This window comes from Eleutherodactylus coqui, chromosome 1, assembly GCF_035609145.1.
Source record: "Eleutherodactylus coqui strain aEleCoq1 chromosome 1, aEleCoq1.hap1, whole genome shotgun sequence".
NCBI lineage: Eukaryota > Metazoa > Chordata > Amphibia > Anura > Eleutherodactylidae > Eleutherodactylus > Eleutherodactylus coqui.
The window spans coordinates 112480868-112601992 of NC_089837.1; the positions used below are offsets into that span (position 1 = coordinate 112480868).

The 121125-nt window shown below is 44.2% G+C and overlaps 2 protein-coding genes across 5 annotated transcripts; one reads left to right on the forward strand and one right to left on the reverse strand.

The window, feature by feature from the left end:
- Positions 1–2381: 2381 nt before the first annotated feature.
- HPS3 (HPS3 biogenesis of lysosomal organelles complex 2 subunit 1) lies at positions 2382–50345 on the reverse strand. 3 transcript variants are annotated; one of them, XM_066599180.1, is made up of 18 exons: positions 50258–50345; positions 49834–50177; positions 46093–46578; positions 43557–43740; positions 42080–42165; positions 40412–40610; positions 37700–37781; positions 36535–36683; positions 34307–34415; positions 32151–32332; positions 31397–31571; positions 29110–29340; positions 27525–27710; positions 15300–15491; positions 14445–14549; positions 12059–12265; positions 8569–8659; positions 2382–8004 (listed from the first exon to the last, which is right to left on the reverse strand). In XM_066599180.1, the coding sequence occupies exons 2-18, from the start codon at positions 50048–50050 to the stop codon at positions 7877–7879; spliced, it is 3009 nt and encodes a 1002-aa protein (XP_066455277.1). In that variant the 5' UTR covers positions 50051–50177; positions 50258–50345; the 3' UTR covers positions 2382–7876. The 3 variants fall into 3 exon arrangements, with proteins under 3 accessions (XP_066455277.1, XP_066455285.1, XP_066455294.1); XM_066599188.1 differs by having other exon boundaries at positions 50248–50345; XM_066599197.1 differs by lacking the exon at positions 50258–50345 and having other exon boundaries at positions 49838–50034.
- Positions 50346–50480: 135 nt separating this feature from the next.
- HLTF (helicase like transcription factor) lies at positions 50481–119322 on the forward strand. Of its 2 annotated transcripts, none has more exons than XM_066599218.1 (24): positions 50481–50563; positions 54378–54576; positions 55749–55915; positions 64967–65100; positions 73400–73476; positions 76785–76859; positions 77753–77944; positions 78703–78792; positions 79130–79211; positions 79988–80039; positions 81077–81147; positions 81608–81706; positions 82443–82537; positions 83738–83881; positions 86498–86630; positions 97763–97898; positions 99134–99313; positions 100977–101101; positions 107270–107448; positions 107872–107991; positions 108314–108426; positions 113990–114170; positions 116883–116963; positions 118777–119322. In XM_066599218.1, the coding sequence occupies exons 1-24, from the start codon at positions 50544–50546 to the stop codon at positions 118927–118929; spliced, it is 2898 nt and encodes a 965-aa protein (XP_066455315.1). In that variant the 5' UTR covers positions 50481–50543; the 3' UTR covers positions 118930–119322. The 2 variants fall into 2 exon arrangements, with proteins under 2 accessions (XP_066455315.1, XP_066455323.1); XM_066599226.1 differs by lacking the exon at positions 50481–50563 and adding an exon at positions 50611–50868.
- The last annotated feature ends 1803 nt before the right edge of the window (positions 119323–121125 follow it).

The following is a 121125-nucleotide window of genomic DNA, read 5'->3' on the forward strand; positions in this document are numbered from 1 at the left end:
CTCTGCTTATAGATCGTCTGCATTCTTTTATCCCCTCAATAGCACAGGAAGATCAGTTGATGTTCCATCTACTTTCTAATTGGACACAGTTTGAAATATATGGATCCCATCTGTCATTATCTGGGCCATCTTTGCGCTATTTATCAGGATGATTTACTTGATTAATCTGGGCACAGTGTAGCACTATATGGGCATATTATGTACTATAACACTAGGCTCAATATGGCTTTTTATACAGGCAATATGAGACAACATTTGTCTACAATGTAGGTAATTTTCATCGCATAACAGATATAGGCTTTTCATTCTTGAATGCTAGGAAAAATACATTTAACAGAAAATAGAAGTCTGAACAACTAAATATATCAAGTTGTTCAGTAGATTTTGTATCCACCCGTTGCTGTTAAATCAATGTATGAGTTTTTACCAAGTCTGTAAAATAATGATTGGGAATAGCAGCCTTTCTGGGTGCTCTCCTTGGGTAGAGAAGATACCATCCCCCGACACACTCCCCAGGTGTCTCCACACCCCCCCTGGGCGCTCTCCTAAGGACACAGCTCTTGACCTCCTTCAGACCTTTTCTATTCTCCACTAATGCAAGAACCCCGCTCCGAGGTTCATTCCATTCTTAAGGGTATCAAAAATGCCCATAAATTTATACTCCAAAATTCTTCTGTGACTCTACGACTTGAAGTTGCCCTTCATCATGAGAACTCTCATCTGTTCTATGTTGTGTCCGTGATCAGACAAATGTTTTGCCACAGATAATTCAGTTTTTCCCTCTCTAATTGAGTGGTGAGGAGATCTCATCCTGGCTCTCAATTCTTGTCCTGTTTCCCCAATATAAAGCCCCCCAATTGAACATTCACTGCACAGGATCAGGTACACAACACTGGAAAAAACAGACGGCCTTCTTGTAGGAGTCCCCCTTAAGACTCATCTTTTCTGTACATCCAAGGTTTCTGACAAGAGGATTTATGACATAAACCTTGGATGTATACGTTTAACAAATGCCACTAAGTGGTATCCATCACCATCAGCTATTGCACGGGATTTGTTTTATTAGGTGGGCACTTTTTAATGAAATAACACAGTCCCCCGCACTATTCCATTAAAGGAGATGTCCCGCGCCGAAACGGGTTTTTTTTTTTTTAACCCCCCCCCCCGTTCGGCGCGAGACAACCCCGATGCAGGGGTTAAAAAAACCACCCGCACAGCGCTTACCTGAATCCCGGCGGTCCGGTGACTTCAATACTTACCGCTGAAGATGGCCGCCGGGATCTTCTACCTTCGTGGACCGCAGCTCTTCTGTGCGGTCCACTGCCGATTCCAGCCTCCTGATTGGCTGGAATCGGCACGTGACGGGGCGGAGCTACACGGAGCCCCTCTCTGGCACGAGCGGCTCCATAGAAGAAAGCTGAAGACCCGGACTGCGCAAGCGCGGCTAATTTGGCCATCGGAGGCCAAAAATTAGTCGGCACCATGGAGACGAGGACGCCAGCAACGGAGCAGGTAAGTATAAAACTTCTTATAACTTCTGTATGGCTCATAATTAATGCACAATGTATATTACAAAGTGCATTATTATGGCCATACAGAAGTGTATAGACCCACTTGCTGCCTCGGGACATCTCCTTTAAGTATAAAACAGAAACCATCAGAACAGAAAACAAAATTGGCCTCCTCTGGAGAATGTGGGTCTAAGGTTTCATTTTCTCCAGGGTTTACATAGTACTAAAGAAGCCTTTGAGAGAAGACAATTGCAGACCAAATAAAATGCAATAGAAGAACTTTACTAAAGACAACTGCAAAGACAATGTAACAAAGTTTTTTTGTGTCGGTATCTTTAAAAGATCAAACAATACATATCAGTTTCAACACACAAAGTGGCAGTTTCTTTAAAGGGACTAAAACAGAATAGCAGGTCATAACCTAAATTGCTCATCTGTAGGTTCTCACCACGGAGACTTCCACGATCTGTAGAATGGGACTCCAGTGTCCGTTCTACCCATCACTGCAGGGGTTGCTTCTCCTCTGGCCCCCAGTGCAGTCACTGTGAATGGAGTGCTGGATAAGCATGCACGGTCAGTGCTTCATTTATTTCAATGGGGCTAATGGGTAATGCTCGGCTTTCTTGGTGAAAATTAATGGAGCGTTAGTGCACGACCAGTGCGCCGTTTAGTCTCCTCACTGCGGGAGGTGCTGTAACCATGCACTGAGGAGGACAGGGGACACAGGGTGCCATTCCCAAGATCAGAGGGGGTTTTAGCAGTGAGATCAGTGGATAGGGGATAACCTGGTATTCTGTTGCAGCCCATTTAATGTTGCATAAAAACAGTTAAACAACAAATGTGGAACACAAAAATATTGTCCAACCCCCCCCCCCCCCCCCCAAAAAAAACACATTTTATTTGGAACACAGTGAATTCACGCCTTCTTTTTAGTTGTAAAACACTGCTTGTTCCTTAAATGGCTCCAATAACACCCTCTGCTATTGAGGTAATTCAAGAACTAACACTTGACACCAAGAGATCAAATTAATCTCACTCTAAAAATTAAAGAAAAAAAATCTTTATTAGTCATTTCCTGACTGAAAGTGAGATAAAGCAACTAATGACCCCTTTCCACTATACCTTATGGTATTTAACATCTGGTTTGGCAGTCTCTCTGGGTAACTTGTGGATACACTAAAGGTATAATAAGTTATTTGGATATCACACTGCCCAAGTCAATGAGCTTTACAACTTTCATTTTAATTAATGTGGCTTAAGGGAGGGGAATAGGAGTCATTTACTGAAGTTCCTGTGTTTATCTTTGTTGATATGATGCAATAAATCTAAGTATATGAAATCCTTTTTCATAATATCTTCTAATTGTCTTATTTTGTTATGTTTTAAAAGAAAATAAAAAGTTTTTAAAACATTGACAGATTATATGGGGGAATAGAGATACATTCAGAGTACTTTTATGTACATGAAAAACTCAACGATACTTTAAAAACAAGGTGCTCTAAGTTTACTCAAAATGTGTAAATAATGTTGCCTGCCCATGCAAGCTTGGCAACCCAGCGAGTAGGGGCTAGAGGGTATTGTGTTCGTGTCCAAGGCTGATCGGATCCCCATACACATTAGATTTCAGTGGTTTGTACTTGCCGATAGCAGCGGGGCCGGACGTCTCTTATGTGCATGGAAGCAGCTCAACTTTCTGCTGACAGATTAGGGGAAAAGGATTGGGGACATTGAAATTCAACGCCCTATCCCTTTGTTTTCTAGGTGATAAGCCAGCAGTAGAGCTGTCAGAAGGCTCATCTCTCTAAACACATGAACGCTCAAATGTATAGGGGAGCAGGGGCAGCTTGAGATGAGTTTTGTACTATATTTGGTCACCACGTGGCATCATCTGGCCAATATATATATATTATATATAAAAATTACATTCATATATAAAGCTATTATACGCAACTATAGGATCTCCCATCCCCCCCCTCCCCCCCCAAACCAGATAACATTTCACCAGAAAATAAATATGAGAACTGCCAAATGATTAGATGCTATTACATTGTGGTTAATTCTTGCTATCATGAATAATTTCATTGTCATCATCACAACGGCAATATAATCCCAATAACTTGCTGGATGCCATGGGAAAACTTCTATTGAAATCTACTGGCACACCCAGAAACCGTGAATATGAGCCCTAGCGCAGGTAAAGGTACTTCATATAAGTGGAAACTTTATTTACTTTTGGTCAACAAAAGAGACATTGTGTTTTGTCATTTCTGCTTCACAAAGTACTGAGAAAGTATAATGTACCATGAGAAATGGTCGTTTGTAAAGAAATGCAGTACACTGACTTGTCAGCACTACCCGAGGATAATGAAGTTCTTAGGGACGTGCTTACTGTGCTTCTGGTATACGGGAAATGTGAAGAGAAAAAAAACAAACAAACATACTACTTTGGAATTAAGGAAATCGATTGGGATCATGCCTCTACTGGAATAAATATCATTTCTTAAAAATCTAAAACTATTGATGAGCAAGTATAAAAATCTTATGTCTTCAGTTAAATAGAAAATAGTAAAGGTATGAATCCATGCTTTGAAGTGATCAGTATGTCATCCATTAAAAGAGTAACTTATCTACTGTATGTGTAGTATGCTATTCTTTAGTGTCAGGAAAGAGAAGATTAGATCGATCGATCGATCCAGGTCATCGTTGGCTCATTGTTTACACAGGCGGATACATCGTTGGCTCATCCAAACGAGAAATCTTTCAGTCGTTCACATTCGCTGCATAAGTGACTGGGAAGGCCTGAACAAGTGCTGGTTAAACTGATTGATAAGTGAACGAGCAAACGATGATATTTGTGTCTAAAGAAAATTAACGATGATTTATCGTTCGTCCTTCAGTCGTTGGTTGCATTTAGACTGAATGATTATCACTCCCTTTCACTCGATTGAAAGATTTTTTTGAATAACAATCATCCGTGTAAAAGGTCCTTGAAGGACATAATCCACGCAGGAGATAAACACCGGGAGCACAGTCATATCACTACATGTGAGACTGGCTTAGAGAAGCATCTCCGCTACACACAGTAAATTAGTGACTAATCATACTACATTTTAATCATCTCTCCCCATTTCCCAATATCTCAGGCTGCACTGCATGCACACAGCTTTGAGAGGACTACAGCCTCAGCTCCCATTATGTCTGATAAACAGCCCTTTAATGAAAACGACATTAAGAGTAAGTGAGGCAGTGATGGAATCAGAGTCTCCGTCAATATTTAATACTACCCTAGAACTGGGCAGCATAACCCTAATGACAGATTCCCTTTAAAAAAAAAAATAAAAAATAAAAAAAAAAAAATCACAAAACCCCTTTAGGCCGCCTGCAGACAACCAGGCCGGATCCCGCTGCGACAATTCTCGAAGTGGGACCTGACCCGTGCCCCTGCAGGCACCAGTGCGGCTATCACTTGCTCCCACGACTCTCTTATGTGCCGGCTGCCGTCCAGTCGGCGCATGTGCAGAGCGGAGCCGGCGGCACGGGAGTGACATTTCTGTGCGGTGCTCTGCGAGACCCGCACAGAAATAGAACATACCGCAATTTGTTTTCCGTGTGTGATTTCACACGGACAAATCGCGGCCGTTTGCCTAGGATTGCGTTTTCTAATGCAATCCCATGGCAGCGGCCACAGGCTGAAATTCTGCGGGAAATCCCTCGCAGAATTTCCGCCCCGTGTGCAGGGGGCCATAACCTAACCATGTTTGAACTTGGTTAGTCACAGTAAAAGTGGAGACTAATCCTATTTTCTAGATGGCCTCACTTAAAAGGTTTGTTCCAAGTTAGATGCGATTGCTCTCAGTAAGAGGAACCAAGTAATCTTGAAGGTATGACACCTTTTAATGGCCAACAAAAATACATGACATTATAGTAAGCTTTAAAACCCTAAGTAGCTTCGAAAACTCGCAAGAACATCATGTATTTTTGCTAGCTATTAACTCCTTACTGACACCCCCCCTCTTTTTTCCCCATTTTCGTCTTTTCCACCCCCCTTTAAAAAAATCGTAACTCCTTAATTTATCCATCGACGTCGCTGCATGAAGGCTTGTTTTTTGTAGGAGGAGTTGTAGTTTTCAATGGTGCTATTTAAAGTATCATGTAATGTACTAAAAAACTAAGTGGAGTAAAATGAAAAAAAAAAAGACGACATTCCGCCAGATTTCAGTGCGTTTTGTTTCTACGGCGCACAAACTGCAACAAAAAAACAACATGATAACTTTATTCTATGGGTCAGTACAATTGCTACGATACCAAACTTGTATAGTTTTTTTTTACTATACTACTCTTTTTTTTTTTTTCAAAGACATTTAATTTTTTTCAATTATTTTCTGCCACTATCTTCTGCGCGCAATAACTTTTTTGTTTTTCCGTCGACGTAGTTACGCGAGGGCTCATTTTTTGCGGGATGTCCTGTTTCCGTACCAATTCAGAATGCATACGACTTTTAGATCGCTTTTTATTGCTTTTTTTTTCTGGGAGACTGCATGACTGAAAAAGTGCAGTTCTGGCGTTCTTTTTTTTTCCGGACGACATTCGTGGTGCAGGGTAAATAATGCACTACTTTGATAGATTTGACTTTTACAGACGCGGCGATACCAAATCTGTATTTTCATTTTATGAATTAGATTTTTTAATTATAGATACGGCAAAAAGGGGGGTGATTTAAAAACTTTTTACTTTTTTTTTTTACAACTCTTGATTTCTTTTTTTACTTTTCTTTTAAGCCCCCCTGGGGGACTACAATATGCGATGCTTTGATCGCTCCTGCAGTATGACGTAATGCTACAGCATTACGTCATACTGCAATTTGACAGACAGTCTATCAAGCCACCCCACAGGGATGGCTTGATAGGCAGTCTCCTAAGGCAGCCCTAGGGCCTTACAGAAGGCCCCCGGCTGCTATGATACCTGCAGGGCTTCCCCGATCTCAGGGGAATTGACAGCTGCATTTAAAGGGTTAATAGCCACAATCGGCTGCACGTCTGTGCTGTATGAAGAGAAAGCGTCCTGCTACCTCTTTATACATACCCCGATGCTCCAGGACGTAAAAGTACACCCTGAAGCGGGAAGGGGTTAAAAGGTATTATATCTACAAGATTACTTGGTTTCTCTTACTGAGGATAATCACATTTTCCTTTACGGGCTAACACAGTACCAACTTTTTCTAGAGTTAGAAGAACATTGCTGTCTTCTTCCTGAAGCAGGGCCACACCCATCTACAGATTGTATCTGGTGCTGCAACTTGGCTCTATTGAAGAATTATTGGGAATAATTTGACTTTAATGTAGTTTTAAATTTTCACCAAGAGTTATATATATATATATATATATATATATTTATATTAATTCCATCATCAATATATGCTTAGTGCATGCTAAATTAAGCTGCATCTGAGCACTTGGACATCTTTTCACAGTGAAACTCCGGTCTGTTCAGGAACTATCCCTCTGAAAGACAGCTCCCATTCCTCAATTTAATATGTCCCAAAGGTGAACCTAACCGGTAAAATCGGGGATTAAATATACACCAATTCCTTGAAAGGAGTGTCTTATCAGGACAAAACAAGCCCTCATATGGCTACAGTGAAAGAAGAAGAAAAAGCTATGGTTTTTGGAATGCAGAGATGAAGTCAGAGAAAAAAAAATACTATTGAATAATAAGAAATAACCATTTCTGGCCATTATACGATTTGTATCCTGCATTTATCGCGTAGCTCCACCCCGTCACGTGTGCCGATTCCAGCCTCCTGATTGGCTGGAATCGGCACGCGTGACGGGGCGGAGCTACGCAATGACGCGTAGAAGGGGGCGGAGCCAGAACGCCACTGCTGCCGGACAGACCCGAAAGCAGAAGACCCTTCTGCGCAAGCGCGTCTAATCGGGCGATTAGACGCTGAAGTTAGACAGAGCCATGGAGACGGGGACGCCAGCGCAGGGAAGGTAAGTGAATAACTTCTGTATGGCTCATATTTAATGCACGATGTATATTACAAAGTGCATTAATATGGCCATACAGAAGTGCTGAACCCCACTTGCTTTCGCGAGACAACCCCTTTAAGATACCAATAGTTTTTCAATGGTTTAAGACAACCTGTCACAGAAAGTGATCAGTCAAGTTAAACTCTGCTAAATATGTACATTCTTTATATACAACTCTCTTAGACGTCATCAATGCTTCATGAAGCATGAACCTGGGCTTCACGTACAGATAAAGCTTCCTATGTAGCGACTGTTTTACCATTAAAAACAGCAGATTTTGGAATGCTGTGTACTGTATGTAACATTCACTCATCATGCACAACAATTTGCAGTTTAAGTTAAAAGTTTTCTTTTGCTTTGGTTTACAAGGTAAGGCAAAAAAAATGCAGCATTTCCATCATCAGGCAAGAGATTGAGGAAATCTTGAAGCTCAAGTTCCATGGAGAGCACATCTAAAGTGTCTAAAAAGGAGATAAACATGAGGCTTATTAATGATTCTCAGATCTGTTACAATGTTATTTAGTGACAGCACATTTCATGTAACTCATCAGCATTGAACTATAAGAACACACTGGGGCCAGTAGAGGCATTAGCTAAAACTAGGATATTAAATCCATCCAGACCCCCACCATAATAGTAGTGGTATTAAAAGGAAACCCACCACCAGGATCGGCTTCTTCTGGATTAGTGAATCCGTATAATGTCCTTCAGCAGTTGAACTAGTTTAAAGTGTTGTAGTCATTAAAAAGTCAGCTCCATTACCATAAACTTGGTGACCCTTTCTAGTTCTAACAAATGGTCAGGAAGGTTCACATGTGGCATGCAATCTCCAGACCAATGTTGAGTCACCACAATATGTAATTTAGTTGGTTTCTCGTTTAGCAATGGGCATCAGTATATGCATATCCTACCCAATCCGCTTCCAGTGATTTGGGCAGAGTTGGGAGATTCTTAACGGTCATAATGGCAATTCTAGCTCATTACCCCAGAGTCAAAAGTAGATGTAACAAAGTAAAAGTCTTTACCTTTTAAAGAAGAAATAAATACTTCATTAGTGTTTTCACAGCTGCGAACCCTATTACAGAGCTCAGGTAACAACTTGTTCCACCACAGAGCCTAAAAGGGAAAAAATAAAATAAAATGTACCATAAATAAAATGAAATTCTTGTTACAAATTGAAGATTCACTAATGTATTTATTCCAGTTTTATGTTGTAGAATAGGACACCATACTTATAAAGCCACTGACAATTTTTCAAAACTTTTCAAGCTCTGCATGTAAACTGTAATCAAAAACGGAAATACTTAGGAGCCAAATAAAATTGTTTGTAGAAAATTTACATACAAAAAAATTAAAGTGGTTGTAAAAAAAATAAATAATCCTATAGTCATCTTTCCTGGGTCCCACGTTCAGTACCACAAAATCTGTACACAGCTTCGGGTCTGTTTACAGGCAGTCTGTGAATGAGACATTACAAACTACTGCAGCCAATCACAGACGGCTGTGTTTGAACAATGAGGTCTGTGATTGGCTGCAGCAGCCTGTGACGTCCGGTACACAGGCTGACTACAGCATCATAGGGAAGAAATAATCACATCCTCAAGCTTTAAAGGGGTTGTCCCGCGGCAGCAAGTGGGTCTATACACTTCTGTATGGCCATATTAATGCACTTTGTAATGTACATTGTGCATTAATTATGAGCCATACAGAAGTTATCAAAAGTTATTCACTTACCTGCTCCGTTGCTAGCGTCCTCGTCTCCATGGTTGCCGTCTAATTTTCGCCGTCTAATGGCCAAATTAGACGCGCCTGCGCAGTCGGGGTCTTCTTATCTTCTCAATGGGGCTCCGTGTAGCTCCGCCCCGTCACGTGCCGATTCCAGCCAATCAGGAGGCTGGAATCGGCAATGGACCGCACAGAAGCCCTGCTGTCCACGGAGGGAGAAGATGCCGGCGGCCACCTTCACCGGGTAAGTAAGAAGTCACCGGAGCGCGGGGATTCAGGTAAGCGCTGTCCGGTGTTCTTTTTTAACCCCTGCATCGGGGTTGTCTCGCCCCGGCGGGGGGGGGGATTGGGGGTTGAAAAAAAAAAAAAACCCGTTTCGGCGCGGGACAACCCCTTTAATAGTTACTCTTCCTAAACCAGGGAAAAAACCCAGATACCCCCTCAAAACTTTCAACCAAGTTTGTTTTTAAATACAGACATTAAAATTTATGCCAAAATATTAGCCTCTAGAGTAAGGCTGCCTGTCCACGGGCGGGTTTGAATTGCGTTCCCCGCGGCGATAATCCGGCCGCGGGGAACGCAGTGAACGCTCTCCACAGTGTTGCTATGGAGAGCGCAGCTTCCCTGTCCATGAGCGTTGAAGAATTGCAATTCTCTGCTCGCGGCCGGCAAATCACAGCATGCTGCGATTCTCCGCCGTCAGCCTATCTGTCAGATAGGCTGACAGTGGAGATCCATCCGCCGACTTGTGCTCCTCAGCGGCTAGTCCCACAATGCCCATGGACAGGCAGCCTAACACCCATTTGGCCATCCTTAATTGCAGCAGATCAACTAGGGTTTGTGAAAGGCCGTCAAGCTCCAAATAACACCAGATGACTACAAATATCACATATTTCATAGAATCTAGGAAACTCCCTGCTGTATTATTTGATCACATCTATAGGACATATGCGTCAGCAGCTTTAAACAAAATGGGATTTGGGGGATTGTTTTTCCAAGCTATATCTACATTATACTCCAACCATTCAGGGCGCTTTCAGAGCAGCGTGTGAGTACATAGGTGCGCACAAAGCTACGCGTCTATTAGAACCATTGGTTTCCCATAGTGTGTTCACATGTCCTTGTTTCACAGGCGTGCAAACGCACGTACCTGCAAAACATAGGACATACGTACACCATAGGTCCGTGCTGCGAGTTAATATTCCCCAGCGGGGAGTCCCTTTGTCACTGTGACAGCATTGTCATAGTGTTCAGTAACAAGGGGACTCCCTGTGGGGAGTAAAGAATCCCTGCCACAGCTGTCACAAGGGCATGAACACCACCAACATTCTGGGGTAATGACTCTTGTAACCCCTAGCCAATCGCTAGAACTAAGTGGTGGGGATGCTAGTAAAGGGATATACCACTTTGCCTGTCTGTCAGCTCTGCTCAGGTTTTTCCAGATAATTGACTGAGTCGGCAGGAGTCAAAAGAGTGTGCCTTTGCCACTCATTCTAGCAGCTGGAAATGGCTACAGCAGTCATGGCCCTGCAGACTGGACAATAATGATATTATAGGCATATGAAACCAATGACTATATGGAGACAACCCCTTTAACACACACCAAGGACGCCTTCTGTGAGTTTTCAGAATATGGCTGTAAACCCTGCAATATATAACCTTCATATGGATGTTGCCCTTTGTTCGATTGAAACCTAGGACCCCAGTGCTGTAAGGCAACAGTGACAACCAACCAAACCAATTACATTTTTATGACTAGTTTTAATTAAAGAGAGTGTGGGGCTCTGATACTTACATTCTCTTTGAGGGAATGATCAATTAAAGCCTTTTTATTTGCAACGATCATCGCTCAAAATTCGCCCAAATGCCCGAAAACGAGTGATAAATTGTTACATGTAAACGCGGGTATCCTGCACTTTTCGTTTGAAAGATAGATTTTAGTTAGACTAAAAATCCATCATTCAGCTGCTGAAAGACTGAGCAAATACATTCCATTTGAATGTATTTCACAAGATTGCAGGATGTTCTCCTCGCGACATGCTTATACTAGCCATGAGGAGAACAATGCAATCAGCCGGCAGCCACGCGGAGAACAATAGAATGTCATGGCAGCTGTTTTCACAGCTGGGTGTAAGTTTAAACACATGCTGGGCTCTGTAAACAACTCCTGGAGGTCCTTTTACATGCAAATGAAGATAAAGTGTTAATGGCCATTAACACTTTATGCAAATAGATCACTAAATCTTTCAGTCCTTTGAAAGATTATATTTGCGTGTAAAAGGGCCTTAACATGCAAGATTTTTCAATATGCAATATTGATCAAACACTGCCCCAACTGTCACATTATGCCGTGAGTATTGGAAGCTTCTAACTATTATAAATTTTCTGACAGAGCTGGAAATTATAAAGGAGAAAATACAGTATAAACACACAAAGATCTAGTAATTATAATATGAAAGGACATTTCTCCCCCCTGGAATGTAAGCCATATCAGCAAACCTCATTCTTTCAGGACAATATTTTCAGTGAGTTGCCATGCATGTGCTGTTTCTTTACAAAATTCCACATTTGTTATTTTATCGCAAAGGTGAAATTAAAGGACGCCGGTTACTGAAGAGCATCAACAACAAAGATTCAGCTTGGGTTCCTAAAAACAGTTGAGTATAAGCAGATTCCCATGTGATTTGTGTTACACGCTACATGTGTAGTGATAGGAATAGTCAGGAGGTAGAGATGAGAAGGACATTGAAGTAATGAATTACCAGAACTTTCATCTGATCTGGGACTTACCTGACTTGCACCTTTTATTTCATGCTTTGCATACAATGTAACAGCTTCAGGACACCGCTCTAGAAGTTGCTCTATGGAGCTCTCATAGTTCAGGAGCCGCGTTGCACAAATTATGTGAATGCTTAGATAGGAATTGTTACTGTCTGGTATGGAGTCCAGAAATGGAAGAAATGACACAATATCCAGCGAAGGTCCACAGAGGAGAGACTAAAACAAGCAGAAGACAACTACACAATTGGTAATGAATCATAAAAAAAAACAACACAATTTTTTTGCAATCATTGTAAAATCTTTTTCTCGTCATGTTCAATGTGTGACACAACTGAGGAACGTGGGTACAGCTACTGCCATTAGGAGGCGGGCATTAAACAAAAGAGTTAGCTCCTCCTACAAACTATACCCCTCCTGCAGGCACCAAGCTAAACAGTTTGTACACAAGCAAAAGGGGAAGCAGAGCAGGGTGAAAACAGTAAAACATTAACCCCTTAATGCTATACTTGCGTCCTGTGGATGGTGCAGGTTTAGAAGTGAACCTGCGCCATCCTGCAGCGGGAGTCGGTTGTTACTGACAGTGGAGATCGATAAGAACAGCAATCACTACTTGCGTCTGTGGTGAGCACCAGCCATTGAAGTGTCAGAAAAGATTCTCCCAGGTGAACCTGAGGGGAATTTAGACACCATTGTAGGGAGCATCAAAGTGTCAGAGATAGACGGATCGAGTGAGCGTGCGGATTTGTCCCACCAAGAAAGGATTGTCCACTGGAGAAGTTGGGTGTGAAATTGGCCAAAGGGAATTGTCTCGAATGAGGAGACCATCAACCCCAGGATTCTCGTGCAGTGTTGAATGGAGATAGGATTCAGTTTTTGTAAGGAGTGCAACTGTGTCTGGAAAAGATGAAGTTTTTGCGATGGGAGTACAACACAGGTACGTACCGCGTCAAAGACAAGACCCAGAAATTCTAGACGCAGAGATGGGAAGAGGAAGGACTTGGAGTGGTTAATCTATCCGAACCGGGAAAGCGTGTTCAGGGTAATGTGGAGACTCTTCAGAGTGGCCAAGCCGGAAGGACCCTTCACTAGCAGCAAAAGTCATCTCTGGAGGAAAGCTCAGAGCATGTCCTAGAGGGCGCAAGACAGTATGACAAGGCTAGTAAATCAGGAGGACTGCAGCGAGTTAGATGGCCTAGGTCACTTTCTTGGTCTGCCACGGGAGGGGTCAATGGTGGAGGAAATCATCTCCGTCAGATGAGTTTGGAGGCATATGGTAGGAAATCTGATATAGTATATTAACAATTGTCTTGGACACTTTAGTAAGGTCCAGGATTGCCTGTGATAAGGAGCGCGCCCATTCTGGTTCAGTTGTTGACTGGGTTGGGCGGCGAGACTGGCAGTAGATGGATCACTGGTAGCCTGTCTTGATGGAAAATAGTTAACGTAGAGTGGCCCAGACCGTCCTCATGAAAATTTGGGGTTACAGTGAGAGCACGTATAGTGAGTGGCTCTGGCTTGTCTAGAGCTTTCTGCCCTGGGGTTAGACATGGTGAGAAAGTGAAATAGGCCTACTACTAGAGGTGCTGCGAGTGGGACAGAGATAATAGCTGATGGCCAGGCAGAGCTTACCCTGACCAGAGTCGGTGTAGCAACGAATCAATGCTGTGAATGATAAACAAGTGCGGGAGAGGCAACACAGGTCTTAGTGGTGGCAGCAAGAAAGAAAAGTACCTGGAAGCTGGCCTTATGTTGGGGAAGTGCAGAAACCAATGCTGGAGAATGGCGCCCAGACCCGTGATTGGAGAATAGGGAGGAAGTTCCTCCTTACTCCAGAACACTCCTGACAGGTTGATACAGTGCCTTCTGGCCCACCTCCTGTAATGAAATGCCCGTGATTGGAGGCCTAGTGCAGCTAGTGTTCAGGGAAGTGACTGAACTAGGTTCAAAAATCACAGCCTGGAGTAATTCATGTCTGCCTGCTAATAAATTCTAAAATATGTTTTTATAAAAATACTCTTAATATATGATTAACACAAAAATGTGACTTCTATAACAGGTCATTTTATGATGATACGTGTGGTTTAAGAAAGAAAACACAGCTACAGAACCTAACGACACAGATAAGAAAGCAGTGTTTTACATTGTAGTCTTACTCTGGATTTAACCCTTCCTAGCCCTACAGACCTAAATGTCGGTATGGAAGGCAGTAATAATCGATTCATTAGTAGGAGCAATATGCAAGAAAGAGAAAAGAGTAACATACAAAAGAGAACAAGAGTAAAGTTCCATCAGTCCACTCCCAGTGTCCTCCATATCTGTCTATTTCTACAATAATAGCAAGTTTGAATGAAAACTATGGTCTCTTACAAACATACAGGAACTATACAGAACAGACCTGTAACTTCAGCAAGTCTCCACAGGTTGCACATGACACAGGTTCTGAAGACACCATCTTTGTTATCCAAGGGCTGATCACTCCAAAGTGGCTGCAGGAGTTCCTCTAAAAAAGACAGATTTGTTTATTAAAAGGGATTGTACTAACATATAAAGTTGGTTTTATCCCCACAGAATAGGGCATAACTTTATGATCAGTGGTGGTCCAACTGTTGGGACTCCCACCAATTTCAAGAAAAAAAAGGGGGTCCTGACGGTTCTTGCATGAATGGAACGGAGGTCATGAATACGTGCCAATGCTCTATTCATTTCAATGACAGTGGCGGAAACAGCAAATCAATTGTACTCATTGTAAGCATTGAAATGAATGAATTGCTGGCACACATGCTCGCCTTCTAAGCCATCAGACCCCCATTTTCAGGATTGGTGGGAGTCTTAGAGTGGTTGGACCAACACCGACCATGAGGTTAGAGGCTTATTCTGTGGTTCGGGGATAAAGTTAGATCATGGTACAGCTCCTTTAAGATAACAGAATTAACAGTAGGGGCATACAGGATGGAAAAATCAGCCGATAAATCTGCGTGTGTAACATTATGGATTTTAGCCCTCTACATTGAAAGGGCCGGAATCAGTGCTGAAAATCTATCACCCAGTTCTCATACCATCATCCAGATCTCATCCACACAGCTGGTACTTTAATCTGGTGTGTATTTTCTGTGCACAAATCCACAGGAAAAATCCTCAGCATTTTCCCTACATGTGCACCTACCCTCGAGATGCAACAAATACAAAAATCACTATGTGGTAGCTTTGTGGTAGAGGTATCCAAAACACATGTGGAGAACAAGACACCTACCAGATCCTCTGGGCTCTTGAGAGAATTCACACATGCATGTTGTGGGTTGCATATTCTGCGCACATAGTGAGATGTGAGCTTAAGCAGTACATCTTGTAGAATAGATTCTGGAGGGTATGAGGATAGACGAGCTTCCCAAAAATCTACAAGCATCTGTGGATCATCATCTTCACCAGTCTTGTTAAATAAAGCCTACAGGAAAATGACAGACAATTCACTTACTTAAATGAGCCATAACAAAAAGTTGCAGCACATTTGCTTTCACAGAGTTGCGTTCACACCTCAGAAGACGTAATACGAGTCTTCTTTTCAGTCCACTCTTTTTTGCGTTACTCATAATGACATGCAATTATTGAAGAACATGCTGCTAACATTTTAAATGGGTGTTTTGGCAAAGATTATTGTTTGTATGTTGAAAAGTTACAGAATTTTCTAATAGCGTTTGGGTGGTTTCATCCCTGTTTGGGGAGCAGGAAAGGGGAATTCTCACGGCTGAGCGGCTCAATCTCTGGATGGAACCCATAATAATTGACTATACTGGGGCACGTCCACTTTCTGCCCGGCTTTGGGGCGGAAGAAAAAGTCACTGCAAGCAGCGTTTTCTTCTTCTGGTATTTTGAGACAGATCTGTAATGGAATCGCCAACCTGAGGTTCCAACACAGATGTGAAACCAGCCATTATGTATCAATTACTCGTGGTTTTCAAGGTTTACTGTCCTGGCCATTAGATGGACATACAGGTGCTTCACTAGATGGAAGTCACAGCTATGATAGGTGCACCAGAACTGCAACCTGTCCTGCATCTGGGTTCATCACATCACCTGGAAGTAGTGAAAGAAGGCTCCTATTGCAAAACAGAGATTTTGAAAACTTTAAGAAACTGATATACAAAAGTATAAAATTGTATAATGGGTATAAAAGGCCAGCTGCAGCAATCCCCCCCTCCACCTCCAAAAAAACAAACCAATGCATAGTAGCTTGATAAATATGGACTATGTTTTATCTCTCTCACTTACATATTATTCAACGATGTAGGTCACCATTAAAGGGGTTGTCCCGCGAAATCAAGTGGGGTTAAGCACTTCTGTATGGCCATATTAATGCACTTTGTAATATACATCGTGCATTAAATATTGGCCATACAGAAGTTATATACTTACCCCCCCGGTGTTGGCGTCCCCGTCTCCATGGCGCTGACCAAAGTCGCCTTCTCCCTCGATTAGACACGCTTGCGCAGTCTGCTCTTCTCTCCCGTTGAATGGGCCGCTCCGGCGTGCTCGCTCCGGAGAGCTGGTCTGCGCATGCGCAGAAAACCTGTGCGGCGCGAGCACGCCGGAGCGGCCCCATTCAACGGGACAGAGAGGCAAACTGCGCAAGCGCGTCTAATCAAGGGAGAAGAAGGCTTCGGTCGGCGTCATGGAGACGGGGATGCCAACACCGGGGGGGAGGGGGGTGGGGAGTATATAACTTCTGTATGGCCAATATTTAATGCACGATGTATATTACAAAGTGCATTTATATGGCCATACAGAAGTGTTTAACCCACTTGCTTTCGCGGGACAACCCCTTTAACCCAAAAAAAAAAAAAAAAAAAAAGAATAAAAGTTTAAATCACCCTCCTTTTGCCATATTTATAATAAAAAAATTCTAAATCATAAAGATACATATTTGGTATCGCCATGTCCGTAAAAGTCCGATCTATCAAAGTAGTGTATTATTTACCCCGAACGATGAACGTAGTCCAAAAAAATAAATAAAGAACGCCAGAAATGCACTCTGTCTCCCTGAAAAAAATGCAATAAAAAGTCATATGTATTCCGGATTGGTACTAACGTAAACTACAGGACATCCTGCAAAAAATGAGCCCTTGATCAACTACGTCGACAGAAAAATAAAAAGTTATTGCGCGCAAATTTTGTAAACATTTTTCAGTACATTATACTGCGCCAATAAGGGGTTAAATAATTACCACGCAGAGATACCACGTGTCATTTTTTAAACATTTTTTACAAAGTAAAAGGAGAAAAGTGTTTATTTTTCTAATAATTTTTTTTTAATTTTTAAAATTTTTTTGTCCCTTTAGGGAACTTCCACAGAGACCCATCAGGACCCCCTGATCACATTCTGGGGGTCCGATGGTGACAGCCCTTTGCATGCTGCAGTCGCATAGACCGCAGCATGTAAAGGGTTAACACAGCAGAGATCGGAGGTTTTCTCCATTCTCTGCTGTGTAAGAAGTGGTGCCCCACTATCCTCTGACAGAGGGAGCCTCCTCCCTCTGTCAGCCCTTTACATGCTGTGGTCGCATAGACCACGGCATGTAAAGGGTTAACACAGCAGAGATCGGAGGTTTTCTCCATTCTCTGCTGTGTAAGAGCTGGTGCCCGGCTATCCTCTGACAGCCAAGCATCAGCTCTTCCTGCCATAGAGACCATCAGCTGGCTTCTGACAAGCCGATGGTCTCCGTAGCAACCTGTAAACAAAGCAGTGCAGGGGTTTGAAAATAGAAGCGGGAGATTGCCGGCTGATTGATAACATCCTCCTGCTTCTTTTTTTAAAGTCCTGCACTGCTCTGTGTGGGTCTGTGCAGGCAGAGCACAATGCCACAGCTTATGGCAATGTGCTCTGCAGGTCCCATAGTGATACATAGCCTGGAAATCTTCTGGGCTATATCACTATGGGCAGTGAAGCTCGTCCTGGAAAATTTCTGGGCGTGCCACTCAAGGGGTTAATAGAGGTCAGTAATTATTTGATGAAAATTGAGACCTATAATATACTACGGATAGGTGAATTTAATGACGTTATGGCGATAAATCTGGACAGGTTAATTCAAGGTAATTATATGGCGGTAGAAACTACACAGTACTAGCAGAATTATCTGGTTTAATGCAGGTCTAATTTGTATAACTGTTGTTTGTGTGTGTGGTTAAAACTAGGTTTGCTATGGATATGAAGCCAATATAATAAACATAAAGCGCAGTTTGATCACAGTGCGTAAAGAACAATGTATGGGTTGTTTCAGTGTCTCCTTTGCTGGCTCTACCTCCCCTCCTCTTCCTCTTACTGTTGGGGTCCCCCAGGGCTCGGTCCTTGGCCCCCTTCTCTTCTCCATCTACACAGCCCCTATTGGACAAACCATCAGGAGATTTGGCCTCCAATACCACCTGTATGCTGATGACACCCAGCTATACACCTCTGCCCGTGACATCTCTGCACCTTTCCTCCAAAACATCACCGACTGTCTGTCCGCTGTCTCTAACACTATGTCCTCTCTGTACCTAAAACTAAACCTCTCTAAAACGGACTTACTGGTATTTCCACCCTCCACTAACCGACCTCATCCTGACATCTCCATCTCAGTGTGTGGCGCCACCATAACTCCTAGACAACACACCCGCTGCCTTGGGGTCATATTTGACTCTGATCTCTCTTTTACCCCCTACATCCAATCTCTGGCCCGAACATGTCAGCTGCACCTCAAGAACATCGCAAGAATCCGCTTTTTTCTCACTGTGGACACGTTAAAAACGCTTACTGTCGCCCTCATCCACTCACGGCTCGATTATTGCAACTCGTTGCTGATCGGCCTCCCCTGCACCAGACTCTACCCTCTCCAATCCATCCTAAATGCGGCAGCCAGGCTCATCTTCCTGTCCAGCCGCTACTCGGACGCCTCTGCCCTGTGCCAGTCACTGCACTGGCTGCCCGTTAAATACAGAATTCAATTTAAACTCGCCACCTTCATCCACAAAGCCCTCCACAGCGCAGCGCCCCCCTATATCGCCTCCCTCATCTCAATCCATCAACCAGCCCGGGCTCTCCGCTCTGCTAACGAAACCAGACTGAGCGCCCCTTTAATTCGAACTTCTCATTCCCGCCTCCAAGACTTCTCCAGAGCAGCACCGGTCCTCTGGAACGCACTACCAAAGGCTACCCGAGCAATCCAGGACTCGCAGAACTTCAGGCGTGCTCTAAAAACGCACCTCTTCAGGGAGGCATACCGCATTCCCCAAACAAACCCCTCTGTACTCTGCCCTACTGACTGCAATCCCTGCTAGCCATCATAAGCCGATCCTGCAGTCATACTGTTTCTGCCATCACACGGCTAAATGTCTGACCATTGTCTATGTGTATAGCATCCCTCACTCTCCACCCCCCCATACTGTGCACATCTCCAGCCCTTTACCTTCTGTATCACCCCACTATTCGTAGTATGTAAGCTCGTTGGAGCAGGACCCTCACCCCTATTGTATCGATCAACTGATTGATATGTAACCGTGGTTCTGTAATGTTTGTACTTTTGTCTTTCTGTATCCCCCCTGTCTATGTAAGCGCTGCGGAATATGTTGGCGCTATACAAATAGTTTATTATTATTGTTATATGAAAATTGATGTCTGCTAGTGGTGCCCCGAAAAGATTTTAATTAAAAAAGGGTTGTCCCGTTACTGGAAAACCCTGCTTCAATAGGACCCCCTGTACTAAAATAGTGAACTATACTTACCCCTTCACGGCTGCTGGGATCCAGCACTGTAAAGTCCCTTTGGTCCCGGTGATTGCTGTGACAGAAGATGTCACAGGAAATCAGGGGACCGCTGGAGCGTCACCGCTCGCTCTCCTGGCATCGGGGCTTACATTCTGAGTGCCATGATGCCAGGAATTCAGGAACGTGATGCTGTAGTGGTTCCCCCGATTTCCTGTGACATCATCTGTCACAACAATCACTGGGACCATAATGGGTCTGCAGCACTGGGTCCCAATAGTTGCAGAGGGGTAAGTATAGTTTGCTTCATTATTTTAATACACGTTGTCCCATTGTTATCCAGTAAGCGGACAGCCCTTTTTTAATTAAAATCTTTTTGTAACCGGGCAACCCCTTTAATATCTGTATTTGTATTCCGATTTTTTGCAAATATGTTGAGAACAGTAGGTCCAAAAGAGCTGAAAACCTTCGGAAGCACCCGATATACCCTTGTGGTAAATTTGGTGTACATTGGGTCCAGTCGTTTGGCCGTGCATTAAGAACAGACAACAGAAATTCATTCACTATATATGTTATACACATATATACACACACACACTGACTAAGGAACTTATGGAATGTGATTTGTGAAGGATAATAACACGCATAAAACAATGTCATGTATTGATTCAGCACTTGCCAATTCCTTTTTTGGATATTCAAAGGGTTAGAATAGGCCTTACAGGTATTTGCAGACCCCCCTGACTAAAAGGGGATTTAACCTCTCATATTATAGGTCTTTTAGTGGATAATTATATGGCATCTCCAGAGCAAATTATAGGGGAGGCTTTCAAAGCTTTTTTTCAGCGGCTTGCTGTTCAAAAAGATTACTGACCATAAAAGAGAAGAAAAAGTGGATTATACCCACCTGATAATCAGGTTTCCAGTAGTCTCCACGACAGCACCAATGAGATTGCCTCCTCCTGGTAGGACAGGAACATACTGAGAGGTTAAAAGCTCCCCCCCTTCCCCACTTTCCTCAGTGGATTCTAACGAATTGCCGGGGCAGGAGCTAAACTTAAATTTCTTCCCCTAACCGGGGTTTTTTTATTTTTAAATTTATTATTTTATTTTTATAGGGCGGGAAAGGTACGGGTGCTGTCGTGGAGACTACTGGAAACCTGATTATCAGGTGGGTATAATCCACTTTTTCCCCCAGTCGTCTCCACGACAGCACCAATGAGACGTACCAACTAAAGTTTATTAGGGTGGGATCGCTGCCGAGAGGACTTTGCGGCCGAAGGCCATGTCCTCGTCCTGCTGCACTTTTACCCTATAGTGTTTAGTAAACGTGTGGGGTTTTTTCCAGACTGCGGCCTTGCAAATTTGCTCGACCGAGGCTGAACTGTGTTCGGCCCATGAGGACGCTACTGCCCTTGTGGAATGGGCTTTAAGCGCTAACGGGATCTCCTTCCCGAGGGCTTTATAGGATTCTATGATGGCCAGGCGGATCCACCTGGCTATGGAACTTTTCGCTGCTTTGCTACCCTTATTTGGGCCACTGAACTGGACGAACAGGTTGTCGTCCCGCCTCCAGTGGCTCGTTGTATCTATGTAGGTTAGGACTGCTCTCCTAACGTCCAGGCAGCTTAGGGTTCTTTCCTCCTCGTTTTTTGGGTTGCTGAAGAATGAGGGGATTATTATATCCTGGGACCTATGAAAATCTGACACTACTTTCGGCATAAAGGCCGGGTCTGTTTTAAGTATTAGTTTGGTGTCTGCAATTTTCATAAACGGGTGGCGGATGGACAAGGCCTGTAGTTCGCTAACCCGTCTTGCGGATGTAATGGCTACTAGGAAGATGGTCTTGATTGTAAGCATTCTTATAGGTAGCGCCTTGATCGGTTCGAATGGTACCGCTGTCATGGCCCCTAGAACCCAATTAAGGTTCCAGTCTGGGAACAGGTTTATGGGCCTAGGGCGTAATCTAGCTGCTGCTGTTAGGAACCTGTGGACCCATCTATCGTCTGCGAATTTTGTGTCGCAGATAGCGCTAAGGGCTGAAACTTGGACTTTTAGGGTGCTCGGGGAGAGGCCCATCTCTAAGCCCTCCTGCAGGAATTCTAAGATTAGCGGAGTGTCGGGGATAGAATCCCCGCGATCCCTTCCCTGTCTCCATGAGGAAAACTTTCTCCAGACCTTCTGGTAGATCAGGTGGGTCGTCTTTTTCCTACTGGACATTAGGGTTTCTACTACTTTCTCTGAGAATCCTTTCTTTCTTAGCGAGGATTCCTCAAGAGCCATGCCGTTAAATGGAGTTTGTCTAGGCCGGGGTGGTTCAGAGGCCCCTGCGATAGAAGATCCGTCCAGGTAGGCAAGGTGACTGGGTCCTGGACGCTCAGTGTTGTCAGAAGACCGAACCAGCTTCTTTTCGGCCAGAAGGGGGTCACTAGGATTAGCGTGCATCCCTGGGTTCTGAAGTGCTGTAAAACCCTGGGGATTAGTGGTATGGGAGGAAAGGCGTAGGCCAGTCCTTGTCCCCAGTCCTGGCCTAGGGCGTCTACCGCTATCGGACGATCTCCTGGCCGGAGGGAGAAAAAGTTGCCTACTTTTGTGTTCTCCCTGGTTGCGAAGAGGTCCAACTGTGGGGTCCCCCACCGGTTGGTTAAGATTCTGAATGCCTCTGGGGAGAGGGACCACTCTCCTGGGTCTATCTGCTTCCTGCTGAGGAAGTCTGCTTTTCCGTTTAGTGTCCCCTTTAAGTGGGTTGCCGTGATCGAGAGGATCCGGCCCTCCGCCCAGTGAAAGATTTTCTGTGCGATGCTTTGCAGTGGGGGAGATCTTGTGCCCCCTTGGTGTCGTATGTGAGCGACCGCGGTGACATTGTCTGACAGTATTTTTATGTGATGGTTCTGTAGCGAGTTGCCCAACTGCTGTAGAACCTGCCAAACTGCCTGTAGTTCTCTGAAATTTGAGGATTGTTCTTTTATCCTCTGAGGCCAGGGACCCTGAAAGAATTGGTTCCCCACATGCGCTCCCCATCCACAGGCGCTTGCGTCTGTTGTGATGTGGATGGCTGGGTTTTGTAGCCAGTGAACCCCTCTCCGCAGGTTCTCTGGGGATGTCCACCAACGCAGGGATGTTTTTGCCCTGTTTGGGATGTACATCCTTGCCCCTAACGAGGACTGCCTTTTGTCCCACGAGGATAGGACTACGGCCTGTAGGGCTCTGGTGTGGGCCTGGGCCCATGCTACTCCTGGGATGCATGATGTCAAGCTCCCCAGGAGAGACATTGCCTCCCGAATTGTGCAGAATCGTCTTCGTAGGAAGGTTTTGACTATTCTGCGGATTTTTTGTATTCTCTCCTCGGGTAGGTAGGAGCATTGCGATTCTGAGTCGAGAGTTATTCCCAGAAACGTCTTCTGCTTGCCGGGATCTAGGCTGGATTTTTCCCAGTTTATAATCCATCCCAATGATTGGAGAAGTTGTAGCACTGTCTCCAGATGTTTGGTTAGGAGTTTTTTGGACTCTGCTATTAATAGAATATCGTCCAGGTACGGTACTACTAGGATCGATTTTTCTCTCAAGTGGGCGGCTACCTCCGCCATAATCTTGGTAAAGATTCTGGGAGCTGAGGATATCCCGAAGGGCAGGCATCTGAACTGGTGGTGCTCTATTCTTCCGCCCATGTCCACTGCGAACCGCAGGTATTTCTATGAATCTTTGTGGATCGGGATGTGAAAATAAGCGTCCTTTAGATCGATGGACGCCATGTAGGCTCCTCTGGGGATCAACTTTATTGTCGAGGAGATGGTTTCCATTTTGAATCTCCTGTATCGGACGCAGGTGTTCAGGTCTTTCAGGTTTATTATCGTCCGGTGTTTCCCGCCGGGTTTTTTTTACTAAAAAGAGCCTGGAGTAATAGCCCTGGGTTTCCTCGTTTCGCGGTACGGGAGATATTGCGTTTAACCGTTGCAAGTCGCGCACGCTTTGCCCTAGTAAATGTAGCTGTTTTTTTGGGGCTCGCGTGGTAATAAATTTCCTTCTGGGGATGGACACCAGCTCTATCTGGTATCCGTACTGTAGGATCTTTGGGATCCATGGGCCCCCGCAGATTGCGGCCCATTGATCCACAAAGCTCCCCAGCCTTGCCCCTACGGGGATGGCGTCAGGGTCTTTGCTTCGGCTCCCCCTGGTGGGGGTTGAAGAGGATATTCCTTCCTCTGCCCCCCTTGGGGTAACTCCAGCGGCCTGTCTTGCCCTTGCCTCGGTAGGCCTCGGGCTGCTGCATTGGGGCCCGGGGAAAGGTCTTCACTCTCTGTGGTTTTTCCTCAGGGAACCCTTTTTTCCTGTCGGCCGCCTTCTCTAGAATTTTATCTAGGTCCGGTCCGAATAGAAATTGGCCGTAGAATGGGAGGGCACACAATTTGTTTTTCGAGGCCAGGTCGCCTGACCATGACCTCAGCCATAACACCCTTCTGGCTGAGTTAGAGCGGGCTGTGGCTTTTGCTGAGAGTTTGACGGTCTCGGCCGCGGCGTCCGCTAGGAAGTTAGTGGCCATGCGCAAGATGGGAAGGGAGTTAAGGATCTGATCCCTCGGCGTTTTGTTGGTCAGATGTAGTTCCAGCTACTCTAACCATACCCCCAGGGTCCGCGCCACGCAAGTGGCTGCGATCCCTGGCCTAAGGATGTTTGCCGCTGCCTCCCATGATTTCTTTAGGAGTCCCTCTGCCTTGCGATCCATGGGGTCTTTTAGCTGTGCGGCATCCTCAAAGGGAAGAGTCGTCCTCTTGGCTACCTTGGCCACCGGGACGTCTACCTTAGGTATTTCGTCCCAGCTTGCGCAAGCTTCCTCCTCCAGGGGGTATCTCCTTTTTACGCCTCGAGCGGAGTAGGAACCTGCGTCTGGTTTATTCCACTCTCTCTGAATTATTTTAGAGATGTTTTTGTGGACCGGGAAGGTATGTTTGCGCCTCTCCCCAAGTCCACTGAATATCTCATCCTGTCGGGTCCGCGGCTCTCTGGGCTGTTCTATTTTTAACGTAGCCCTAACTGATTTAATTAGTTCCGTCAACTCGTCTTGATGGAACAAATATTTCCTGTAGTCCTCCTCCTCTGAGGACTCTTCGGCCGCCTGTTCCTCTTGCTCTGATCCGATGGAATTCTCGGAATCAGAAGGCTCCTCGGGAACATACGCCTTTCTTTGGCGTTTCGCTGGCGGTGCCGGCAGTGACGTTAGAGCTGATCGAACCTCTTCCTTCACCAGCTTTCTAACGTCATCCAGGAATCCCCCCGATTCCTCTCTGACTAGCCTAGCCACGCATGCCTTGCATAGAGGCCTCTGATACGTGGCTGGCAGTCTCGTCCCGCATTCCACGCACTTTCGCAGTTTTGTTCTGGGGGGGATGTCTTTTTTATCCCCCTGACAAACAAAGCATTTTTGCGGGTAAACATGCAATTTTTCCATATACAGCATACTGGATATTTGCATTGTATTTTTGCCGCACTGGCTACTTACGGCCGCTGAGGCTGAGGTTTCAGCTGTCTCTGGGGCTGGAGCACTCATCTTTATACCAGTGCTGCAGACACCCTGCGACCTGTGATGCTGGTGTTCTGGCTTCTCTCAGGTTCCTATTTGAATTTTCGCGCTCCTGCGCTAAGCCCCGCCCCCTCCGCTCCTAATGCAGACGCGATGACGTCATCGCGCTGGACGTGAGATGCGGCGCCCCGCCCCCTGCCGTCAAAGGGCTTCCTGGAGCGCCGCGCTGTAATTTCTGCCGGAGGACGAGGGGGACTGAGGCTCCCGCTTTGAACCCCCCATGGGCCGCCGCGGGAGGAACCTGGCCCGGGGGTTACCACCCTGATGTGGCGTCCCGGGAGTCGTCTGGCTGCGAAGGGATGACAGGGTGAGCCACTGCCTTCCGATCCGCCTGTATACTTTCGCTGGCTTCTCCACCAGCTCCTCTCATAGATCCTGCCTCCTGGCAGGACAGGAAGACACTGAGGAAAGTGGGGAAGGGGGGGAGCTTTTAACCTCTCAGTATGTTCCTGTCCTACCAGGAGGAGGCAATCTCATTGGTGCTGTCGTGGAGACGACTGGGGGAAAGGAAAGTTATTGAACAGGCCTGCAGAAAGAGAGGCACTACCAGAATAACTGGGACTTAGGGGAGTGGAAAAGAAAAACAAGATATGAGGGGTCTTATTAGTTAATACAGGCGCTGTTCTCCAAGTCTAGATGAGTGTTGGGGGTGTGGGGGTGTGGGGGGTGTGGGGGGAGGGAAACAGGCAAATTATCAGATAGGATTACTAAATTCCTGACGTGCTCTCAGGATATTATTTCAAGCATTGATCTGTGGCATATTAAATCTACCACCAGTAAGACAACTAAGGGTTTTTTATTGGACATTTCTATAAGGGTATATACACTTCAGGAGGTTGGGTTATAGTAACAAAAAGAGATGAGCGAACGTACTCTGTTCGGGTGTTTTTGGACCCGAGCACCGCTTTTTTCGAATAACTGACTACTTGGACGAAAAGAATCGGGGGGCGGGCGGGTAGCAGTGGGGAACGGGGAGGAGCTCTCTCTCCCCCCCCCCCCCCATTCCCCTCTGAAACCCCCCGCGCCCCCCCGAGTCTTTTCGTCCGAGTAGTCAGTTACGTGGAAAAAGTGGTGCTCGGATCCAAAAACACCCAAACAGAGTACGCTCGCTCATCTCTAGTAACAAATTGTTGGAAGTATATCTTGTTGGGCTGGAATAACCAAAGCTCACTACAGAGCAAACAGATTTGTTGGAGTCTCCCATCTTACGCTCTGATTTACGAGTAGATGATGTTGGTTGGTGGGGCTGCAGACTCCTGTACAATTTTATAAAAAACATGGAGATGTCCTAGTAAGGAACTGTTTGCTATTTAGGGGATTCATTTCAAAAAGATTTATTATTGGTGTATATGGCGGAAGCGATCATTATAAGATCCCGGAACCCAGATTCGCACAGACCAATTTTTCTGCTCAATACGGATGGGAAATTATTGGCTAACCAATAAGCTAAGTTACTATGACCTAATTATCTGAGGTTATAGGCTGGTTAATCCATTGCGATCAATCAGGATTGACTTCTGGCAGAACTACAAATCATAATATTTGAAGAACATTTGTTCAAGAGGGAAATAGTTTATTTTTAAAAGTTAGTATTTTTCTTTAATTTGCCTATGAAAAAAAAAAAGAAAGAAGAATCTTTTTTTAAGCTTTTTTAACATTAATAAAACTAAATTAACAGGAAAAAGAAAAGATTTAAAAACAAAAAAGCACATAAAAAATAGCCCTATATGCCATAAAAAAGGAGAACATTTGGAGAAAAAAAAAAAAAATAGATAGAGTCGCCCTGCTTCGGAAGTGGACCTTCAGTATGGACCAAGTCATTCTTTTGGCATATATTACTCACAGAAGGGATCACTTACATGAATGTGATACATTTTGGGCATATTGGCCTAACATTTAGGAAATAACAAACAAACCATAACGTAGTGGAGAGGGTGGAGTTGAGTGAGGTTTGGAGAGTTTCTGCACCCCTCATTTTTTGGCCGGCTTACTTATGTTGTTTTAGCTTATAGCTCAGATGTTGCTAGATTGTGTAAATACATTTACTTTAAAAAGAAAAAAAAAATTCTTCTGTAAAACAATCACGGAAAGCCTCTCCCTAGCTAGGTTTGGAATGACTGATAACAGAGAACTAATACAAAGAAGAAAAAAAAACAAGAATACAACCTTAAAGAATAACTCTGCGTCTTTCAGATGAATTTTACTGTTTTCATGAAACGCCACCATAGCAGCTACAAGTAGTCCAGGTAATGTGTCCCGGAAGTGAAACGCCATCTCTGTGGGTATGATCTCTCTGCCTCCGCGTATTATTAGCAGCCTTGGTTCATCCAGGAAACCGTACAACAGCTGCATCTGCCAACACAATAAGTGAAAATGATTAACGGGAATACAAGTATATAAGCCAGACATAAAGCCCCAAAATGTCTATACGCCACCACTCTTAGAGGTTATAGACTCGCGTGATGTCCTTCCAAGTAATGTATGCTTGATGTGAGGTCTGTGTGTCAATGATGCTACTGCCTTCACTAACTCATGTTTCAGCATAGCCTCATTCCAGGGCTGATTTCTTCAGCAGCCGATGAGGGATCTTCTTTTTTTCCCCATTCATCCCCCTGCAGAGTGTGCCGTGGGCGCTCTCATCTCTCTCTGCACAGAAACACACACAGAGAGACTCACCCCTCCCTCCTGCAAATTGCTGCGTTTGCTCTTCTCTCTATCTTTACCCTTAATTCAGGACAATCTGGGTGATCTGCCCTTCCTGAAGACTTGGATGTTTTTTTCCTCCACTCTCTGATGTGCTATATACATTCTCCCCTGCACGCAGCTATCTTTAATGCCGGTTTCACACGGGCGACAAAAATTGCTCGATTTTCTTGCGATACGACAGTGCTACAAATAGCCTATATGTGACGCGCATGCTTTCCAATCGGTTCCTTCACATTAGCGACGTTTTGTAATCTGCTACATTGAGAGGTAAAAAAAAAAAAAAAAAACGCGGGTTGCTAAATATTGCAGTGATCTGCTATGTTTTGTATCCCATGTTTCCCTATGGAGCCTGCCTTTGTGTTGAATCGCATGAAAAGGCGGTTTTTGTGCAGTGCGATGCAACTTTTACAGTAGAAAGTCCTACTGTTTGTACCTAAACTAAGCCCTATCTGCATGAAAAAAATTTTTTAAATAACAACGCATCGCCTAACAAGCGCTGTCCATCCCGCTGCACTTCTCCTCGCAAATCCACGACACTTGTTTCAAGTCTTCTGTTAGTGCTTGCTGGATTAGAAGTTCAAAAGCCCCGCTTCGAGGATGCGCTGCTTCTGATTGGTTCTCGAGCGCAGCAGCTCAGCCATTCAGAGCCAGCATTTGATGAACCAATCACAGCCATTCAATGAATTTTTCAAACCCCTGACCTTGGAATCTCGTTGCCTAAAGACAAGTGTCTGAGAACTGCAGAGAAGACGTGCGGCGGAGAGGACAGCGGCTGTTAGGTGATGTTTTTTTTTTTTTTATTCAGCCAGGGCTTATTTTCGTGTAGGGCTTATATAATCAAGGCCCCTTCCCGTACAGATAAGAGTAAGTAGCAAAATGGAATAATATGATAAATATATAATATGCCTGATAGATCACCTCTTACTTTAATACATGCAAGATAACCATTTAAGACATATATACTGCAAAACTGCATGAAAATACCAATCACAACATAATACAACTTTAGTCTCAGGAAATGATTTTCAGTGTAATCATATCATACCTCTGAATGACGCTGCACCTCTGCCTCATAAGCATGAAGGTCTTTCATCCTCAGCGCCATGGCTGACTTTGTAAGAGAAATGAGGGCTGAAGGATCGGACGCATCTAAAATGTCCAAAAAGTCCATTGCTGTTTTAGGGCAAACATTATTCATACAAGGACTGCATAAAGCATGAGGCAGCTGGTTTGGTTCCGTCGCACTAAAAATCTGCAATATTTTGAGAGCGATCTCCTAAGGGTAAAAAAATAAATCTATATATATAACGAATATCCACGCTCACAGAAAAATGACGGCTTTCACATGATTCACAGTGGAGACCGACAGATCATAAACACAATCTAGTTCTTCCGCCGAGTGAAACTCTTAAATATACAGATGACGGATAATAAATGACACTAATTAGTCCGCATTACATCTCAGGGTGGACACCCACTTGCAATTCTTTCCCTGCGATGCGACAGCGATGATTATGAAACCAAGGATTTTCAATGGTTTCATACTCATTTGCGCTGTTGCAGTAGAGCTTCGCATCGCAGAGAAGAAATCTGTGATATATCGCTCAGTGTTTTCAACGAGATCAGCGGCAGCAGCGCTAGCCCCATTGAAAACATAGGGAGTATATCGCAGACTTATGGCAGGAGTTTTCTTTATCCCCCGAAAGGAATTGATGAATAGCTAAGCACTGCCTGTAATTGGCTGAGCACTCAGCCAATCATCACAGCCCTTTCAGGAGGCGGGGATTTTTATATCCCCACCTGCAGAAAGTGCTGGACAGCAGCACAGGGGAGCCAGCCGGAGGACGCGCCTGAGCGGCGGGGAGGTGAGTAAAGAATTTTCTTTGTTTTTTTTTTCACCAGCTAGGGCTGATTTTCAGGGAAGGACTTAGATTTCAAGCCCTTCCCCAAAAATCATGCTGCGGGGGTTGCCTAAAAACCACTGCTTTCAATGGGGCTGGCAGCAGGAACGCCGACCCCATTAAAAGCAATGGTATAGCATCCTGGACTTCTGCCACAATATATATACTCCCTATGCTTTCAATGGTGCTGGCGCTGTTGCCGGCCCCACTGAAAGCATTTGCGATATCGCAACGTTTTTTTTGCGCTGCGAGGCGACTGTTTTCACTCGCTCTCGCAGCGCAAGAAAAAAAAAACCGCTAGTGGGTGTCTACCCTCAATGTGACAAATTCAGAAGCATAGAAGTACAATAAGCCACTGTATAAAGTGGTTTTCGCATTTTTCTTTAAATAGCAGTTAATGGTCAAAAATAATAAAATAAGTTATATCCACTGGCTTCAAACCCACACAGCTCCCATTTGTCTAGGGCTCTGTTTATAAGCAGCAGAGCTAGCATTCTGTATACATACATAGCCGTAGTAGCCAAATCACTGCCTGTGCCGCAAAGGCTTGTGATTGGCTGCAGTGGTCATGTGTGTATATGGAAACAGAACTCAGCGGGGTGAACGGCATGTGTGGCGCTGGACTGATGGGAATCTGGAGCCGGGGAATATAGCTTGTTGTTATTATTATGAACTCCGGTATAAAGAGTTGGCAGGCATGTATAACTGCCTGCCAATTATGTTTTAAAAGACAGTTAATTCAGTTCTCTATTCAAAACTATGGCAGTACAATGTTTGGCTAGACCCCAAGCACAAATAAGATATGTTGCATAAACGATGGACGAGGAGCTGATTGCTCAGTGTAAATAGCAGCCGTTCAGTACTGAACGGCTGCTATGGTAAGTCAATGGAGAGGGGCGGGGGAGCGGGAGGAGAGAAATCTCCTGCAGCCTCCCTGCTGCGCGTCAGCGATACTAGCTCCTGTGCAGCAGCATAAGAGCGAGTATTTGCGGGAATGAGTGTCAGGCATCATTTGCCCGACATTCGTCCCATCTAAACAGGCCTGAGAGCAGGGAAATAAACGGTATTTGCCTGTCCTCACCCCCAGAGATCCAGCACAGTAGCCCCACAACTCTACCAGACTCTGTGACCACTGCCTGCCAATCAGAGGCCGCAACGTGACCGCCGTTCTACTGGCATAAGCAGCTGACATCATGACATGAGTCCCTAAAGGGAATGCCTCTGGTTGGCAGGCAATGGTCACCAGACTTCCGCTATCAACACAGACTGGCAGAATCGCGGGCTGCAGCAGTGGATAATCGGGGCGGAGGATAATTATTGTTCATTTTATGGTTTTAAATCTTTTCCTTAAAGAGTTAATCTGTAACTAGACAATCCCTTTAAAGCTGCAGAACTAGTCAATATTCATCATAAAAATAAAGTCTTCCATACTTCACTATGTATTTCATCCAGTTCTTCATAAAGTGAATGCTTGAGGTAAAACATGAAGCCTTTCCCAATATCGTGCTGCAAATCTTTTGATAACACACGATGTATTACATCAGACATGGATAAGCCGGACATTTTGTAGTAAGGGAGCGCAAGATGGGAATTCTGTGTGTCCAAGCTGTAGACAATCAAAGGGTATAAAAACATTTAATTAGTCTAATCTACCATGTAATGACAGCAAACCAATGCAAAATGATGGAAAATATAATACAAATATAAAAATAATAGAATTACGATCTCTCTCTCCCCCCCCCCCCCCAACCACGCTTTGACGTCAAGAACAGCAAAGCATGAAGCATGTAAGGGGTTGTCAAACCCTTCTCTGTCACACCAGGAGATGTAATGGCCAAAGCAATCGTCCGATGCTAAACAAGTATCATGCATCCATCTTGTTCTAATTAACAAGACACAGGCACCATATTTGCTTGGTGTTTTACTGTCCCACCCAGCGTATGGCAGCATCTCTCGGTGCCCAATGTCAGTACCTCAATAGATGCTGTTATAAGACAATAGGGTGCACGGTGTCCATTTTTTATTGCAATGTTAATTTCAGAATTTGAATGCAGAAAAATCCATGTCATATTAACTACGGATTTTCGTAGCATTCAGTAGAATGCTAAAATGGTGTGGATTTCACAGCGAGTATAGGGATGCAATCGGCACGCTGTCAGCTCCCAATCATTTCACTTTTGCTCACCTGCAGAAGCAGTCTCCCAAGTAAGCACAGCTCTCTCTGAATGCTGCCATTAGTTCTTCCTTGTCTTCACATTCCACCAAGTCTGGGTTAATTAATGCCGCTCTCAGCAACAGATGAGCTTCACTTAGGAGGTGAATACAGCCGTGGGTCTTCACAGTGTCATATCTCTTGCTGTACTCTAGCTGGTGTAGACAGAATGGGTGAATAGAAATTTCAGTACAGCATCTACTCAATAATGAACCAGGAAGATCAGGATGAATACTGCTGTATGACTATCTTAGGCTGCCTGCACACTGCAGAACCGGATTCTGCATGCAGAATCCAGCCCTCGGAGCAGCGTCCATGCGTACCTGTCACTTTACTTTTTCTTCTGTACTGCAGATGGTCCGCACGGCGAGCAGTTAGACATGGGCAGCGTAGATTTTATTTATTTATTATTTTTAACTACTGCTTTTCCTGCATCATCATTGGGCGATGACGCGAATCCACGAGCTTTCCATAAGGTCATTGCAGAGGGGCCACGGATAGTACAGCTTCCATTGACTTTAATAGAGGACGTCCGCGTGGATTCCGCAAAAGCATGCAGTGATTTTTCCTCCGCTTGCAGAAACCGCGATTGGTTTTCGCAAGTGTGCAGGAAGAATCTATTTCCCATAGCTATGGGCGCTTTTTGCTGCGGATCCGCGGTGCAGATGCCCACTGCAAATTCTGGAGCAAATATCCGGCTGTGGGCAGGAGCCCTTAAACAGGAAAAAGCGTGAATAAAACTATAGTATAGTTTCTAGAAATATAGCCAATAGGGTTTTTGAAGGTACTCTAAATTTGTAACACAACATTTCACTATTTTCTATGCTTATTTGCAGCACATACAGAGACAAGCCAACAATATTCTGAAAGCATTTTCCCCCCAGTAGTCAGTGCAGCATACAGTGAATGTTACATACCAGAAGTTTTGCTGTAATGTAGCCTGCAGCCCGCCGTCTACCTACAATTTATGGACTTGTGCTTTGAGTTAACTGTTAATTGCCTGTACAGGAGGCCGTTAAATGTCATACTTACTGAGCCATTCCTTAGACAAGAACAACTGGATGGGTTGCATTAATACACCAGCATCATATTATTGCTATTTTTCAGGTTTAGATAACAGGGCTCCATAGGTGTAACATTTAAAAAATAACAATTCATCCATTTCACTAATTTTGCTGATTTATCCCTCGTCACATTATGTTTTAGACATGTGGAGATCACAAGTGGAGACTGTCAGCTGTAGTCGCGTGTGAATGTCACATTCTACATATGTAAACAAGAAAAGGGCCTGTGAAGAGCACAAATTAAGCAAAACTGGTGTGTTACATACAGTGAATGCGGTCTTTATTAATGGCGACCATTTAATTGTGTTTTCAACTTTCATCTTCAACACTTATTGGAATCTACGCTACAAGATTCTACAGTTCTGAAGGAGGGAGAGGGAGAGAGACAAGAAAAAAAAAAAAAAAGCTCGGCACCCGGCGGGTCTCATACAAAAATGCTCGAGTCTCCCATTGTAGTTAATGAGGTTCGTTACTCGAGTAGAGCCCTCAAATTTTACGAAAAGCTCGACTCGAATAATGAGGACCTGAGCATTTGGGTGCTCGCTAGCTGTAATACCTCATCCATGCTAAGGAACCACAAGTGCATTCAGGCACACTTGCAGCACCAGTTTTGTGTTCAGCTGTAATTTGCTTGACTGTGCACCGCCTGATTCTGACATCCCTCTCTCGTTGACGAGTTGTTTACTCCCACAGGATCCCCTTTTGCTGGATGTTCTTCCTCAATCACACCATTCCTGGTATACTCTCAATCATCAGTGTACAAGAAACCTCACAAGGTGGGCAGTGAAATCTGACCCTAGACAGTCCAACACCAATTAAGGTTGCTTAGTTTGCTTGATTTTCCCTTTCTAATGAGGATTCACAGTGTAACTTTTCAACAGAAAACCTGCTCACATGATTTCGTGCTGCACTTTGGGGGTCACTGGTCTGATTTCCATGCATGGTCTACATCCTGCTGACTGCACTTTCAGCTGACGGTTCCCTTTAAGACTTGCTCTTATGCATTACAGCAAACACTCATACACACTTGTACTTTAACATACGGTAAGTAATAAAAATGAGTACCATTTCTCTGTAGAGCTGGAGGATAGGTGTAGTGCTTACAACATAGAGGTTCCAGCCATGGTCTTCCTCACTGGAGGTCGTCTTCTTCACACTACTTGCCTTTCTTGAGCTACAATTAAGTGTAAGTTAGTATTAATACGTGCATATACAAGCGGATCATTCTGCCAAGAAACAACAGCTATCTGGAATAGCATAGATTTAGGAAAAACTGGCCAATTCTTTCCATTGTTGCTGTTAACCCCTTAAGGACATGGTTTATTTTGGCCCAAGAGACGCAAAAATTTTGGGGGGGATTTTTATCTGCACTTTTCAAAAGTGATAACTTTATCATTCCATCAATGTACACCGATCGCGGCATGTGAGGGGCTGAGAGGGGGGTAATTGATATGCTCATCGATCCCCGATGACGGAGAGGAAAGCCACTTACCACTGTGGGATGGCGCAGGCTCAGAAGGGAGACTGCATCATCCACAGGTCGTAAGCTTACATCCTGTTGTGTTTAGCCAGGACATAAACTTACCTCCTGTGATGTTTAAGATTACACCCCTTCTGACAAAATCTTGGTGCTCAAAGGCAGTTTATCACAAAAAAAAGTCATTAATAAAACCAGATACTGAAACATATTCTTTTTTAATTTAATTTTCTGACTGTAGAATTGTTTATTCTATTGCCTATACAGGACATTGATGGCTGCCATCTTGCGTAGGCTACATTTAACCGCATAGGGATATGCTTTACAGCAGCCTCATGGGCCACTCAATCGACATAAGGAGACCCATTGACTTGTATGGGAGACTTTTATGCTGCAAGATAAATTGCAACAAGCATGCAACCAGCGAGTACATTAGTGATCGTATAGCGTTCACTTGGCATGCATTTACACTGATCAGTAATTGGGTAGACTTGATTGTTCATGGGATGATAACTGCACTTCTGGTCGACCCTTCTACCACTTCTTACTATTCAGCAAATCTTTAAGTCGCCTGTTTATACCAAACGATTTGCAGCAGATGAACAATGATTTTTAGGTCCGCATGAGAGATCCAATCACCAATAAACTAACGCTGTACGCTTTTACAGTGTTCTCTATATATTAGGTGTTACCTCTCGGTGTAATCCTGCCTGTGATGTTAGTGAGATGACGGTTTTCTCTGCAGATCAGGAAGTAACAGACTATGACAGTATTAGGCTCTGAGGTCAGTGTTAAGAGTGCAGGATTATTATTTTATTTTTTTTAAATACAGATAGTGACCAAAAATTATTAAAAAATATTTAAACACAAAAATGTGATTTCTATAATAGGTCATTTTCTGATGACACATTCCCTTTAAGGAAGGTTCTTGTTTCTCAGCCAGAATACCTATGGACAAATAATAGAGTGAATATTCTGCTTAGCGGCAGATGCGCAGCCAAATTCAGTGTGCGGTTCTGATATAATCCTATAGTTTACAGGAAGTCAGCCACACAAGGAGGACAGACAATCTCTCTACATAGCAGAGCTGGTCGTCACAAAGCGGTCTATAATGAATGGGTTCAAAAAGTACGGATGCTACGGAGCTGGGATGAAACTAATCGCACAGCAAGAATATTGCTGGTCGGTTAGCATTATATGTCCAATACACATTGCTGGAGTGCTTCTATAAAGAGAACGTATGGTAGATGTGTAGCCTGGCTCCCTCCATTGGGACTAGTGGCCCTTTTTCCACAGAATGATTATCGATCAGATTCTTGCTAGGCTGGACGAATCTGAACGATAGATTATTATGCCTGCATAAAATGATTAACAACCATCTGTCCGTGTAAACAGGCAGTCGTTCATCAACGACTGCCTGTTTGCTGTAAATGGAGGTGGGGGGGTTGCAATCTCTGTCCTGCTCCTCCTCCATTTACTGAGCGATCATCGGACCCAAAGTTCTAGCTATACAGTCCTCATGAAATGTTGCTACTAAACAAGTATTTACCTGCATTTACATAGTAGACCGGTCACTACTATCCACATGTAAAACTGCACTACGGAAGCTTCCACTACAGCAGCAAAATAATAAACCGGTTTTTAATAGTTTTTTTAGGCGTTTAAATTGTCGTCAAATAAATATATAAAATAAGTGAGATTACATGAAAATCATAGAAAAATTGAAGTATACTTGTACATATGTATGACCCTCCTTAAAGTAACCCTTTGTGGTTTTCATACTGTAGTGCATGGTTTTAAACAAACGTATGCTAACCTTCTGTAGTTTTTCATTCTATCGGCCACATCCTGGATATCGGCTCTTGTCAAGATGATTATGTGGTTATTAAAGTGCTGAATGGCTTTTAGTCCAATAAATAGTTGCATCCTTAGCGTACAGACGTCAAGGGATACAGGCGGGCAAGTCTGGGAAAGGAAAATGAAAGAGGTCACAGTATCCTATTGAGGGGAACCTATTTCTAGGCACAAAATAGAAAAAAACAATACATAAATTTACATTAGCGTAAAACAGACAATATGGCTTTTGAATTATATTAAATCTTGAAAACAAATTCCTATCCAATATTATTTAACATTTCTGAACTGTTCATGGCTTTTGCTCATACTAGTGATATATACACGTGTGTTCTCTCATGCATGCTCCGACACGCCTAGCATACGTCTACATACAGTAGACAGTTCCACATATCTTAGTTCACAATTCTAAGGACCATCATTTTATGTATTTTTTGCCCTGCTTAAACAGGGTTATCCGGGATTTAAAGAAGAAAATGTGCATTTACTACCAAACTTTAACCCAGTAGAGGTTTCCAAGTCTGCGATACATTTCTCGCTTTACTGCATGGTGGCAAAATCTCACCTAATAGGATTTGAACACCCAATACAATTGCAGTTGTATAGTAAAGGGATTGCGGGATTGTCCAGTTACCGGAAGATATTTCCCTTATACCACCAATTGTGTTAAAGTAATAAAATCAGCTGCACTTCCCCATCCTCTGCCACTACAATCCAGCGCTGTAGCCTCGCCGCCTTCCCGGTGTTTGTTACTGAATATGTCACAATATCAGCATCATCGCTGACTATTGGCATCAGCGCTCACATCTTGGGTGCCACGATACCAGGAATTCTGAACAGCGAAATTGCAGCCTCTGATTGGTTGCAGTGGTCACATGATATCCAGTGACATCTTCAACAAACACCAAGAGGACAGCGGGGCTGCAGTGCTAGATCGCAGTTACAGAGAATGGGTAAGTGTAGCCGATTTTGTTATTTTGTAGCACAGTTGGTGGTATAGGGGGAATGTTGTCCAGTAACTGGACTACCCCTTTAAATATCAAGCTCATGCAAATTCTGGATCTCAAGCATTTCTTATAAAGTAATTTCCTTCTAAACATTCAGAAGTCTCTAGCGTGGACATATACCTTCATAGTTGTATCAATATAGGGATCCTCTTCTCGGGCTGCAGCTGCACTACATCTCACAGTGAAACATTGCAGGTTGTTACTGTAAAGAGGAAGTTACAAACAGAGGATTCTATTAGGCATCAGGCGGTGGGGTCATAGCAAATGACAAAAATATATATATTACATCAGGTGAGATTTATCTCTTGGAGAAAAAAAAACGAAACAAAAAACACAAAGCAGAAGTCTCACATTTTGACCTCAACAATGTAAAGCCCCTTGCACACGGGTGGATTTGAATTGCGAAATCTGCAATCGGCACCCGCGCGGATGATCCGCTGTTCAAATCCCCCATAGTAAAGCATGAGCTTTCGTAGTTCCGTGCACACGTGCACTTGAATTGCGGAATCCGTGAGCGGAAAATGTATAACAGTATGCTCCATTTTAGTGCAGATTCTGTGTGGAATCTCTTTGGAAGCATTCAATCCACAATTACAATGCGGATTTGTAGGTGGAAACCTCTCAGCTTGCTTGGAGACCAGACAGGGAGGTGGGAAAGGCACCATTGGGCCTGCAATTATTTATTAATTTTAACCGCATGATCCACTGTTCATCTATACAGAAAAACTCTTGAATTGCAGGTCTTTCACTGCGGAAATTTGCACGCGGAATCCGGACGTGCCGTGTGCAGGCGGCCTAAGACTGTGATCACATATATGCTTCGTAATGGCTTCTCATGGATCCTTTGAACTTGCAATGATTCTGTAAGAGTTCTGCTATTTGCTACTAGATAGAATATTAGCACCTTACACAATTTGTGCTGTCAAAGAGCAACGGACAACTGAAAGGAACTAACTGAGCCTTATGGACATCCTGCATTTGGAGCTACAAGTTTGAGGGAACAACATTTATATGTAGTTATTTTTTTCATTTTCCCAATATAGTCTTTAACAGTTTCAATGCTGCTGTGCAACTTATGTCTCCGTTAATAGGATTCTCTGTAGAAGGAAAAAATGTTGGGAGGCTTTTTTAATGTTCTCTATAGAAAAGCAAATGAAGAAAAAAGGAAAAATTCCTGCGGTGTTTAGAAAATAGAAAAAAAAAGCCACCGACCCCCCCCTCCATTCTGTGCAGAATCCATAGTGCAACCTGCCCTCCTATACAAAATAACAGAGTTTCCGCAGCCCAAAAATTTGGGTTATTTTCATAGGTTTCACTCCAACTACTGGGCTAATCCTCATGTGGATTCTCAGAAGGTCCTCTGCAGAAATCCAAGTGTCATGGTGTAGGCAAATCCTCAATGCATGAACTTAGCCTTAAAGCCCTTTTACACGGAATGATTCATTCCAACGAGTAAACGTGAATGGTAGTCAGTCAGTCTAAACGCAGCCACACGATAATTAATCACTTTTCCTTCGTCGTTCATTTTATGCAGGCTTAAAAATAATCATTGGCTCGTTCGCTTATCATTCAGTTTAAATAGCAATTGTTCCATCGTTCTCATTTACTTATACAGGGAATGTGAACGACTAAACGATTTCTTGTTTGAACGAGCCAACGATGTATCTGCTGCATAAACAGGCTTCGCAAGCGAACTACTGCAAACTCTGACATGGTTCCCTTTTTTGTGTAAATGGACCTGAACGGCCCTTTTACATGATACGATTATTGTTCTTGTTGTAGTAATAATAATATAAATGTGTTTCTTAAAATCAGCCTATGCAAACATTATATATTCATATATCCGTCTTTATAGAAAATAGCTAGCAGTGAAATGGTTAACTGGTTCAATGCTGTACACTGTGTGTCTTTTGCATTCTTATGGTAGTATCTGAAATACACTCCTACACAAATTCCTAAGACTTAACAAGGTCCTGAGATGTGTTTCTCATGAGAAAGACCTGCGATGCCCACAGTTTATAAGAGGGGGGGGGGGGGCGGGCTGCTCCTTATCTCATCCCTTGAATTCCTTCGGTCCAGATTGGAATATTAATAAAGTCTACGAGACTTTGGTATATAGACATTACGTGTTCACATAGCAACATAAACCTTGGGTGTAAACATATATTAATCAGCGTCGTTACATACTAGACCAATCATGAGTTGTTATGACGTTGTGAGGGGTATACATGTAATTGGTGCATCATATTCAGTATGACTGTATTGTACTTCCTTACAATAAACCAGAAGGGTATGAGGGCTCACGATAAGTATCCGTGAGTTCATCATACATATATTCATGCATGAAGCTTTTCATTCTATCCAATCTGGAGCAAACCAGTGAAATCTTCTGGAATATGATTTATTCCCATAACATTCAGAATCGTTCAATTTCCTGCACACCCAAGAAAATGTGAACTCTAATCATCCCGTGGACACGCATGCAGCGACTACATAAGAATTGTTCAGTTTCTGCATACAGAAAACGGAACTATGCGCCATTCAATGTAAACAACAGTCATTCACTTTTGAATGACTGTCTGCTTAAAGTGAATGGAGGCGGGTGGGGAAGAATGCTCCCCGTTGCCCCGCCTCCATGCCGGTAGCGCTTTCAACAATGCTAGCGATGCTTATTCTTGTGTAGCAGCACAGGAGTGAGCATCACCGGAATGAATGTTTGCCATCACTTGCCCAACAGCTCGTCCCGTGTAAATAGTCTCTTACTGTAGTACACAAAAATAAGAAATCGCTGCTCAGAAACTGGCGGGGAACTAAACACTAACAGGGGAATACCTTGTGATAACGTGGAGGAACAGAGGCGTCAGAACGGCCTGGTGCGACCTCTCTGGGTACTGGTAGACCGAAATCAGCTCCACAGCATTGACCAGCGTGTACAAGAAGCCAGCGTGTGGCATGGAGAAGAAGCAAAACAGACTTGAAATCTTCTTTCGAGAAGCTGAGTTTTCGGCTTCAGTAGGAAGAACTTTATTTTCTAAAGGGAAGAAAAAAAATAAAAAAATCAGGGATGATACAGAGCAGTCAATGTAATAACCACCGGACATCGGAATCAGGACTAGATGTATATAAATTAGGACAAGCCTGGTGGTTACAGAATACCTTCAGTCTACCGGTAAATGAAAGACCAATCCAACACATTAATTGTATTTTCACATATTCCACTCTATGACCGACAGCTATTAGGAAAATGGGGTCCCATAAGCTCCACTTGGCAACAGAACCAAAGAGAGCTGGCCAGGCAGATAGGGCTCTCTACATCGAATTCTATGGGGGTTACAGTATGAACAAAGCAATGGCTTAGTGGGCTGGGTCCGCCACATTATACTTTCCGACTCAAAATGCCAGAAACAAGCAGTTGCTGAAACGCAGACATAATTATCTCCCTTTCAGCAAAGTCAATGGTTCTGTCCACCGGTTCCATCTGAATTCCGCTTTTGGGGATTCAGACACAACTACTGATGGAACCCAGCAATACGAAGAAAAAAACGGTGTGAATGCCCCCTAAAGAGGACCCATCACCTGAGTATAGTGATATGTTTATTAAAAAAAAATAGGGCGCTTTCATATCTGACCTGGGGATTCTGTTTTACTGCTCCTTTCGGGGAGATGGAAAGGGGAATCCCCGCGGCCAAACGATTCCATCTGTGAACGGAACCAAACAGCGCCAGGAGGACCCCATTGACTATAATGGGGTCCTCTGTTTTCCGCCCCGCCCAGCTGCCCGACTTATGGAAGGAAGAAAAAGCGCTGCATGTGGATGTGCATGCAGGTGTGAACTCACCCTTAGCTCCCCAAAAAGCAGAATAAAAACTGTAAATACACATACTAAAAACAAACAAACAAACAAAAAAGCAAAGGGTCACATGACACACACCCAGAGAGCTAGGTGTGGGCTGGCTCAGACGAGCGGATGCGTGAAGTGCAGCATTTTACCACTGAGTGAGCTGGCAGTAAGCAAGCATATTGCTGCATAGGGCAATGATTTTGCACTGCACATGGCCGTGTATCTCACACATGCCGCCATGCGCTGTCTGAACAGGGTTTTTTTATTTCACTCTCAGTTGTTTAGTGACGTTGCCTATAAATGTCGCACATATGCAATGTAACTGCGCATGTACAGCGTTTATTATGTACCCATAGACTACAATAATGCTCTATTGTGCGTAATACCCCATAAAATACAACTTGCTAAGTTCTTTTTTATGTGCACATTATACACAATTAAATGCTACTGTGACTGGGTCAATAAAAATGAATGTACTTTCATTGATTCCATTAACCGTGTAATACGTGATTACACTCATGTGAGCCGCTCTTAGCAGATACTGCGTGGCCCTAGTATTTAGAAGCTCAGAGTCATGAGATCCTGTTAGTCATTGCTATACAGCACACATGACTGACTGTGTGATAACCCTGATGCATGTCAGCAGTTGTATACTGTACCAGTCTTGTACATCGGCAGCATCTGCAGAGAATGTAATCTTGTGCTCTCCACACTAAAGCCATCACTGAAGTCTGGGGTAAACCTCCTAGGTAACAAAAACAATTTACATCCATTTGTACAAGAATTCAAACAGCTCAACAAAACCCAACCCCTCCTTGGTAATCACCGTTCAATTAAAAGAGTAGCGTTCAGCTAGAAGCTCCCGGGCCCCAATGCAAAACCTGTAACAGGGCCCCCAACTATAATGCTTTATTCATAGTACTGGGCTCCCTGTATGGAAAGGAGAGGTCTTATGGGGGCCCCTAAGGCTCCTGGGCCCGGGTGCAACCGCATCCCCTATAGTTACGCCAGTGGGCTCAGCAGAAGCCATCATATCTGACGCCATTACTGCACGGTTTACCGTTGTGCCCCTTCATGTCCACAATATGTGCAGCCAGGATGTAAATGTAGCATCACTCTATACTGCTTTACCATTAAAAAGCCGTCAAAAAGATGAATAAAGGAAGTTTGCAGCACGATTAAAAAGGATTTTCTCCCGCTCTTAAAAATGGATGCCCTATGCACAGGATAGGTCATCAATAGTTGATCGGCAGGGGTCTGCTGCTTTGCTGTTCACCCGGCCAATATCACCATGTATGGAGCAGGAAGCAGACAGCGCCGTAGAGTGCAGTGGCCCAGCATGGTATAGCAGACAGAGCTCCCATTTACAACAATGGCCACTGCAGAAGGTATGGAGCTATTTGCTTTCTGCTTCGTAAACAGTGACAGCAGCCTGGCAAACAGGTGATTATCTGGGTTCATTGGTAGCCCATAGGATATCCTGTGGTTAAAGGCATCAGATTTTAAGAGCTGGAAAACCACTTTAGGCCGGCAGCACATAGCAGAGAATCCACATGCGGAAATCAGCTCTGCCAGCAGCGTCATCTCCACATACCGGTTTGGTTTCATTTTCTTCTGTACTGTGGATGGTCGCACGGCGAGCCGTCGGACATGCGCAGTACAGATTTTTTTTTCTTTAAACTCCTGCTTTTCCCACGGAATTCACGGCCTTTCTGCAATGTGATTGCGGACGGGCGGTGAGTGGGACAGCTTCTATGGAAGCCATCCACGCGGAATCCACAAAAAAAAATAATAATACAGCATGCTGCAATTTTTCCTCCACTTGCGGAAACTGCAATTCGTTTCTGCAAGTGTGCAGGAAGAATCAATTTCCCACAGCGTGCTATGGGCGCCATTTGCTGCAAATCTGACTGCGGATTCCGCAGCGAATATTCGGTCGTGGGCAGGAGCCCTTAATCAAACCCTATGTAATCAGACCATACTGCTCTCTGGAACCACTGCAGTGCGAGATACATGGCGCCCACTAGTGACCCACAGCGATATCGCATTCCAAAAGGTGAAATGTTGCAGTGAATAATTACATATTGAAGGCTTGGTCACAAATGGGTACAAGTAGTTGATGATTAATTGTATTACCTGTACAACAAATAATTCACATGGCAGGGACTCTGGGCATCTGCTGGCAGGCCGGTTGACTCTGGCGTCACTGCGATGTTGCAAGATTTGCAGTCCTCTCGAAAAAGTTCCACCGGCCTCTGAAACATGACAAAATCCTCACATTCTAATGGATGGGATCCCGCGGCAATGCCATTGTTACCACCTGTGAAAAGGAAGCAACGTTAACCCCTTAGTGACGAAGCAAGATTGCACCTCAATGACCAACTAATTTTTCAGCTTTTTTTCATTGTCGCATTCCATTAAAAGCCATAACTTTTTAATTTTTCCTTTAACATGGAGCCACATGAGGGCTTGTTCTTTGCGGGACAAGTTGCATTTTACACTTTGGGGTACATAATAATGTCTTGTTTAACTTTTATTAATTTTTTTTAAAGGGGTGATTGGAGAAAAAAAAAAAATTCTGTCATCTGTTTTTTAGATGTTATTTTTATAGCGTTCAGTGTGCAAATTAAATACCGTGATAAGCGTATTCTCTGGGTCAGCAATATTCCAACGACATTAAGTTTATACAGGTTTTTGATGTTTTGCTATTTTTCTACACAACAAAACTTTTTCTTTTAAAGACTTGCTTTTGCGTTACAGCATTCCAAGAGCCATTACATTTTTTAATTTTTCATTCGACAGAGCTCTATGGGGGCTTGGTTTTTGTGGGATGAACTCTAGTCTTCATTTGTGCCATTTTAGGGAACATATAAAATTTTTATTGCTTTTAATTCCTTTTTTTTTCTAGAGGCAAAATTAACAAAATCTGCAATTCTGGCATTTTTAAAATATTTTTTAATGGTATTCACTGTGCAGTATTAATGGCATGTTAAATTAATTCTGCTGGCCAGTAGGGTTACACCAATACCAAATTCATAACTTTTTTTGGAGCTTCAGTATTAAAGGGGTTTTGTCATTAAAAATCAATACTTACCTATTCCTCCCCAGGCAGTCTGCTTACCACGTCTTCTCCTCAACTATCTTCTCCTGGCTCCTCCATGTCACATCACTGCTAGCCGGACAGATCCTCTTCTTCCTTTATGCAGTGGCTTTCTTCTTCCGGCAGGCCAGTGTAGGCTATGTTACTATTGACATAGCATTCACTGTGTAGCAGGGAGGGCCGATTGCTATGCAGGGCTAATGCCGAGACTGCACACGAGCACTGCCTCGCGATGTTAGTATAGGAACACTCACGGCAAGACAGAGCGCATGCGCAGACTCGGCATTGGCCCTGCATAGTATTCAGCGCTATGATATAGTGTACATTGCTCTGCAGGAAGGAGTATGCCGGCAATGTGCGTAGTGTCACCGTAAAAATAAGAAACTGGCCAGCTGGAGCTGAGGTGACCCGGGGGACTGCAGGCGCCAGGAGAAGACTGGCTGGGAGAAGGTGCGGTAAGTATTCTGCCTGGGGAGGAATAGGTAAGTATTGATTTTTTTTTTAAAAGGACAAAACCCCTTTAATGAATTCTGGGCAATTTGATAATTCTGTAATACAGGGGTTAAACCATTTAAGTAGGAGCCATCAATTCTCCCAATTCTGTAGCATCTTTTTTGGAACTCTTGGGCCAGTATCACACAGGCGTTAGTAAAAACATAGTATTTTTAAACGCTGCATTTTCGAGTGCCATTTTCAAATGCGTTCGACAGCGGTTTTAACACACCCCATCATTGCAATGGGTGATGTGGTGCGTTTAAATAAATAATCACAGAAATGCACTAAACTAGAACAGTGTTCGAAAAGCACAGTGTTAGAAACACAGAGCTAAAACGCTCATCTGAAAAGCCCTATTGAAATTAGAAAAAAAAAAACAAAAACCAGCTTAAAAACAGAAATCTGCAGACGAAAAATGAAATCTTTAAGAGTCTCCTACGCTTTACTTTGCCAGGACAATGTGTCACGAAAAACAAACAAATCTCAGAATCACGTGGATAAATAAAGAGTCAGGATGGGTATAATTCCTCCTTAAGGAGAGCACCAGGAAGGTGAGCGAGGAGACTTATAAGGCCATCCATGCTCCTCTGGGAAATATGCAAAAGAGAAAATGTAACAATACCTCTGCAGTGCCACCTATTGGAAGGCAGCATTCCTGCAAGTCAATGTTAGACTTTTTAAATAAGTCTTGTTACAATGACTGGGAATTGTAAGCCAACGCCAGAAACCATACAATAGATGACGCTTCAGAGGTCCTGTTCCATTTTCACAATTGGATAAGTAAAGGCATGTCAAAGTTATTTCCACATAAAGTGACACATCAGATCTGAAAAATAGGGCTTGACCAGAAAGGCCAAAATTGTCTTGGGTGGAAAGTTGTTAATTGAGACCTGCAGAATAGCAAGTGCAATACCCTTAGACACTGCAGTCTAATATTAACAAGGAAAGTATTGCAGACAATGTATCATACCGTACATATATTTCTGCTTTTCAGGTTGGGCAGTAAGCACACAATTTAGACTTCGAACATTGTTCTAAAACAAACACAACAACTGTAAAGATCTACAATATTTGTACCTTCTTCTGGCAACGTTTCAACTTCTGTTGTGTTCTTCAGGACTGTAGTGGTTTCTTCTGGGGTCTCTGAACTCACTCGAAACACCAGAACTTCAAGATCATTCGAGATACCAATATGCCAGAAGCAAAAGCACAGCTGACTGGGTTCAATCCCATTCACATGTAAAACCAAGGATCTGTCAAAGTCCAGCATCGTTGTATCATGGACAGCAATGTACTTCAAACTGAAGATCACTAGTTTACTTTTGCAGCCGACCAGAAGATCTCCTCGCAAGGGACAACAAGAGAGGCACAGCGGGTTCTCAGAGAGGGGCATCTCTATGATTTCCATCTGGTCCTTTGAGATTCCACTCTGGAGAGATTCCAGCTGGAGGCCGACCATCCGCACACTGACCCGGGAGCTGCCCGTAGTCTGGCATCGCCAGTTCACGTACGCTCTCAGAGAGGAAATATTGTTCTTCTCTTCAATTGTAACCAAATAGTCTCCTAGGGTGAAGACAAGTTGTAAATCATCACATACATTTACCAACCATAATCGGAAGACGTGATAAGTGGAGAAAAAGCCAAAAGGCACCGTGGATCCTTCTTTCCAACAATCAGTTGAAGGGGTCCTAGCATAAGGAGATATAGTTCCTATTAGGGTGGCATCACTTGTGGAGTACGGTCAACCACTTAGATTCCCAAAGTAGAGGCTTTAAATTTAGTGTCGGCCACACTGAATGTCAAGGAACCACCTCATGGACACTTATATTTGTAGTGTGAGGCTACCTTCATATGGGCGAATGTGATATCAAGCCGAGAAATTAGGCCCCATATCGCGCTCGTCAACGTGCGTTTTACCTGCGCATGCAAGGCGGTTTTCATGCAAAAACACCTTGCACCTATTAGGGAAATCATTAAAGGGATTTCATAGTGTTTCATTGCCTGGTCCGAATTATATGAGAAGTTGTGTACACAAATCACGGACACATGACAAAGTCAGTATCATCCGACAATGAAGCTCTTCTGCCTTTATTACAAAGTAGACAATGTATATACAAGTTCCCTTACATAAGATCAGAAATACACGCCCCTCTGTAATCATAAGAACTAATGATTGGCTCTAGGTGCTAATGGTTTAACATATGTTAACACATCAAGGCATGTCACTCCAAACAGGTAATTCCCAGGAATCTGAAACTAAATTCTGTATACACAGACACTGTTCTAGTAGTTTCTATGTGAATGGAGAGATAGAAACCGCTATCTTTATACATTCCTAAGCCAGGAAAGGATATGCGTAGGGGAAAGTATGAGCCTGCATCTACATACCAGTGTAAAACATGAACTGAGTTAACCATTTAGATGCTGGTTATCCACTAAGAAGGAAGATATACCAGTATCTACATATACATACATACATACATACATACATGTGTTTGCCTAGGCTGATGTAAGAAACATATATTATTACTATAACACACCACTTCTGTGAAATTCCGCTCTCAGACACTTGTTTCACGTACGTTGGAGGATCAAAAAGTATTTCCCATTGCTTTCAATGGGAAGCATCAGATCGCACTCACGTGTATGGCATGCAATATGTTTGACTGTCCCATTGGAAACTATGGGTGATGCGTTCTGAGGGATGTGAAAAACAATAGGAGATCCAGCGGTTTTTTTTTACCTTGCGGCATCGATAAATCGCTCATGTGTATGACTCCACTCTAAAGAATGGAGTTCAATGTCTTAAAGAGGACCCATCACCAGATAGAATCACGAAGCTGGCTGTATAGCTCTGCAGCAGTTGCCCCGCTGACACCATACCCATTTTTTTCCCCATACTTGCCTTCCTTTGTGTAGTTCCGGATGCTGTCAGTGTGTCAAGTGGGCGGTGCTCACCTTCACTCTCAGTGGGTGAGGTTGGACTTGATTCATAGTCTGATGTCCCATTGAGAGTGAGCAGCGAGGACCGCCCACTGACACACTGACAGCGCTGTATGCGCAAAGGAAAAGGAGTATGGGGAAAAAAAAAACAGCTCTGCTGACTTTATCCCTTGACAGATCCTTTTTAAAGGGCTTCTCCAGAATCTTTAGTACTGCTGACCTATCCGCAGCATAGGTCCTCAATAGCTGGGGTCCACAGATCAGCATCCTTGAGGCCTCCCTCACACAGGGCGTTTGCAGAAACGCAGCGTTTTTCAACGCTGCGTTACTGCAGATTCCGCCCCGTTTCAGCAGCGCTGGTATACTTTATGCCAGCATTTTGGCTGCGTTTTCAGCACAGCTGAAAACGCAGCCAAGAATGCTGAAAAGAAAAAAAAAAAAGTAATACTCACCTAGCCGCTGCAGTCCGGGTCGCGGCCGCTCGTCTCTGCCGCTGATCCGGGCTTCCTCGGCACTCCCAAGTCTATTGCCAGAGGCCAGGTTTGAGAACCCGGCCTCCGGCAATAGAGTGCTGTGATTGGTTGTCGGTGCTTGCTCGATGCCCAATCACAGCCCTTCATTGACTGTCTCAGCCAATCAGAGCTTGCCGGCGCTGATTGGCTGAGACAGTCAATGAAGGGCTGTGATTGGGGATCGAGCATGCCGATAACCAATCACAACACTCTATTGCCGGAGGCGGGGTTCTCAAACCTGGCCTACGGCAATAGACTTGTGAATGCAGGGGAAGCACGGATCAGCGCCAGAGACCAGCGGCCGCGACCCAGACTGCAGCGGCTAGGTGAGTATTACTTTCTTTTTTTCTCTATCTAGCCTAGCTGGGACTGATTTTCGGGGTAGGGCTTCTATTGCAAGCCCTCACCCTGAAAATCAGCGAGCGGTTAACGCTGCCAAAAACGCAGCACCAAGTGTTGCCGCGTTTTCAGCAGTGCTAAAACCGCTGCCCATTCATTTCAATGGGCGACGCAGGGCTGAAAACGCCCCAAAAAAGAACATGCATCGCTGTCGAAGCGCAGCGTTGCAAGGCGCTGCGTTTGCAGCCCCATTGAAATGAATGGGAGCCTTGTACAGCGTTTAGCTGAAAAGGCAGCGCTAAACGCTGTATAAAACGCCCTGTGTGAGGGAGGCCTAAGCCTGCTGCGAGAATGGACAGCACTGGAAGCAGATAGCGCTGTCTGTAATACAGAGGCCTGTTTTGGTACTGCAGGCAAAACTTCCATTGAATTCAATAGGAGCTGTGCCCTGCAACATTGACAGCGCTACCTGCTTCAAGTTCTGTCAATGGTGCCAGGAATCAGCTGATCGGTGGGGATCCTGCGTGGTAGACCCCCCCTCCCGCAGCAGCTCTTGATTACCCATCCCAAGCCCAGGTCAACAATAGTATAAACCCGGAGAAGCCCTTTAAGTAGCAGGAACTTTCTCCTAAATTTAAAAATTCTCCACTAACTACTGACTCTACGGGTCCGTTCACGTATTTACCTTCACATTTGTGCACCCATAGAAGTCAATGGGGATGCGCAAATGAATGCAAAACACGCTATGATATGCATGAAACACTGCAATTGCGCAGGAAAAAGAACACCTGGAACTCAACAGATAATCAGCCATTTCATCCGGTGCGTCCTTTTTTGCCATGTGCAAATCGTACCGTAAAATACGCAATGTGCGCGCAAAATAAAAAAGACTAAACTTTGTTCATTCCTCCAATACGCATACGCTTGTGTGAAGCGGGCCATAGGGCACAAACGCTGGAAAGAAAACAGGCAATATACGCATGCCGCTACCCCCGTGACGGGCGGACTGACCCGCGGATCTTACCTACGTGGCTGTAGCTCATCCGGACTACTCTCCCCAACGTGTTGAAGCTGCAGAGCGGCTGGCATTGCTCCTGTCCCACGCTGAACACCTCCACCTTACACCCGCCGGCGCAGGTGACAAACACGCTATCCCGGCCGCAGCAGAACACCTCCGGCGCCTGCCTGGTGGGGACGATGCGCTGCGACCCAAAGGGGTGGCAGTTGTACAGCTGCACCATCGTCTCACGCTGCAGCAGACATGACAACCCTCAGCAATATGATGGCATGTGGGCGCTTAGACTGGCATCTGGGCACCGAAGCTGCTGAGACCCATGGTGGTGATGATGAGAAGAGTAGTCCTCCGCCCTGTAGACACATAGACAATGTTAGATGGGAGCACCCTAGTATAAGGTGGCAGTGAGCTGGGGACACCTACCTGTACTTACCTGTCCCCCTCCTCATTATAAGACCAGCAGCTGCTCGTCCCTCTACAGTAACATTACAGTAACACCAGCACAAGACGCTCCCCCCCTCTTCCTGGTGCAACATGTGACGCCCATTACCGGATCACATGCTTCTGGGACTGGGCGCGTCCACTGCAGGAGGGGAAAGAGGGGTGTCAGAATCTACACGCCTGCTAAGTGCTGATTGGCTGCTGAGTCCGGAAGAGACGTTTGCCGTGTGAGGGCGGGAAGCGGCCGTGAGGTGATTGTCCGGCTAGCGGCTGTCGCCATGTCGTGGGGGTTTATGAGGTAATATCGTGATTATGAATACCTGCACATGGAGGGGTGTCGTCTATGTAGTGCTGCACGGCTCGTAGCTGCCGGTATCTCCTCACCATACTGCATGTAGCCTAACGGCTCGTTCACACCAAGCGGTATATCACAGCAACTCACATACATTGGCTTTCACTGCCGCCCTCACAGTAGCGGGTTTTTCATGGCGTATAATAAAAACACAACATGTTCTATTGTACTGGGAAGTGATGTACCGTCAGGGCTCCTCCACGCTGGCGAGCCGTGAGAAAATCGCAGTAAATCCACTTTTTTTTGTCCAGGTGAGGTCTGAGCGCCGGCGACGCTTTTTCATGAGACATAGTCTCTCCTCGCTGCTGTTTTCTTGCGGGATAGATGGCGATTGGGGTTGCTAATGTTAAAAACGCATCACGGGCTCGTGCGTTGCGATAAAACGGAGGCTCCATAGGGAAATGTGGGCAATAAAAAAAAAAAAATAGCAAAACGCAGAAAGATAGGCGGGCTGCCATTTCTAAATCCCGCAGGACAGAAAACCTCGCACATCCATTGGAAGACGCGGATCTCCTATTTCTGCGTTTTTTCTTCCGCTGCTCAAAAATCGCGTGATTTTCTCCCAAGTGTGTGGGCAGCCTTAGTGATCGTGCGCAAATCACAGGCGTGTAATAAGCGGGAGGTCTTGTAGGGCTGTATGAGGAGGGGGGATGTTTATACATCGGGGGTCTCTAGTAGTAAGCTGTTAGGACTGGTCACACTGGGATTTAGGCCGCTACACCAACAGGTCAGATTCCGCATGCGCTCAATCATGAAAATCGCATTTGGTTGTGGAATATCGCAAATGTATGCGTTTTCTGTGCGTATGTACAGCAAACCGTCCGCGTGGAAGAAAACTCGCAAGCAGGGACTGACGTGAGGACATCGCACAGATAAAAATTCATTCCACCGTATTCATATATTCACTCTCGTGCGCTCTAATTCACAACAATGGAGGCTGTCTGTGCAGAATCCGCGCTGAAATAGAGCATGCTGCGATTTTATTTCTTTTTTTTTGTTTCCTGCTCACGGAAGACAATTCGAACCCACGAGTGTGAAGGAAAATTCAACAATACATGCCTTTCCACGCACTCGGTTGGTACTGGTGTACCTTGACGCCACCGGAAGCTCGGGGTGTGACAGGGCTTTGCTAGAGGGACGGCCCTGTCACACCCCAAGCTCCCAATTGGCTGCTTCTGAGAGTGCTGTTCCGTACCTCCAGCTGGGTAACTCACCACCTGGCCGCTCCGTCGGCTGCTGTGGCTGGTGGGTTGCCTATTTGTGGCATTCCGTCGCCTGCTACTTCAGCATCTGCTGTGTTGTACCGGTGGCAGGGTGCCTCGGCAGCACGACCGTTCCATCGGGAGCTGCTCTGTAGTACCGACTGCGGGGTGCCTGGTTAGCTGAGCGGTGAGCAGGCGCTAGGCTCCCTAGGCAGCACAGCGGAGAGTGCGCGGGAGCCGACAGCGCATCGCACACCGGAGGAAGGCCCTCTTCGGTACGGACGTGTCCTGCGTGACTTCACAGTGAAGGGCCCCCTACACTACTGGTAGTGCACGGGGGACATGGTCCCACGAACAGCGCTTGTCATCCAGTGAGTAAGGGGGCCCAGGATTGTAGCAGGGCAACATGGCACTTGTGCGGGGCTGAGGACTGTAGCAGGGCAGCAGGGGGAACAGACAGTTGCAGCACACCATATGCAGGGGCCGAGGAGTGTAGCAGGGCTGCAGAGGGAACATGGGCGCAGGGGCAGCGCTTCCAGCAATCCTTAGGCTGTCTGTTCACAGGCGAGTTTTAATTGCGTTTCCTGCTGCGATAATCAAGCCGCAGGGAATGCAGTTCAACCTCTCCATAGCGTTGCAAAGCAAAGTGAATTGAGGACTGTTAGAGGTTTTGTTTCCCTGCATGTGCATTATAAAGATCCAATATATCATCTCAAAATAGCTGCATAGATGGACAACTCCACCACGTGTGGCGTATAGAGCGCCTTCCTGTACCGCATCTCCAACAGGACTTTGTGATGGTCGGGTATATGCGATGCATATTACTGGAGCAGCAGGCTGTACGTAAACAGTAGTCTCCGCATGCTACCAGTCTGGAGGAGAAATACTGTGTCGAATTGAGATAGACGACACACTCCTCAAACGTGGGAATCTGCTCAGTACAAATAAGTATAGTTGTTGGCATTCAAGCCATGAAAGGTCCCCAAGTCTTAACCCTCTCCAATTTTTGACAGACCTTGTGTGAGATTTTCCTGCATACCTCCAACGTCAGGCGACGCGTTTCTAACACTATACAGCACCGATGTCCGAGGCTGTTCTGCATATGTATATTATAACTTGCGTTTAATATTCATAAACTTAATAATTTAAATAATCATGAAGGATTATTTTTATAGGTTTCTGTTAAATAATACTTAGGCTGGGTTCACACTGGGCGTATTCCCGCCGGAAATCCCGCAGTTTGGCCGCAGCAAAAACCGCGAGATTTTCGCCGGGAGAACCGCCGCGGCGGCTTTGAAGCGGCCCGGCCGCTTGCTTTTCCGTTGCGGCCGGCACTCCCATAGAAGAGAGCGCGGCCGCGACGGAAAGAAGAAGATAAACAGACATGCTGCATATTCTGAAACCGTGGCTGCAGCAGCCGCAGCCACGGTTTCAGCCGGACTTGCCGCAGCGGATTGGCCGTCCCGTGTGGACGAGATTTCTCAGAAATCTCGTCCACATGGCTGGCTAATCCCGAGATTAGCAGCCGCGGGCGGATTTGCCGCGGCTGAATTCCGCGCGGCAAATCTGCCCTGTGTGAACCCAGCCTAAGGAATCCACAACGCTTTCCCACCCAAAATGATTAAGAGCTGGGGAGTGTGTGAGTGGCAGGGAAATTGGATTGGAAATGGTTAAGGCCTCATGTCCCTGGCTAAATTGTAATTTAAAATCTGCAGCGTTTTTCCCGCCGCGTGATCCGCGCCCGATAGGGATGCATTGGACACCCGCAGGTAGTTAAATACCTGTGGATGTCATTTTCCCCTGAGTCGCGTATTGCGTGTGCGGGAAAACAACCCACGGCATGCTCCACTTTTAGTGCGGATCTCCCGGGGCTTCTATTGAAGCCTATGGAAGCCGTCCGGATCTGCGGCACACCTGCATTTGAATTTCTGCTCTGGAGCCATCAAGCCTGACTGGTTTGACACTATTGGCAAACTAAATGCTTTAGTAAATTCTGCCAGATCAGTAGAATCTCTGTTTATCATGTCTCCCATTCTTGTGTACAACTGCTGTGTTTCCTCGAAAAGAAGACAGTCTTATATTAATGTTTGCCCCAAAAGAGACACTAGCTCTTATTTTCGTGGGTGGGTGGGTGGGGGGGGTGTTATACTCGCCTAGCAGCTGCCGTCCGGGTCCCAACCGCTAGCCTCCGTAACTCCTGCAGGCTTCTGTGTAGTCCCCAATGCCGATGGAGCATCTCTTCCTAGTAACGGGGCTTGAATACCCCGCCTCCAGCAAGCGATTGCTCTCATTGGTTTACGAGTGCCACATCAGCCAATCAAAGCCAGCGCTCGATTTAACCAATTACAGCGATTCAATGATGTAATTCACTGAATGGCTGTGATTGCTTAATCGAGCGCCTATGAATCAATCGCAGCCATTCAGGCTAAATTTAGGATTCAGTGAAAAAAGGTTGCTGCTGTAATATTACACGTCATCACTTTGGCAATTTATGTTAAAGCCTGGCTTAATAAACGTGGACCAACATGTAATCCTTTATTTTCTTGTAATCTCGACAGAGGCTCTGCTTGGAAGTTCTTGCAGTCTCCACGGTATAACAATACGGCATACGCTACTCCAAATATGTTTTTCGATGAAGAACAGGACAGTGCGTCTGCAGCGGCTGATTCTACATCTGCAGAAGATGATCTGGATTCTCTTGTTTTATTTGGATTATTCAGAGGAAATGTGGTTGGGTTACGTTACTATACAGGAGTGGTATGTATTTCATTATATGTCTAATCTTATTAAAAGAGGATTTACCACCCAAAACATAAAAGTTTCAATACGGTATGCTGGAAAATCAGAAGTTAAAACAATAGGCAAAGTAACTATTATATTTGCTTTTCACTTAGCAGTATTGACCCTTTTCTGCCCTTTTTTTGTGGCAGACAGTTACACAACATGGCTGAATGTAAATGTTCTTTTTATATCACTTATAAATCATTTTCTCTGTCATTCATAAAACTGTTCCTCTGTTAATGACACAACATGTCTGCAGAATAACTGTTTGTTAGCGTATGTGAAGATGACAAAGTGTAACCATATTATTGCTTTATTATCACTTTAGCAAAAAATGCTATAAAATGGCAATAAGGAAAAAAAAAAACACTAAGATTTTAGTTAATAATAATGAAACCTAATTGACTGACTTGATGTGTTCAAGCTGACAGATTCCCTTTAGAGGAAACTATCTCGTCCTAAGAGCCCATATCTTTAGTTTATGGGGCTCGTAAGACGGGGGCCAAAGAGTCCAGGGATATGACTTTCATCATGATTCTAATGCGCACATAGAACAGCAGATTTCAGAGAAGGTAGGCGAGTATTAAGTCACATCCCCAGACTCAGCGGCCCCTGTCCTGAAAGCCCATAACTTTAGTTTATGGTGCTCATAGGACCTGACTGGAAGGTAAAGTCCCCTGGTGCAAGCACAGAGTCATGATTGACTCCTTGGGTAACGTCACACCGTGAAATTTTCTAGGCAGACTGTTTTTGTGGGGTGGTTTGCCATTGCCTTCCCCAGTCATCTTTTTTACCTCCCAGCAAGCTGGGTACTTATTTTACCGACCTTGGAAGGACGGAAGGCTGATTCAACTTTTAGCCGCTACCTGACCACACGAGGATTAAACCTGAAATCTTCAGGTTGTGAGCGAGAGCTTAGGGCCGCATTTCTGCAGCCCTAACACTCCGTGCCACACGAAGCTCATCCAAGTAAAAAACAAATACAGTAATTACTTTGCCTGTCCTAGTTCGCTTTAATGGACTTATCCAGGCTTTTAAAATTTATGATCTGTTCTCAACATACATGTGAAATACACTTCTCAGTTTTTTGTTTAAATTTTACGGTTGAGCTGTTTTTCTGAAATGATCCATCATATTAATTTTTGCAGGTGAACAATAATGAAATGGTAGCGCTGCAGCGAGAGCCCAACAATCCATATGATAAAAATGCTGTAAAAGTGAATAATGTGAATGGGGAACAGGTGGGTCATCTCAAGAAAGAACTTGCTGCAGCTTTGGCACAGATTATGGATCGGAACTTAGTGAGAATTGAAGGGTAAGTTACAGTTTTGCAGAAGACGAGTCTATTCCTTGAATCGCAGATCTGTCCTTATATCTTCAGTAACATTTATTCATTTACCTAATAATGATTGTAATGTGGCAAGGTGTGCAGATATATATAGGCACAACTATGTAAGGGCGGTGGAGCTAATTCCTGGAACTTAGCCCCACCCCCGTCCTGCCTCCTCTCATTGCAAATAGTGCAGAGGGGCGGAGAGGAGGCAGAGACGGGGCGGGAGCTCAGAGCACTGCTCCCGGCTCGTCCAGCCTCCTCCCCCTGCAGAGAGAGACGCCGTATATTGGCCGGCGTGAATACCCGGCTGATATACGGTCGTCTAAATGCGCCCTAAAGGATACTATTTTGGGACTATTTTTTGCCTAGTGAGTGAATTGTCTGATATAGTAATACCATAATTTTGGCACATGTCCAATCATTTGTCTGGGCTCTAGACTAAAATAAAAAATTACCTGGGAGCCATTGGACCCTAAATTAAAAAAAAAAAGATATAACTTTTAGTTGACAAATCTAAATACATAGAGGGACATTTAAAAAGCCTTTATGCCAGAAGTTGAAAAGTTGCAAAATATTTGGTGCAAGGCCAGCCTGTGCAAAAGTTGAGCGACTCTGAAGCCTTCTGTACTAGCCTCGCCACTTTCGGGGGAAGGTGGGCCTGGCAGCCCCGCACTAACAGATTTATTTATGAGATATGTCTAAAATGTATGCTTGGCATCAGAAATGGCGGGGTTAGTAAATTTCTTCCATGATGTAATGAAAATAAGAGTTTGTTTACATCAGGATCAGCAGTTCTGTTTGGAGTCTCCTTTGCGGCTCACCCACACGAGTGCATTGTGCTGTGTATTAAAAGGTGCCAAAACCCCATTGATTTACATTGTGCCATTCAGACCTGTGCTACATGCTTGAAGAAACAAATTACAGCATGTCCTATTTTGGTGCTCGTTACACACTGAAATAGCCTATTAAAATCAATGGGAAGGCACATGATACACGAGTATTTACTGCGTATTTGCACATGAATTCAATGGGGCATTCTTGCGGGGTTTTTTGTGCACGTATGCAAACAGGGAATATGAATAGTTCGGTCGTGTAAATACTCTGTATGTGAATGAATCTTTGCTGAATTTTGTTAAAAATGCAGGACGGAAACCGAATAGGCCCCGTTATAGACAGTGGAGTCTGTGGGGCACCATTTAATTCAGTCAGAAGACTGATCTGCTCAGGGGATTCTGTTTTCCTGCTACTACAGTGGGGGGAAAAAGGATTTAGTCAGATACCAATTGTACAAGTTCTCCCACTTAAAAAGATGAGAGAGGCCTGTAATTGACATCATAGGTAGACCTCACCTATGAGAGACAACATGAGAAAACACATCCAGAAAATCACATTGTCTGATTTTTAACAAATTTATTTGCAAATTATGGTGGAAAAGAAGTATTTGGTCACCTACAAACAAGCAGGATTTCTGGATCTCACAGACCTGTAACTTCTTCTTTAAGAAGCTCCTCTGTCCTCCACTCATTATCTGTAGTAATGGCATCTGTTTGAACTTATCAGTATAAAAGACACCTGTCCACAACCTCAAGCAGTCACTCTCCAAACTCCACTGTGGTGAAGACCAAAGAGCTGTCGAAGGACACCAGAAACCTGATTGTAGCCCTGCACCAGACTGGGAAGACTGAATCTGCAATAGACAAGCAGCTTGGTGTGAAGAAATCAACCGTTGGAGCAATAATTGGAAAATGAAAGAGATAAGACCACTGATGATCTCCCTCAATCTGGGGCTCCACGCAAGATCTCACCCCGTGGGGTCAAAATGATCACAAGAACAGTGAGCAAAAATCCCAGAACCACACGGGGGAACCTAGTGAATGGCCTGCAGAGAGCTGGGACCAACGTAACAAAGGCTACCATGTGTCCCCCTGCTAAAGCCAGTACATGTCCGGGGCCGACTGAAGATTGCTAGAGAGCATTTGGATGATCCAGAAGAATATTGGGAGAATATCATATGGTCAGATGAAACCCAAGTAGAACTGTTTGGCAGAAACACAACTCGTCGTGTTTGGAGGAGAAAGAATGCGGAGTTGCATCCAAAGGATACCATGCCTACTGTGAAGCATGGGGGTGGCAACATCATGCTTTGGGGCTGTTTCCCTGCAAAGGGACCAGGACGACCGATCCGTATACATGAAAGAATTAATGGGGCCATGTATCGTGAGATTTTGAGTGCAAACCTCGTTCCATCAGCAAGGGCACTGAAGATGAAACGTGGCTTGGTCTTTGAGCATGACAATGATCCCAAGAACCCCACCAGGGCAACGAAGGAGTGGCTTTGTAAGAAACATTTCACGGTCCTGGAGTGGCCTAGCCAGTCTCCAGATCTCAACCCTATAGAAAACCTTTGGAGGGAGTTGAAAGTCCATGCCCAGCGACAGCCCCAAAACATCACTGCTCTTGAGATCTGCATGGAGGAATGGGCCAACATACCAGCAACAGTGTGTGCCAACCTTGTGAGGACGTACAGAAAACGTTTGATCTCTGTCATTGCCAATAAAGGATATATAACAAAGTATTGAGATGAACTTTTGTTATTGACCAAATACTTATTTTCCACCATAATTTGCAAATAAATTTGTTAAAAATCAGACTGTGATTTTCTGGATGTGTTTTCTCATGTTGTCTCTCATAGTTGAGGTCTACCTATGATGTCAATTACAGGCCTCTCTCATCTTTTTAAGTGGGAGAACTTGTACAATTGGTATCTGACTAAATACTTTTTTTCCCCACTGTATAATAAAACAGTAAAATAGAAACTCGTTGCCATTATGAACAAGCCCTTACCGTGTGCATTGCCCCGCAATTTTTTACTCACTCCTGCAGATTCCTCCTTTTTTTTTTTCTTCTACACTTTAGGCTTTTACACGAGCAACAAAATCACGCAATTTTCTTGCTATGTGACAGTGCTACAAATCGCATGTATGTGAAGCCCATGCTTTCCAGTGGGTTCCTTCTAATTAGCGATATTTTGTACGCTGCTACATTGCGAGAAAAAAAATCATGGCGTGCTGAATATTGCCGCAATGTACGATGTTTTGTAGCCCATGTTTCCCTATGGAGCCTTTTTTGTGTTGCATTGCATCAAATGAAATCGCGGTTTTTATGCGTTGCAACTTTAACAATAGAAAGTCCTAGCTGCACTAGGACTGCAATAGAAACAAACAAACAAACAAAAAAAACAATACTTAACCTAACAGGCGCTGTCTGCTCCGCTGCATTTCTCTTTCCGAAGCTCCGCCACACTTGTTTGAAGTTTTCAGCCATCACCCCTTGTTAGGGGATTCATAAATCCCGCCTCCAGGAAGGGCATGCTCTGATTGACTGAGCCACAGCGCTTGAGAACCAATAAATGCAGCGCTCGATGAACCTATCACAGCCATCGCATTGCATGACTCTAATTGGTTCATCGAGCGCTGCATTGATTGGCTGAGCCGCGGCACTCGTGAGCCAATCAGGTGGCAGCGCTTCCTGGACCCAGGATTTATGTTTGTGCCGATAGTTGTACTTGAAACTTTTCTTGCCGCTTTTCTAAAAATACCAATAAAAAAGAAGAGTGTGTATGTCATCCTGTGGCCCTACAGATTTACTATAATTCAGAAATTGATGGAAACTTTATATCTACGGCAGCTGCTTCTCACAAATTTCAGGTTGGGGCACTTGGGCAGCCACATATATACCTAATTTACTAAGGTCCATGGCGTCTGGGTCCCTGGTGCTGCTGATCTCTGGTGGCGATGCTGCAGGCTGCAGTGTCCTCGGTGTTCACACAGAACTTTTCTTCTGGTAACGAGCTTTGAATACCCTGCTCTAATTGGCTGGTGCTCGATCCAATCACAGCACTTGCTTACTGGAGGCAGGGTATCCAAAGCCCTGTCCCCAGAAGGAGAGTTCTGTGTCAGTGCAGAGGATACGGCAGCCTGCCGCAGCCTCAAGGACCAGCGCGAGAGACTCAGACGCTGCCGGCTGAATAAGTATTGATGGTTTTTATTTATTTTTTTCAATTTCCTAGGGCTTATTTTTGGGGAGGGCTTATATTTCAGGCCCACGCCCCCCTACCGTCACTCATGCTAACGTAGTAGAACAGCCTGCCATCCCTTCCCTTCCCTTGCCTATGCATTATATAATCACAGTGACTGAGCCTCCCTTGAGTTAGCACTGCTGGCTGAATATGTCCTTTCCACATACACAGACACAATGCTGCACCTACGAGTATTACACAGTTTAACAATTTTCATGCCTACCCATACAGGAGTTGTGCTACTGATGGTTGGTGCACTGCTCCTCCCACATGTCTGTCACATGGACATGATGTCACAAAGTCTTCTAGCCCATCTACTGATCTCCCATTGCTCTATGGTGATGGAGGAACTTATTCCAGATGCAGTTATAAGTCTACAATACAGCCACTTGTCCTGGTTTGACCACTCGTCTACTGACCCGAACTACTAGCATCATAGAAATCTATGATACTTCTCAGTTGTGATCAGGATACCAGTAGTCTAGCGACATCTCCCTAGGGAGACTATGAACGTCCCTGCTGGCTGGAACGCTCCTATGAAAGAAGCAACAGACATGCGTACAGACACGGATATACACAAATACACACACACACTCCACCCCCTGTGTTACCTTTGGGCCGGAGCACTTCCGGGAGCTGACAGGGCTGTACGCGTATAATCGTTGCTAAGCGACATTGAGAGAGAGAAGCCCCGGTGAAACATACAGACAAACTGCAGGGGTTGGAGAAAGAAGCGGCATGGAGAGGGGGGCGGAGAGAAGTGGCATGAACGGGGGTGGGGGAGAGAGATACAAAGTGACAAAAAGCATGAGCTGTGAGGAGAGAGAAGCGGCATAGACTGGGGGAGAGAGAAGCGGCATGGTGGGGGAGATGACAGATGCGACATGGGTGGGGGGGTCTGGGGGAGTATGAAGCAGCATGGCGGGTGGGTGGAGGGAGAAAGAGGGAGGAGAACAAAAGCTGCATGGAAAGAGAAGGGGGGAGATTCACAATAACTGCTTTTCCAAACCTTTTATGTTCGCATAGCGAACATCGGGTAAATCTAATATAAGTAATGACGTTACTGTATAGAGAGGCATTGAGGTCACAGAAGCATTCAACTCTCAAGGTTATATAGTAGAGATGACAATAGAATATCTGTCTAGGGGCCCCTTCATATGAGCATATGCGCAATGTACAAGGCTATTCCGTGTGTGTATTGGCACACTTGCCATGATAGACTGAAAGTAAAAGTCTGAAAGTTTGCTATTACATCATATATTGTTAGGCATTAAAGATTACTTGGTTTCTCTCACTACGAACAACAACATTTTGGCACACTTTCCTGCACTTCATCTGCCCGTAGCATATGTTCATTTGCACACCAAAAACAAACTTGCTAACTACCGTGTTTCCCCGAAAATAAGACAGTGTCTTATATTAATTTTTGTTCAAAAAGGTTTAACTTTTTTACATGTATAGCTGCCTGGACACTATTTAAATTGACTTTTTAACTGTTAGTAGGGCTTAATTTTGGAGTAGGGCTTATATTTCAAGCATCCTCAAAAAGCCTGAAAAATCATTTTGCATCCTCAAAAATTCTGGCAAATCATACTAGGTCTTATTTTCAGGGTATGTCTTATTTTCAGGGAAACAGGGTAGTTCGAATGTGTTCTTATCCCATCACAGAAGGGGAAATCAAGAATTAAAAACATTCACAGAAAAATGGCTGTTACTTACTGACTGAGGAGTGCATATAGATGCATCCTCCTCTGACCATGCAGGTAGCTGACTACCAAATGGAGGAGCCAATAACACCTGTGCAGGACACCGATAAAACAACCACTCACACTGCCTCCTGATAATGAGGGGGGTGGATGCTTGGTGTAAACTCCCACACATAGTGGATACAGGGTGCCAGACCATTCTGATATATGTAGTTCACCATGCAGACCAGCAACCTATTAATGACGCCATGATAATTCGGCAGGTTGCCCTGCATATCCATCAGTGAACCACATTGGTACTGCCACCCTGGTGTTATTGGCTCCTCCATTTGGTAGTCAGCTACCTGCATGGTGGGAGGAGGATGCATCTAGATGCACTCCTCAGTCAGTAACTAATGGCCATTTTTCTGTAATTGTTCTTATTCCAGCGGTATTGTGCTGTGTTTCACGTATCTCCTTGCATACTGAATACAGTAGCGCACATTTTATTTTTCTTTGTGCACAACTGAAATGCGCACAAAATTCGGAAGTGTGATTGAAACTATTTAAAGCAATGGGCTCTATTCTCTGCATATTCAGCATGCAGCTTTTGTGTGCAAACATGCCCATATGAAGCATAGACTCTTTTTACACAGCAATAAATCGTTTACATGAGCGAATGGTGACCGGGTTTGCTTGTGCAGTCTGTTTATACAGATAGATAACTGCATATTGTTCGGTCTTTTACATTTGATGTACAAGTGAATGGGAACGACTAAATGATTGCTGTTCACACGCAACGACGTGCCAATGAGTGAACGATTATTTTTATGCTTGCATAAAATGAACAACGAACGGAAAGTAAACTAATTCTCATTCGTCGTTCAATTGATGGCTGTGTTTACATTGAATGACTATTCAAATTCGCTCGATCAAACTTTATTTTATTTTTTTTAACAATAATCATTTTGTGTAAAAGGATCCTTAGTAGAGTTGAGCGAACATACTCTTACCGAGCTTGATGCTCATTCGAGTGTTAGCATAGCATCAAGCCGTGGATGCCGGTGGTTTTGCTCCCATGCCGGTACCATCGGAAGCAACCGGGTGCCCCAGAGAGTGAAGTGGCCCTGATGTATGATAGTCCAGGGCATGCCTGGCACCTGTATACGGGCCTGATGTATGATAGTCCAGGGCATGCCTGGCACCTGTATACTGGCCTGATGTATGATAGTCCAGGGCATGCCTGGCACCTGTATACGGGCCTGATGTATGATAGTCCGGGGCCCGCCTGGCACCTGTATACGTGAGTGACCGGCCTGAACTAAATAAATCGCCTCAGTGAAATTCAAGTTTACATTCAATCTAATTGGTAGAAGGAAGATAAAAGCAAGCAGAGTTACTTCCCTAAATATTTTACCTCAGAAAAGCATCTAACATTTCTTGAGTCATTCTTAATCATCTCAGAAGAGAACAGCGCCTCAATAGAAGCCAGATTAGTTAACAACTGGCCCCGATTTTGGAATTAGTTATTACACTCAGTGTCAGCGGTCATTTTGCAGTTCTATGTTTGTACAGGGAAATCTTTTAGGGATCCTTTTCTATTTCTAATCAGTCATTTTAGTAATATTTTAGCATTTCTATTCAGTCAGTTTTGGTCCATTGTAGCTGCACATAGCATGGCTACTTTAATCTCTTCTCCCCTGTATTGCTAAACACTACATATATACCAGTACAAGTCTTATTGCAATGTCTTATACTCCTCTGTAATTGCTGTGAAGAAAATGCCATCACATCTTTATTTCATTCACATTAACAAAGGTGCTGGCGTCACGAGTCACTTTACATTACAAACCCTACTCCTCAGTGGGATCCTTTGAGCCCTGCTCATGTGGACCTACTGTCCCAGGTGTGTTACTGCCCTGTGACAAGGTTAGTGACTACCTGCTCCGCTCCAGACACCTGCCCAGGTTTCGCACGCTGCACAAGCCTTCCCAAAAATACCGGCAAAAGAGCGCTACAAAGTCATGCAACTTTGTAGCAACACAAAATCACAATATCGCTACCTGAAAACGCAGCAATATCACACAGACCGTGGCTGTGATTTTTCTCGGGACAGTTTTGCTGTCCTTCAGTGTATTTACTCTCAAGCCGTCTTGATGCAGAGTGATCTTTCTCTAGCAGTTAAGGCCCATTTACATTGAACGAGTGTCGGGCATGCCCGACACTCATCCTTGTATCCCCGTGCTCCTGCACGGGAGCAAGCAGGGCTGGCTCGAACACAGGGGGGCGGAGCAGTGCAGGAAATTTCTCTCCACTCACTCCCCCGCCCCTCTCCATTGAGATAAACAGGCGTCGTTCACTATGGAGCAGCGGCTGTTTAATCTGCACGATGAGCGATGATCGTCATTGCTCATCTTTTGTGCTGCTTAAAGGGGTTGTCCCGCGGCAGCAAGTGGGTCTATACACTTCTGTATGGCCATATTAATGCACTTTGTAATGTACATTGTGCATTAATTATGAGCCATACAGAAGTTATCAAAAGTTTTTCACTTACCTGTTCCGTTGCTGGCGTCCTCGTCTCCATGGTTGCCGTCTAATTTTCGCCGTCTAATGGCCAAATTAGACGCACTTGCGCAGTCCGGGTCTTCTGCTTTTCTCAATGGGGCTCCGTGTAGCTCCGCCCCGTCACGTGCCGATTCCAGCCAATCAGGAGGCTGGAATCGGCAATGGACCGCACAGAAGCCCTGTGGTCCACCGAGGGAGAAGATGCCGGCGGCCATCTTCACCGGGTAAGTAAGAAGTCACCGGAGCGCGGGCATTAAGGTAAGCGCTGTCCGGTGTTCTTTTTTAACCCCTGCATCGGGGTTGTCTCGCGCCGAATGGGGGGGGGGGGGGGGGGGTTGAAAAAAAAAAAAAACCGTTTCGGCGCGGGACAACCCCTTTAAAGATGAGCGATGACGATCATTGCTCATCGTGCAGTTTAAACAGCCGCCGTTCCATAGCGAACAACGCCTGTTTATCTCAATTGAAAGGGGCGGGGGAATGAGTGGGGAGAAATCTCCTGCACTGCCCCACCCCTCTGTTGGCCGCTCCGTGTGCGAGCCAGCTATGCTAGGAGCACAGGGATGCAGGGACGAGTGTCGGGGAACGTTTACCCGACACTCGTCCAATGTAAATGAGTTTATAGAATAAATGGAAAGTGTGTGTATGTGTATATAATATATATTTTTTATTGTGTTGCAATAACTATTCGTTTCTCCTTCTAAATAGCGTCGTTCCTTATGGTGCACACAATGTTTTTACGATGCCAGTAAATCTGAGTTTTTGGGGAAGAGAAGAAAACGAGCGACTTGTTGTGGGCCATATGAAGAAATATGGTTATAAGCTTGAACCAGTTCCCAAAGGTTAGTAGTTTCCATTAAAGAAAAAAGGTGATGTAAATATTAACTGAACACATTTAATGCTGAATAGAACCTGTCGCTGAGGCTCCTTTCACACTGCATTTCAATGACTGGTTAGCTATTTGCATCGGGAAATGTCTTATAAAGTAGACCATAGATAGGCCCCTTAGCGCTCCAGATGGCGATCAAAATGGTCACCGATGTGACCTAGAACTTGCAGCTGGCGATGGGATTTTTCTATCCTATCACAAGTTGCAACCAGCAGTGCCTCCACAGTGCGCTGTCCGCCTATCATAAATGAAGCTTGAATTCTACATCTAGCAGAAATTCATCTCTCTCTGCCCCGATACACACATTGGAGTTTCATGGCTTTTTGTACTGTACTGTTCCTGTCAGTGTCTGCTGCCTGCAAGTAATCTGAGCTGCGGCTCCTGTTTATTTTTTGGTGGGAAGTCAAGTGAGTGCCCTGGCTCCAGTGAATCTTTGGGCAGGGAACTTTTGTAAATTATTACTTGTACAGGAGGAGGGGGAGCCGGTGGATGTGACTGTTTGTATCAGTTTTGAAGCTGTTCTTGGTCAGGGGAATCTGCAGACAACAGGTATTTTTGGCCCACCAGTAGGGACTGCTTTTGAACGTCCTGAGGTCTTCGCTGTGTCCACAAATTGCCAAGAATATGGGTTTTGTTTTTGTTTTTTTTTGTTACTCGCCATAAAAAATTTTTTCTTGAATGTTCATTGGGGGTCACATCACATTTCTCTGTTCTGGGCTTTCCCCATTACTTTGGTTGTATGTTTTATTTTATTTTTTTCTAGTTCAGTTAGCCCTGTGACTCTTGCTCTCCTACTGCTTGCATACAAACTGATTTAGCTTGGTGCCTGCAGGAGGGGTATAGCTTGGTGTCCACCTCCTAGTGGCAGAAGCTATACCTGGGTCCTCCAATGAACATCTAATGAAAGGATTTTTATAGTGGGTAACAAAAAATTATGGTTTTATCCCTGGGGAAACCCCCTTTTAAATATCAAACCCTCAGAAACAAAATGTGAAACCCATGAACTTTATTTTACCGTAAATACACTAACTTCAACTTTTTTAAAATATCTTTTTGTATGCATTACTCCTAATAAGAGGAAACAAAAAAAATATTTATATGTATTATGAATTGATAAATGGGTGAGTGCTGCCTCTGATTCGCTGAGTGCTGGGACCAATCGGAGGCAGCTCTCAGCTGTCTTTCAATAGCTGAGAGCTGCCTCTGATTGGTCACAGTGCTCTCTGGAGAATATCTCTATTACTCGGATTACAAAACAATCGTAGCGGGGATATTAACATCCGCCATAACCTGAAGAAACGTCTTCCATCCTGAAGGCATAATCTTTTTGGCCGTGCTGTGGCTTTGCGTGTCCAGCATGTTAAAGTCCGGTATGACGTCGCCTTTGTAGATGAATTCATAGTTACCGTTCTGCACTGTGATGTTATTGTTCTGTAGCAGTGTGTTTTAGTAAAGATTCCACATTTTTCTTGAATCACGGATTGACATGGCTTACAAGCTCACGGACATCGTTCATTTTATCTCTGTCGACATTTGGCTGCTGTTGACTGGGCTCGGGGGGGGGGGGGGGGTAACTAGCTTTAAAGTTGTTGGGTCTTTTGCATCCTGTTTAGCATGTACCAAGTATCTTTGCAGCACATCGGTGTATTTTTTAATTTTCACATAATCTGGTAAGTCAATCCGTTGTTAAACGACACTAATTTCAGCATAAAGACGTTGAATAAAAGCCTCACAGATCCTCTGAGTCGTTGAAATACCCCGTTCTAGCTTGTTAAGCTCGTGTTTTGGAACAAAGTATATTTTTTCTCAGTATACTCCATTAGCGACTTCCAAGAGGACTGGTTATTATCAAGATATTAAAACCCAAGAGCGAACCTATAAATCCACTCGCCTGATTCACTATCCGCTTCTTTTTCTTTACGGTCAGAGTTTTATCACCCAGACTTCTTTTAAGATGTTTAACCCCTTAAGAAAGCAGCCTTTTTTTTTTTGGTTCTATTTTCGTTTATTCCTCCCCCCCTTTTAAAAATTCAGAACTCATTTATTTATGCATCACGTAGCTGTATGAGGGCTTGTTTTTTGCGGGACGAGTTGTATTTTTCACTGGTACTATTTAATGTACTGAAAAACGTTAAAAAAAAATCTTTAAGTGGGGTAAAATGAAAAGAAAAGACATTCCACCATCTTTTAGTGTGTCTTGTTTCTGACAGAATTGGCAGTGGCATTTAAAGGGTTAATAGCGCTGATCAGCTGCGCGGCTGATTGCAGCTATTGCCCACGAGTGTCAGCTGTAATAAAATAATTCATTCGATGTTTCTGGAAATGCCGAATTTGGTAGATGTGTGCCATCATATACCCTTTCTCCACATCCATCTCTAGCTCTATTGTGCGCCATGTACCCATCAACAACCATTTGTCACTATGCATGCATGGGTCTGTCAGTGAATTTGGAGCTCCTGTGTAGCAGGGGTGAAACCTCAATTTATGATTCATTTTCACCGGCAATGCGGGTATAACTTTAACTTTTGCAATGCCAAAGTAATTTTTTATGTAGTCCAAAATTTTCGTAAATGATTTCGGGGTGTCCTGTAGGATAAGTCTTTCTCTTGTTGACGAAGGGGTACAGGCTACTGAAATCATAATAATTTATCGTTTGCCCCTCCATCGGTCTGTGGTATAGCTTTATGGCGTTAGTTCTGCTGCCATAAAGGGCATCGCGGGAGTCTACCGGTGTTGAGAACTGCATTTTAAGAAGAAATACCTGAAGGCACGAATTCTTCTCAACCAGTTCTCTCCACTCATGTTCCCAGAAAACACGTAGAGTGTATCCTGTCTATTGTAAAAAGCGTGTTTTTGGGGGTTTTTTAAAACTAAAAAGCCTGGTATAGTTGACTGTACTTGGTTTTAGTGACGTTTTTTTTTCGGTATTTCATTGTAGCAGACGGTGTAATCATAGTATAAACAACCGTGTAATTCAACCGTGATATGTCATCTGTCAACACACGCGTAACTGTCTATATAATGGCTACAGAACCGTTTTCACCGCCTTTCATCTCGTGCTGTATGACTATGTTTTCGCAATCTGTGCACCCGATACAACCAACCATAGTTCAAGAACGCGTCTCCAGGTCGTCGGCAATTGTCAGCCCGTGACGCCCTGCACTAAGAAAACAGATTGGCTGCGTCAGATACGAAGTGTCTATTTCAGAAGCAGGCAAAAACCAGTCAAACAATAGCACACGCAGACACAGTAAGCCGCATTCCATAAATTCAGATGATGTACGGCTTTGGCATAACACAACACAGGCTGATAACCAGCAGCTGATAGCTAGGCCTACTGCTAACACTATAAGCCGTAGAAAGAGACAAACATTTCAGGCAAACGAAGGTGCAAAAAGACGGAAAACACGCAGAATTGTTGACTCTCTTAATTACCACCCCTGGCCGGAATACATAAGAAATTTTAAATAAAATGCAGTTTCTAGACCCACAACTTGTCGCTAAAGTAGTGCAGATGGTGTAGAAAAGTTTAGAGCTATCCAGGTGTTTGCTGGACCCTGATAGAGTCCCCAAAGTTTTTGAGCTATATCAGCAGTATCAAAAAGTGCTCTATGGTTCCGGAATTCCGGAAATTCACTAATCTGGCATTTTATGACTATCTATGGTTGGTGCAGGGTTGAAAAAACACAGCAAAAACAGAGCCCCTGACCTCCACAGATCAAAGGCTGTTAAAAAGCTATAAAAATGTTGTGTATGACCAATAAGCTGCCAGAAGACAGCGAAAGACACTAGCTATTACCACCCTGCAGTCCCAAACGATTTGTAAATAATGCAGGCTCTGTCCCGAACCGACTGGCGGTTGAGAGAGTTGAGCAGCCTGCTGATGCTTCTGTATTTTTACAGTACAGTAAACCCTTGAGTAGCATTGCTCTTAAGTAAAGCTGTTTTCAACTTATGTCGATGTGTCAGGGCAGCGGCGGTCCCTCAAATAAAGTTGCATTCCTCAGATAAGGGCGCCGACCGCTCCATTATCCCCGGTGCCGCTCAGTGAGCTGGCGCGCAGCTGATGTCTGTCACTTCCTGCTTCTCCTGCATCAGTGCTCGCCTACTCCTCCGACTCCCCTCTCCACAGTGCACAGTGCCGGCTAAACGTTGCTGTGTCTGCCTGCCTCCTGACACAGTACAGCAGCTGAATCCCCAAAGTGCCGGCTGAACGCTGCCTGCCTCCTGAATCCCCACTGTACTGCAAAATGTAAGTACTGTACAGATGAGTACAGTACAGTAAAGAAACATTTGCAAATAAATACTGCAGTCCTATGTCAAAGCACAGATAACACAGTGATACATACTGCTAATGTCCCTGCAATCCTATGTCAAACCACAGATACAGTGATACGTACTGCTATAATGATGTAGTCCTATGTCAAGGCACAGATAACACAGTGATACGTACTGCTATAATGATGTCCCTGCAGTCCTATGTCAAAGCACTGTATGCTAAAAATCCAAAAACCTGTTAAATGTTAATTTATTTTTTACAGTTGTGTTTTATATTCATTCAGTATTGTTATTGTTTTTGGTATTAAAGACCAAAGTTATTCTCTATTAAATGGGGTTTGGTGTGTTTTATGGAACGTCTAGAACCAATTCATTGGATTTACGTTAATTCCTATGGAAATAATGTCCTCAACTAACATTGATTTCTACTAAAGTCCATTGCTTCTAGACAGATTAATGACGTTAGTTGAGGTTCTACTGTATTTTTTTCATAGGCGGCGTGAAGTTAAGTTTTATTTCCGCTTTGTGAATTTACATTGTATACAGTCGTTTGTAGAAGCTGAAGTATTGTGACATCGAAACAAGGCTGCTGCACAAAACACAGAGTTGCGTTTATACGACGAGACATCTATTAGTTGATTTCACAACCCTGCCTTACGGTTATTAGTTCCGCAACTGTGAAATCTGCTGCTCCAGAGACAAACGCCTGCAAACCCCGTAATATTGTTTGAGTTTATGCATGCTGGAGAAATTATGTGATGACCTGACTGCTACTTTACCTAACCAGGAAGGAGTATCGCTACCGTGGTGCAACACCGCTAAGGAAACCAGTAGATAGCGTGAGGAGACGATTATTGGGTGAATTTGCACCATAGCCTAACTCCTATTAGCATCGATATGGTGGACACGCAATTGCAACACTCCTTCTCATGTATCTTAGTGGGTCCGTCTAACTCTGGGAATCAGTTGCTACATAACACGAGGGCACATAAACTCGATAATATTGTTTAGTTTTACGGATGTTGGCAAAAACCTGTATGATGACCTGTCTTGTTCTTTTCTTAACATCAGCTGTATCGAGGGTCTGTCACAGACTTTTATAGATGACAAGTTATTCCCTCCTGGTAGGGTAAATATGACTATTGATGATCTCATGGAGAGTGCTAGTGAAAATGGCAAAATAGAAAAAGCATTTACCAAGTATGTACATCACAGAAGTCTGAGCATTTTCTGTCTTGTGCAGAACATATTTTGTCAAGGTAAAAAAAGCCGAAGGATAAATTTAAACAATACACAGGAGAAACTCCGCTTAAGAACGGGGTTGTTTCCAGCAGCTTTACCTGCTGTGTATATTCACAAGAAAACACAGCTGAAAAGTAATATCACCACACCCCTCAGGCTATTCAAGCTCTATAGGTTGTTTCCTCAACATGTCTGAGAAAGTATGCCACAATTAGGGGCTCTTTAAAAAAAAAAAAGGTGGCAAAGGCAAAGCCTGCAGACAGAGTATTTTGCACAATGCAAGAAACAAGTTAATCGCTACCATAGCAAAAATTGCTTTAAACTGTCAACAGACTCATTTACCAGATTATGTGAAAATTTTAAAAAAAATACACCGCAAAGATACTTGGTACATGCTAAACAGGATGCAAAAGACCTAACCGCTTGAAAGCTAGTTACTCCCCCCGAGCCCGTTCAACAACAACAGCCAAATGTCAACAGTGATCAAAATGAACAATGTCCGTGAGCTTGTAAGCCATGTCAATCCACGATTCAAGAAAAATGCTGAATTTTTACTAAACACACTGCTACAGAACAATAACCTCACCGTGTGGAACGATAAATATGAATTCATCTACAAAGGCGATGTCATGCTGGACTTGGTACATAATAAAATGCAAAACCATAACTCGGCCAAAAGGATTATGCTTTCACGATGGAAGACGGTTCTTCAGGTAATGGTGGATGTTAGTCTGGAGAATCTATTACCCGGATTACCAACACGCGTAGCGGAGATACTATGTCCATGGGAAAAATCAGGCCTGCTACGGATTCTCCATGGAGAATCCGCAGCGGATCCCTCCTCCCCCGCGGACATGAGGACTGAAAATAGAATAAACTCACCGGCTGTGGGCCGCGTGTGTCTTCCCGGATGGATCTTCTTTCTTCGGCCCGGCGGATGTGCTCGGCACGCTGGCTGCCGGGCACATCCGCCAGGCCGACGCAAGAAGATCCGAAGAAGGGAAGACACTCACGGCCCACAGCAGGTGAGTATATTCTGATTTTAGGTCTCACGCGGATCCGGACGGTTTCCACAGGCTTCAATAGAAGCCTGTGGGAGCCGTCCGCGCGGGAGACCCGCACCAAATGGAGCATGGTCTGGATTTTTTCCTGCATGCGGATCCGCGTCTGCAGGGAAAAATGACATCCGCAGGTATTTAACTACCTGCGGGTGTCTAATGCATCCCTATGGGGCGCGGATTCGCGTGCAGGAAAAACGCTGCGGATTTAAAATCTTAATTTGCAAGTGGACATAAGGCCTAAAAATGCATTAGAGCGCGACTTTTGACGGCATTACACTGCGGTGCAGAGTCCCGGTTTTCCTTCTAAATCACCTGGAATAACGCAGAGAAGTCTGCTACCTAAAAAGAGGACTCCCCATGCTTCAATCGGCATGGTTAACTATGTAAATTATAGTAACGTCTGTATATATTTATACAGCTGCTATACAAGCTGTGTTTTTATTGTTCAATAAAGCTGTTTTGTTTTTTTTTAAACTTTGCATTTAGTCTGCTGTATGAGTCTCTATACGCCTAGGCGTATAACTTCAAAATCATTACAATAGTGGTGAAGGTCTGAGAATAGGCTATGGTGGTAGATAACACCATAAGCCTAATAACACGGGAAAAATTAATTGGCGAGAATAACTGCAATCATCTGCACGGGGCAGTATAATGAGAAATTCTAAGAGGGGAGCGTGAAACACCCACCGGATGCGGCTTGCAATTCCCCATATAACGGGTGGGGGTGTGGTCATCTGTTATGTTATCACACCATGTCACATGCTAATGTTGACAATAGGTCAATAGTTTGGACCTTGCTGCCAGTATCTGGCAAATGTTGTTTCTGTGCGACTCATGTCAGACTGCCCCTCTGCTGCCATTTAAGTGTTTATAAAGCAAAGGTGTCATCGAATTCCTTCAAGCAGGAAAAAATTGCAACCATTGACATTAATAGATGCTTACTAAATGTTTACGAAGACTAAACTTAGATCGTAGCTGGTGCATCTCAACAGTGGCAACGAGAATGTGAAAGACAAGCCACATACTGGCATCTAAATCGGCTCATCTGCACAAATGATCGTTTCTGATGCATTTAGGGTGATATTCAGCTGCTTACAGTTTCCTGGTCATAAACTGCCAATTTGCTTGGATAAACTGAAATATATTTAAAGTGAGTTATAGATATCATATAAACTTTGTATTCGGCCAGGTACATACTTGCTGTGTACTGAGTTGGGCCCGAGAGGCTGGAGTGCAACTGTCCATGTGCCGTCCGATGCACAGACTGTCTGTAATGTGGACAAAAATAGGGCATGCAATGATAATAAAAACGGTTAGTGTGTCAGAGGCTTAAAGCCGCCTGCAGACGGCCGGGTCGGATCCCGCTGCGAGAATTCTCGCAGTGGGATGCGGATTTGTGCCCCTGCAGAGGCCTGCGGCTCACCTGCTCCCGGCGTCTTCTGTATCTGCTCTGCGAGACTCGCACAGAAATAGAACATGCCGCGATTTGTTTTCTGTGTGTGTTTTCACGTGGACAAATCGCGGCTGTGTGCATAGGATTGCGTTGAATCCCCCCCCCCCCCGTGTGCAGGGCCTAAGTCAACTATTGCTCAGCATGTGATCTGTCTGAATTTACATGTTGATATTTTCCTCACATTCTTTCATATTTCATGTCTTATTTCATTAAAACAGGTCTTGGAAGAAACGCCCTGTCTAAAGGCGCTGGATCCAGTACGTCTCTTCCAGCTGTGCAATTGACAATTGAGCAGGTTTGTGTTAGCTTGACAATGCTTAAATCTTTCTAATTTTAGGGGAGATTTCTCAGCAGAAAATTAGCATAAAAAGTTGTAAATTGTGACAACTGGTTGCTTTTTTTTTTCCCCCCGTTTGTTTTTTCTGAACTTTTTTCCAACTGTACATCACACACACTTGTTAAGAAACTTCAGAGTGGCCACCCCAATGCGACAGATCTAATGTTATATAATTCACTTCAGTGTCTTGCATATCAGAAAGCTACCCTAGTTCATAGCTGGAGCGTGTGTGTTTCTCCCCATGCATGGACCGCCTGAGATGCACCAAATGTATTATGAGGCATGCATATGAAATGTTGGTCTTTAGAAATTCTCTCCTAGGTGTTACAAATAAAGAAGTGAAGAATATGTTCATCTTTTTATTATAATTTTACAGTTGTGTGTACATTGATCAGTCATTAAAACCACTCACAAGAAAAGTCAATAACATCTCCTTACAATGGCGCCAATATAAGGGTGGGATGTGGCAACAAGAAAACAGGCTGAATGCCTCTGGCCGTATTTGCACTGCAGGATCCAGAGCGGTGTCCGCCTCTGGATCCTGCAGCAAATACTGCCCATAGCATGCTATGGAAAACCGCTTTTTCCTGCCCACGAGCGGAAATCAACAGCGATTTTTCACTCGCGGGAGGAAAATAGCAGCATGCTCTAATCTGTGCAGATTTCTGTCTGGATGGGTTCCATTAAAGTCAATGAAAGCCGTCTGTTCCGCGGCACTTCCGCAGTGAGCACTACGAAAGTATCACGGGAATCTGCTTCGTAGCCTAGCGCCTCCTGCGCTGGGCTATGATGTGGATTCCTGCAATACTTTAGTCTAAATCCAACCTTTTGGTTTTATGATACATTCTGAATAGACTAACTCTGTAAGTTAACCGCCTAGTCACACAGCTTTCATTCCAACAAGGTTTCAGTTATTCCCACTATGCTAGTTTTCCTCAGACATCAGTGCTTTTTCATCAGCCTTAGTGGTTAGACTTCTTGCACTAGTAACCGTACAGTTCAGAAAGTGGTTTTTTTGTATATTTTATTTACTATTCTAAGGGTACTGACTTCTCCCACCGCTCCACCCACATTTACATCACTTAGTCTTCCTCTCTCTCTGGTTGCTCAACCTTACCCCACCCAGTCCCTAATTTAAACACTCCTCCAACCAACCTTCTAGCCATCTTTTGCACCAGCACAGCTGCACCCTCCCAATTTGAGATGCAGCTCAGCCCTACGGTAGAGCCTGTAGCTGACAGCAAAGTCAGCCCAGTTCTCCAGCAACCCAAACCTCTCCTTCCTACACCAACTCTGGAGCCACTTGTTTACCTCTCTAATCTTCCTCTACCTTTCTGCTGTGGCACGAGGTACAGGTAGTATTTTAGAAAATACTACTTTGGAGGTCCTTGTTCTAAGCTTACATTTTAGTTCCCTGAAATAGTTTTTTAAGGACTTTCCATCTTCCTTTAACTGTAATTGGTGCCAAAGTGTACCATGACTACTGCGCCAGGAAGACAACGCACTGTTTGACAATCACGATCTTTGTGGCAGATTGCCCTGTCTGTCCCACTAATCATTCAGTCTCCCAGTACCAGGACTTGTCTACCATGTCTTGGTGCTAGATGCCACATGACACCTTCAGAGGCCTTGTGGAGTCCGTGCCTCGATAGGTCAAAGTTGTTATAGTGAAACAAGAGGGACCTAAATAATAAGCAGGTGGTTTTAATGCTGCGTCTGATTTGGTATGTATATAGATTTACTTATATATAAAGTTAAGTTGCTTTGTAAGTGCATTTCATTCTCAACTTGTACTTATCCTCACTAAAGGCCAGTATTATAGTGCACAGAGGCATTAGATTCATGCGCAGCCTTGAAAACACTTGACTAATTTTTCAGCTGACATCTTAGTTCAAGCAATGTAACGGGACAGAAATGGCATTTAATTTAATTCCTATTAAATTAATAATTAGGAAATGACAATGATTGCTTAGCTGAACAAACTGTATGTGTGAAAGCAGATTTCTCACTCATTTCATGATATGAAGCGTATTCAGATGTATTAGTTTATATTTGGTACCAAAAAATTGCTAGTCAGTACAGAGTTGGTCACCATCAAGAATTTTAGTTCCCAAAAACTACAAAGAATACCTTCCTGAAATTTTGTAGTAAGGAACTTCAATGTATGGGGCATAGTTATAAAAAAAGAAATCAGCTTTTCTCTCCAGAGTTGCTAAGTTCTAACAAAAAAAAAAGAATTTAAATTTTTCCAGTTTTTACCTTAAAGGAGTTGTCCCGCGGCGAAATCCAAATTTTTTTTTAAACTTACCCCCGCATTCTGCCCCGTTAAAATCAATTCCGTTAGTTATTTAAAAAATCACTTACCTGCATCCCCGTTTGCGCAGCATCTTCTTTTCTTTTTTTAAAGATGGCCGCCGGTCCTTTCCCAATGATGCACCGCGGTTTTCTCCCATGGTGCACCATGGATTGTCTTCTTCTTTGCGTTCCACTGCCGATACAGCCACCTAATTGGCTGATCGGCACCACGTGAGGGGGCGGAGCTACGATGACGACGCGCAGACCAGCTCTCCTGCGCGAGCACACAGCAGAAGACCGGACTGCGCAAGCGCGTCTAAAGAAGCAAGAAGACACCGAAATTAGACGGATCCATGGAGACAGGGACGCCAGCAACGGAGCAGGTAAGTGAATAACTTCTGTATCGCTCATATTTAATGCACGATGTACATCACAAAGTGCATTAATATGGCCATACAGAAGTGTATAACCCCACTTGCTTTCGCGGGACAACCCCTTTAACTGGTATTGGAATTACAGTATTGGGAATAATGTTATAAATCTACATATTATTATGAAGAGAATGACACCTTGCGTATCATCTTACTACACACAATAGTTTCCCAGGTATGAATTATCGGAAATTATGGTTCTCAGTTACCTACAGAATATTCCACCTCCCCCCCCCCCCCCCCATCCCTTGTATTTCTCGACCCACAGGACCCGATTGTTTTGAAAATTGAGTTTTTTATATACATTCTAGTAACTTACAAATGTGCAGGGTTTTGTAAAAATTGGAGATGGTCGGGTGTAACCCCTCGGGTGATTTTGTCCCTGAATGACCATCTACATTATATTGTAATCACCTGGAGATGTATATTGCCTTATTCAGAAATGTTTCGGATTTTAGTTCTTGTTTTGAATTTTTGGGAAAAAACAGGATAGTTAATAATGTGCTCTAACATGTATATTTTCTTCTGTTTCTATTCCAGTTAAAGACTGAATTTGATAAATTATTTGAAGATTTGAAAGAAGATGACAAAACACAACAATTAGAACCTGCAAAGGTGAATTTCTATTGTTTATGACCATTTTTTATATGTTTTCCGTTGTCTTGTCAAAGGGCATGTTTAGCAATTGTCATTGTACTAGAAGCAACAACATTTTACTGATAATGTCCCATTTTGATGGAAAGTGACTTACAACAAAGTGCCAGTCACGGTGCCCTCGCTTTACCATGTGGTTCTTTTTCCATCAACTATGTGGTTCTTTTATTGATGGCAGTCTGGAAGACACATTTGTATACTAGACTGGGGATGTAATTACTCAGCATGTGCGCTGCTGTTTTTACAACTGGTTAAGGCTGGGTTCACACGAGGCGGAATTGTCACGGAATTTCCGTGCTGACTTTCTGCACGGAAATTCCGCCTGCAATTTTAAGCCTCAGGCTAAGGAGCAAAGTGGACGAGGTTTGCAAAAATCATATCCATGCGCTGCGGACAGTCCACTGCAGCTAAGCCATGCTGAAACTGACATACCACGTGGAATTCAAAGCCGCAGCATGTGAATTATATTGCTGTTTCCACTGCGGGCTCTCTTCTCTCTATGGGGAAAGATTGCCACATAGGAACAAGCTGCTTTCAAAACCTGCGGCAAATGTCTCAGGGCTGCAGGTGCGAAAGTCTCATGGAATTTCCGTGCGGTCCTTCTACAGACATTCTGCGAGAACTCTGCCGGATTTCCGCCCACATGTGAACCCTTCCTAAGATTTAGAGTGTTAGTGGAGGGGAACTGAATAACAATGGCAGCACTTTACTATAATGTGTGTTCTAGACCTCTGTGTAAGCTTAATGAAATCACATCAAAAATCTTTAAATACCTTGCTTTTAAAGCTTCAGAAGAATGACATGAAGTCACTAGAGTTATCCTAATAAAGTCACTTGTCTCTTGTTCTGTATAGGCTGTGCAAACCCCGTTGCTTACACATCAGAAGCAGGCTTTGGCTTGGATGGTTTCACGCGAGAACAGCCAAGAGCTGCCTCTTTTTTGGGAACAGAGGAAGGACCTTTACTACAACACACTTACCAACTTTGCAGAAAAAGAAAGACCTGAAAGTGTCAGAGGGGGGATTTTGGCAGATGACATGGGCCTGGTATGTGTGTATTCTGCTTAAGCTTCATTTTGTCATTACTTTTCAGTGTTTAAATCTCCATTTGAAAGTCTAAATGAAACTTAGTTGAGCCTTATCCTTGTACTGCATCCCAATCACTTGGGACCTTTACCCTTATTAACCCTACACAGAGACCACTTACAATGCTCTGTTGGCTAAGATACAGTATTGACATTATGTTATCAATGCTGACAGAATGTAGGGGTTAAAAAGGGCTGCTGTAATTTTGTCTACTAATGGTTTTTATGTTTTAGTAGAAAGATATGCTGTAAATGTATGATCACGTGTTGTCTAACTAGACTGCAAGCCCCATAGTCGCTAACATTAAGGGAATGCTATCATTTTATGGTGTAGTCTTTCGGACCTCTTGGTTACTCTATTCTTCAACCTAGTGATGCCTGGTCAGCTCATCACATTCAATCACCCTTTCTATTCAAAGCCAAGCATGATAATTGTGAACAGGCAAAGCAGGCTCTTGTGGCCGTTTTACATGACTGCACAAGAGCTGATGTCATCGCTTGTGCAGAGCATTTAGTCTAAAAGACATCACTGGCTTCTCACTCAGTGCTTTACCTTCTATGCAAAGCCTATTTATCCTTATTAGTTACCAAAAAACACCCTAATTGGTAGTTATGATTTTTTTACTATGAAGTTTGTTTTTCCATTGTTAAATGATGTTGTATGTGTGTGGTTTGCTGACCTTTTGCTTTTTTTTTTTTTTTTTTTTTTTAACTTTCCAGGGAAAAACACTGTCAGTCATTGCATTAATTCTTACAAACTTTCATAATGGCCAGCCTTTGCCGATCACAGAAGTCCAGTCAAGAAAACAGGTGAGCTTTTGTGTTTTTCATATATTAGGCAAGTAGCTTGTATATCATAGGGTCTAATGTGGCAGACGGGACATGGCTGAGTTGCAACTACTCTGCGTCCAAGACCCCCAGCATCGTGTGGGCCAGTTCGGCCAGCAATTTAAGTGTTCTCTGTCGGTCGGTTTTAGGCAAATCGTTTCTCCATTACCGACATGCATCCAGTAATCACTTAATTCATTTGCTAGCTGTACTGACTTTGGGACTTGTACCCACAACTCAGATGCGTCTTGCCACATGTTGGCCGGTATGTGGCATACTACCCTGAGTCTACCAATCTCACTTCTTTTTTCCTATACAGAAAACTAATACACCTCAGAAATCTCTGACAAGTGATCCTAATAAACGATCAAGAAATAAAGCATCACAAGGACAGAGTAGTGGTAAGTTTATCAAAACATAAACCCAATTTAAAGTTGCAAATGTGCCCAGTTGTTTTAAAAGTCTACAAGCAATAAGGGAAATAAATAGATAAGCAGCAAATTCATGACTGAAAAATATAATATATGGCTATTGTTGTCCCAAATAATTAATGTAATGTCCCCAAGTATCTTTTTGTAGAATGTATTTCTTTTTCCTCCAACGTTTTCTCTTGGTGCTATCACTACATGTCCGCTTTGTTTCTGTCCCGGGCTTCGTGGCACATCACTTCCTCTTCCTGCAGAGGTAATTACCTAAGTGTCTGCTGATTTGATTGCCTGATGCAGTGCAATACCCAAGGCTTAAGAGCCATGGAATATCAAAACTCATGCACGGGGTCCTCTATAAACTGCTCTTGTTAAGAAATTTATCAGCAAAATACCAGCACATACGGTCAGGCAATGTACATGATGTCACTAGTGACAAGCCGTACGTTGCCATGATCTGCTGAACCATTCATTATCATGCTTTTCTTCTTGCTCGTCCTGAAAATGCCAGAGGGCCTAGTGACATGACTAATGCTTGGGATACAAAATCTGCACTCTGCTATGTAAAAGGATATGTTAGCAAGATGACAACAGTGATCGATCTGATTTTATGGGCTAAAGTTGTCTGATCTGGGACAAATGCTTTAACTTCTGTTCAACGGAATGTCTAATTTGATGTCTAAAGTTTCCAAACTGTGTTGGATGTGACTGATGTTTTATATTGATTTTATTTTTTTTCTTTTGACTCAAAGAAACACGTGCGATGGGTAGCAGCCAAGAAGCTACATGTGCACGCTCTAAAAGGTATGTATTAATACTTATCCAGCAAATCATGAAGCAGTTAGACGTTGTTTTTCCCCAGCTTTTTATTTCATTCAAATGAAGTCCAAATACAAAAGAAGGTGGCGGTCATGCAGCGCTATAAACAAATCACAGTTGAATATATCATTGAGTAGTAGACACCATTCATACTGCGTAATTTTGCTGGAGATTATGGCATAGATTCCACTGCTAAATCCCCCCATCGAAATCCTTGGTGTTCTATGGAATCCGCGCCATAATTCATGTTACAGAAAACAGAATTGGCGTGTCAATTCTTCATGCAGGTGGCCACATGTGGATTTGCCCAATTGAATGGAGTAAATCTACATGCACATCCCTGGCAGAATTCTAAGGTTTAGCCTCTGAGTTCTGCCATGCATTAGAGAGGTTATCCCGGCAATGCCCAACGCAATACACTGGGGTCATAGTGGAAACTCTGCTACGACCCCTGTGTAGTGGCCAGCGCTCATTGAAATCCTTGGGAGCAACGTTTGCAAATTACAAGCACAGCTTCGTTTAATTTCAGTTACAGCTGCACTGGCCTTTATATGGGTCAGAGCAGCAGTGCAACTCTGACCCCTGTGTGTCCCGGTGGGCGCTGCTTGGATGACCAGTTTTAAGTGTCAGATCCACATCGGAGATGGATCTGATACTTTTCTTAAATGAGGCCCAAGGCATAAAGCAACAAGCTTATAAACTATAGTAGATCTGCTTAAAGCATATGAGTTTTCAGATGACTACAGATCAAGCTGCCATGTGTAGATATATATGAGAAATAATGCTTTTTGTGGCCATTACTCTGCAATTTTCCAAATTTTCCCCTCTTCCATCTGATTCCGTATCCTCTCAGGACCGATGGAAGGAGCCTCTGCTGTGTTGTGTTGGTGGCAACATGTAACTTGCGGTAGATGATGGGCTTTCTGGTGAATGGGTAATTTGTAAAGATCATGGGCTACAAGATAATACTTATAGCATGTTAGGCTCCTGCTTGTTTGGTGATTTTTATTTTTTTTCCAAAGACCGAAACGTCAAAATGTCAAGCGTGATTCCGACGATTCTGATGAAGAATGGCTTCCACGAAAAACGAAATGTGAGTTTGACATAGAGCAAACATGAACGTGTTAGGGCAGCATCGTATGGCCATCAGTCCACTTTCCTATTTGCCAAAATGGCAGCAAAAAAACTGTTTAGCCATTTGTCTAACAGGCACTTTCAAAAAATATACTGTACTCAAAAACATGTAATTTGAGTCTGGTCTCCCTCCCGCCCTCTCAGCAGTGATTGATGGCGTGCTACTGTGTATCTGCATGTACAGTAGTTCATCAACCACTGTGCGGAGGTCAGGAACGGCACTGTTCTCATGAATAGACCTGACTCATAAACTGTATGTCCAGTATACTTTTTGCCCATACCTATTAGTCATTTTGGCTAGTAGGAGAGTGGACCTGTCCCTCATACAATGCTTCACTTTTTTTTAAAGGGATATTTAATTACTTTGCTGTAGAAAACTTTGAAGGACGTTTTGCATTTTACTATTTTGTGTCATTTAGCTTCTCCAGCTTGCAGCCTTCCAAGCGATGACCAGTTTGCTATGGCTCTGTCTGGTGCAACTCAGGGAGTGAAGAAAATATCTAAGAAAAAAATCATAGGTTTGTATTTTAAGAGGCAACATGCAATTTTTAGTGTAGTCTGTAGAAGACTATGTTCATATCTGCATTGAGGCTTCTGTTCAGGGACCTCTATTGTAGACTCTGTCATATACGCCAGAAAAAGACCGATAAGAATCCAACAGATCCTATAATCAAATAGAGTCCTTTGGGTGCCATTGGTGTCAGTCATGTGATGCATAGGGATGTGAATGGTGGTCTCAGAGTACCCTGTGTGAATGTCTGCTACCTCCTTAGGCAGTAAATGGAGTGGAAACTGCAGAGTCTGTGTAATAAATATTGAGCTATTCACTTGTGTAACTCTGTTAATATCTGCTGTTCTGAAGAAAAATCTGTATTTTGGAACGTTTCTTGAAAATTTGAAAAAATGCATTTATACTGAACAATCGTTCAGATTCTCACTGGATCGCGGGAATCTTAATGATATTTTTCTGTGTAAAAGCATTTTTAGACTAGGCAGTGAAAATGTGCCAGATTTGTCACAGTGACCCAGGCAGTTTGATAAATTGGGGGAATCTTTAGACAACTTTACAACACCTATTGGTTGGCTTATTTCCTGCAAACTTCTTGTGCATGTCGTTGCATTTTAACCCATGCCCCTCTCTGCTCAGCAAAAAGTGTGAAACCTATAAATTTGGTGCATAGCATGTATGGCAGGTTTGTTGTTTTGTCTCAGAATCACTCAGACTAGTACAAAATGTATTTTACTTTCTTCCAGATAAAACTACAGTGCAGAGTCATTCTAAGTGTGTTCAAGAACTTCGTAGACCAACACTGATTGTTTGCCCCCTATCGGTGATGAGTAACTGGATTGTATGTAGAATATTTTTCTATGTTCATATTGTCATTCTGTTCTAGAAGGATTTAGAAAAGACAAAAACTGAGTTGTTTTGGATTTGAAGTAAACCTGTGTGTATATATTTGATATATAATTCAGCACACACTATAAGGCTGCATGTCCACGGGCATGAATCCGCCAGTGATTAAGCTTTGCATAGTGTTGCTATGGAAAGTGTAGCCGCGGCGTCCACGAGCGGAGAATTGTAGCGATTCTCCGTTCACGGGATCTTAATCGCGGCGTGCTGTGATTCTCCGCGGTGAGCCTGTCAGCACTCCCCCCTCGTCCCCCGCGGCGGAATATCGGCAACGGCCGTGGACAGGGGGCCTAAGGCTTTTCATAATAGTTTTCGTAGACTCTCAGCTTCTCCAGTATCTTTGATGGCAAGAAGAGCACAATCTACACAGCACTAGCCTTGTGATTTAAAAAAAAAAAAAAAAGTGAAACCCCAACAGACTCTATAAAAGTGAATTAGTTCTGTCTGAATTAGCAGTATCTGTCAGGATTAGAGATGAGCGAACGTACTCGGTAAGGGCGATTTCGCAATCGAGCACTGCGATTTTCGAGTACTTCACTACTCGGGTGAAAAGTACTCGGGTGCGCTGTGGGGCGGGGGGTTGCAGAGGGGAGTGGGGGGTAGCAGCGGGGAACAGGGGGGAGCCCTCTCTCACTCCCTCTCCCCCCACTCCCCGCTGCAACCCCCCCGCTCACCCACAGAGCACCCGAGTACTTTTCACCCGAGTAGTGAAGTACTCGAAAATCGCGGTGCTCGATTGCGAAATCGCCCTTACCGAGTACGTTCGCTCATCTCTAGTCAGGATCTATGGAGGTTCTCCCAAAACCACAACTTAAATATTTTACGTTTATGGTGGTTCTCCCAAAAAGCCTTTTGACAAATGACATTGCCCTCACTTACTGTCCCCACTGTCACTTTTAATTGAAATAAATGGGAGTTACTGTGGGGTTTAAGTAATTCCTATTGTTTCAACTGCATACGCCCAGCCATTTAACCATTTATTATCAATAAGACAGTCATGTTTTAAATTTCCTTTAGTAACCTATGAAAATTATTGTATGTGATTAAAGGGGTCATCTCAAAGAACTGTTTTAAAATACTTTTTACATAACATACAAGTTTAATTATTTTGATTTAATAAACGCATCTTTCATTTCAGGATCAGTTTGAGCAGCATGTTCGACCTGAAGTGAATTTAAATATCTATGTATATTATGGACCTGAGCGGAGCAAAGATCCAAAGACCCTTTCTCAGCAGGATGTTGTGTTGACCTCGTATAGTACTGTGACCCATGATTATGCGGTAGGTACCATATATAGAAGCTGCTAGCAAAATGTGAGCATTACAGGTAACCGTGATCCATATCTTTAATTTTAGAAACTAAGGGTACCGTAACATGCACATTTTTTAAATACGTTTCATACTTACAATTACTTATTTCTTAAGTATAACATTATCTGTAAGTATGTTACATGAAGGCAGGTGTCGGTGTATGATAAATGATGGAAACCTTTACCTGGCCTTAGAATTTTTAAAGGAGTTCATTGATATGCTAGGTTATAGCTATTAGGGCAACTACTAGGTTGATATCTTAATATGAAGATCATCATAGAGATGAATGTGCTCAGCTCTGTCCTTTATCAGACTTTCCCTTAGCTGGGGGGTGGAATGGGGGTTATCTGTGTGGTAAGGAACAGTGCTTGGGAGAGGGTGGGTGGAGATTGGACTTAACTGCCCAGTTTGCCTCCATTGTAACACTTACACTAGGGACAGTTTCACACCGAGATTCTTGCATTGCGAGACACACAGATCTCCCACGATTATGAACCCCATTCTTTTGAAGGCCGGAGAAAAATCGCAGCATGTCTTATCTTCGAGCATGCCAGCGCATTCCATCGGAAGAGGATCGCTAAGTGATGCAAGGCGGTTTTGATACAAAAACACCTTGTATCCACAGCGAAATCGCATGTAATTGAGCGCGATATTGGACCGAGTTTCATGGCCCAATATCGCACTCACCCATGTGAAATTAGCCTAAAAGTAGTGGAGAAGAGGAGAAAAAGTGCCTGGACAGTGCTTCCCATCAAGGAGAATGACAGAAGTAGTCGAAAAATGTTTAATCCACTTGTTTATCTCAAGTGTAATGTGTATAGAGAATTAATTCACTATTGTTAAACCACAGAGGTCATACAATAAGGCCAAGCTACTGTTCTCTGACATCAATTTGAAAGAGTCACATATGGAGAATATGGGCACCAGATCATGGACCATAGTCCTATATACAAAACTGTAGGGCTCCCCCAATGAATGTGGCGAGGAGGTTTTTACGGTAACAAATATCCTGTTTTATCAAAATGCAGCGAAAGTAACCTTCAACGTTGTGAACCGATCCTAAGGCTCTAACAGAATTTAAAGTATCTGCTATTCATATGTGTATACACATTCAATATAAGTAGGTTGATGTTTGTTCCAGCAGTTCAACCAATAGCCTGGTGAACAGCAGTTTTGCAAGCTATTTTTGGTTATTACAGTTGTTCAAACTGGTCATACATTTTTATTGATATCAACCAACAGACAAACTATCAAACTAATCTTTCTGAGAACATTGCTGTTTTGATAGATCGTTCTGAGAACATTCTGTCTTTTGAAAGATAGTTTGTGGATGAAAGAGATATCATCCGACTATTGGAATAGAACTTCAAACGTAGCTGATGCCTTTCTAAGTAGTGACAGTCTGTCATCAGTCGGCTAAAGTGATCATTTACTGTTAAATTTCACCCAATGAAAGATCGTTTTCATTTAAATGCTCCATTTTCATCAACTTTAGTCTAATGTGTATGGGAGCCTTAAAGGGGTTGTCCCGCGAAAGCAAGTGGGGTTAAGCACTTCTGTATGGCCATATTAATGCACTTTGTAATATACATCGTGCATTAAATATTGGCCATATAGAAGTTATACACTTACCCCCTCCGGTGTTGGCGTCCCCGTCTCCATGGCTCCGACCAAAGCCTTCTTCTCCCTCGATTAGACGCGCTTGCGCAGTCTGCTCTTCTGTCCCGTTGAATGGCGCCGCTCCGGCGTGCTCGCGTCGCACAGGGCTTCTGCAGCCCCATTCAACGGGACAGAAGAGCAGACTGCGCAAGAGCATCTAATTGAGGGATAAGAAGACTTCGGTCGGAGCCATGGAGACGGGGACGCCAACATCGGAGGGGGTAAGTGTATAACTTCTGTATGGCCAATATTTAATGCACGATGTATATTACAAAGTGCATTAATATGGCCATACAGAAGTGCTTAACCCTACTTGCTTTCGCGGGACAACCCTTTTAAATCTCTAGTTAACGTTCTTGGGCACAAACGTGTCTGTAGCTTTCTCTCATTCTCGGGATCGGACCTCCAGTTATTAAAGGAGTTATCATAAAAACACGAATGGGAGAGAGAGCAAACACAGTTGTGTTATAGTAAAAAAAAAAAATGCACAGAATGTTGTCAGAGTTGGTGTATCCCATCATGTGAGATGCTAACCATGCAGCCAAGTAGGGACTTAAGGGTGAATGCCCACAGACGGAATCGCTACGTATTTCGCGCTGCAGAAAAACGTGTGTGAATTCTGCAGCTATTAGATTCTATTGAACCTAACAGTTTTCTGCCTGCCAATGCTCACATGCGGAATTCTACTGCGGATTTCCACGAGCGAGAAAAACCGTGGCATGTTCTATTTTCCGCGGATTTACGCCGTGGGAGGTCTTCATTAACAAAGCATTATTGGAGACGGTGGAAATCCGCAATCACTCACAGACAGTTTTTTGGTTTTAATTGTGGTAATCCTGGGGCGGAAATCCACAGGCATATCCCGCGTTGCTTGAGGGCGTGAGCCTTAAAGTAGACTTAATATTTATATATATTTTTTTCTTGCAGAATAACAGCCCACTGCATAAAGTAAAATGGCTGAGAGTGGTGCTGGATGAAGGGCATACAATACGAAACCCAAATGCACAGCAGACAAAAGCGGTTCACAGTCTGGATGCACTTCGAAGATGGGTTCTAACAGGTAGATACAAAATGAAACAATCATAGATGAGAAAAAAAAACCCTATGAAGTATCGTGTAAGATAGGTTGCCTTGTTATTAGACCCTTTAAAGTTCAAATCTAATGTAATTTGTTGCCCTCACAATCCTTGATAAGTTTTATACTGTGTTAGGACATTTTCTAATGGTCCTTTTACACGGAACGAGCTATCGGGCAAACAATGCTCAACACTCGTCCCAGGAGCGACTATAGTTACACAGGAGCTTGTATAGTTGGCAACGCTCACGCCGCTGCCAAGATGGAGGTGGAGAGACCGGAGAGCGTTCTCCCCTCCCTCTTGTGTTCATTCACAGTAAGCAGACAGCCATTTAAAAGTGAAGACTGCTGTTTACACTGAACAGCAGTTTTTTTTTTGTTTTTTTTGCGTGAACGACTGAAAAATTACACTGTGCCACAAAATCTTTGTAACCGATAAGCAGATAGCTGGCTTATAGTAACTTTAGTGCGCTGAATTCAAATATGATATCAGTTTTTTCTGCCACGTAAGGTTTTCCAATCATGGCGAATAATGTAATCCAATTGCCATTGTATTGTATTTTTTTGGAAATATGCCGATACAATTAATCCAGTAGGCTCACCATTAACATTGCTTAATGAAAAGAATTACAAAAGTGGTTGCACAACTATTTCTCGTCTGTTATCATTGGGGGACACAGCAAAGACCTTGGGTATAGCTTCTGCCACTAGGAGGCGACACTAAGCACAAAAGTGTTAACTCCTCCCACTAGCTATACCCCTCCTGCAAGCAGCATGCTAGCTCAGTTTTTTGCTTAGTGTCTAGGAGGCAGGACCGTCTCTCCTGCTGAGACTATTTTTTTCTTTCTTTTGCATTTTTTCCATTTTTTTCCCGGAAGGCCAGGGCATAACGGGGAGGCAGGACTCTCCCCATTAACCCACCGAGGGCGGCGAACAGAGGTGATATGTAACCCTCTGTTGTCTGCCGGGCCCCCTCTGAAGAAAAGGAGGCACACTCGGCCACCAAACTGAGTGTGACCCGCCAGCCATAGAGCCCCCCTTATTTATGGTCCGGCATCCACTGCCCCACCAAAGGCAGGCGATGATGGGGAGAAGCTCTGCTGGAGCCCGGGAGCCACCCTACATCACGAAGGGAGGTAAGTATGTGGGTTTATTTTGTTATTGCACCCGATGTGCGTTGCGCTGCTTGCTATGTCGCCGGCTGCGCTACTTTGTTCCCCGTTGCGCTGCTAGTTATGCCGCCTGCTGCGCTGTTACAGGGCGGCTGTGGCTTATGCCCCGCAGCGCCGATGTTTATGCTGCGCTCGCGGCTGTTTGGGGGGCGCCCGCGGCTTAGCTGCCGCGGCGGTAGGGTGGGCCGCCCTTTTAAACTTGGCGCAGCGTGACCGCGACTGATGTGCTGTCGGCGGCCGCCCGCTTCCAGGGCGGCTGCGGCTTAGGCACTACCTACCGGCCGCGGCCATTTTGTTGGGTCCGCGGCGGCTGTGTTGGGCAGCCCGGCTGATGTGCCACTGGGCCGCCCGTACTGTCTGCTGTGCTGCCGGCTGCCCGCGTCTACTTGTTGGGCGGCCGTAGCTGATAGGACAGCTGGTGGATAACGGCTGATGGCGGCCCCCCGCGGCTGATGTGCCTCCGGCCGCCGCGAGGTCTCCCCCCGCGGTTGCTGGAGCGGCCGGTATGCTGCTGGCCGCCCACGGCTGATGTGACGCCGGTCGCCTGTGGGTGACGGCCGCGGTTGATGCGCGGCTGTTGGCGGCCCCCCACGGCTGATGCGCCTCCGGCCGCCCGCGCCTGTTGATGACGGCTGCTGCTTGCGCTGCCGGCCGCCCGCGGCTGGCTTTGCCGCGGTCCCGGCGCGTGCCGGCTGCTCGTTTCGTGCAGGGGCTCCTCGCACCGTCGGCCGGGCATGCAGACGCCAACGGGCGTTTGAATTTTCCCGCCAACGGGCGTTTGAATTTTCCCGCCAACGGGCGTTTGAATTTTCCCGCCAACGGGCGTTTGAATTTTCCCGCCAACGGGCGTTTGAATTTTCCCGCCAACGGGCGTTTGAATTTTCCCGCCAACGGGCGTTTGAATTTTCCCGCCAACGGGCGTTTGAATTTTCTCGCCAACGGGCGTTTGAATTTTCCCGCCAACGGGCGTTTGAATTTTCCCGCCAACGGGCGTTTGAATTTTCCCGCCAAGCGGGCGTTTGAATTTTCCCGCCAAGCGGGCGTTTGAATTTTCCCGCCAAGCGGGCGTTTGAATTTTCTCGCCAAGCGGGCGTTTGAATTTTCCCGCCAAGCGGGCGTTTGAATTTTCCCGCCAAGCGGGCGTTTGAATTTTCCCGCCAAGCGGGCGTTTGAATTTTCTCGCCAAGCGGGCGTCTGAATTTTCCCGCCAAGCGGGCGTTTGAATTTTCCCGCCAAGCGGGCGTTTGAATTTTCCCGCCAAGCGGGCGTTTGAATTTTCCCGCCAAGCGGGCGTTTGAATTTTCCCGCCAAGCGGGCGTTTGAATTTTCCCGCCAAGCGGGCGTTTGATTTTTTTCCCCGCCAAGCGGGCGTTTGAATTTTTCCCCGCCAAGCGGGCGTATGTATTTTTCCCCGCCAAGCGGGCGTATGTATTTTTCCCCGCCAAGCGGGCGTATGTATTTTTCCCCGCCAAGCGGGCGTATGTATTTTTCCCCGCCAAGCGGGCGTATGTATTTTTCCCCGCCAAGCGGGCGTATGTATTTTTCCCCGCCAAGCGGGCGTATGTATTTTTCCCCGCCAAGCGGGCGTATGTATTTTTCCCCGCCAAGCGGGCGTATGTATTTTTCGCCGCCAAGCGGGCGTATGTATTTTTCGCCGCCAAGCGGGCGTATGTATTTTTCCCCGCCAAGCGGGCGTATGTATTTTTCCCCGCCAAGCGGGCGTATGTATTTTTCCCCGCCAAGCGGGCGTATGTATTTTTTCCCGCCTAGCGGGCGTATGTATTTTTCCCCGCCTAGCGGGCGTATGTATTTTTCCCCGCCTAGCGGGCGTATGTATTTTTCCCCGCCTAGCGGGCGACTACCCTGTGGAGCCCCGCGTCCCTCTTTCTGTAGCGCCGCACAGCCGGTTTGCCGGCCCCACTCTCCGTGTCGGCGCAGGGACATTTTAGAATCACCTCCAAGCGGCCACGCTCTCGGCGCCACGCGCAGCAGAACAGGCCACGCGATTTTTAGAGGTTGTGCACCAGCATCACCCCCTACAGCAGCGTTGGTCACATGTTGCCGCCGGTCAGGACAGCTGGTGGATAACCGTATCGCACGGCCACCATTGCCTTGCTGCTGAACAGATTGCGTAGCTCGCAACGTTCGGGCGTTCGATTGCCATAGGCTGGCGTATAATGCTACTGTGCGACCCGCTTTGCCCGCAGGCAGCAGCTGACCACTCCTTACGCAATCCTCTCTGTGAAACTGAGGTCGCTGGGACCCCTTCCGTACTACACACAGACTATCGGTGGCTCCCTGGTCGCTGATAGCGCCCCTATTACCCCTTCCATACAGAAGGAGTACCGCACAGCTAGCCATATCTACTCCGGACCGGGTTGAGCGTTGCCTGACGGAAGCTCCCCCATTGCCCCCCTGCAGCCAGCAGTACCGCGGTGTCTAAGTCCAGGATGACGCGCGGACAGGGCGGCCAGAGCCACATGCCAGGTGTGCTCTCGCTACAGCTCTATATAGACTGACAACAGTGTGCAAACTCTTGTCAGCATTACTCGGGGCTCGCTGACTGGATTCATCATTCCCCATGTCGGCTCCGCACCGGGTTGAGCCTTACATGTCTCCAGCTCCCTTGTGGTTCCCCCCGCGGTCACATGTACCATAGTGTCCGCGTCCAGGAGGACATGCTGGCGGGGCGGCCAGAGCCACATACCAAGTGCGCCCGCGCTGTAGTTCGAGATTAAGCAGAGAGAATGTCCTCTTACAGATAACAGTATGCAATCTCTTGTCAGTACTCGCACAGGGAGTCTCTGGACTCATTTTTCCTCATGTCTGTGCCGAATCCGGTTGAACTCCTCTACAGACAATCGCACCACAGTGTCCGTGTCCAGGAGGACACGATGACAGCGGCCGGCAAGGGTCACATACTATGTGCGCACTCGTTAAGGAACGAGACTACATCCAGCTGGTGAATATCTTGCCCTACGTACAACAGGGTTCAAGGTGCTTGTCGGCAATACCCCAGGCGGCTGAGACCGGGGGTACTTCCATGCCCGAAGCAGCGCATACACTGGTTTGAGCAGGAGTCAGCTTCGTCCCCTCAGTAGTTTCCTGCACCCTGAGTCGCAGTTCGGGACAGAGCCGCATATCAAGTGTGCTCTCTGCTGCCGTACTGGTCTACAAGCTGATTATCAGCGGTACCCCGGCCTTGATGTTAGGCCTGACCGGGTTGCCCTGGCTTTACAGCTAGCCCCCCGCTTTTTCCCGCAGGCAACCAGACCGCTATGCCCGATGCCGGGATAGCACGCGGACAGGGTCCGGCTAGTACCACATCAGTATGGGGTCTCGCTATTGTACGAGAGTTGCACAACATGTCTTGGGCCTTGTGTGGAGCAAGGTGTTAAGGCAGCAGTATGCAGGCCAAAACTCTTAAGGAAGTCAAACAGCCGTTGGGCTTTGTTCGGTCTGACTAAGTCTTGTGGTACCCTTCTGAGGAATATACTATTCTCAGGAATTCTGTGAACACGTCGTATTCGCCTCCACCCCACAGAAGCTTACGCTCCAGATGTTTTTCATAACGGCTAGCCTCCCTGGAGGGACCACCTGCAGCTTCCTACAGGCAACTTAGGGCGATCTACGATGACAGAAGAGCCGCATACTTTTTAGGCCCCCACCACAGACAGAAGTGACGCGGGACGCCCCTCCGGCGGCACTTTATAATGCCGAGTTCGTTTCTTTCGGGCGTTCTCTGAACCACAAGGCATGTGTACTCTCTAGGAATCATGGACCGTTAGTTCTACAGCCGTGTCAGTAGGACGTGGCTAGCTCTCTGCAGGAGACGGCTCCTGCGGACCCTGGTGGGGTGCAGAACAGGCCACGTTTCTCCCATTGGGGATGGGGAGACTAACCGTAGGAGTGCTCGGTGTTCTAAACGGTCGCTAGTGTCGGTTCAAGTGTAGAGCGCTGATCCTCAGCAAACTAGGCCCGCCTAGTCGCTTGCGAGACTGATTGTGCATAGGAAGCTAAAACGTCCAATGGGGATTAAGACTGACAGATCCAGCGACTCGCTGCAACTCTCCTGCATTGTTCTCCCTGCATTATGACTTGCAGGACAGCGTAAGACAGTCCATACTTGTACTGTCTGCAATTTTAGGGTTCCTCCATCCCTACTGTGGAGATTTCCTCAAAGGGATCAGTGAGTCTCGGACCAGTGTACCCTTGCTGCCTTGTGCGGTCAATTTTTCTGTACTTAGTGGAGTCACACAGTTACATTGCATCCCAGCACGGGGCCAGCCCTAGTTGATCACGAATGGGCAGAAGTCCTCGCTAGCCCATGGGGCCATGCAGAGGCGGATGCCGTGGGCATTGTTGCAGAATCATGGAACCAAACTTTTTTCTCTCACGACCCTTTTTCAAGTTACAGCTAATCAGACAGCCGACGCCATGGACGGAGGCTTTCAGTATATACAGCATCAAGGTCATACGGCAGGCCTTCCGACCGTGGTCAACACAGGAGTCCAGCATGAGACGGTTGCATATCTCAACAGGTCGTTCCTCCACTGGCGTCTGGAGTCGAATGTCCCTTCATCACGGAGGGACGGTGTAGGTGAGATTGAATACCTGGAGGTATACGGGACCTGACTTACAACTAAGTCGCCTGGTAGAAGGTCCACAACCCTGATGTTTCGGCGCCTATGGCTCCACAGTTTCATCTTCGGATGCCTATTGGGTACGGATGGTACAGGAAACGGTCGTTATCTACCCGCTGTATGGCCTACTGCCGGTATCAGGATCCACTTCGGTGAGGTATCGGTGGGCACCTTCTCGGTAGTTCCAGGGAACGCTCCAGGGCAGGTTTCTCGGTTGACTACGCCGGAGTTCCTCGTGCAGGTAGCATGCTTCAGTCACGCTGGCACGCTGCCGGTAATTCCGGCAACTCCGACTGGATCCCTGCTTTTCCAGAGTGGACTCCGTACAATGACTCTGCCTTGCAGCAATTCAGCAAGGTCATATTCTCAGGCCGTATTATTCGGAAGGCTTGTGCCTCGTCCGAAGCTCCTTGTCTGGGTTTTGGTTTTTTTTCTTCCCTCAGAGGGTGGATGGGGCTGTTATTTAGGCCCTTTAGGCTCTGTCTGAGCATGCGGGATACCTAGCCATCCATTAACGCTGGTCGCAGTTGAAGGACAGATTGCGTCCTTACACATGCGCCGCCTTATATTTTCCCGCCCCCTTGGGTACTGCTCTAGAACGTCCCAAGGTCTTTGCTGTGTCCCCCAATGATAACAGACGAGAAAACAAGATTTTGTAAGAACTTACCGTAAAATCTCTTTCTCGTCTTGTTCATTGGGGGACACAGCACCCACCCAGTCTGGTATCGGAACTGTGACGTATACTCCCTAGGGGAGGGTCCGCGGTGCAGTCGCCCACGGTGTTGGAATGAGTTACAGTTCGTGAGTATGGTTATTTATTATCTATTATTGTCATATCCTACTGGCTGCTCCTACTGCTTGCACACAAACTGAGCTAGCATGCTGCTTGCAGGAGGGGTATAGCTAGTGGGAGGAGTTAACACTTTTGTGCTTAGTGTCGCCTCCTAGTGGCAGAAGCTATACCCAAGGTCTTTGCTGTGTCCCCCAATGAACAAGACGAGAAAGAGATTTTACGGTAAGTTCTTACAAAATCTTGTTTTTGCAATCACTGTTACACACCGTATTCTGAGTGAACATTATAAAGGTAGGTTTATGTAACATATAGGGTATGTTTCCACGTGGCAGAAACACTGCGGATCATCCACCAGTAAGTTGTAATTAATGAACTGTGTTTTTACAGGTCATTGGTTAGACTAAATAAAAGAATCAAAATCATAAAACAAAAATACCTTTGGTATCGCTGCGTCCGTAAAAGTCTGATCTATCAAAGTAATGCATGATTTTCCTTGCACAGTGAACGTCATCCAAAAAAACAATTAAGAACGCCAGAAATGCTAACTCCAAGAAAAAATGCAATAAAAAGCGATCCAAAAGTCGCATGTATTCCAAAATGGTACTAACGCAAACTACAGGATATCGCACAAGAAATGAGCCCGTGGACGGAAAAATAAATCAGTTATTGCGCGCAGAAGATGGCGGCAGAAAAGAATTTGAAAAAATTAAATGTCTTCGGAAAAAAATAAAAGTAGTACGGCCAAAAAAAAAAAAACTACATCAGTTTGGTATCGTAGTAATCGTACTGACCCATAGAATAAAGTTGTCATGTCATTTTTGTTGCAGTTTGTGCGCCGTAGAAACTAGACTCATTGCAAGATGGCGGAATGTCGTTTTTTGTTTTGTTTTTTTCATTTCACTCCACTTAAACTTTTCAGAAGTTTTTCAGTACATTATATGGTACATTAAATAGCACCACTGAAAAATACAACTTGTCCTGCAAAAAACAAGCCCTCATACAGCAACGTCGATTGATAAATAAAGGAGTTACGATTTTTTAAAACGAAACAAAAAAAAAACTTGGCCACTAAGGGGTTAAATAACTTTTTTTTAAAATTTGTTGCACGGTGTTATCGTTCAGTCGCTGCATGCATTTACACGGGAAGATTATTGTTCAAATTCGTGCAGGAGCTTGAACGATTCTGACCGATAATCCTCCTGTGTAAAAGGGGCATTAAAAGAGTCTAATAGATAAAGTTCATAGATGGTAAGTAACCAAGATAAATTTTCTGCAATGTAGATCGCGATAATCTAAAATGGGTGCAGTGATCAAGTCAAGCATTTACTCATCGGCTGCTTGTTTGTCACCAAGGATCACGTGTATGAAAGTCCCAGTACTTGTACACATTTGATGAAGGATTCATCTTGCTATAGTACAAATAGCACTGTGTAGTGGTCTGCCGCCCCTCCATCTTTATTCAGGAGATGTGGAAATGCTTGGTTTGTTTTAACTTAGAAAAGTGCTATAAACTCCAAAGGGTTGTTGTGCTGTACAAAGTGTCTCAGCCCCAGTGTCTTACATGTTAGAAGTTCTTCAAAAAGTATAGAGCAGGAGAAGCTGAGTAGATTTATGTGGTTTTTGGTTTTTTTTTGGGGGGGGGGGAACAATTCTGTATAACTCCTATTTTATCCGTTTTAAAGGACTTGTCCGGGGCATTTAAAAATCGGGCAGAAAGCAGGGGACAATCTAAAATGACAACACTGCTCTGATGCTCCCCTCTGTTTTTGTTGCTGTCCTGCAGTGATTACATGCAACTACTTGTTTGTGACTGCTGCAGCCAATCACTGTCTGCTGATTGGTTACATCAGTCACATTCAGTTAAGCACAGCACCATCACTGCAGGACTACAATAGACACAGTAAGGCCTCATGTCCACGGGTAGGTCGGATACCGAGCAGGGAATTCTGCACGAAATCCAGCCTTGCCTGCTGCCAGTGAGCCCTGCTTACTTACCTGCATTTAGCCAGCAGCGCCGTCCGCACGGATCTCTTCACTTCCGGGTTCGCTGTTCTGCATATGGTCCTTGGGGCTCACCGCCGTACGTGCACAGTGCTTTTTTTTTTTTCTTCCAAATCTCCTGCTTTACTGCGAGATCCGCAGCACTTCTGCAGTGTTAGCTGCAGGTGTGCAACGGATCAGACGGCTTCCACTGAAAAATAGAGCATGCTGCGATTTGTTTTCCGGACTAAAAGGTCCACAAAACATATCTGCATGCTTAAATTAATTTGCAGACACCCATGCTTTCCTATAGATAGCTTGATTTGCAGGTTCCGCAAATCAAACCTGCCCGTGGACACTGGACGTTAGGAGCATCCGAGTGGCGTGGGATTTCCCAGGGAATACTTATTTTACCATTTCATTACCTCCCTGCTTTCTGCCAGATTTTTACATGTGTATGACAAGTGCTTCTAAAACCCTGATCTTCCAATGCCTGGCAGCTTAGGTGGTTCTACTTAATGAGTGATCGCTACTGTATTCAGAGTCACGCAGAGAAGGCTGTCCATCATGGCATAGGACTGCTATGCATTGAGCGGGAATTTTAATAACAATTTAGGGGCTCTTCACTTAAAGGAGATGTCCCGAGGCAGCAAGTGGGTCTATACACTTCTGTATGGCCATAATAATGCACTTTGTAATGTACATTGTGCATTAATTATGAGCCATACAGAAGTTATAAAAAGTTTTATACTTACCTGCTCCGTTGCTAGCGTCCTCGTCTCCATGGAGCCGACTAATTTTTGGCCTCCGATGGCCAAATTAGCCGCGCTTGCGCAGTCCGGGTCTTCAGCTTTCTTCTATGGAGCCGCTCGTGCCAGAGAGGGGCTCCGTGTAGCTCCGCCCCGTCACGTGCCGATTCCAGCCAATCAGGAGGCTGGAATCGGCAGTGGACCGCACAGAAGAGCTGCGGTCCACGAAGGTAGAAGATCCCGGCGGCCATCTTCAGCGGTAAGTATTGAAGTCACCGGACCGCCGGGATTCAGGTAAGCGCTGTGCGGGTGGTTTTTTTAACCCCTGCATCGGGGTTGTCTCGCGCCGAACGGGGGGGGGGGGTTAAAAAAAAAAAACCCGTTTCGGCGCGGGACATCTCCTTTAATGTTTTTAATGTACATTTAGAGAATGTTTATGTATATGTGCAATTGTAAGCATAATAGTAGGATTTTTAGTGTATGTTAAATGTATAGTAATATGTTTTGCAGTGTTTTTTTTCTGCTTTTTTTATCATTTAAAAACTTTAGATTTTTTTTTTCTATCCCACAAAGTACACAAATGTAAGAAAGATCAAACATAGTCCAAAGTATGCATTTTGAACTATGTTCGACAAATTATTGTCTATGGGATATGTGAAGAAACACCTTTTTTATTTTTATCTTTTAAAAATCTATGCACAGGACTGACTACTAAAACGTGATGTGAACAGATCCTAATACTGCATCTTTTCCTACAAAACTATATATCAGTCTGCTCAGCTTCTTTTGCTCTATAATATGCTGCCTGTAGACCAGACACAGTATCCAACATGATTGGTTCTCTTTTAAAGCTTCATAAAAATCGGAGGTTCCACCGAAAATTAAACTTTAGTAGAATGTCAACCCATATATTTCTATGTATAAACTGGCATAATACCGGTAGTTGTGGCTACGGAGCATAGGAATAGTTAATGGGGTCTTTTGTTGGTTATGCTCAACTGTGGCTGCCTTTCTGATTTGGTGTTTACACCCAAAGGGATGGAGTGATCTTGTATGGGATGGATTGTGTGTGGATTATTAGGTGGGGTTTGTGAACCATGTTTGAGACTTAATTTTCTTGTTATTGTCTGTTAAGCTATGTTCTGTTAGGCGACAGATAACATTGTATTCTGCTGGGAGCCGCAACGAGAACAATGCAGCTGTGTGCATAGCTGGGCATGTGATTAATCACACGCTGGACTCTGCAAACAGCTCCTGGAGGCCCTTTTACATGCAAATGAGGATGATAGTGTTAATAGCCATTAATGAACATTAACACTTCATGCAAAAAGATAGCAAAATCTTTCAGTCGTTTGAAAGATTATTTTTGCGTGTAAATGGGCCTTTATAACCAGTGATCAGGAAACGGCAGATTCACACAGGCTGTTGCTGGGGATCCTCGCAGAGACTATTCCCTTTCAATAGAGCTAATCTTCATTGGGGCTCCCCAACACAGAATCCACTTCAAAAAGTCTCTCTCCCCAACAACAAATGCAGACTTCAAACAAACGGTACATTTTTGGACACACAGATTTTGCTACAAAGTTGATGCAGAATCGACACTGAGTTCATGGCAAAATCCGCTGTGTGAGCATGGTCTTATGTTGCATTGTTTTTAACTCGTACCAACACTGTGTGCCTTAATTCTTGTTTTTTCATATCTAAGAATAGAAACCCCTAGAGTTTTCTCGTTTGTTTCTCTTCATAGTTTGAGTTGTATTATTTCCCATCTTACCCACAGGTACACCAATTCAGAACTCCCTGAAGGATTTGTGGTCCATTTTGTCTTTCTTGAAACTGAAACCATTCATTGACCGAGAGTGGTGGCACCGTACGATTCAGAGACCGGTCACCATGGGAGATAAAGATGGATTAAGGTAGACCACTGTCATTTCTTTTTCTTAAGCAAAGTCTTTAAATATGGTAAAAAGCATGTTTTCCTGCGTTCGTCAGCGGGGACTTTTTTTTTTAAATCCCCGCGGGCGTATCTCGCTCCGTCTGTGGACATGAGCCCTAAAGCAGACTGGGGTTTCAAGATGTGCTGTTCAAGATCTTCTGAAGATGCACAAAGAAACTAGCAACGTTGAGGACTGTAGAGGCAGTGGGCATCCAAGAAAACTTAGTACAGCAGATGAAAGATACATCATACTTACACCCATTCAAAATTAGATGATGTCCAGCCAATCTCATCATCATCAAGTCTGTCTGGGATTACATGAAGAGACAGAAGGATTTGAGCAAACTAAGATCCACAGAAGAGTCCTGGTTAGTTCTCCAAGATGTTTGGAAAAACCTCCCTGACTATTTTCCTTCATCAATTCCTCTGGGCACACTTGCAGAAACAGTGATCACACCAAATATTGATTTGATTTAATTTCTCTTTTGTTCACTTTGCATTTGGTTAATTGACAAACTATTAACACTTTTATTTTTTAAAACACTCTTACTTTGCACTATTTTATTTCCACACCTGCCTAAAATCGTGACATGAGAAAGGTCATAGGCTGAAGGACCTTTCATCTCCATGGTTTACCCTGCTGCCATACCAGTGCTCCATGATTATGATGCTGATGGCAGGACCTGCAGAAGGGGAAGTCAGTTTTCCCTCACACAGGTCTCCATGGAAGCTGAATATGACGTTTCAAGCATCATATTTATTGTTCTCTCTGGATCATAAAATGCAGGGACTTTTTAGCAAGATTTATTTTTGTACTGCAAAGTGCATCTTATAGTCCGAAAAATATGGTTATAATTCCCCTCACTGCTTCCCAACTCCTTTTTGCAGAAGTATTAAAAGCGGATATTATACGTATGAGTGTGCATGTATATACCTACCTACCTAATAGGCTTCCAGGACTTTTGTGAGTTGACTTTGTAGAGGTGTGTTACAACTGCTGCGACTTAGCTGTGGACTAGCTTCACCAATCTGCACAAGGAATTGTCGCTTCTGTTTCTGTGAGAAACTGTCAAAGCCAATATTTATAAGGGACGTTCATTCTGGATATTCGTACGCCGGAGATTTTAGCAAAATTCATTATTAGCCTATTGGATTTCCGTAAAAGCAATTCTACATGATTAAATATTAAATTTAGATATGTTGTTTTTTCTTTAGACGTCTTCAAACCCTTATTAAAAGCATCACTCTGAGAAGGACAAAAACCACCAAAGTCAAAGGGAAACTTGTGCTGGAGTTGCCAGAGCGCAAAGTTTATATCCAATATATCAAACTATCTACAGAAGAACGACGAATCTATGAATCTGTGCAAACAGAAGGGAAAACTATTATTGGAAGGTGATGTTTTAAACTTTTAGAAATGTTCCATTAAATGCAAGTGGCTATCCAGAACTCTATTGGTGACCTATACTTGGATGGGCCATCAATATCAGATTGATAGGGGTCTGACTCCTGGAGCCCCCACTAATCAACAGTTTGGAGAGACTGTGGCGCTTAGGCGAGAGCTACACCTTCATTGGCCTGTGACCTCACACCTATCATATGGCTTTTCTGCAGCTTGGTACCATTACAATGAATGGGATTGAACTGCAGTACCAGGCACAGTTATATGTAATGTATGTTGTGGTGACTAGTATACAGTGAAGAGACTACAGCACTTGCCTGACCATTGCAACCCCTTCAAACAACTGAGTGGTTGGAGTATCAGTTGTCGGCCCCCACCATCTGATTTTCATGATTTTCGGTGTCCGTGTCTGAGAGAACCGCTTTAAACATATTGTTCAGTTTGGCTATTCCATGTTCTTCAGTACCTTATCAAGGCATGTGGATATAATAGAAGAAGCTCCCCATTTGGGGTTCCCACCTGTTAGCGATCAAGCATGTTTGATTCTTCCCAGGAAAGGAGATCCAGCAGCAGATTTCCCTTATAAAGAAATGGAATGTGTTAAAACTGATACTCCTTTTAGGCTGAATTTAAATGTGACAACTTTGTTATGGGAATATCTGCAGCTGAAAATCTTTTTCATACATTTGAATGGGGTTGTCTTTGGGTCAAATGTTTGGCGCTCCATTAGGCTCTTCCTATGAATTGGACAGTAGCAGAAATTTCTGTAACATCCACTGGTGTGAATTTACCCCGATCTTCACATGGGGTATAAATGCTGCGGATCTTACGATAGTAGCGTAGTGGATGAGCGTTTAAGCCAAATTTCATCTACTTGTTGTGAAAATAATCTGCTTGAAATTTGACGTTCTGTGGGTTTCAAATCTGCAGCACGTCAATCTCACGCTGCAGATTTCACCCTTTGACATGCAAAAGATGAAATTTGGTGCAAACCTGTAGCATTTCCGCAACTAGCTCTATGACAAAAACTGCACCACCTGGTGTATTTCTTGCCACTGCAGATTTACCACAGTGGTGGCTGGGGAGAGGCGCCAAAAGCAGTGGGTGACCCCATGGCTGGCGGGTGGCAGAGGAATTAGTGCTCCTCTGGTCTACTTTGTCATATTAGGGGAGGGAGTACCATTGAGACACTTTCTACACTATTTGTCCTCCCCACCTTGAGATAATCGGAAGTCAAACTGACCCTATTTTCCACCTAGAAGGGAGAAACGAAAAGGTAATAAACTAAAATTAAGTAGTGAAGACCTGCTAACTAAGCTAAAACTCCTTTAGCTCTGTGTCTGCATGAGAGGCATAACTTTGTGTACTTGGCGCCAGCTCCTAATGGCAGCAGCTACACCTAATGTTGCTGTCCTCCCCCAAATGGAACAGATGAGAAATACTAAAGTATAACAATGTCTGAGTTGCTTCTCCTCGAGCTGGACAAATCCCAGCAGCCAGCTAATGCACCCACAGGGATGAAATGGCAACCTATGTTACATTCATTTACTATGCTTTTTATTTACTTTGAATGTTATATTGTGTTTTTGTAAGTGATTAATACCAATGGTCAATGTGTTTTACAAATATTGTGCATTAATATGCTTGTGTCACCAGATACTTTAGAGAAGGTACTGTCCTGACACATTATGCCGATGTTCTGGCTGTGCTGGTGCGACTAAGGCAGCTTTGCTGTCATCCCCATCTTGTCTCAAGCAGTTTCTCTTCTACTTCTCTTGCAGGTAAGGGGGAAAAATGTTTGTACTGTGTTTTAATAAAATGAAAGAGAAAAAATCCCTACACACCTGAAGGGATTATACAACAGACCCTCTTAAGCTACAAATCACAGACATGCACAACCTGGTAACATCCTCTAAATAAACATTTTAAATAGCTCTTTCACCCTATTATCATACCTTTTTACCAATGAAGACCTGCGCTGCCTCTTAAAAGTTCTAAACTCAGGTACACTTTAAGGGATAATTCATTCTAAATTTTGGAATTTATTTGAAAGAAGTATACACACTCAGTCAAAGAAATCCCTGCCCTAGAAGGAGTTGTGCACAGTAATTAGCAAAAAAGAACCACGGCACTCACTCGACCCCACCAGAAAAGAAAACTTGGGGGTGGGAGGGGACAGAGAGAAATGCAAAATGTTTCCTTCTCTGTAGCGAAAATATTCATGCAAAGCCAGCAACGGGGCTATGGACCTAAGCCCCTTCCACGATTCCAATACAATAGCAAAGCTGTGGCAGCATGTAATGATGCAAAAAATAGCTTCTTGAACATGGAGTCTGAACCGTGTTTTCACTAGTTTGTTGGCTTGAAAAAGACCTTGTTTGTAGGTCGAAACGTCGCCTCTTTTAAAACTGTGAAACAATAAAATATGCTCCTTTAATCAAGAAGCTATTTTTTGCATCATTACATGCTGCCACAGCTTTGCATTTGTACTAGAAGGAGTTGTCGGAATCAAATGAAACTTTGTGTGGCTGTAATATTGCTAAAAGTAAGTGATTACAATATCCGTGCAAAGGATGATTTATTGATGAAAACTGAACCCTTAAAGAGAGAGGCTCTAGTACCCTGTTGTACAGCTTCTAGCTTGGATACAAGATGTGATATGGGCCGGTAGGGAGGCTCTAGTACCCTGTTGTACCGCCTCTAGCTTGGATGTAAGATGTGATGCGGGCGGGCATGGAGGCTCTAGTACCCTGTTGTACCGCCTCTAGCTTGGATACAAGATGTGATATGTGCAGGCATGGAGGCTCTAGTAGCCTGTTGTACCGCGTCTAGCTTGGATGTAAGATGTGATGCGGGCATGGAGGCTCTAGTACCCTGTAGTACCGCCTCTAGCTTGGATACAAGATGTGATATGTGCAGGCATGGAGGCTCTAGTACCCTGTAGTACCGCCTCTAGCTTGGATACAAGATGTGATATGTGCAGGCATGGAGGCTCTAGTACCCTGTTGTACAGCTTCTAGCTTGGATACAAGATGTGATATGGGCGGGCATGGAGGCTCTAGTACCCTGTTGTACCGCCTCTAGCTTGGATGTAAGATGTGATGCGGGCGGGCATGGAGGCTCTAGTACCCTGTTGTACCGCCTCTAGCTTGGATACAAGATGTGATATGTGCAGGCATGGAGGCTCTAATACCCTGTTGTACTGCGTCTAGCTTGGATGTAAGATGTGATGTGGGCATGGAGGCTCTAGTACCCTGTAGTACCGCCTCTAGCTTGGATACAAGATGTGATATGTGCAGGCATGGAGGCTCTAGTACCCTGTTGTACTGCCTCTAGCTTGGATGTAAGATGTGATACAGGCAGGCATGGAGGCTCTAGTACCCTGTTGTACGGCCTCTAGCTTGGATGTAAGATGTGATACAGGCGGGCATGGAGGCTCTAGTACCCTGTTGTAACACCTCTAGCTTGGATACAAGATGTGATATGGGCAGGCATGGAAGCTCTAGTACCCTGTTGTACCACCTCTAGCTTGGTACAAGATGTGATATGGGCGGGCATGGAGGCTCTAGTACCCTGTTAACCAACCCCTAGCTTGGATACAAGATGTGATACAGGCGGGCATGGAGGCTCTAGTACCCTGTTGTACCATCTCTAGCTTGGATACAAGATGTGATATGGGCGAGCATGGAGGCTCTAGTACCCTGTTGTACCACCTCCAGCTTGGATGTAAGATGTGATACGGGCGGGCATGGAGGCACTATTACCCTTTTGTACCACCTCTAGCTTGGATACAAGATGTGATATGGGCGAGCATGGAGGCTCTAGTACCCTGTTGTACCACCTCTAGCTTGGATACAAGGCGTGATATGGGTGGGCATGGAGGCTATAGTACCCTGTTAGGCTGCCTCTAGCTTGGATACAAGATGTGATACAGGCAGGCATGGAGGCTCTAGTACCACGTTGTACTGCCTCTAGCTTGGATGTAAGATGTGATACTGGTGGGCATGGAGGCTCTAGTAACCTGGTGTACCATCTCTAGCTTGGATACAAGATGTGATATAGGCGGGCATGGAGGCTCTAGTACCCTGTCGTACCGCCTCTAGCTTGGATGCAAGAAATTATATGGGCTGGCATGGAGGTTCTAGCACCCTATTGTACTGCCTCTAGCTTGGATATAAGATGTGATGGGGGGGGGGGGTTATGGAGACTCTAGTACCCCATTGTACCGCCTCTAGCTTGGATGCAAGATATGATACGGGCGGGCATGGAGGCATATACAGGTTCTATATGGTATCCTGCAGAATATCTGTCCACGTTTGCTGTAACTGAGCATCTAGATCGTGCAAACCCATAGACTGAAATAAAATTTAAAAAAAAAGTGGCAGCATGCATAAGCTTCATAAAAAGAATTCCATCTTTATTGTTCCACACTATAGATCCCTCAACATACCTAGTGGAGCATAAACAGAAGCAAGACTGAGCAGGTGGAACTTCTGAGATAGACACAGAATATAGACAGCAGGGGCGCTATTGTAACATTGGTCCTTGAACATCTGGGGATAGAAACTTCCTTATTTAAAAAATGTTCAGAATTATCAGCTGGATTTACCTGTAAACTAGTATTCTTATGAAACAACCCCTTTTAACAGGGTCCTCAATGGCTTCCAATACTGATTTCATAAATATTACGAGAAGCTTCTAAATTTCATAAATAATTCCTTTATTATTTGCAGTCTCCTTTAACCCCAGAATCACCTCCAGTTTAACAATTTAGTCCAATTTACCTAACAATAAATGTCTGGAGGCCTCAGTCTCATTTCCTTCCACATCCTCTTCTTCTAAAACCTGCCACCCTTAATTCATTCATGGAATGTTTGAAACTTCTAAAAATGTCTGGCAACAAAGTTTCTCCATATCTGGAGATTATTTCTGATCCTATGTCCCCCTCTCCTCCGTGTCTTACTGTGCCTTCTTTTTATTCATAGTCTTCCTTTTTTTAAGATTTTAATTCCAGATTTATGTTTATTGGTCTGTATCTTTACAGGGGCATTTTATGGGAGAAACACTTTTACTAATTTACAGGTGTAAAAACCTTAAACTCATTGCCTTTCATAGGATGATCTACACCTGGGCCTTTAATGATAGAGTAACAGCCAAATGTGCCTTTTTTGTAGCCAGAAATGTTTACTTTGAAAAAAACTTTGGCTCCTGCTATAGAAGACCTCATTATCTGCATAACGACATTGCATGATAAAAAGGGATAGATTTGTTTTCAGCTTCTGTGTTTACTTTTCATCTGATCCATATCCTTGCTATAATTTTCCTTTTGATCATTTGATTTCTAGGATAGCCCCTTCTAGTAAATCGATTAGCTATAGAGGTCCTATGTTTTAACATATGTCTTACCTGTGCGCAAAATCCTTTGTGCATACACAAATTGGCAGACTTCTAAATATATGAAAGCTGTCAAAACATAGTAAATTTATTTTTAAGTTTTTAAAATAAAGCATCTTCCAATTTATCGTTTGATTGTTTAACATCTAGGAATTTAAACTGATGTATTAACTAAATTCTACGTTCACTTCATATCTAATAGTATCATTACCTCCATTAAGATTTCACAAACTCTAGGAGTTCTTTTACTCAGTCCATAACATAAATACTCTTTCCATGTACCCATGCCATTAATCTTGGTATTGCAAGCACAGGTACCACTTAACGTTAATGGGGAACTCTGTTTGCAATACCAAGTTACTGCACTACAGGCTCCATACACTGATTAGCAAGGGTCCGCTGCCCTGGACCCCAGCCAATCAACTGCTGATGACCTGTCCAGAGGATAGGGCATCAATAGTTCAAATATCCAAAGAAAGATCTGGATAGATCGAAACACGTCCTCGTGACGTATGTAGTTTCTTTGTTACTATGACCACAAATTGAATAAAAGCAGAAGAAATTTTATTTCTAATCATCCAAGCTCCTATAATTTTAATTTTGTCTACATCAGTAGTTCAAATGTAGCAAAGCGCAAACCCTTTCTATAAGCACTACTCCTCAGGCACCAATGATTATGATGCCAGATTTGTCTTCAATTAAAATTCACTCTTTACTGATTGAAACATGAACATAAAATACAAAACTACGTGTTTTAATCCCAGAATGGGGTCTTCCTCAAGCGCGCATCATAATCATTGCTGCCTGAGGAGCAGCGTCTATAGCTGTGCTTTGTCTTGCTACAATATGCCTAGTTTGAGCTCTGGGAAAGGTTCTCCAGTGGGCCTAGAAGGGCTTCAACTCCTCCCCATGACTGGTCTATCTCACCTGAGATTTTTTTTTAAGTTATTCATGTAGTTGTGCATATTTCAGCACAATCACATCAGGTGAGAGCGTTAACTATTTTAGCCGCTGTGTTTTGGATTTACTACATCAGATTAGCACCCCTCCTCTCCTCTCTTCTTCCCCCCCCCCCCCCCAGTTCTTCTAGTAGTACAGATGTGGAAAACCATATTTAAGATTTAACCCCTTTGGGAATAGCCATATGGGTTTTTATGGCAGTGTCTAAGGGACCTTAGGCTAGGCCACCATGTTTTTTACAGCCACCAGAAAAAAACTTGAAATTTTTTTGAATTCTCTCCTGAAAGCATTAAGAAATTAGATAATACCCCAAAATGGTGGTAATAGAAGATACAGTATGCTCATTCCGCGAAAAACAAGGCCTCATAAGGCTATGTTGATGAATAAATAAAAATGTTATGTAAAATTGCCTAGTTATTAAGGTGCAAAATAGGACGATCACTAAGGGGTTAAGAACAAAATTTTCTTTAAAAAAAAGATCCTTATTAGCCAAGCTTGGTGCCACTGTAAACCCCATACTGACTCCTTGTAATTGTAAATAGTAATCATTAAACATATTTTCCATATCTGAACTATCAATGACCTATCCTCAAGATCATCCATCAGTAGTTGATCGGTCAGATCTGCCACTTGGGGCCCTGCTCTATCAGCTGATCGCCAGGCTGCTCTGTCTGCAATACCAAGCCACGTCACAGAGAGAATGGAGCTGTGTGTTTCCCCTAACATAGCGACTCCATACACTGACAGAGCAGCCCGGTGATTGACTGGGGTCCAGGGCAGCGGGCCATCACCAGGCAACTACTGATTACCTATTTCGAGGAAAGATTATCAATAGTTCAAATGTGGAAAAGCCCTTTAAATCTGAAATAGTTTCCGGTGATCACAGAAGAGTGGACAAAATGTTTGTCTCGTTACTTAATGCTGTGTCTTTTGACATAATCTGTCTAATACATTTAAGGCTTTGTTTACATTTCTGTTCTTTTCCATAATGAAACAGAAGAATGGAAATAAAACTGTATGCTGGATCCATCAAAATGATGGAGACTATAGGTGTTTGATGTAACTCGTTTACTACAATGTGTTACATTCAATTTGCATCATGAGTTCCATCATTTTAGCAGAAAAAAACACTTTTTTCTGGCATCATTGAATCTGTGATGGAAAGTGTCCAGCAGAAATGTGAACAGAGCCTAATGCCTTCATTTAGAGGAATACTTCTGTATAAACTAGTAACATTTAGAGTATAGTTAATTTGCCTTTTCATCCCGTATCCTACTAGGTCACGTGTGTCTCCTAGGCACCTACTTTTATATTGATTCTTTTCTCTAAAAAAGAAATTGTGAAGCATCTAAATGGCAAGTGATTGTAATAAAAATCCGGTACCGTATGTGATCGGACAACTGCAATGGTTTTGAATGAAATGTTAGGGAGCAAATATAATATTCGGACTTCAGGAAAGTCTCTAATCAGACACTTCAGTATTTTTTTTTCTCCAATAAATCTTGTAGCTAAGTGACATGAACACACAAAGACCTGTGTAATTGATGGCATTGAAAGTCAATTATGCAGCTATGTTTTTTTTGTTTTTGTTTTAGCAAGATCAACCCCAGAAGAGTTGCGTGAGAAACTTGTGAATAAGATAAAGTTGGTTCTGAGCTCTGGGTCGGATGAAGAATGTGCAATTTGTTTGGAGTCTCTGAACATTCCAGTTATTACTCGTTGTGCTCATGTCTTTTGTAAGCCCTGCATTTGTCAAGTTATCCACAGTGAAAAAGTAAGCAATGCAATTTACTTATTGAAAGAGGTATTCCCATCTTAGACATTTGTGGGATATCCACAGGTTATGCAATAAATGCTGTTTGGATGGCCTGGGGACCTGCACCTACCTCTAGGAAAGGGGTCCCACAATACTGTTCTGCTGGCTACTACACTGCTTTTATTCCCTTTTGTGGGAACTATGGAAATTGGGTGGCCCAGTAAGTTTGTTGATTACCTTTGTCAGACACCTCTCAGTTCAGCCATGGCCTGGATGTGGTGGCCAGCGACAGGTTAGATAGAGCTTGGGGATCCCTATTCTGGAAATGGTGTAGATCATTAGTGGTGGAATATGCCATAAATGTCTATTTTTTTTTACTTGTTAAGTGCAATCTGTTGTTTGAGAAAATGTATTGTAATTGCTTCTTTACTCCACCTGCAGCCAAACGCCAAGTGTCCTCTCTGCAGAAGTGAAATACATGTGGAACACTTACTGGAATGTCCTGAGGAAGAGTTTGAGACCACTGCAAAAAAAGATCAGAAGTGGATGTCAAGTTCAAAAGTAAGAATGTTTTTCTAGATGGTTTCTATGGGTGACCAACAGCTTTCTTTAAAAAAAAAAAATTTCAATGAAATTCTTTTAATCTGGCAATTCTGGTATTTCAGCACGATTTTCCAGCAGAGAACACATGATTAAACCAGATTACATAAAGTGTCTTGTACAGAGGGATCAAGGATTATTATTTATTTTGAGCTTTCCTCAAGGCCCTCTGAGTTTTTAGAAGCAAATTTTATAAATTTATATTTTTTTCCCTAATAATGTGGATAATTAGGTGTCCTGGGTTGAGATTAAATGCATTTACTCTATTTTTGTAATGTTGCAGTTAGATGCTCTCATTTCTGCATTGACTGAACAAAGAAAGAAAGATCCACATGTGAAGAGTATCATCGTTTCACAGTTCACTTCATACTTATCACTGATAGAATCGGCTCTTGGGTAAGTCTACAGGACTTTTACTATATTCACTTGTTATTGTTCATATGCTGATAGGTTTAGATTCCTTCCTTTACTCGCCAGTTTATACCATCCTCAATAATCACCTTTAGTCTTCAGGATAATGTATAGTTGTAAAGAAAAGAACAATTCTTACTATTACTTTCCAGCTAAGGGAATGTCTACCTTTTAACATCACCTTGATTAGGGCAAACGGTTTGTACTGCTTGACTTCTTAATAAATCCTTTATAGCAGTCAGGGCTTGACTTTTTTATTTTTCAGGCTTTGCCCGCTCGAAAGGGAGACTGGTAGAGAGAAACCACAAAAAAGCAATGCTGCCTGCCAAGGCGATCTGTATGTGACCTCAGGGATCTAAAAAAAAATGTGGCTGTAACACCTTCAGTACAAATAAGTGTCCAGAAAAGAGCTCTGGTGGCACTAGCGGACAATGGAGTTGAAACTTCAGAGAGCTGGGGGCTCGTTGCAAAACCCACTCGTCAGTACAACGGACCCATTGGAATCCACAAACACAATGCTGTCCCTCCCTCTTTTTTTTATTTTATTTTTTTACTTACATGAGGAGGGCCCTTCTAGCTTGCACAGCAGGTTCCACAGAATTCCAGACTGTAAACACCGCCTTCACAGTCCCGCTGTGAAGAAGGAAGAGGATTTCTTGCAGACGCTAAAAAGAAAAGACTTGTTGCGTTCAACAACCATGTCTGGTCGGAGTCCCATGTTAATCATTGCAGGAAGGGTTCTTGTTTTCCCCGGTCGACTGTAGTGAAGAAGTCATATATCCAGCTGACTACCTCCAGAATGTGGGGTACCTAGAACACTGGCACTGATCTCCAGTTCTATGGCCCAAAGCAACATAAGCGCGACAACCTCCATACGCGACGTCTGTTGCCTTGTTAGCTGTAGGGTGAAAGGGACTTGCGCCAAGAGATCCTTTAGCCCGTCCCAGACAGACAGGCTGTTGTTATACGACAGTGCCACTGTTATAGGGTTAGGAGGAAGCATTCCAGGCAAATGCGTGGAAGCTACATCTACCAGAGATAATGGGTGATGAAGATACATGAATCAAAAATACCATTAGTAGCCCTCTGAGATTGTGACAATGGTCACAGTATTCACCTTCTGCATGAAGCCCACAGTATGTGAAGAAGTCTAGCCTTGGAAATGGTGACTCACTGGGTTGTCAACTAAGGCTGGCTCTTTACCTAGATGTCCGTGCAACCGCATGATTCTAACTAGGCACATGAAAATTTGGTGTTACAGCAAGATTACACAAGTAAGTGAATCTCGTTGGTGCCTTTGTGGAAACATCAGGAGTATGGAGAGACGACCACTAAGAATTGAAAGCAGTATAAGTGTATACTATTTCACGGTCTCCTGCAAGCAATAATGCAGGAGAAAATAGCACTGGAGGATTGCAAGGTGGTTCTGGATCAGTCTTATTTAAGCTCTTCGTATTCTGCACGGCGCTCTATAAGGCGAAGTCCCAAAACTGAAAGAGACGTGATAAAGCAAAAACTCTTACCAAAAGCGTCAGCCATACAAGTTGCAGAGGGCCTGCGTCAATTGAGAGAAAGTCCCTTAAGGATTCCTTGAAAAACAGTATTTGCATCCCGAGTTGTTAACCCCAGGGACCGTAACTCCAGGGACTGAGTCCACGGATGCCTGAGGCAACCCAGTTAAAAATTTGCTGTATATGGGAAGTTAAGCCGCTAACTTCCCTATATGAATCGTCCCAAGAAGGAATAGAAATGAACTTGTCTTGGCGTAATTGCTGAAGAACCCTAGCAAATGCTTTGCGGACGCAAATTCACCCATCTGAAGGGAGGCGCGTCAGCCATAGAGTGAGTTGACTTTCACCAAACGAGACACTAGAGGATGCATGGCATCCCAACTCTTCGGTTTAGCGAAGCTCTTGTCAGACAGGCTCCACAGTTGGACCAGAACCCTACGCATTGTACCTCGTGTGATGGATCCATGGAGAATGCTCTAGTAGCATAGTAGGAGACTGCTCTGAATTTACAGAGGACGCCTTACAGCAACAGTCTGGCTATTCACATAGTGGAAGATTTGTGGCCTGTTCTGCAGCTTAATCAGGGTCAGCAGGGAATTCCATTCCAACAGGTATCATTTATGCATCACAGAAATCATGAGTGACCCACGTCCGCATGTACATGTCTGACTGAACTACCAGTCCAGTCTTTCTAGAATTCACTAGATGCCGTTTTGGTTCTGAGACCGCCTTCAGAGAGATCGGACCGATAGTGGTTCAGTGTCTCATAGAGCTGACCAGAGAACTTTCAGTAGACTGATATACAACCCCCAGGCTCCCTGTCAGAGGATGTACCCCCAGACTTACAAACTATTATTCTGTCCTTGTATGGTGGGAAGACGAAATATTCCCTCACTGGATGTCAATCTCTTACTGTGGTGAGAGCGCACGTAGTATGTGGCCCTGGGTGGCCCCAGCCTGCGTCTCATCCTGTAAGTGGGCGTTGCGCTAAAGCTGCCTGCAAGGAAACTGCAGGCGGTCCACCATAGGAGAGCTAGCTGTTAGGTAAGGCTCACCCATTCTGGAGCGGAGATGAGGAGCGATGTGTGCGCAGAATTCCTGTGCCTAGTACTCTTTCCATATGGAAGGTATCATAGGTCTCAGCAAGCCTGGAGTAATGCTGACAACCAGTTTGAACAATGTTGTTCGTAAGACGAGATATTCTCTGACTGGATGAAAATCTCGTATTGTAGCGAGAGCGCACATTGTATGTGGCTCTGGCCGGCCCCTGTCCGCATGTCATCCTGGACACGGATACTGCGCTAAGGCTGCCTGCAGCGAACTACAGAGGGTGAACAATGGGGGAGCTGAAAAGACTCAACCCGGTCCGGAGCAGACACGAGGAGCGATGTGTCCAGAGAATCCCTGTGCCTAGTACTGTATGGAAGGTACCACACTCCACAAGCCCAAATTCATGCTGAGGTTGATTGGGCAGGGAGGAGGCGGGGCTATGGCACCTAGGCAATTGAATCCCACAAGTATTTAGGGCGGGGAGGGTAGGTGGAGGACGAGCTGTGCATGGAGTGGCTTCCAGGCCTCCATAGCGTAGGCCCAAGGCTGGTGCTCAATTAGTGTTACCTCCTACGGAGCAGTGTGTGTCACTGGCCTCTTTGCGACACATAGGTCGCATCGCCCCACAAAGGCCGCCTCTTGGCCACAGCCCCTGCCACATAGGACTCTACACACGTGAAACATCGGCCGCCTTGCCTACCACAGCAGGGCCTACTTGTGTGGTGGCTGCACAAACGTTGGGTGGCCGGGTTAGTCAAGTGGTCCAGCCGGCGGCAAACATATTCTGCATGGCAGCCATCGACAGTGAAAAACGACGCACAGTGGCGATGTACCGCACAGCGGCAAAATACACAGGCCGCACGGCGGTAATATACAGAGCCGCTCGCTCGCAATCTACTAAGCTGCATGATGGCAATATGCAGGACCCCTCGGTAGCAGTATACATAAGCCGCGCGGTGGCAAATAGAACAGACTGCGTGGCAGCATCAGCACATGCAGGCCACAAGGTGGCTAAACAAACAAGCTGTGAGGTGACAGAAACCACTGGTCACGCAGCGGCCACACAGACATGCCCGGTGCCAACACAGGCCGCACGGCGGCTAAACAACCAGGTCGTGCAGCGGCACTATCTACAGGCTGCCTAGCATACCGCACAGCGGCGAAATATCCAAGCCGCATGGTAGCAAGTAAATACGAGCTGCATGGAGGCGACTCATCGCCACACAAAAGCAAAAACACATGGCGAGGCACAGTGACACATGAGGGGGCTTCTGTTACAGTGGCAGGGCAGCAAGGGGATAGATACCTAATTACTTACCTACTTTGCGGGGTGTCCTGATGCTGGGAAATGCTCTCTCATATCCAGCAGTGAACCCCATCTACTCGCTGACCTATGGAGAGGGGGAGTGCTCCGGGATAGGGAACCCTTTGGCTGGCGGGTCACGATCAAATGAAGTTGATGTGCCTCCTTTTCATGTTGAAGGAGGACAGACATTTGCTGTCTGCCCTCCTCATGTCCGTATGTCCCGCTCGTTACCAAAACTGCCTTAACCCTTTGGGGAATAGACTTAACAAGGCTTATGATGGTATTTGATACCAAGGCGTTAGCAGCAGATGTGTTCAATCTGAATGGAATCTGAGGATTTTAGAGGCAAATTTAACACCTTTTCCTCCTTTCAAAAATTATTCAGGAATGGTTTGAAAAACATGACAATGTGGTGTGATGCATTAGCCTTCTGAAAGAGGACATTGCCAATGTGGAATAGTGTTTGCATGAAGGAGTGTACTTGGCCTGTAATAGTATTTAGGTTTCCCAGCAGAGCATTGCCCAGGGCATAACATTGCCTTCACTCTGCTTTCTTCACATGATGCATCCTGCTGCCATCTTTTTGAATGGTCCAATGTGCCTGCATTGTTTAGCTGACACAGACAAGGCCACCTTAAGTCTATTGCTTCATGTTCCGGTTCTGGTGTTGACATATCCATTGTAGACTCTTTCAACGGTGAACAGGGGTCAGCATGGCCAGTCTTACAAGTCTGTAGCTGCACATACCCACACCTTTCCAGCATTACAGAAGCTCTTATGTGGAATCAGACCAGACTGTGCATCAGTAAGCTGTGGGTAGCCATGACCCTGTTCACCAGGCGTCCTTCCTGGGACCACTTTTGGTTGGTACTGGTTATTGTATACCTGAACAACCACCATAAGACCTGCTATTTTGCAGATTCTGATCCAGCTGTTTTGCCATCACAATTTTGGTTCTTATCAGTCACTCAGATTTGTATATTTATGTCGTAAGCTGAAAGAATGGACATCAAATTGAAGAACCAAATGTTCATTTGTTGCCTAATATATCTTACCCCTTGATGGGTACCATTGTTAAGGGATAATCAGTGTTCACTTCAGCTGTCAGTGGTTTTAATATTATGACTAGCGTTAAATGATTGCAATTCTGGCCACCTGTGGACGCCACTAGGGGGAGCTTATTATGAACTTGACAAGTATGCAGTTAGCACCTCCTAGTGGTGGATGTAGACTGACAGAATTTTACAACACCAGAAATGGTATTCAAAGGGGAAAATTAATATTATGATTTTTATGAAAATGCATTTATATTCTGACAATTTAAGCCATTACAGAAAAAAGTATTGTCTAGTGTCTGCTAGTGTGGCTACGCCATTAGGAGCTGCATGAATAAACAGTGTAAACTTGGTTTGTCATCGATTTCTTTTTGTGTTTGTCTACTTCTGTGTATGCAAATGTGATTTGTATGAATACGGGGATACAACATACAGTTCAGCAGAGGTTCACAAGTCTAATGAGGTTTTCTAAATCCAGTCCTGTTTAGCCTTCTGCCCTTCTTCCCTTTAGCAGTTATGTAACCTATTTTTTGTGCATAACACAGGCTTGATGTCAAGTCAGATTTTTCCATTTATGTAATGTCTGTTGTCATAGAAACTGTACACTGTCCTAATTTTGTGTGTAGAGAGTCTGGCTTCATGTTTACACGCTTGGACGGCTCAATGACACAGAAAAAGCGAACCGAAGCAATTCAGTCATTCCAGAGCACTCGTGTCGACTCTCCAACCATTATGCTGCTGTCATTGAAGGCTGGAGGAGTGGGTCTGAACTTGACAGCAGCTTCTCGTGTGTTTTTAATGGATCCTGTAAGTAGATGAATTAAAACATGCAAACACTTTTTTTAGGAGAATGTATTATATAATCTCTGTACCACTCAGTTTAAAGAGGGATCCCAGTACTATAACATTGTTGGGTTATTTGATCTTATTTGATTCGCAAAGGAGAATGGAAGAGAAAATCTTGATGCATCCTTAACAGTAGTCGGGACCAAGCAATTCTCTCTTCAGTGGCTCATCTAAACAAACATTCAAATAAATTCTGACAAATTACATTGAGTTGCAATGGAAGTCTATGAATGGGGTCAAAATTAGCCTCTAAAATTGTTCTCCAGTTCAGTGATATGATTTTGGTAATTTCACCTTTTTATAAATTCCCAAACCTCTTTACTCACTTCTGTCATACATGTAGAATACCATTTACAACCTAAAGGTTAGTTCTAGTTTAGCGTAAATATGTTCATAAAATGGTAGCGTTGGAAGGGACCTCCAGGGTCATCGGGTCCAACCCCTTGCTCAGTGCAGGATCACTAAATCATCCCAGACAGATGTCTGTCCAGCCTCTGAAAGCTTTTATCGAAGGAGAAATCACCACCTCCTGTGGCAACCTGTTCCACTCATTGATTAGCCTTACTGTCAAAGTTATTTCTAATATCTGATTTGTGTCTCCTCCCTTCCAGTTTTTTTCTCACGGCTTCTAGTCTTTCCTTGTACAAATGAGAATAGGGCTGATCCCTCTGCACTGTGACAGCCCTTCAGATATTTGTAGACAGCTATTAAGTCTCCTCTCAGCCTTCTTTCTTGCAAGCTTAACATTCCCAGATCCTTTAACCGTTCCTTATATGAGATGGTTTGCAGACCGCTCACCATCTTGGTAACTCTTCTCTGAACTTGCTCCAGTTTGTCTATGTATTTTTTAAAGTTTGGTGCCCAGAACTGGACACAGTATTCCAGATGAGGTCTGACTAAGGAAGAGTAGAGGGGGGGGGATAATGACCTCACGTGATCTAGACTCTATGCTTCTCTTAATACATCCTAGAATTGTTCAGTTTGTGATCTATTAGTATTTTTCACATGTGCTGCTCAATTCCTCCCATTCTGTATGTGCTTTTTTTATTTTTCTTGCCCAGATGTAGTACTTTGCATTTCTCTTTGTTAAATACCATTCTGTTAGTCGCCACCCACTGTTCAAGCATTTCTAGATTTTTTTTGAATACTCTCTCTCTAGTGTTAGCTATACCTCCTAGCTTTGTGTCACCAGCATATTTGATCAGTTTCTCTCTTTAATTCCCTCACCTAGATCATTTATAAAAATGTTGAACCACACTGGGCCTAGGACAGAACCTTGTGGTATCCCATTCGACACATTCTTCCAATTGGATGTGCAGCCATTTATGACCACTCTGAGTATGATCACTCATCCAGTTGTGAATCTACCTAACAGTTGCCTTGTCGATCCCATATTTGGACCTTTTTTTTCAATAAGAAGATACTTTGTCAATATACTTTGTCATAATTACTTGTTCAAAAATCTTTCCCGGTATAGAAGTCAGGCTCACAGTCCTGTAGTTTCTTCTGTCCACCTTCTTCCCTTTTTTGAAAATGGGAACAATATTTGCATTTTCCAATCTTCTGGGACTTCTCTTGTTCTCCAGTAATTTTTAAAGATTATGGCTAGTGGGTCAGCAAATACTTCTATCTTTCTGAGTCTATTAAAATCTGCCTTTCTAAAACACAACCTTAGGTCTGCGTTTTATCAGGTCTTCCTCCCCTTGCTACCCAAAATTCAAGGCTAGCATGATCACTGCCTGCTAAGGTCCCAGCCACCCTTACTTCCTCAACCATTTCCTCCCTGTTGGTAAGAATTAGTTCCAAGATAGCAGTTCCCCTTGTTTTATCTTCTAGCTTTTGAGAACTCTGCCATCAGATGTAGAAAGAGTTCATCCATATCTTCTGCTTGTCCAGGTGGCCTATAATAGTAAATGCCTACAATGGTGTCCTTTCTGTTTTTGAAGACTGACTTCTACTCTGTCAGGGAAATCCTCATCTTCCTTAATGAGTTTCAGTGTAGCTATTCTCACCTGAAGACTATGCACCTTTTCCTCCAGTAAAGACACAAGCTTGCATTTCTGGCAGGTGAAGTTTGGCTTTTCCTCTGGTAGGTCTGTAAACATATAGCATACATTGCAGCTAACCATATGGCTCCTCTCCAAAGGTCAAGAATACTAGTGATGATATATAACCTATAAGACGCTACGCAGTCCTCTGAGCAGCTAGACCCAGCTGAACCCAGCAATTTTCCTGCTCACAGTGACTCTTCCCACAATGCATCAGAAATATGTAAATTATCTTCCTGAATCTCTAATCTCTGGTTGTGTTGTACATGATTACTTGAACTGCAAGAATGTTCATTAATCATATAGAATACTTTATATATTTTACATTCTTCCTTCTTGATATTAAAATATTTCAGTTTTAATGTCTTTTAAATGACAGCAAAGTGTACATTTGACACAATGAAAAGTGATGAAATAATGTTTATGAACATCATTTTGTGGGTGTTCATATAGGAACCACACAGCTGTACTTCTTTTCAGGTGTGACTCAAAGAGGTAGGGGAAAAAAAAGACATTGAGTTGCACTTTTTTATTAAATTTCCCTTAACTAAGTAGTCTTTATGCATTATTGAGTTTTGAATTACTGTGACCATTCTGTACCCTTGTTATACCCACTGACTGACAGGCATGGAATCCGGCCGCTGAAGAGCAGTGCTTTGATCGTTGTCACCGTCTTGGACAGACTAAGGAAGTGATCGTTACCAAGGTAAACATAGTTAAAATTAGTGCAAAGGGACAGCCCATCACCAAGGTTTAGGAATTCATTGTTGGCTCAAGGGCCAGGTATTGGGTATGGAAGGTTGGGTACCAGAATTTGCCAGCAAGGAAATATTGAGCTTTGGTTGCAAGAAGGAATATTTAATCTTTAAAACAACCTTCCTCATTACTTAGTGGAAAAGCAGGGCTTCAATAACAGGTGAAAATAAGTAATAACTAGACAAACATACATAAAAATTGATAATTCATAGCTCCAGTATGAATCAATATGGAATGACCTTACTGAGCTTCAGTAACATAGTTATTGGCAGTAGTGACTATCCCTGGATGGTTCTTCTTGAAAAATGGGGCAATTGTGCTGACGAGGGCAGCCATATACTTGGTGAAACAGAGGATGGCCAACTACATGCGAGGTCTCAATAGGGAGTCTTTCATAATCTGCAACTCATGATGCTCGACTAAAAGTCGTCATTTAAATACTAACGACCACCTGTCTGTGAGTAATGAGCGACTGTGTGTGTTACATGTGATCAGTCACCATGGCTCTGGGCTCCGCCCCATATCACATGATGGTGATGTCATCACAGGTCCTTCATCCCTTTGCACTGAATGAGGGATTACTGGCGGACTACCTTCCCCACAAACCTCTGCTGCCTTAGTTGCTATAGATACAGCAGTACTCAGTCTGGCAGTTTGTAGCTGGCTGTGAGACAGCTGGACACCAGTGTGGAGACTCCAATAAATGACACCTCACAAATGTACACATACAGAGCTGGCGGTGCATACTGACCAACAACAACATTGAAGCATAGTCCTTCACCACTATCTTCACATCTCCTGACCGTGCTATCATGTAATCTCAAGTGCTAATGCCACCAACACCAGTCCAGCCTTCATCTAATCACCATCCATTGTCCAGTGTTGAAACAAGCCGTCGCTGTTGTGCAAATATGTCAGCACAGAAGGTTCAACATGACCGTGCAGCTAATGCAGCTTACATGACAACGGCAAGCCACGATGTCACCTCAGCCACCAGCTGAAGTTTGTAAATCTTGTACGGCAATATTTTGATCAACTGCAGTCCCTTTTATTATATTAGTAAGTGGCACATTGCGCCACCAGAAACACTGGTACTATATATTCTCTGGGCAACATCACAATAACAGATACAAAGCTTCTTCATTTTAAACTTCTGCAATATAAACTGAAAAGAAGCTAGTTTCTAGTATATAGAGAAGGAAGAATTAAAAGGAATAGGCCCTTTATAGTGGATGTAGAATTCACTTCTAGGCGGGGGTGAGAGTGAAGAAGACATTTAAAACGTGTTAGGATGGAGTGTCTCTTTACACCTCTTGAAGCATCCAACAGTTTTTTCACTTTTTTAACCATACGAAAAAGGGGGGGCCTGGTTCTAGATGTACAGTATAGCTTTTTGGTCTTAAATCATAATTTGTAACTAGAGATGAGCGAACGTACTCGGATAAGCACTACTCGTCCGAGTAATTTGCTTTATCCGAGTATCTCGCCGCTCGTCCTGAAAGATTCGGGGCGCTCCGCTGCTGACAGGTGAGTCGCAGCGGGGAGCAGGGGAGAGCGGGCGGGAGAGAAAGATCTCCCCTCCGTTCCTCCCCGCTCTCCCCTGCAGCTCCCCGCTCCGCAGCGCGTCCCGAATCTTTCAGGACGAGCGGGGAGGTACTCGGATAAAGCACATTACTCGGACGAGTAGTGCTTTACCGAGTACGTTCGCTCATCTCTATTTGTAACTGATGTGTAAATTTCGTGTTTTTGTAATTTCTCCTTAGTTTGTTGTAAAAGATTCTGTTGAAGAAAATATGCTGAAGATCCAGAGCAGAAAGCGAGAGCTAGCAGCTGGAGCTTTCGGAACAAACAAGCCAAGTGGAAGTGAAATAAAAGAAGCTCGGATTAATGAAATAAGGACACTTATTGATTTATAAACTTTATAGTACGACAGCAAAAATATATCAAGATGTTGCTTTATGGTAAAGTTAGACCTGACGCCTGTGTCACACATGTGTATTTGCGTGCACAACAGTAGTTTTTACTGTACTTTTTGTGCACACAAAGAAAAACTTGATGCTTTCAGCCATTGAAATGGCCAATTAGTTTAATGAGTCCAAGATGTGCTCATTTGTGCAGGAAAATAGAGAATGTTGCATTTTTTTCTATTTTTGTGTAATTGTGGACGCAAAATATGCGTTTGTGCAAAAACCTATTAATTGGTTCTGTTTTCTGCATATTCGGTGCACAAAATTTTTGTGTGCAAATATGTTTGTGTGTAACACAAGCCTAACTCTAGGTAAATACTAGAGATGAGCGAACGTACTCGGTAAGGGCGATTTCGCAATCGAGCACCGCGATTTTCGAGTACTTCACTACTCGGGTGAAAAGTACTCGGGTGCGCTGTGGGGCGGGGGGTTGCAGAGTGGAGTGGGGGGTATCAGCGGGGAACAGGGGGGAGCCCTCTCTCTCTCCCTCTCCCCCCCACTCCCCTCTGCAACCCCACGCTCACCCACAGCGCACCCGAGTACTTTTCACTCGAGTAGTGAAGTACTCGAAAATCGCGGTGCTCGATTGCGAAATCGCCCTTACCGAGTACATTCGCTCATCTCTAGTAAATACCTTGCAGACGGACTTACTTTCTGGAACTCTGCATTGGGCTAGAGCAGTTATGGAAGTTTAAAAGGAGAGAAGGTTACCCCCTACCCCACTTTCTGACAAATCACTTAAAAACTGTTTTAGTGTGTCATCATTTCAGTTTTAGCACTTTTTAGTTTCTTGTAAATATGCAATAGATAAAATGTGACGTACTGAGCTTGTATATTTTGGCTTGCTTGCCGGGTCATTTTACTTGGCAGTGAAATCCTCATTGCTCTAGTCGTCCCGGTCAGGCTTTGGAACAATGACATGCCAGACCAACATGTGACCACTGCATCTAATCACTGGCCTTCCTGCAATGATAGCATTAATATTATGTGATTGTTGAGGCCAATGATTGGCTGCAGCCGTCTTTTGAAATGTATACCACATAATCCCTCCAGGAAAATAATAAAAATAGGTGGTAACTACTTTAAGGAGACTAATGTTCTAATTTTCACCCACATTTCCCGTCAAATACAGTCCTGCAAATGGGCAATCCTTTTTTTTTTTTTTCTCCATAGTTTGTACATGAACCTTTTGCATTGTTAAAAGTATCTGCAATAAAATTGGTTAATCTCTTTCCAAAAAGGGGTTTAATTTTACTGGTGGATATCTTTAATAAAAAATCTGATCAGAAAAAAAACAACTTTTGGCTTGTACTTGTCACATTTACATGACAACCCTTTTCAAAGATGTGTTTTAATATTTGATAGTCTAAGTGCAGGGTGTACAAGAAACATGTCCCATTTTCAATAGTAAATTTGCTTTTACAAATAACGTTATCGTTCAGATTCCCAACAATCCATCAAGAATCTGAACAACTATCATTCAGTGTAAACACATGCAGAAAACTGGACAGATCACCTCTTATGAACGACTACCTGCTTACTGTGAATGGAGCTGGGTGGGCCGGAAGGATCCCTGGCTTGCTCTGCTTCCATTCAGCCAGCGTTGCTTGTGTAAAAGCACAGGAATAATTACACTGAACTACAAAACAACTCTTTTCCCAGTTGTCTCCACGACAGCACCACCTGAGATAGCCGCCTCCTAATAGGACAGGAACACACAGAGCGGTTAAAAGCTCCCACCTTCCTCAGTGTTCTTGCTGTCCTGAGAGGTGCTGGTGGAGATACCAGCGAAGAGAGAAGGAAAAAAAAAACAAAAAACTTAGTGGATTGGAGGTCAGAAGGAGATAGCATGTCCTCTCTTCCGGAGGATTCGTCTCTTGGGGCGCCATATCGGGTGGTTTACCCAGGCCCGATTCCTCCCACGGCGGTTCAACGTGGGAGTCGCGGGCCTTCCTCCTGCGTTGCCGGCGTCTGGACTGGTGCTGGCCTAGGGGCTGGCGTGGCATTCTCCGGCTTCCTTAAGTGTGATGCTGAAGGGCAGATCTACGTCCTCATGTGATGATGTAGGGAAGTGAGGAGGGGGTGTGGCCAGGCGTAGAGGGTGCCAAATGAAAAAAATGTATTTAACGAAATCTGAGAGAAGTC

Excerpts from the sequence above, each read along its gene's own strand:
- HLTF (XM_066599218.1), top strand. The coding sequence starts at position 50,544 with ATGTCGTGGGGGTTTATGAG. Across the intron at positions 81,148-81,607 it reads GCTTCCACGAAAAACGAAAT|CTTCTCCAGCTTGCAGCCTT; the intron begins GTGAGTTTGACA and ends TGTGTCATTTAG. Across the intron at positions 99,314-100,976 it reads GGGAAAACTATTATTGGAAG|ATACTTTAGAGAAGGTACTG; the intron begins GTGATGTTTTAA and ends TTGTGTCACCAG.
- HPS3 (XM_066599180.1), bottom strand. The coding sequence starts at position 50,050 with ATGGTGCAGCTGTACAACTGCCACCCCTTTGGGTCGCAGCGCATCGTC. Across the intron at positions 42,166-43,556 it reads GTGAATTATTTGTTGTACAG|GAGGTTTACCCCAGACTTCA; the intron begins GTAATACAATTA and ends TTTGTTACCTAG. Across the intron at positions 34,416-36,534 it reads AGAATGAAAAACTACAGAAG|CTCAAGAAAGGCAAGTAGTG; the intron begins GTTAGCATACGT and ends ACTTAATTGTAG.